The following is a 144,179-nucleotide window of genomic DNA, read 5'->3' as shown; positions in this document are numbered from 1 at the left end:
TTTTGTGTCCAGCAAACGAGAAGGATTAGTGTAGAGACTGGGGTAGTTACTAGTAATAAGTGTAGGTAAATATATTTAGCAATAAAACCCATTCTTGCTACAGAACACAAAATTATCTCAAAATAAAACTGAAATATTTGTGAAGAATTATAAAAATTGAGATAGAAGAAATCTGTTCAGTAGACTACATGCAATTTGATACCCAGATGTCAGCGTTCTGAAACCTTGTCCTCTGCATGTTTGTTGTGTTTTGTGTAGGATTTGGAAACAGAATCAAAAATAATTTAATAATGTTTTGAAGGCAGATCTTCATTATTATTTTTTACAATGATTAGCATAAACAGGTCTTATTACCTTCAAAGTCCTGTGAATTCTGCAATTCAGTGTACAGGTATGGCTATCTGTGAATCAGACTGGCATCATGCTAATTTGAAAGCAGAAAATCAAGTCTGAACAGAAATTTCTGTTGGTTCCCAATTTCTTTTGTATATGAGTCTCATTTTAATTGTTTTAGCCATTTATCCTATCATCAGTCCTCCCTGTGTTTTTCCAGGTGAGAATTGATAAGTTTTTTTTATCCTGAGAAGTTCAGTACTGTTAAACTCAACATTTTGTCTTACCTTGATTCCAAAGATGATGTTGTCTGTATATCATCAAGGGACTGTAAAACTGAACTGAAAAATGATTATCCAAGTAGGTGTAAATAAGTACTCTATTTTTATTTAGTCGGCCATTCCACAGAAATAGATACACATTTTTTATTTAGGTAAGAGATTATTAAACAGGGATATTATTTTTTAGTAGATTTTCTCTGTTTTATTGGTGGTGGATTATTTATTTTTTAATTTAAAAAATTCATTGAACTCATCTGCAAACTCTTGCAATAAAATTTTCAATTAAATAAAGATATTTTATATTGATTCATTTGCTTTAATTTCAAGAGTCATAGCCTCACTACCCTTTATTTCAAAGGGTATAGAAATTTTCTGATTTGAAATTAGCAGTGTAATTCTTTTCTGAGTTTTCTTCATGTGTTAAATTGTCTTTTCCCCAGTTCTCCAGCAGCGTCAGACAGCCAGACAGGATTGCTTCTGGTCAAGGAGCACAGTCCCTGTGCAATGGCAGGTAATACTTTCTCAACTACAACCTTTCCTTTATGCCTGGAATATCTCAGCTGAGAATTTCAGCTCAGGAGCAACAACCAGTACATGAGCTGAATGCTTAAGTGCATATGAGGAACAAAAAGGTAAGAGGGAAATGTTTATTCTAGTCTGGAAATCTTCTGTGTATGGATGTTCTATGTACCTTGCTACAGAAATTTTTTTTACCCCAGCCACCTTCATCCTGATCAAGTCAAACATATTAGTGCTGCAGGATTCTGTTGTCTGTCAGTGCTGCAACAGAATGGGGAAGAAAAGGAACAGATCCCTCCAGTTAATGAGCTATTGCTGGATAGCTGGCAGATACAGTAATTAGAATTTTCTCTTGTTCAACTATAAAATTTTGCTGTTTATTAAAGTTGTTTATCTAGTTACTGAATGTCTTTCTTTTTCTATCACTCTTTTTTATTTATTCAAACCCTCCCTCAAATTGCTTATTTTCTTCCCTGGTAAGTTCATGTTCCTTTATCTCTCTCCCTCTCTCTTTCATTGCAGGCATTTACTACGAGAATCTGATAGCATGAAATTGCTTAAGTTGTCATCTGAAGCATAAGTAAGATACATAGCATACACTTTCTGAGTTAAAAAATCCAGGTTTTGTTCCACTGGGATCCAGTACAGAATTCAGATTCAATCTACTAACTTACCATATGGATAAACCCTGCTTAAAAAGATGCCATCTGTCTAGCTGTATGCAGACGTGTATTTGTACTTACTATTTTAAGTTTTTTTCTCCCAGTTTTTAAAGTTGTTTCTGTTTCAGCATTTAACTAGTCACCTGATCAGTTATAGTAGGTTTTATGAATTATTCAGATACTGTGCATGTGTTTTGCCAACATCTCATGGCAGAAAGCCTTCCCAGAAGGCACTGCCAGCTACCAACCCTCCATCTCATAAAAACCCTCTGGTGGCCACAGTCCCAGGTCGCCCTCAGTGGCCTGTGGGGTGCACAGCCTCAGGACACCTTCAGGGGCTCCCCATCCTGTGCCCTTGGGGTATCACTAAGAGTTATGTACCCAGAGTCATGCACTCCTTGTTGGCACCCGTGTGTCTTGGACAGCAGGACTCCACGATACCAAGATAATGACACAAAAGAAGATTAGATTAACTGTACTGGTTAAGAATTCACATTATATGAACTAAAATAAATATTTTGTAGATAGACAGGAAAATTGACTCCTTCTATTACAGTTGCAATAATTTATTTGTTTTAAGAAATGTAATTTCTTCTACAAAACTTGTGATGGCGTTTGTTGTTGTTAAGCAGTAAAATACTTTAAATCACTGAAATGAATAAAGTGGCCCTGACTGATTCCCAGCTTAGAATCCAAGTTCAGAGATCTGAAGACACAAGGTGAAATTCTCAGCTTTGTGTTTTCCACTGGAAGAACTCCTGGGATCATTTATGGAGAAACTTCCAATGATTTCAAAAGGAATCAGTATTTTACCTGGTATTTTATTAAAAGTTCCAGACAAAATAATGGCCACTACTGTTTTAAAAGGATAATTTAACTTAGAATCATAGAATCACTGAAGTTGGGAAAGACTTCCAACATACTACTGTCCACCTACCTCCAATATTTCCCCACTAAACCGTGTCACTTAATAATACATCTAAATGTTACTTGAACACCTCCAGTGATAGTGACTCAACCACCTGCCTGGACATCGCATTCCAGCTCCTGGCCACCTTTCCAAAGAAGAATTTTTTCCTAATATGCAACCTGAACCTCACCTGAAGCAACATGGGGCTGTTCCCTCACCCCCTATCACTGGTTATGTGGGAGATGCTGCTGATCCCCACCTCACTAAGGTTTCCTTTCAGGTAGTTGTAGAGAGCAATCAAGTCTCGCCTGAGCCTCCTTTTCTGCAGACTAAGCAATCCCAGTTCCTTCAGCTACTCCCTATATGAATTGTGCTCCAAACCCCTCACGAGCATTATTGCCCTTCTGTGGACACATTCCAGGCACTCAATGTCTTTCCTGTAGTGAAGGGTCCAAACTTAGTTTCCACATGTTCACGACAGAATTTCAACTACATTGCAGGCAGAACAGGAGTCTTTAATATCTTTAGGACACATCTTTCACACTATTTCATGTTGTTATTTTTAGAGAAAAGACAATGAACTGGAATGTTTTTTTCTTGTTGACTACTGGAGGAGTCGGTGATAGAAATGATGACCATGGCAGAGATTTAAAGATAATTAAACAGTAAAGGAAAGCATTTTGTTTAATAGACACATCTCTCTGCCATCAGCAGAATGATGAATGAAAGGATATCTAGTGTAAATATCAAAAGCTAGGTCAGATGGACAGATAGTTACACAACAAAGACCTTCAGGAATGAACATATAGACTGATGAAGAACGGGAACTCACTCAAAAAATTTCAAACAGATTTTTTCAGTGAGAATGAAAACAAATATAGGACTGCAAGTGTACTCGTGTCCCAGTAAAAACACAGCACAACCTAAAAAATTGGAAATTATCTGAAAGCATCTACATTGTGCTGATTTTTAAGTCACTCAGTTCTGATTATGTTCGGATAATCCGGAGGACAGCAATGCTGTTGAAATGACAGTAGGTGAGTAACACGATATCAGCTCCTGCTCTGAGGTGAACATGGCTTTGCTGATGGAGTAACTGGGATCTTTAGGAACATCTGTGGAATGGAAACAAAATACTAATTGGAAAGTTTAAATGTCAAAATGCACTTCCTAGCAAAATATATAATGTTCTGACTGTCCTAAACCAGGTGAATTCATTAAGAGACCTATCAACACAAATATTACTAGAAAAAGAAAGCAAGTATATGTTCTCTATTTTCTATTTCAAGATTCTATGATTAGCCAGATTGTTAAAAAAAAAAAGCCAATACTGTTCGGATTTTTCAACCAGCAGTCTTCAATTTTAAAATAATATAAGGAATCAAACAAGTTCTTAAAACAGCTTTTGTCTGAAATTTAGTGGGATTTAAGAAAAAATGCAATTGCATAAATTGACTTTGTCTTACTCTCTTTGAACTACTGTGATGTGAAACCTTCCAGAAGCAGACAAATTCGAGATCAAACACTTTGGTGTTCGGTTGCTTTGAGAAACACCTCTCATCATTTTTACACAAAAAATTCCAAGAGAGCGCATTGATGCTAAGAAAAATCTTAAGGACAGTGTGACTAGTTCAGATGTGCAATATGACATCAAAATATTTCCACCAGATAAGAGTTGTGTTGTATTTCTGAGAGTAAAAGGTAACTAGACACTGACAAATGTTATGCACAGCTTCATAAATTAAAGCATGATAATTGTGCCTTGCTAGAATAATCATGATGATGAGTGGAATTAAGTGCATGATTAAGAATCAATTTTTTACACTAGGGAAGTCTCAGGTAGGCATTTTAGCTTCTGTCGTTTGGCAACTGCTCCTGAAATCTCTTTTTGGTGCAGAGAAACCAGCCTGTGCAGGATTCAGGCCACCACATGCCCTGTCACAGCTCAGCCTGGCCAAGTCCCCCACTGCTGTTGGAGACAGTGCTGCCAGATCCTAGAAGAGAACCTCATTTATCACTGAGAAGCCAGCCAGTGTTGCCAAGGTTAACATGAATTTGGAAATTCTGCCAAATGAATGCCAGATTTTGAAAGATGCCAAAGGCGTAATGGTGAGTGAAAGAACAGTGCTCTTAATAACAAGGACCTGTCCTTTTTAAACCAGAAGACATCTTTTGCAAAGGCAGCTGGAGGAAATTTGTGATTTGCTAAACAATGGAGATTTCTGAGCTCAGTGCAACACACAGGCTCGCTCCTTATTCTTTGCTCTCAGCAGGTCCATCTTGTTCAGTCCCATCAGCACAATGCTGTAATCTGCCCACATCTTTCTGAATTCTCACTTCAGGATCAAATCTTGCATTAGGGTTTACTGTGCAGGAATTTTGTACAGAACATTTGAGGCACAGTAGTCCTGTTTGTGCATCTTCACTGCCATGCAGCTATTCCATGCAGATTCTTGGCTCATGGGTATGCACCTAAGATACATCAGAGAAATGAACTCATTCTTAAAATATTATACAGTGTGAAATCTTGCAGCTTGCAAAAAGACAGCTCCCCAGACTGCTGGAAGCTCATAGGGAAAAGATTAATATATTTCAGTCTTAACCTCTGCTCCTGAATTCTCTGCTCTTTCAATATGCACCCACCTGTTGCCATGGTTTCTGATGCCAGTTGCATCTTTTGTCTCGTATTTGTCTTTTTCAGATATAGCCATTTTATGACAGGCTACTGGATCCTTGTTCTGGGTAGAGCTGCATGGTCCTGAGATCCTCTTGGACTCTTCCCCAGCCCATCTTGGCCAAATACATTTGGCCCTTAACAGCTTTCTGTGTGGAACTGTGGCTACATTTTTAGCAATTTTTTTTCAGTGGTAAAATGCGTGGCTGAAATGGTAAATTTCTCATCAGGAAGCTCTGTGAAATGTAAAATATATTGACTTGCCATCTTGTATGGAGGCACAATGCTATACTATTTTTTTGTCACACAACCCATGAAAAAAGCAGAAAGCAGAATGGTTTCTTTCTCCTTCTGAATTATTTCATCCTGTATCACTTACAGTGAGTCAAACCATCTTTTTTTTTTTTTTTTTGGCCTTAATTTTCTGCTTTAACTTCACAGAGCATTAGGTCAGATGAATATCAAGATTTATTGGCAGAAGGATCTCAGCCTATGAATTCTCACTGAAAAGACAATAAATCTTCCTGCTCACCAGATAGATCTCAGATTCCCTATGGTTACAGGCATACTGTATAAGCAAGGTTAAAAACTAGCTGACTCCTTATGTGGTTCTTTTTTTTTCTTTTCTTTTGGAAACTTCAACATAAATTAGAAATTGGATTAAAAGTCTCATAAAAGCATTATTCACTTGCTGAGAGTCTAGTCAAGATTTTCTATATTACATTAAGATATTATGAATTCAGGAATTAATGCTATGGGGATCTCACAGGGTAGAAACACAATGTCTTCAGGCAGTCTGCAGACAGATAGGACTGTTCTCGTATTTTAAAATATGTATAAAGAAAATATTAAAAATGAGCTATACAGTAGAAATATAAGTCTTGCAAAAATAAAAAAATAAATAAACTGCTGTAGATCCTGGTAAGGTATGTTTTCATAGCAGTTTCCTTTTCAGGACAAGGAAGCCTAACATCCATGCTGATTCAATTTCGTTCACAGCTTCAGGAATATTATAAATAATATAGGGGATGAAACTGTGACAAACAGACCAGAATTGTTAATAATGTGATAGGAGAGGAAAAGTAGTCAAAAAGCAAAGAGGAGTCAGAATTTGCTGTGCAGACTACATCTTATGAAGTTTCACTAAATGTAAAGAGGTTAATAAAACAAGAGTTTCACATAACTTTTAGTAATGTTAAGCAAGCACAAGAAGTTAATGAATTAAATATGCAATGGAAAACAATCTGAGAAGCTGGTTCAGGTAATGAACCAAGAGATAACAGAGATCTCATCTTCAAGGAAGTCTGATCTTACTTGTAGAGAAGGGACACATTTCTAAAAGGCAGAATGACAGTTGTATCTATCTGATGTGTTCACAGTCTAAAGAAAATTGACTCCATACGAGCACAGTGATCTGCTCTTCAGCTGAAATTATTCATTTACATGCAAAGATTGCAAAGTTCTAGGGTTGTGCCCACATCTTCCTCCGAATTCATCACTGGATCCACTGAGGAGAGCTATAGTCTTCTGAACAAATAAATGTGCAAATAAATAGGCTAAAGGAACGGGGAATCAAAGTGGAAAAATTGTCACACTATGTTCTTAATGCTTGTCAAAAACAGGCATTCTTTCAGGGCATGTTAACTTGTCTGGTGGAGTGGATATTTTTGATTGATAGAACTGAAATAAAAAAGGCTGAAGTGTTGTTGATACTTTTTGCAGTAAAACAGCTGTATTAAATTACATGTTTCCCACTTTTTGTCAACAAGTTGGCAGGGTGTATGCAATATGTCAGCTCTGCAATGACAGGCACCACTTAAAACAGCAGTTAGAAGCACTTAGCATGCATGATTGTTTTTGTGAATAGGTACCTCTAATGAGAGAAAATATAACCGGTCGTGTAGAGAATCAGCAGGTAATGTGTGTCAAAGTGGTGCTCCAGCCTTATAATATTCAATTTCTCCATCCAGATCCTAATTGGCAAGGAAGCATATTCACAGTCTGAGTCACGAACTCCTTCACTTCAAGTAACAGAAATCCCATTCCGGCAATGTTTCCAAGCAGACGCTCCATTCCCTGCCTCCTGTGTGGTTAATGATGGAAACAGCACACGCACCATATGCTTGCTGCGTCACTTCAGAGTAGCTCTGTTGGTCCCGTCCCAAAACAAGGAGGAAAAGTCAAAGAAGAAATGTGATAGAGCCACCAAAAAGATTGTTCACATTTGCAGACTTTGGTTTGATATACCTTTGAAGCAAGTTACTGAGATAGATCTCATGCAATTGTCTTGCATTTCCTCTGGATATGGACAACTTTGTTCACTTTACTCTATCCAAATGCCTGCAAAACTGACTAAATGCTCCCTGGAGCACCCAGTTACAACTACACTTCATCTGATGAAAATTTGCAATACCATTTGCAAGACTCCACATGATTCCACACAATGAATACATGCTTTCCTACAGTTGGCTAGCAGTGCATGGCTTCTGCAAGACATTGCTGTTTTAGAACCACATATCAGGGTTAATGCATAGCAGTAAGGCAGAGCAAGGGATTTTGCTCACCTCCAGTGAGAAAAGGATGAGGAAGTTCGCAAGCAACACAGCCCTATCCATATGGTGAATGCAGTTCTCATAGGAAGTAGAATAGGGGTAGATAAGTAGACAGCACGAAGGACAAGTGCTGCTTTTGCCATGTAACCATAGTGACAACAGAGAAGGTGACAGCTGTGACACAACCCAGAAGGTTACTGCATCTGTCTCCAAACAAAAAAACCTGTTCCATCATGAAAGGAAGGAGGAGACAGAGAACGGGTTGGCCTGAGATAATAGGTCTGCCAGTCAGAATATTTTAGTCAGATTTTTTTAGTCAGAATTTTTTCTTGCTTGAGTAGCATTCACACCCACAATGAAATGCTTTTGGTATGTGTCAGTATTGACAGCTTTTCATTTAGGAGGAAAATGCCATGATACAGAAAAGCCAACTTTAAACATTTTGGAAAAACAATATTGAAAAGGCGTTTTAGAGACAAAATTAATGTAATCATGCTTTCATGAAAAGGTGAAATTTGAAACGAAATATTTTGTTTCTTCAAACCAAAACCAAACAATCCAGATATGTCAATGCAGTTTTCAGAATTGTGGATGTTATTTTCTTACTACAGAGCAAATGAAACATTGAAAAGGAATAGAATTTTGAAGGGAAAATTCATTCCCAGTTCAATTACTCAGCTTACAAGTCCTGTGCAAATCTGACAGCCACTTAGCTTTGTGCATATATTAGCATGAGTCTGCACATATTCCACACATCTATCTGGAAATATTTTGGTATTGCTAATGCCATTTCACCTTCTGACCTTCTGAGAGACTATTTTGATCTTCCCTCCTGGGTCATATGGAATAGGCTCTCAAAGGAAAAGAAAGGACATTTTGAGTCATTATTTGAATCTTCTCATTAAGTACATGTTTTGTGCATTAGAACCCTTGTGTGGAATTTTGCTGTATTTTCCAAAGCAACTGTGCACATCCAGGGTCCTTAAACATTGGAGCTGTTGGAGCTGGCTGTGTTCAGCACAGGGCTGCCCCCACCTCATAGGGGAGCCCAGCAGCACCCAATGCCAAAGCCTTCACATTCTCCTGGTTGTCCAGTCTCCATGTTCTGTCAGGAGAGAACTTAGATTGAGAAATTTGGACATCTTAACATGGAAATTATCTCATTTCAGTTGAGGAATTATCTTGTTTTTAGCTGTCACAAGCTCAGACTGTAAATGGAAGGTAATGGTCTGGTCAGCTTTATAGTTGCTGAAGGGAAGTCACGCAACTTAAAGGAAATTCAACCTACCAACTTTAAATGCTTATCTTTAAATAATCTGCATCATTCTCCAGAGGTGAGAATCCTTTCTTTTGTCTATAGAGGAGATCCTGGTGACTGACGTGACTAAACATCTCTCTTTCAGACATCTCATCCTTAATAATCTTCAAGGCCACATGCTGAAATGAATGCACAGCTCTTTTTCTATATCAGTCTATGTAATTGTTCCTGAATGCTGATCTCTACAGAAGAGGCTGACAAGAAAGAAAGGGAGAAAAGCTTTTAATAGGAAAAAAAAGAAAAAGAAAATAAGAAAAGAAAAGCCAGCTGAACAGCCTGTAGTTTGCAGGCAGTAGGCTCGCAGCAAGCCAACCTGCCCTCCTGCAAGTCCCTGCCATACAGATGAGAGCAGCCACTCTTCTCCTTCAACACTGAGCTTTTCTGCTGAACACAAAACCTCAGACTGGATAACCTAAATAATTTACACATAGTAGTTCTGTAGCAGCTAAATGTAATCTGGCAGCCATAGACTTAGAAAAGCTATCATTCTCTTGCAGTCAGTTGCATGTTTGACAGATTCACAATCTGTAAATAAAATCACTGATGTGCATCAGTGATGAGCACCCAGAAGACCTTAGCAAAGGATGAACTATTAAAAAAGATACAAAATCTACCACTGAAGATATCTCCCCCATATACATATTTTACTGTCATATTTAATAACTTATCATTTTGACAACGGAGGGCATTATATACTCCAAAGCTTTCTTGTCAGTGAACATTAAGGCCCTCTGTTGCATTAGCCCAAATACCTGATGACACAGCTTTCACAGTTTCAGAGCAAAATGTTGAGCTGCCCCAATTTCAATTACAGCTGATACTGATAAATGGCAATGTACTTAGTTTCAAATACTTTATTCTTTCTGAACAGATAAATTCACAAAGTCTGTCATCCCAGTTGCTGCTCAGTTAATGTTCATTCTTTCCTGTATTTCAAGGCAAGTTTGCTTGAATCAGCTTTCAAGGTGTTTACTTAACCACATTTTGTCAAATTTAATATCTTAAGTTTCTGTTATTTACATCAGGTTTCATTTTATGTTTTGTAACTTCAGTCTCTCACAGTTTGTTGGAACTATAATTTAAACAACTAACATTCTAACCTGGCACAACCTGAGGCCATTCCCTCTTCTTTATCTGTTGCTAGTTTTGCAGGAGAAGAGGCCAACCCCCATTTTGCCACAACCTCCTTTCAGATAGTTGTAGAGAGCAAAAAGGACTCACAAATTAGCATTCCCTCACAGATTCCTGCTTTTGAAAAAATATACGAGCTCTAATGCTCTTAAAAATATCTTTTACTCAACAGCCAAAGAATGTATAATTTCTCAAAATCCTGCCTTATGTTCTTGTGTTTTTTGTTAGGTTTTTTTTTTTTTCAGATTACATAATAACATTCCCTGCAGAGATTGCCCAGGCTGTTTTTTGCATCATAGTGCTCCATCCTCACAGATGACTAGTAAGATGTACAAATCAAAGCTGGAAAACTAGTGACTGCTTTCCTTCTGTCTGATTCTGGATTTACAGGTGACTGACAGGATGGCACAAATAAAGGCTGAAAGCTTTGTGATTGCTTCCTTTTTTTTTTTTTTTCCTGCCCAATGGTGCTTCTTCTTGATTTATTCCATGGTTCCAATAAGACACACAATCTCTTTTCATTTCTTGTTACACAGCATTTCTGTAGGCTGATAAACAGCTGCCGAATATTTTCTATGCCAAAGAAGTGGTGGGGAGAGTGTAATTCTTACAGAATAAAGGAGACATTGTGTAAATAAAAGACTTTTAAAGCCTCCAGGCTACAAGGTGCTAACCAAATAAGACAGTATCGCCCACAGCCTCATGCGCTCTGTAAAAAAAAAAAACAGTTAAGTGTCAGTTTAGACGTGCATTTCAATTAGGGTCAATAGTTTCACAGTTTATGACTCATACAAAAGCATTTGTTTGGGGGTGAGGCAAGATACACGTGAATTTTGCTTCCAAGAGAGATGTGCTGGGAGGGAGTATTTTGCATGTGAGCCTGATGGTTGAAAAAAAGGAATTAGAAATTCTCTATGTTTGAAAAAGCACCTAGAAGCTGATTTTGTAGCTCTTCCAAAATACAAGTAGAATAAGCTGATACAAACTATAGCTCCACTTACCTGTTGAGACTTAGGATCCAGCATTTTTCCCTTGAAACTGTGACCTGTACAACTGTCATTTTGTGTTCTTTACTAAATTCTTCACGTTTCCTTTATTTTGCTCTCACTGAGTTGGACAAGGGGAAATGGCCACAAACTGAGACACAGGAAGGTCCACACAAATGTGCGTGGGAACTCCTTCCCAGTGCAGTGCCGGAGCAGTGGCACAGCTGCACAGAGAGGTGGTGGAGTCTCCTTCTCTGGAGACGTTCCAGACCCCCCTGGACGCCTACCTGTGCAACCTGGGCTAGGGAGCTGCTTTGGCAGGGGGTTGGACTCCGTGATCTCTGGAGGTCCCTTCCAACCCATACAATTCTGTGATTCTGTGAATGGTTACAGAACAAGAATATAGGGGTTCCCTGGTGTCCTCTAACCTCAGTCATTCAGAGGTTCTGTGAAAATGTAAGACAAAAAAATCCAAAACATTGGCTACTTCATTTTATAAAAGTTGTTTTCCATCCAGCACTGGTAACTACATCTTGAGTTTTACCCTCTGTACACAGTCTCTACAGCCCTTCAGCACAATGTATGTGTCTCTCTCTTCACTGAACATATCTTCTTTTGCAAAAATGAAACGCAACACTTAAATAACTCTTGAATTACAAGCAATTGACAGTCAAATAGCTTAATCTGAAACCCATTTCAATATATCACCATTCCATTTTTGCAAATTTTATAAATGTCTTTAACATTTTATTGGATTCAAAGACTGAAGAGCCCTCACATATACATGGAAGGACAGAGAGAGCTAAGAAATTGACCAGCTGAAAGAGTCATTTATTTTTGTGAGGGTTTGATTATGGAGCTGTGGTGAAATATAGAGAAGTGGGGCACCTGGTCACATTAGGGCAGCAGCTTTAGCATAGCAGTCAGAGCTGTGGTACTCTGGCTTTCCAGTGCTGCTGCCTCAGATCAAGATCTCAACGAGAAAAATAAATATATAAGCAAGTTTCCAGGCTGCTTGTACAAGCACAGGCACAGGCACAAAGAAAAATGAATTAAAAAAAAAACACCACAACACCTTTAAATTTGTTCTGAAGTTCACTACTCCTAGGAGTAGTAGTTATTCAGTTAGAAAATAAGCTGGAACCAAGCAGCTTCACTCTGCAGTTCTCCAGAACCATCACTAGTACAGACTTTTAAAGGAAGACCTTTATTTCCAGGAGAAGGAATGAGATTCACAATGTGCTGTATAGATTTGACTTGCAAATTCTCATTTTCTTTCTCATTTACATTGCTCATATCTGTTGGTGCCTTCATTCATTAAAATTCAATTATAGTTCTGTCCATCTTTAAGGAAAACTGGCACTACAAACTGGATTGAATTCACTTGGTGAAAACAGAAAAAAAGTCATAAATTCTTCATAACTGCATTCTTCCTACACTTATAATTCAATTATAACACTGCAAATAGTTATTGCACGAATCTGTTGAGTGTCGCTTTCTTTTCTTCTCTTTTTCATTCTTAATAAAGAACTTTCAATTTAAATGGAATCATGACCAGTTAGAAACATACACAAATCATAAATAAATTTTACTATCTCTTTCTTGGCTTTTCTGTTTTGGTTTGTAAACTGACATTAATAACTAGTTTCGAATAATTCAGCAATATTAGATTGACTCATTCATTTTCCACCAAGGAAGCATGAAACCTAAATATTTTTGTATCATTAACTTCATCTGGACATTGCATTTTATGTGTTGTATTTTATCTACTTAATACCACTAGAATTAACCAAGCAAAAATTTTTGGCCATAGGATTTTAATTAGCAATACCAATTCCTTCATATCAAAGGTTATTAAATTCATGGATTAATTCATTTTCTTTCAAAAGCTTGTTTAAGTGGTAAGTTCACGTAACATTTTAAATTGAAGCACTTTATTTCAGTTAGAATTAATTGCATTCTAGACAACATACCTAATACCACAGAAGGAAAAAGCTCCGATACAGTAATTAAACATAATTTCTTCATTAAATCAAAATTGTTCTATTCCATTCTCCATCAAAAGGAATGACTTTCCCTTTTAACTCCAGGCTGCTTTCATCTGGTGGAGTTAAAAAAAAAAAAAACAACAAGGGAAGTTCCTATCTTGCTAAGTTACTACCTGAAGCAATGCAATGCTCAGTGTGGTGTGCCTGTAAAGGGACAATGTGATTTTGTGCAAGATTCTCTTAGTGGGAAAGATATTTCCCACAATGTTCAAAATATCAAAAGGTACATACCGAATGTAATTCAATGATACAATTCTTTATTGCCACCGGCCAGCTTGTTGAACAGCAGAGCTGTTGATGTTCTGGTTGCATTACCTTTTGCCATAAGGAAGGTTTTATTTTTGGAAGCATTTATCCTCAGCATAGCTAGAACCTGACAGCACTAGTGGTTAAAGTATAACTTTCCACTGTTTAAAACTTCTGCTGTATCTGAATAGACACCATGGAACTTGGTAGGTGTTCTTCAGTTGTAAACTTCTGGCCAAAAGTGTCATGTAGACCTTTATGGAGATTCTCTAGCTGACAACATGGAAATTCTCCCACCACCAAACCAAACGTATGTTTGTGGGATGGCTGATTACAAATATAGCCCATTACATAGGCAGAGTATTCTTGTTTTTTATGGAAAAAAAAAACATAAATCAGATAAAGAAAAAAATCTTGAGTTTCCTGTTAATCCCGTGGGCCTACCTTCCTGCTCTGAGTATAGTTTAGGATGTTCCAAGGGTTTCTACAGAAAAGTTCATACTACAGACTAAGGACAAGATTCTGGTCAACACATAAAGATTTGGGGGCCTTACAGGGTTCAGGATTCAAAAGCTGCTGAAGAATGCAGGTACTCAAGGAGTAGAATGACATCTCAAGCCTGCTTGCTGCCTTCTCCTACCACATCTATTGTGCTGAATAATCAGCCAGTTCTGGGCTTGTGGACTATTTTTCTTCTGGTAAATTTAACCTTATTTACAGGTAGTAGGAATCAGTACCCTCTTGGAAGTAAGCCACCTGGCCCAAGTGGGATGCTTTAATAACAACCTATTCTAACTGTCTGATTAAGTGAATGAAGAAAAATCACTGCAGATTATCAGATTCTGTAGATTTGGGAGCAGAGATTAGCCACGGCATAAAATACAGTTACATATTTTCTTTAAAGATTCTGACACAGCTTTTGCCATTCTACTTGACATTAAAATCCTATCTTACTAAACTCTTCTATATAGGTCACATTTTAATTGCAGCAGCACATTTGATACCCATTAAGGAAGCTATATTATCGTTATGCCCTACTAGCCAAAGAGCGACATTAAATTCCACTGAACAATCAGTTCAGTATGGGAACAGGACACAATGACAAAACATCAAAGGTCTTATACAGCTCATGCAGACAGCAGTGTGGGCCTTACACAGCACAGCAGCAAATGATTTATTAGTTAATTTACAGAGATGTTTCATTTTCAGAAGAACGTCTTTGTTACCCTTCAGTTTCTCAAAATGATGTCCTGCACAGATTGAAAAGTCAGTCACTCTAGGATCAATGTTACTAATAATATGGTTTTATTGTTGATATTATATCAATAAAGGACTCCGCATACTTTCAGGTAATTTTGATTATCTTTTGTAAAGGAATAGAAATTTCATAAGACCTGACAGCTGCAAAAAGCAGTAAAATAAAAGAATGTTTTGATGCTATAAGTTGAATTTGAGAGCTCCCAAACCACCAGGAAAAAGGATGGTACTTAGTGATATTCAGGAGAAACTCACTGTGGAAAACATAGGCTTTTACATATCAGTATCAGATTTTAGTAGAAAGCCAATCTTTTCCTTACACTGTCTTGCTTTTCTGCCTGCACAGGCTTTGTTTCTCTTAATTATCTCAGCCTTTTTTTGATTTTATTTGTTTTGAAGGAATTGCCCTTTTATCTTCAAGACTGTTATCCTCCACATGTGCATCTGGGAAAATCCATCTACTTACATCAAAATCAATAGGAATTTTGCCATGCTTCCATGTCATTTCAAGCTTCTCTTTTTATTTATTCTGCATGTTTTGTCTTGCATTATTTTCTTTTCTCTCCCCTTGTCTCTTTTAATTTGTCATTAAGTCTTCCCAACAGCTTGTCATTGCTTAGCAAATGTTATGTTGTTGCACTTTATTTTTGACAGTACCACGTCTCTAGGTTTTATTTCTCTGTTGCAGTTGTAGATAATTGTGAATTCATAGGGAGAACTCTGTATAGTCCAGTTCCTGAGATGAAAGCAATACCTCCCTTGTACAGCCTGAGGTTCTCGTGTCAGAAAGAGACCAAAAACTATAGTGTTCTCAGGAGGAAAAAAAAGTGGGTGATCTGATTAAGTTGCTCATTCTTCAGCTATACTGATGTTCCTGGATCCAAAATAAGCATTTGCATTTAGAAGCCTACATTTAGAAACCAGAATCTATAGCCTCAAGCTCTACTTGAATTAAATAAGGGCTGCTCCTGCCATTTGTTTCCACACTGAAAAGTGTTTCAATCCTCAAAAAAAATGCAGGGAGAAGAACTAATCTGAGCCACTCTGCAGGGGTAGTTTGCAGTAAATTTCCATTCATTGGTTAATAGAAGTCCTGTCTTTCACTGGGGAATGCAAACTTCCAGCTTTTAATACAAATGAGCCAAGAGTGAATAGAAAAAGTAAAAAGTAAAAGTTTCTTAAGAGAAAATCATGATGTGAAGAGCTGAAAATATATGGACTAAAACTGAGAAATCCTTTCTAAGTGGGTGCCATTAGCTGAACTTAATTGCCTCATGTAACACCAGCCATCACGCTTGTGTTACATCATGCTTGTTGTTGGTTTTTAGCCACCATCAGGAAGGGCATTTTTGCTTATCGATTTTATTAAATGGATAAACTGTGCAGATGAACCCTTTACATTTTGTTTTATAACATTAATACTGGTATTGAAATAACTTCTACATTAGCCTACTGTATGCCTGAATACTGATAAACTTGGAGCACTGTAGGAATTTAAGATGTCTCTGAGTGAGAAAAAAAAAAATTTTGTTTTCAGTTTCACCAGCTCACGTGTCACTCAGGAAAAAAGTCAAACGTAAATACTTTGGGTTAGCCCTGCATATAAAAGCTGCATGCCCAGCATGTTACTGTCCACCCAGGATTTACCCTATCGAGGTGCCTTTGTACAATCTGATGACAAGCTTCTCTTATAAGGTGATGCTGCCAGCATGGAAGTCTTTTAAGTTGAAAAAAAGAGTCAAAAAGGAATTTGCATTTATGAGAAAGACACTTTGGTTACAAACACAGGAAAGACAGTAACTTAAATATCATGCGTAAATAATGAATATGTATGATGGAGTCAAAACTGTGTCACTGATGGCTTTTGGAGGTGGTTCTCTAGAGACTACTGCTGTGGTTGTTTGCCTGGTTTCTGACAGACAAAGCATATCAGAAAGCTTCTTCGCTGTTAGAAACTGTTTTGATGATCCCAGTGAAGATGACTAACTTGGAGGGCACTCTGGTTGGGCACTGCTTTCAGAAGAGAGAAAAAGGATGGAAGCTGAATCCCAAGCACTTTGAACAGCTACAGAGAGCAACACGAACTGCACAAATTACTTTTAGAGAGATTTAGTTAGAAATGTTCTTCCATGATGCCAGGACTATAGGTATCCTTGAAGAAGAAAGGTGAAATTTCAACAGAGCATTTTGGGATCGTCTGCAATATAAGAATGTGCAAATATCAGTTAATATTTGCAGATCACTCTGGATCTTAATAAAATTTAGAAAAAATACATATATCCTTGCTGAGATTTTTCTGAATGACACATGAAAGATGTGAAAAGATGTGTTTCAGGAATCCAAGCTTAAAATACCACCTTGTAAGGAAACACAGCTCAGTTCTCAATATAAAAACTCTGATGTCATCAGTTAACTACTTATTTGCCTGAACACACAGGTAAATATGCAGAGCTTTTCTCATCATTACAGTGCAATACCCATTTTTAATATCTTGGGTGTTTTCTGGTACCACCTGACATCCTGTGAGTAACTACAATCTCCATGTCACTTTCCAGATTTCCTAGTTGCTTGCTGCAAAGAAAACCTGGAAAATACTCAAGTGCTTAAATAGCAAGAAATGAACTAGATGAGGGAATTGAGTGTACCCTCAGTAAGTTTGCAGATGACACCAAGTTGGGAGGATGTGTCAAACTGCCTGAGGGTAGGGAGGCCCTTCAGAGGGATTTGGATAGGCTGAACAGCTGGGCTGAGCTCAATGGGATGAGGTTCAATAAGACCAAGTGCCGGGTCCTGCACTTTGGCCACAATAACCCCATGCAATGCTATAGGCTTGGGGCAGAATGGCTTGAAGAATGTAGAGAGGAAAAGGACCTGGGGGTGTTGGTTGATGCTCGGCTTAACATGAGCCGGCAGTGTGCCCAGGTGGCCAAGAAGGCCAACAGCATCCTGGCCTGTATTAGAAATAGTGTAGCCAGCAGGAGCAGGGAGGTGATCATCCCCCTGTACTCAGCTCTGGTACGGCCGCACCTCGAGTACTGTGTTCAGTTTTGGGCCCCTCACTACAAGAAGGACATTGAGGCCCTGGAGCGTGTTCAGAGAAGGGCAACAAAACTGTGGTGAGGGGCCTGGAGCACAAGTCTTATGAGGAGCGGCTGAGGGAGCTGGGATTGTTTAGTCTGGAGAAGAGGAGGCTCAGAGGAGACCTTATTGCACTCTACCACTTCCTGAAGGGGGGTTGTGGTGAGGAGGGGGTGGGCCTCTTCTCCCTGATAAATAACGACAGGACGAGAGGGAATGGCCACAAGTTGCGCCAGGGAAGGTTTAGATTAGATCTGAGGAAATTTTTTTTTACTGAAAGAGTGGTCAGGCACTGGAATGGCCTGCCTAGGGAGGTGGTTGAGGCACCATCCCTAGCGCTGTTCAAGAAGCGTTTAGATGAGGTGCTAAGGGATTTGATTTAGTAGTTGGGTAGGGATAGTGATAGGAGGATGATTGGACTAGATGATCTTGTAGGTCCTTTCCAACCTAATGAACCTATGAACCTATGAACTAGTAATTAATGCATTTGTTATTTAAGTAATCATTTGAAAGGTATTCCTAAGATTACCAGGATACTGGTGAATTGTTTCTGAAAATCTGATTGAGTTACATCTAGACTTAAACATACTTTTTCACATAAGAATAGACAGAGATGAATTATGACGTTATTGCTCCCCTATTTTATTCCAACAAGTCACGAGGCAATAAAAGAGATATATGACCACTACTTAGCAAAGTCAAACACCTCATAGCTTAGGCCACAATGTGAAGAAATTACTGACAAATGATCACATAGCCACAGACTGTGCTACTGCAATAAGCACTATCAGAGGAACAGGAACTAGCAGCTGCAAGTTGCAAGTGTCAGAAAGCACCTCTTCCTTTTGCTACACTGATGTGCTTGCAATCCCAAGGAGAAGTATTAAAGCATGCACAGAAATCAAAGCATGGTATCAGACTTTGCATGAGCTTTGTTTATTCCAGCACTGACCTGCTCATCATCAGCTGCTTAATGATATGGAAAACAATATTCAGAAGGTAGCTCAGGTCTAAGAATAATGCGATTAATCTGCTTCTCCAAAAAATGCAATTCCTGTTTAGCACCATCTATTGTATCATCATAAGTATGTGTCTGTAGATAAAACTGCATCTCTGAATGCTGTTAATAGAAGCCATGGAAATTTTAGCATCTGAATCCATGCTGAGCAGTTTCTCTGACCCCACCTACATTTCAGTGCTGGACAACAGTTCTGGTTCTGTTCCCACAAAGATATCTTTTTCTTATTTCTCCAAGCAATACCGACAGAATGATTTCGAAAAGTTTATTAGAAAGCATTTAATTCTTCCTTAGTGTTTAATGCTGTCATTTTCATATCGCTTGGTAAGGCTCATTTCCCACTGCATCAGGACAAAAAAAAAAAAAGTCTTCTTTAAGAAGTTCTCCTTAGGACTTGAAAATATGACACTGAAAAGCATAAGGAGCTCATAAATATAGATAGTTAGACATCCATGACAGGAACAAGCAACTGCATACAGCGTGGGAAACTCATTGCCAATATCTGCATGTCCTCAGTGTCACTGTCATAAGATTTCAGTGACAAATTCTGTTTTGCAGTATGAATGTAGGAAACTAATGAGGGTTGATAAGGTTGGACTCCTAACTGTCACTATCTGAAATCAGGTATCTGGTCTAACGTGGGCATCTTTGCTTTCTACATTCAATAAAACTACCTCTGAAAGCAAGTCATCCCATTCAGCTTAGGCCCTTTTTTTGGAAGTGGCATGAATTGCCCACAAGAAATTCCTCTTTCCACTGCCTCTAAGGAAATGGCTTAGACATTACATTTTCTTTCTCATTCTTCTAGTATTATTTAATTCATGAGGGTGGATTGGCTTATTTGTTTGTTTTCAAGTATGCAAGCTTGGTCACATTCTTTGCTTTACTTTCAGAGGCAGATAGATGGTCATTTTTATTTCAGAAACTTACAGTTAAATGTTGGTGGAATTGAATATAATGATGCCCTTTGAGAATGAGAAACACTTTCTCTAACAGAGAGCAATGAAATGTAACTTAAGTGACTGAAGAAAATATGGGGACTGAAAAATGACTGTAATTAGCTGAACTTCTTTGCTGCTTGAACACTAACATGTACTATTACTTTGATCTCACGTTAAGGCTAAATAAAACTCATTAGGGGAATGAGGAAACAGGTGAAAGGACTGCTAGACTGGAACAAGCAGCTTACTAGGGGAGTTAAAATGTAATGCAAAAAAAAAAAAAAATTGGGAAGTTCAAAATAGGAATTGCAAACTGTCTCATATTCCATCATAATGAACAGTTCTGTGAAGCTGTTGAGTTTCAAGAACCATAGCTCAGCCACCAGCAATCTCTCCAAGTCTGCCATAGGCTTAAAATCCAGCATCTCTTCTGCAGCTGCACGGGGAGATGTGCTCTATGTGGTGACCATAAGCTGCAAGGGGACAGCCTGCTCCCCCACGGCCACCTCCTAGGCTGCAGGTAGCTTCTGCTCCATGCCTGGCTCACCTTCTGCTCTTCGCCTGCACTGACTGTTGTGACCACAGATGCCATCTTTGAGGCCCTCTGCTACCAGTATCTTGCTCCATAAACCCAGTACATTAAGCTATTCTTACATGATAGAGAACTGACTCTGGAATCCAGAGACCTCTCCAAGGATTCTTGAATTCTTTAAAGTATGCTATTACTTTCATAAGGGAAAGTGCTGTCACCACTAATGGTCACCTGCTTATGTCTTCTAGCTTTCAAAGCACTGGTCAGATTAGAGGTGTGGTAAAATACAGCACCACATCACTTAAAACTTGACTGAAGAATACCAGAAGAAACATCTCATGTATAGAAAGAGCAGTTATTTATTGAAATTTCAAAGTCCAGTGCTTTACTGCTCTTTTAGTGCAACCTGACATTTACAAGCAGCCATTAATATCGTCATGGGAATCTCAAAGCTTGGTACAAGAGAACAAATTCTCCAATTAGTATTTCATTGGACAGCTACACTTGATGGAAGTCGGAGGTAGCAAAATGGCAACCTGAAATATTAATATGTCCATTATATCCACGGTTCATAAATAATGTAACAAAAATATTTATGACTCTTCATATAGCGTGCAACCCCTCCAGTAACAACCTTTATGATAGGTGTTTGGAAACCAATAGTTGCTGTCAGCTATAAAATATATTTTTTTTCAGTTTTTCGTAAGTTAAAAGTGACTCCTTTTATTAGTTTAGTTTTACCTTTTTTATTTGTTTGTTTGATGGTTATGATTCCATCTTGAAAGAAACAAACTCAGAAAAGCTCAGCTGATTTTTTTTCAACCAGATACCACAATTTTTCTTTTTAAACCTGCAGGCTTATTGTGCCTTGCCAATGAAATGATGTGTGATACCCATTCTTCATAACGTAAAATTTTAACACAGACTGTATATCATTACAGTCTCCCTTCTGCCTAATGACACCCAGATGAATGAGGACTCCCCATCTACACAGAAAAGACTGTTTTTTCCCGTGACTTCACTTCTTTAAGTGGTCCCAATAGTCTTGCTGTGAAATTAGAAACCATAGATCTACAAAGAAACTCAACTTATTCTGCTTGTAAAGAAGTCCAAATAACATTTACTTTATAGTTTCCTAAATCAAATGGACACAGAAGGTATGCCACTATCTCAGGCATCTCCATGTTCTCATCTGGAAGAGAAGCTCAGAACTTGTGGCACTGTTCTCACAAGGTGGTAACTATCTGTTCATATTTTTTTCATTTTTTAATTTTTAATTTACATTTTACTTGCTATGAACCAGTATTAGCCTCTGGTTTAGCTTTTGTTTTTTGGTTTGATTTGTTTATTTTTGTTTGTTTGTTTGTTTGTGTTCCTGAATTTTACATAGGAGTTTTCATCATGACAACTTAAATCAATTTAAAAAGGAGACCAGGATCAATATCTCTGTTTTAATAGATTTGGAAAATTAAGGCACAAGTTGACTAGGCCATATAACTGAGCAGCTCAAGGCTGACCCGGGTCACCTGAGCATTCAAGGTTTGATTAGACAAACCCAAGGAAAACAGAATTAGCAGTTTGCCTGACGTGCCTGTATCTGTCTATGCTCTGTTCACGTATCACTGCCATGCCCATTAAAAACAGTTAAAGTGGCACAGAGGACACCCAGGGCTGAGATAGTCATAACTTCCAGCTGAGGAAGCATCAGATTGATTAAAACTGCTGGCTCATATTCAAACACCATGTGCAATGCAGCTTTCTTCTGCCTTGTCTAACTCTCATTGTCCTGTTACTTTTACAGAGCCATGTACATGGAATTTACTTAATTTATTCTTCTGTGCTGCTAGTAACAATCAAAGTATTTCCATCATTTCATTTACTTTAGACTTGGGTGCCTTATTTTAAAAGAAGTTGCCAGTGCATTGCAGATACTGTATACAAAAGTTAATATGAATTGTTGCAAGCTATTAGAAGCTGAGCGGATAGCTGACTAGGATTTCACTTGTGAAGTCTGCATGCTTTCTTCTCAGGTAAGGGTTCTCTCTCATGGTGTCAGAGATTTGAGAAATCCCTCTGGATTTGACATGCAGCCTGTTATTCTTAAGCTCATAAATGTGTGTTCAGAAAGCTTCCACTACTTCATGCATTTTTTAAAACTTGTGTGGGTTGGGTTTCTGGGAACAATGTGACTTCTGTTAGAGGTCTTTAACCCCAGCATCAATAAATTTTCCTTGAAATCACCAGATAAACTGTTGTGATTTTTGGACTCACACCCAGCAGCATATATTTTATTCTTCCCCCAACCAGAGAGATTGGTAGATCTGTCTTTGTGGTAAGAGGTGGTAATCTGGAATCCAGCATCAGGTTGAGATTCCTGTGATATATACTGCCTGTGCCCTGTCATTGTTCATAATTATTGTTCAACACAATTTACAAGAGAAATGACAGTAATCTACATTTCCTTTAAATCTATTATCATTCTGCTATGACACTAAAACTCCGCTGCCCTCAAGAAATGTTTCAGTAGGAACCTCCATATATAATACATGTGTTCAATTTATTATTAAAGCACTTAAATCTGACTCACAAATTCAACAGAATGTCTGCATTTTTTCATACTCATTCTGTTCTGTGTCACCTCTTATAACATGTTCATTGCCATAGCTTCTGAGCAACAGACTCGTAGTGCATTAGGTGATGGACATAAAAATCAGCCACACACTGCTTTGCTTCTCAGCTTAGCCCCAGAGGTAGAAGTCTGGATGGTGTGGAAAATACAATTTTGCTAGGTTTTTATGTAGGTCTCTCCAAAAGTAATGTCTCCTATTTATTTCCATGGATACTAACACAGATATAAAGAGTAAAAACTATTTGATAGAGCAAATTCTCAGCTACAGAACATTATTTTTCAACATAGTCACCACCATTAATTGTGTAAGAGCCCGCTGTCACTGTCACCGCTGTTGACACGCACCACCCTCCCCTCACAGTGCTCACATCTACTGATTGGTCTCCAAAAACATTCTGCAAGTGTCAATGAACATTAACAGGTGATGTTTATTCTGCACAGAGGAATTCAGTTCCATGCCTTTGCTTCATACACACTCCCATGTCAGACACCATTCTGTCAGACTGCCCCTCTGCTGCCATCTGTCACGCAGCAACAAAATGTAACAGAATAGTGGTAGGAAGATTCATCCTCTACTGCCATATCAACATCCATCTCCATCATGGGCTGACATAATAACATAGGAGGCATTACTTTTGCAGCAGCCCTCATTTTTTTTTCTTTTTCTTTTTTTTATGTCTGATGCAATTTATTTAATATCTTCATATTTGTGCCAGTCAAAGTGATGGGTCTCATCATCAGAGGACATGATGGTCAGGTTAGTGATAGCCCTCAGCTCCTACACAATTAGATGGACAGTTCCCACTCAGCCATCAGGAAAGGCCCATGCCCAACCCTCACCTCTGTGACAAAGAGAGAGTGACAGTTGTCACTCAACCGTTGTCAGCTTTGACCTTGATCCCAGCATGTTAAGATACTTTGAAGAAATTTTGAGTCCATGTTCAAAATAAGGACTAAAGTCTAGCAATTAGCTACAACTCCTATGACCTAATCCCTTCTGCACACTGAGCCTTGGCGGTGGCTGCCTGTGCCTGTCTGCAGTGCCAGAATGAAAGGCCAGAGGGTCACCTGCACACTGTTCACACCTTGACTGAGGAACTAAGCCCTCTCACCAGGCACAACAGTTTCTAAAGCTTGCTGGGTCTCTTCCCAGCACCACTCGCTTGTCTCCTGTGGAGAGGAGTTTTAATAACTCTGTTACCCCCTGCTGGGAATAACAACTGTGCCACCAGGCATGCAGAGCCAGCAGGACCATTAAGCTCACATCCAAATGCTGATCAGTGTGATTTCATTAGGCCTGTTCAGGAAGCTTGAGGAAAGTGAAGGGAGAGTGAAAACAGAAGCAAATCAGATGCTATATACTGTCATTTTCCCTTGGAAGAATCTAAAGAGAAGATACATGGAAGCACAGGTTTTAAATGTGGTTGGCTCTCTCCAGGAGCAGAGAGTATTTTGCTATCAATGTAAATATTGCATTTCTGACTGTCATCTTGTTATCTAGCTCCTGGATGTTGTTCAAAAGGCACACCTCTGTATACTTCCTCTGGCAGTCATTGAAATACTAAAAATCCCACAGGTCAAGTTGTGCTGTGCTACAAAAGCATAAGCATGATGTGCTGTACACCAGCATGAAGGCTGTAAGTGCATTAAAGTGTCCCTTTGATGTTCTTTGAGAACGTGTATGGCAAGCTAGTAATGCAATGATACTAGAGAACAACTCCATAACCAGCGATGCCAAGCATGAAATTGCTTTACTTGAAAGGAACAATCCAGCCAAATTATCTTTCAAACCTCTGAGAAGACAAAAACAAACAAACAAACAACAAAAAAAAACCCTTTCATACACGTAGGCATACTAAAAGAATATGGCTCAGCCAAATAATCATCATTTTGTCATGTATAAAACTCACTTTGATAACACTCAGTGCATAGTGCAATATTAATGCACTTATAAGTACAGATGACCAGAACTGTACCTCATAATGACATCAGTTAGACATACTGCTTACTACAATGGATTGAGAAGGAATATTTTCAATAAAAGCTGGGAAAAAAAAAGTAATTTTTAAGAAGCTATATTCTATTAACAGAGTTTAATTCAGAAGGACTCCTTACAGCACAAAAGAAGTTTAGCAGCAGCTCTTAGCTGCTGTAAAAATGAGGTTTATGAAGAGAGAGGTGTATCAGTGACCATGGCAGAAATACTAAGAGCTTATGAGTTTTCCTTATGCCTGTCTGCAAGTTATATTCTCTCCATGCCTGCAAATCCCGTGCTAGACAGACAGCCATTCCCCAGCACAGGCCAATCTGCTGATCACTTCTTTTCTCCTAGTGGAATTTCTATGCGTGAAAGCCAGCTGTCACTCAGGTGTTCCTATTAAATTTGTAGTCCAGAATGGTCTGAGTGTTTTAAAAATTTAGCAGTGCTCCATTTGTGTGAAATAGCAGTATGATATTCTAAGAAATTATATTGTAGTTTATAAATATTTGATTAATGCGGTCGCTAAAATAACACCTTATCAGATCTTCTCTATGTTTTATCCACATAAAGAGTTGAAGAAAAAAAGTGTATGGCAGTTGCAAGGTTCCATTTTGGAAACCGTAATTTGGGTTTGAAGAAGCTCAGGGAAGGCTGAGATGACACGGGATCAAGGATGTGGTGACTCACTGCCAAGTACACAGAGACATCCTTATGATTTGATAGATGTACCCCCAACCCCAGTGCTGAACACATGAATGTATCACCCCAAATTGAGGAATGATTGAGACTGATGTCTCCTGGCTGCTGGTCCATCCAAGAGAGGAGAAGGCAGCCAGCATTCCAGGGCAGCTGTGTAGGCAGCTGTGAGAATTTACTGCTGGTGGTGGAACATCAGAGCCATTTGGGTTAGATACCACTGAGTAGTGTCTTGGAGGAGCTGAGTGTTGGACATGGGAAAAATCCCAGGTCTTTCTATGTCAGCTTTACTGATGTTGTCATGTAGAGTTATAAAGGTAAGAGATTTTGCAATGAAAAGCCTTCTTGGATGGAGCAGCATATATAATTACATTAATAAATAACCCAAAGATGTGCAGTCTCTAGAGCCATTAAACATTTAATGCTGCTATTTCCAGGTTAATTTATGCTAGGCATTTTTTTCCTGCTGATTATTAGTAAGCACAAGCTATAATTGTCCTTGGAAGAGAGATTCAGTGCGAAGCTGCCAGAATTTTCCTGACCTTGTAAAACATTTCCACTGGATATTTTTGAATGATCAGAAGGATCTGAGTCACCTGACTGAAAAAGTAGAAAAGGAAGTAATCATTACACAATATCACACAGCGATGAATTACAAAATCTTCATCTGTTCAAGAAGCAATATGCAGGCTAGATTTTGATCATTAGGGTGATTCACTAAAGCACTTGAAGATGTGTTCATTTAGAGTCAATGAGTCTTGCTTAAGTCCATGCCTTCAAGTGTACCTAAACCCTCTGATGGAAAGGGACCGTTTCTTAGAATGAAGATTTTATCCATTAGCCCTGACGTTCATCTGAGCGGTCTGCAGTCATGGCCAAGTGCTTTTGGCAGAAACAAGCTCTGTGTGAAGGGCTTACGCATTCAGCCTCAGAAACAGTTTGCCTCAAGTCAGAGTTCATAAAAAACTCATGGGGAAATTTTGGATAGAAGATGAAGCAGCCACTGGCAACTACCTTGGCTGTGAGCAGTGGATAAACACCGAGTCAGGAGTGCTGTGGACAAACAGAAAATTCTCAGTGAAATAATACAGAAGTTAAAATGTTTCTTAATGAGAAAAATGACTGGAAGCTAAGAAGTTCTGCATTTTTATGCAGCAGAAGGCAACAATAATAACTATGTGGCAAAGAAGAGAAAGTAAAGAGGCCATAAGGGCTATCACAGGTACTGGGATGTATTCAGTGCATTTTGGCTGTCCCCTGCCCAGGATAGTCACCTGAGACTGCCTGGGTTTAATAGATCTTGCAGATGCCATATTGATCCTTTAACACCGACATGTGCTTTGCAGCTGTACTCTAAGCTCTCTTCATGGAGAACTGGGCAATTTTCACTACACTCTAAGTAAAAATGGAGACCAGCATCACCCTGGGTCCTTATACAGATAATAATGGTCTCTGCTGACTATCAAGGTACTTCTGAGGAGATTAATATTACCAAGCAATGATAAAAGCATTGCATCTCCCTAAGGGCAGAACCCTAAGGAAGGACTGGAACAGGACTCTGTCTGCACTGTCTGATGACAACAGCGCCTGAGCTCAGATACAATGTGAGCTGGGGCTGTTTTAGTACAACTAAGGATGACAACTGGCAGGAGGCAATCAAAGTAATTAGCAACTGCATGAAATGCTACCCTGGGCATTTTCTCAGCCCGTTGTGTCAGTGAGAAGGAGAGTTCTCAGTAATTGACTTTTTTATTTTTCTAGAAAGAGGATGGTGCCTCATTGTTAAAAGCTTACAGAAAAAAAAATATATTTAAAGGCTACATGAAGGTTATTTAGGGTCTGAAAAATTTCAGTGGAAAACCAGAGACATTTTAGATTGACCTCAGATGAACTGTGGCATTATGGAAAGTCTGAAGGCTTGTCACATATGCCAAAATATGTAACAAGTCAAATGAAACAGCCCACTTTGGTGCCAAGGAAAAAAGAAAAACTTGCTGCCTGAAGCAAAGCAGGCATTAGTTTGTTTAACCTGATGACAAAAAATGTTTCTTGTTCAGATCTATTTTTAAAAACGAGCAGAATCTCCTTTCTAGATATGGATGTAATGTGTCAAGCATCTTACATGAGTCATTGCTTGTATTTTAATGCACTTATTTGAACCATTCTCACAAAAGTTTTTTGGTATTGCTTTAAAAAAGTACTTCTGTGTTTTAATCTTATTGGTACCTCAGTTCAATTTGGGTTAAATCAATTTGTGTGCAGACCAAATTAATTCAGTGCATTATTTCAATCATTATAATAAGAACAAGCAATTTTTAGGATAATGAACGTGTGCTGTGTTGGCTTTTGAAGAAGATGCCAAGTTGTGGACACACATAACTGTAGAAAAAATGAAGCTTTAATTGACACATAATAGTGGTTATAACAGAAATGCTGTTTCACTGAGAACCTGGTCCAGTAAGAGGAAATATACTCCACTAATGCAATTGTTACAGCATCAGAGATAGCTCTAGACAAGCTGAAACAAGGATCACTCACAGACCCTATGTACTCTACACTCACAATAACTGATACTAAAATCCACTTTCTCCTGTTAGATAACATCCCCAAATGTTATAAATATAAACATCTTGGAGCAAAAGAAAACTTACAAGTATAGGAAAATGAAAATTTGTACTAGAATGCATGCCTAAGATTTCATCCATAGATTTTAAATACGTTTATATGTAGGCATATAATTTTTCCCCCCAGATCCACTCCAGGAAATCATACTCTACTCAAAAGCAGTAATAAAAGCCAACCTTTCAAGCTGAATTTTTAGTCCTGAATTATGAGCTTGTTGCTTACGCCATTACTTTTTTCACTTTCAGAGCTGGACAGGTAATCTAGATTTCCTTTCACAGATATATTTCTTCAGCATTAATCTTTTCCAGGGAAGAGTGGGTTACTGCTAAACTTTGTGACTCAGCATGTTATTTCTCTATTGCATCTTTGCTGTTTCTTCCCCATTCTACACAACAACACATTTATAGTTCAAAGATGCCTGCTCTTGGCACTCTGCATTTTTACTGATGGCTTCTGATGTCTGAACATGATGATTCACTGATGGGTTTTTTCCTGCAACTCTATTTTTTTTTTAATTAATTTTCAGCTTCAGTCTTCCTCTGTAAGGAATAGCTATTTCCTTCATCATGCATTAGTGCTCTTCATGTCTTTGCAATGTGAAAATTTCAGCATGCCACTTTGGTTTGAAAATGGGGATGCAGCTGCCATTTTGATGCTCTTCTAAAGAAAAGAACAAAAATTGTGCTTGAGGCCAACCTGCAAGCTGGGATGGACTTTTAGTTGAGTTTACAGGAAAGGTCACATTTCGAAACTTACCTTGCTACTGGTGCATGAAATGTGGAAAGAAAATCAGAGACTGCATAAAGCATCAGCAGCATTCACAGCCCCTCACTCTGTTTCTCTCAAAGCCACTAATGCTTTTTTTCTGGTGGTCAAGGGGACTGCACTTGTATAAGATCTCCATGGTGAGAGATAGAGTGAAAAATGAGAACACATAAACTGAAGAAGGGCTGTTGTCCTTGCTCTTCCCCTCCGTAATTCTTAGGTGTCCCTCAGTTCAACTTTCCTCTGGCTGTGAGAATGGTGCCAACAATCTGGACTCTCTCACACTCACATTTAGAGGTAAAGGAGGGCAATAAACTATGGACTTCCAGTGTTAAAGGCAAGAACACTGTCCAGGTAGATGTTGATCTGATGTATGTTATTCTGGTTCCCAGTCTTTATACTTTGTGGGCCAGTAAAAGCTCTCTATGCTGATCACGTACCACTAGCTTTTCTTTTCATCACACTGTAAATGAATTTTTCATGTAGCCAATATGCGTGGGATAACATTTATAAAGTTCTGAGAACAAGATGCGCTGAGGTTTGGACAAGGTTGATAGGAAAAGCAAATCCTTCTCATACTTCTCAGTGGTAGAGAACAGCTTTATTTTTTTCCTCTTTCCTCCCAGAGTACCTGGGCAGGCTTGCTGACAATGTCCTGAATGCTGAGCAACCTCACCTGTGGCCGATGTGGGCTCTTGGTCATGCTATTGTGAACACTCCCCTGTGTTTCACCCCTGCTGTCTGTGTGCAGCAGGAAAACATTATGTGCTCTCACAGTGCTCATACTGCTTTCATCAGGAATTTCAAGTCCTCATTTTGAAATTGTGCTCCCGATCCTACATGGAAGGAAGAGATGTCTTCCCTGACAGAAGGTTGGCTGTGCTGTGAATAGAGGAACACATGAGACGTTCAGTATTTGTGTCAAGTAGGAGTGCTGGAATAGCGTTTAGCCTTATTACAGCTGTTTGAATATTAATAACTACAGGGCTGGGGGGGAGGGGTGTTTTTGTTTTGTTTTGTTTGTGAGAAAGCTGATGTGTGTCCCACACTTGTAGCAGAAGAGCTCATCTCTCTGCAGTGCTCACTGTGTGCTCAGGCTGTGCAGTCAGTATGACATCCAGGAGCATGACCACTCCACGTGGTTTAACCATGACTGCATCACAGGGCACTGAGCTGCCCCTCTCCAAGAGGACACGTCTCCCTGCTGATGAGTCAAAGCTACCACATCAGGAACAGCTTACTCAGAAGCCAAAGCAGATTCAGAACATGTTTAGCAATATTGATGAAAGCCAAACTTGATCTCGATGGAATGGGCTAGTAGATATGGCATCTGAAAATAACTCAGTTGAGATGGAAGTTTCATTAGGACTTCTATATGCAAAGCACAACTTTCCTACTTTCAGCTTGCCAATCTTAGGTTTTTAAAATAGTTCATAGTCTTATCAGTCTATAATGGCCTTTGCTGTTTGTTACACAAGGGCCAAAAGCAAAAAAATTGAGAACATTAATGCTGGACACTGCCCACACTGCACGGTTGCTGCCATAGCCTGTTCCACTATTGCTTGGTATTACATTACATTAATGTTTCTTTTAGTGCTACAGGAGAAAATTAGTGTTGTTGAAATCTATTTCTCAAGACAAAAAAATAAACTTACCATATTGTCAATTATCAATAGAAAGTAAATCTGAATTCTTATTATATGCAGACAGAAAAAGTAACTCAGTTTGATCAAGATGATAATAAAAGATAGAAATGATTATTGAAAAGGGTTGCTTTTGTTACTGTTGTAGTTTGATAGTTTATAAACAGGCAATAGGGGTCCTCTCAATAGAAGACTCAGGAGATGAAAATTGAGAAGATGAAAATTTTATGGGCATCCATTAAATTATGTGAGTTTTGCTTCCTTCAATTATTTTGGGGGGAATTTTTTACCAACATAACTCTGAGACAACCATTATACTAAATGGTGTTCAGAGCACTGCTTTGCAAGTAGAGCTTCTTTTTATCCTTGTTCCTTCTTCTCTGGGAAAAAAATAGATAGAAAAAGAAAAAATAAAGTGCTAGTTAGTTTGCTGTCAATTCAGGGGAGCACTTCCAAAGAAGGAATGATCACAGAACTACAGAATCACAGAACTGCAGGGGTTGGAAGGAACCTCTATAGATCATCGAGTCCAACCCCCTGCCAAAGCAGCTCCCCAGATCAGGTTGCACAGGGAGGTGTCCAGGTAGGTCTTGAATGATGTTGCCTGAAATAAAGCTGGTGACAGGTTGTGAAGTGCCTGAAGGCCAAGGGAATACCCTAGAGGTTTCCCACAGGAGGCTGTGGGGATACTGCAAACCCTTTTCCTTTTGGTCATGGCACAGTCTGATGTGGTGGAGCCAGCTACCAGGCAGGGCTGAAGTATCGCCATGTTGGTTGGATGGCTGTGTGTAGTGTGATGGAAAACCCTGGCACATCATTCCAGTCATGTTGCTCAAAAAAATGCAGTGCCTAGGTCTGAAACGTGCAGTTCATTTGCTCAACGCATTCACAATCACAAGCAGAACTTGAGTGTCTGAAATTCCTTTTCAGGGGTATCAAAGTATATTTGTGTCATATGCTGGAGCAGCGTGGCTGAGGAATTATCATTCTCCTGAGGTACCAGCCCTGCTGGAGTTCTTTGTGCTTCCCAAGTCACCTGTAACCAAATCACCACCAGCAGCCTTACAGCAATTGTGTGTGACATGCAGGCAGGAAGATGCTTCTTTCCAACTGCACTGCATCCTCTTCTGCCCCAGGCCAGTGCCAGGACAAAGGTACCATTTACCTGGGTTCTAGCATCCCCCTGCAGAGTGCATTACAAACAGCACACCTCTCAAGAGTTTAAGTCTAGTACCATTTGTTGTTTCGTTTGTTTACTTTTTCTTTTTTATTTTCTTCGTTTTTAAAGAAGGAAAGAGAAGCCTGGGCACTTGGCATTCAAGGGACAACAACATAACAATTTGAAGATCAAGGTTGGAATAAGGGCTCTGGCTGACACATCTGGAGCAGATCCACTCAATTTGCCATATCCAGAAGCATTTGCAATCTTAAACCCCACAGATTTCAGTGAATACTTGTGCCCCAAATGACAGACTGTCACGTTTATCCATTGGTCCCTACTGTTACTTTTTCTCTGGCTAATGAGCAGGGTAGCCTGGCACTTCTACCCACATGAGATAGTGTGGGACACTAGCAGGGCAGAAATCAGTTAGACTAGAGTGCTCACATTGGAAACTCTTTGCTGAGCCATGTTCTGCCTTCCCTGGGACTTCTGGAGCAGGAGAAATATGAAGTCAAACACTGGTAAGAGGGAGAGTTCCTGGAATCCTTCCTTGAATGTTTGATAGAAAGTACAGTGTTCCTCAAATCCATCACCTGAGATCCACAGAGTGAATGAAAGGACAGAATTTCCACCTTGTTTATTCTTAGACTGAATCCTTCATGAGGTTGAGGAGGCCAGCCATAGGTATGCTTTCCAACAGAAATTTGCTTTCATTGGAAGTCATGTAAAATTAACTTGGAAACACTGGTAGCCTTGTAATTCTGGTGAGGCTAAAGACCACATGCAGCTATGGAACTGTGAGCCAGTGCCTGCATTTCAATGTCAGCTGCTGTGCTTTTGATCCCTCCTTCAAAATGCCACAAGTTGGTCTTGAAAGAGAAAGTGGTGTTGCACAGAGGAAAAGAAGGATTATCCTATGTAGAAGTTAAATTGGATATTCAAGCCTGCCTGCCTGAATGAATGAATATCTACAGAAACAAACAAGCCCTGCTGTCACTTCAAACACAACCAAAAGCAGGTTCTGGGAGAGTGTGTACATTCTGTATTGAAAATGCATGATAATATTCATTTCTGTAGAGGCAGGGAGCCCACATCCAGCCCACAGAGCCAATTAATGAATCTTTCCTTATGCTTGACCACACTGTCTTGGGCTGCACATGGTACCATCCTTCATGGTGACATGAACTCCTTTCAATCTCCTAAAAAATATTCCATGCTGTCACCACTTAGAGCTGAGACTCCAGAGGAAAACTCCTGAAGAGAGATCTAGGGAAGAATCCAGCAGCAGTGGCTGCTTCTCAGACAGCACATACTGGTTGACTTGGTAAAACTTCTGTTAGAGGCTGCACAGATGCTGTTGTACTTACCATGTACACCGCCACCTGGTCCCAAAACAGGTGTCTGCAGATATGAGTTATCAACATCATTGCTGTTCTCCTAAATTCAAAACACAGCATCATAGCAGCGACTATGAAAAAAATTTATCCAGGTCCAAAAAGGGTGCTGGTTATGCAGATGTAACTCCAGAACTGCATGCTGAAGGTTGTCTGTGCTGTATAGTTTGCTTGGATGGGCTTTTTAGGGAGGAAGGGTTGTTAAATCCTGATGCTGGCTTTGAACCAGAATCTCATGGTGGCATCTCTCAGCTCTACATGCTGAAATCTTTATGGGGAGGCAGATGGATGCAGTCCTAGCCCCCTTCTTTTGCTTTGACATGGTAGCAGCAGCCCCACTGAGGCAAAGCCAGCCCCCAAAATCCCTAGAAGCTCTCTCAGGCTCAAAATCTTGGGGACAGCACATAACACAGGGGTGGGAAGCCTGTCCCAGGTGCCTAAGGATGCACAGGCAGAGGTCATGCCTCTTCCTGAACTTTGCTTAGCTCTTTCCAAAGGACACAGGCAGCACAGGAATGATTGGATTAAAATCTGACCATTTACTGCCTAAAGATGCAAATACACGTAAGTGAATCTGGCTACCCACTCACACGGGCAGTAGGAATCTATAATTAAGCTGTACTTGAAGGGTAGAGAGGACTATGAATAAAACTTATAGAGTGACTTTCATCTAAGACTAGCATATAAAAATGTTTCCCTAAGTAAATTCTTATAGTTACTCCTGGGAGATGTTTATTCCCTGACATTTATTTAGATGAGGCACTTATTTTCATTGTATTTATTTTCAGGTCTGAAGGAAATTCAGTATTACAGTAAAGCCTTAAACAAAGGCAGAAAGAATCATGTCAGTATTTGCCATTATTTTTGATAAATTATGATATATTCAGCACTCCAATCAGTCTGCTCAGTACTGTTATATTGATTGGCAAATCAATAGTCCAGTGAATATGTGGTTGGAAAATCTAATTTACAAATTTGGTTTCAAAGCAATCTTTTCCATCATTTTTTGTCATAGGCCTCCACAGTGTCCCTGGCACTGGCTGAATTCCAGTTGCAAATTGCTCCTCATTCACAGCCGGTGTTCTTTAAGATGACACTTCGTTGTTCCAAAATTTAATGTTCCCTACCGTGGTGGCCACAGAAAAGAAGCTGTAGAATGCTGCAAATTCATTCCAAGCTGGGTTGGATCCAACTGCTGGATGTAAGGGTGGCAACTCCAGCAAGTTTTAGTCATCTTTATGAGGAAACTCGATCCTATACTTCTCTATGCTTGTGGTTAGGATCCAAATTCATTTATCTTTTCCCCACTGAGCACTCCCAGCAGTTCTCATACACAGCACAGCTGCACTATAATGAGGAGGGAGGCAAAGGAGGCACCTGGATGAATCTTGAATACAGGATGGACTGAGCTGAAGCTAGGGAAGCTACAGAAAGTAAAGTAATGATACACTCAACATAAAAAACAGGCGGAATAATCTACATAGTAGGATTGGGAGAGTGGTGAAGGATAAAAAGCAAGTAACAAACCTGAACTCTGCTTAAAGCTTCTGCCACAGATAAATGATTTTCCAAAAAGTATTTCTGAAGTCCATCTGAAGCTCACATGTAGGCAGGTTCCAGTCAGGGATTTACTTCTTGCATCAAGAAAACAGAAGAAAGCCTGGCATTCAGAGGGGACATGTCAACATGATGCCTCCTGAACAGACTCTTAATGCACAAAGCCTTCCTCTTCTGAGAAGAGTAAGAAATAGGGGCTCCACCTAGGGCAAGTAAAAATTTTTATGAAGCAGCCTTGGTGTCTCATGGGTAAAACACAGAGAAGGGTTGGTGTTGGAGCAGCATGACAACACCTCTGCTATGACGGAAGCAGGTAGGAGGTGATGCCCCTCCTGCAGGATCTGGGGAATCTCATCCCTGTTTCACTGATAGAACTTAAAAGGTACTCACAAAATATGAAACAGAGGAAGCAAGGGCACTTTTTCAGAACTCAGAGAGAAGATTCCAAAAGAAATTCACTTAAACAAGTTTAACTCTCTCCCATCCTCTCCCTTCCAGAGCTAGGTCACCCACACAGCCACTTTATTTTGTATCCATGCATTAGGATTTTCTCCAGCAACAGTCATAAGTTAAGCCATAAAAATGCAAATGTGACAGCAAAGGTAACACTAGGCTCACAGCATCACCAGTGACCAATTCTGTAAAGAATTTAACATCAAAATACTTAAGAAACGGTTTTAGTCACATTCATCAAGGCGTTTTATAAGCAATTGATGCAAATATATGAGAGAACAATGTTATTTAGGAATGTCCTAATTTCTCAGATGCTCTTACATGAGTGAAAGCCTCCTTTGAGGCATTAAAAGATATTTAATTCAGGCACATTGAATGCAAAACTTTAATTGATGTGACTTCAATTCCCTTGATACTCTCATCTAGACAAATTCTGGGACTGCAATTCACCACATTGAGATTTGATGTCTTCCAGTTAATTGCCCAGCTTCAGCTACTAGAGTTACATCAGCCTGCTGGTCAGACAATGTGGGGTTCCACAGTGTGGGGCTCCATTTTAGGAGCTCTTTAATGTTTTCCTAAACCACTTGGATACAGGACTTGAAGGGTATACTACGTGAGTTTGTAGGAGTTTGCAGTTGACTTCCTGCTGTTCAGCAAGGCCTTGCAGGGAAATCTTGACACACTGGAGGTCTGGGCAATCACCAACCAAAAGAAATTTAACAGCAAATGTCAGATTCTGTACCTGAGACGCAGCCCTGCAGAGCCCTAGGGTGCCAACACTGCCAGCCAGGCAAGGGGAGGGGTTGTCCCATTTTGCTCTGCTCTGTATGGCCTCACCTTGAGCACTGAGTGGAGTCTGGGTGCTGCGGTATCAGAAGGACATGAAACTATTGGTGGGGGGCTATGGAGATGGTGAAGGGTCTGGAGAGCAAGATGTATGAAAAGCAGCTGAGGTCCCTGGGTGCGCTCAGCGCAGAGCAGAGGAGCTGAGGGGAGCCCTGATGGCGGCTGCAACTCTCCCAGGGAGCGGAGGGGCAGCGCTGAGCTCTGCTCTGTGTGACAGCGACAGGGCCCGAGGGAACGGCATGGGGCAGCTGGGGGTCAGGGACAGGGTCTGCACCACAGGGCAGTGGTCATGGCACCAAGGTGCTGGAGTTCAAGGTGCATTCAAACAACACTCTCAGACATAGGGTTTGATTTTGGCAGCCAGGAGTTGGACTGGATGATACTTATGGGTCCCTTATGACTTGGGATATTCTACAGTTCTATGATTCTACTTCCTACTTTTCTTTTTTATTATTATTTTTTTTTCTTTATTTTTGGTGTTGAGTGGAAGTCAGTAGTCACTCACAGGGATCAGTTCGTCCTCTCCTGAACCAGATACTTAATATGTGTGCAATATGAAGTAGGCACACACAAGACAGAGGTGCTGCTGCACACGGGTGAGCTGGGTGCAGAGGTGATAATCCCCATTTCCATTGCCCTGCACCATGACAAGGTTCAGACCTCTCAAATGCAGTGCAGAGCCCTGGGCACTGGGCTGAATCACTCTGCTGCAGCCACAGTAGGCAGTGGAGGATGGAGAAAGGGGAACAGGACACAGTTGAAAGCTGAGTCTGAATGTATTTATGGCTGCTGTACTCAATGCCGAAATTGTGACCACTGTAATAAATCACAGGCAATATTCATCATTATCACGTCAGATGAAATATGTTTCAACACTAAGATATAGATGATAAATGTTCTGAAAATATCCATGATATAGACAGATTGCTTACCAAAACCTAGTTTCTCTTGAAATGAGTTTTGCCACTCATTTCAGTGAGGCTGTTTCACTATGGGAACTTGCTCAAATACTGCCTTGTGCTGAGGAAATTCTTAATTGCAGATTAATTCATCATGTGTGTGATTAATTTCTTCTCTGAATTTAAGCTTGGTGTTGTTAGGCTCTGTACTGATAAAGCAGGCTTACCAAGGGTAAAGCTGAGGCTGTAAACAGCAGTAACTAAATACTGTTGCTGTGATTTCCAACTGAGACTGAGAAGTGGAGATTCCAGAACTGAAAAAGTTACAGCCAGTGATGAGATGCTGTGTATATTCATTTACGTGTAGATGCAGTTGGATGCAGCAGGTTCCACAAAAGATCAAGCAAACTGTGTCTGTCAGTGCCCCCTTTACCTTCTCCAATGCTGCATTTCAGAAGAAATCTGAATTTCATGCTGGCAAAATGTGAAAAACTACCTGCAAACAATGAGATAGTTCTAAGGCTTTCAGAACATCACACGCTGCACTGTGCCAACAATATTTATAATTGTGTAGCAAATATGATTTTCATAAACCCCTGTTTCTGAATTTAGTCACAAAGCAAGGAAATCCCTGTAAGAAACTGAAAATCCATTCTATATTTAGAATCATCCTAATAGGATAATGTGGCTATGGTTTATTATTCTTCCTATTGACGGAATTTTGCTTTGTTTCATTGCAAAGGCCAAGATTCCTAAATAAGTTTGATCTTGCTGCTTTTGCAACTAAGTAGTCTTAAGGTCAAGGGAAACAATTTGCACTTTCATTATTTTATGCAGGTCTAGTGCTGCTCTTCTTTGAAGAAAGGTTGCCTGCACTATTCTGCTAATCAAAGATGGATTACAACCATCTACTGCAGCCTCAGTATTTCCTAAACAATATCTCTCTTTTCATATTGCAATTCACATTTACAGTCCTATAGGGGTCACAGACATGTGGCAAGAACACATATCATAGAACAGTACTCTCTGTCTTGCCCTAGCAGCTTATCCCCAAATCCTGTTTGGGGAGAAAGCTGAGAGCTTCATATAATAGTACCATGCAGCAATCCTCAAAACAGGTGTGGAGGATAAAATGAACTCTTCCAAGTTTCAGGATAGTCTGGCTGTGGTCTTTGTTTTAAACTGATCTCTAGACTTCCACCTGCAGATAACAGAGATGTTAAAGAAGATACATTGCATTTCAGTTCCAAATTTGCAAAAAGTGCCCACCTCCTTTTCTTTCCCCCCAAATCTGGTAGAATACCGCCATCTGGGAATGTGAAGCTGTGAAAGCAGAAATCTGAAATCTGTCAGCTGTTCATCAACATGCTCATGAGAAAAAAATGCAAGATAGAGGTACCTTCTGGGGAGGAGGTGATGAGGCAGTGGGGAAAGCACACATTTGTTGCCAGCAGTTAATGAGAAGCCATAGGTAGATCATGGATTGAGGTGCTTCTGCACTGGAGTGCTTCACGTGGGAAGCTGGCATGCACACTGGTCCCAGGTAGCTAACGGGCATGAATTCCCTTCCCATGGAGCCACAATGTTCCATTCCTACATCTCTAGAGCCAGGAATTGGACATCTCCACAATTTCAGTGTGAAGGACATCCAGCAAGTTAAAAAGGAGATAAATGCTTGTACTGACACAGCGGTTAAGTCCCCAGCATGAGGACACATACACCAAGATCTCAATATTTGTTCACAAGCCATTTTTCTGCTGTAGTAATCACCTGTTTTAAAATAACTTGTCTATATATTAATTAAATAATATTACAAAGATGAAAATGTCTCATAAGAATATTAATATTTCTGATCATTTTAACTTGATAGAAACCTTTGCTTTTTCTAATTTCTTCTCACTCAGTTGGTATTCAAAGGCTCTATTACGGAATTGTTCAAGGCACCGCTTGTAATACAGCACATTAATGTACTCATTTTCTCTTTCTAGTAGCAGTTTTCCATTCCAATTTCCTTAATCTGACTTCTGCATGATTTATTCTGATGATAAAGTACCCTTCTCTTTCATATAGTTTAATTCATTCATGACTTTTTAATTTCGTATCTTCACATTAAATACGTGGGCAAGTTCCTCGTGTCAGTTCAGACCTCCTCAGGTTTTCAAGAACCAGTCTGAACAGAGGTTTCCTTACAACTCTTTCTCTGTTAGAAGTTTTAATTTAATCCAGACATTTTGTAAAGAAGATATTTAGGAATGAAAACTTTTTTTCACACAGGAAAAAGCTGCCAAAACACAGCAGGATATAATTGTAATTACCTGCAAGTTTCTTAGCAATTCCAGTGTCAGTACCCGTTTATATGACTTTTAATATAGCATCCCAAATTAAATGGGCCAGCAAAGTTTTCTCAATGCTGAATAGGACTGAATAACAGCAATAACCCCATTCAAGGTCCAAAGGGCTCATAATCTGCTCATCTCTGCAATATATCACAGATTCTGACCTGACCATCAATCCTGTTGTTACACTAGTTTATCTTTCAAAAAGATGGACATTTTTGACATTACAAGGTCACAACTTTAAAAGGCAAACAAACAATAGCCCTCAGTAAATTGCTTTAATGGATGCGTTGTTTCTAACTTTATTTCCAGTTTACATGTTGACTTCTAATCTTCAAGTCTTATTTATTTTCTAGTATTATTTATAAAAGGATTATATAACATTCAGACTCTTCACACCCATAAACTCCCACAGCCAACCCTCGGAGGTCAATGATCCATCAGGTACCTGATTTCACACAGTATCTTCCTGCTTGACCCTAGAGTCCTTCCTCCATGCGCAGGTCCTTGGGCACCTGTGTAGACCTGCCCTGCACAGGCATACCACACTGGTAGAGTGCACATCCCTCCACAAAAGATCATGGTACTGACCCACCTATTTTAAAGGGTGGCCGAGAGAAGAAATGGATGCAAATGTGCTGCCCATCCTTTACAAGGTATCTGAGATGGAAGTACTGCACTACCCTGAAGAGGGAAGTGAAGGTTCAAAGCCTTCCTCCGTCTGAACAAATTAAGACTGGCTGGTATATCACACATGGAAATGCCCTCTTCAGGCCCAGTGCCAGACGGAGACCAGAAGAGGGGTGGGTGGTCTTTGAGTGCTGGTCATTAAGCAAATTCTTCCTCTTAGAAAAGTCAGATTTGGGTTATAGTCCAAAGACACGTGAATTGTTAATGGACTCATCAGCCCTTTGTCATGCTCATCAGTTTTAAAAGAAAACATCTAAACATAGGCTTGTTGCTAAAAGGGAAGATAAATGGCTGCTATCAGAATATTTTGGACTCAAGGTGGCCTCTGTGTTGATAGAGGTCTATTCCTACTCCCCAGGGGCAGCAGATGTTAGACACCTTCTGGCCATTAGTGTTTTCTACTGTCTTGCTCAAAGCAATGTACAACCTGGTATGCATCTCATCTGAGGTTTCTCTCTGTAGCACTGAGAAGAGGCCATCACCTCTCTCTGGGTGCCTGGGGCAGACATCAAACCTGCTCGACTGGAGCTGGCTGTGAGTCTTGTCCTGGTTGACCACTGCACTTCTTCTTCATGTGGGTACTGCTTATAGAGCAGAGTAGCTAGACAACTTTTAAAATTTGGGCCAACTCAGCACTTGGAGCTTTGGTGGCATGTCACTACAACACATTTTGCAAAACTTGAACCATTTTTGAGCTTGCATTCTGGAATCTTCCTTACATTGTGACACCCCATCCAAAACACCAAAGTAACAGCCTCTCAGATCACGTGTGCAGGTGTACTAGCAAGTTCATCCATCTCTGATATTCTGCTTCTGTATTCGTGGACTACCCCAGATAATGCAATTGATTAGAAGCTTTAAGTAATCATTTATCAATTCTTTAGTTTCACTTCGCACCAGGATGCAATAAAACAGTTTTGAGATCAATTATACTGAGACCAATTACAACGTCCAAAGAAGGCACGGGGTCATTATCAGGAAGGAAGATTTTAAATTGGTTTAGAAGCCAGCTCATGCTAGTCTCTGAATTAGGCCTCATGTGCCCTAGGAAATTCTCTGAGAATTGGGATGGCCAGTGGCAGGCAAGGGACAGATACAGCTAAAGAAAGCGCATGAGCCACTTCAGATGATATGTTCCAAGTTCTTCCCCAGGTCTTTTGCCTTTTATTCTCCAATTCAGGTATTACATTGCCACTGGTTTCCACCAGGATTGTGCATGCACCTTGACATGTTCACAGAAGTTCCACAATACAGAGTTTCACAACTGGGACAGGTCCCTACAATTGGGACACCAGGGTGACAAAACAGATTTTGGAGAATTTCTCATTGAATAGGATGGAGAGAACATAATTACCACATCGTAGCACTACAAAGCCTCATAAACATAGAATAGACTAGATCCATTTTTCACAAAAATCACAGAAAGTAGCTGATCAAAGAATATCTCTTTTATGTAAAATATACATTTTTAAGATATAATATTAATACATCTTTTATATTTCTTGATGTTGGGTCTTAAACATTCTAAAGTTAAAAAAAAAAAAAGGAAAAAACCAAAATACTCTTGCTGCCAGAATTTTATTTCTCATAATACGTATAGTCTGAGGTAACAATGAAAGAAGACTGTGTGCTGTGAACAAAGTTGGTGATGTTCATCTGCAGTCACATTTCTCTTATTAAAGTGAAAAGTAAAGCTAGGATTTGGCATGTACACTAGAATTTATACAAATATAGCTTATGGCAAACTGAGAAAGCAAGAACTTATGCAAACTTACTCTGATCATACTTGTGACCTTTGCAAATAATACCACTGTTATGACAGAAGGCAAGACAGATGTAGTTTACATCACTATCATTATTAAGTGTGTGTCTTTGTATGATCCACAGCACAGTTTACTGCAGGAACCAGGAATAATACGCACAGGGGTGTGGGTCTTTGCATGGAGCCTTAGCAATGATGACTTTAATTCAGCTTTCCTTGATATAGATAAAAACTGATATTCCATGCACACACGTTTTATTTACAGCTGTTCATCAACAGTGACTAATCACCCCTTCCTCTGGCAGCAGTAATTATGAGCAGTCTTTAATCTTCTTTAACAAGCTCTACTTCCCATGTAAAGCCTCAGTGACCTCCTCAAGGCGTGAGCTGTTTATCAGGGCCCATTCAGCAGCAGCAGTCTCTTTCCAGTACAGTCCTTGGTATGGCTAAATTCCATTGTCCCTTTTTCAGCAGTCAAAAATCCATGATAAATTCTGTACAACACTGTAGTTAATATAACAGCAGCACCAAATATTATATTAATTCCTTTGCTAAAAGCTGTTTGCAATTATCCCTCTATTGACAATATTTTACCAAAACTAAATCAATGTACATCTCTAAATATCAGAAATGTATGCTCTGTTAAATATATTATTGTACAAGAATTTTGTCATGCAGGTCATGCTGTTGGGCTACGCTATATACAGAAGAACATGTTACATAGTTAACAATAATTTTTACTTCTTGTCCTAACAAAAAATAAAACATGACAGTCAGGGATTGTTCAACAATCTCAAGGATCTCTTAGGATTTGGGTTGTTACAGTCTTCCCTGTGTCATTCTAAAATTCTCTATTTTAGGGTAATTGTTCCTCATCAGCCCACAACATCAAATCTGCTATTGCATTTGTCCCATTGCATAAACACAGATTTATATTGAATGAAAAAGCCACTAGAGGAGATACAGTTTCAGAACTGTAAGGAATGCTGGTTGCTAGGAGGAGGACTGATGCAATAGGCAATTGGTCAGCATTGTAAGTTACTAAATCTCACTCTAAAAATCTTCAGAGTGCTCACTCTGAGTTATTTAGTCTATATAATATTAACTTGCACTTGAAAAATATATTTATGTATCTATACACATATGTATAGTCCATATGAAAAAAAAAAAAAGGAGAGAGAAAAGGAGAAAAAATGTCCTTAGTTAGCCTTAAAAGAAGGGGGCATTGTAAGAGTATCTCTGTGCTTTATGGAGACAGATGGAGAATACATTAGACAGGTTGCAAAACAGACAGACAAACAACACACAGGACAAAGCACCTCAAAAAAACATTGAAGAATTTTTCAAAGCGCATGAGCCAGAGGTATTAGTCTGGTCAAAAAAACCCACTTGAAATCTATTACTCTCTTACAGTAGTACAGAAAAAAAGCCCCCAGTAATCTTCTCGATTTTACTTGGTACTCAGTCTCTGAAAATGTAGAAGAACCCTGGAGTAGAGAAATGACTACAGTACCAAGCAGCACTTGCTAGCTTAACATTGCAAGTCTGGATGGCGTTTACCTTTCTTGCATGTTTTGTGCCTTCCCCAAGCCATTAAGAAAGAGATCTGGCTTCTGCTTGCGTGTAACCAGTAATGACAACCTCTTTGCAGTTATCTGTGTGCAAACAACCGGAGACATTCAGAACTCTGATACAGTAATCCAGTACCAAGTAAGTTAATCACAAAATAAAACAATTTATAAACAAGTAGATCATTAAAAACTAAAGGAAAGGGTTGAACAAAGAAAAACAATCCCACATGCAGACCAGTTTATCAGTGCTTTCATTTCAGCAGGATGTTACAATGTGAGAACACACATCCAGAGCCCTCTGTGGTCTCAGCGATCGGCAACACGGCTCGTCAGGTGATGGGGACAGGATGGTCCATGCAAATGAGCAGACCCAAGTCACATTGTGTGCAACCAAGACACAATTCCAGACATCTTCAGAATGGGTTAGAGTCACAAGAAATGGAGGTTCAATGGAGTGACGGATAATTAGTTGGAAGCACATTATTTTAAGTAAATCTCCCTGAAAAACTGCTTATTTATTGAATATACTGTCCAATGGCATCCACTAACTGCCCTTTTATTGCCACAGGAAAGTAGGACAATATAGTAGATCAAAGAGGGAGCGCTACCTTAGATAATCTTCAAAAGCCAAGATAAAGTTCTTCAGCTACCCAGGTGGCACTTCTATAACTACTGACAGTTATGACATGCAGGAGTTATACCGTATTTGAGGAACCTATGGTTTAAGCTACATTTATGTCCAATATTTGGTAAACAGTATTTGAATTAATATTATCTAGCCAGTTGATGCCATCTGGTTTACAAGATAGAAGGGATAGGAGATCGAGAACGCCTTAGAGGACAAGGTGAGCTGTAGGGTGATGTTACTGGAGACAGTCGCAGAGCATTGCCTGTCAAGCCAGCTATGTTGTTTAAGCTTCGAGATTTTTCGTAGCCTTGTATGAAAAAATGCACAGACATCAGTTGAATTCAGCCAAAAAAAAAGACAAAGACAAACAATACAATGTCACGTAATCCAAGGAGCTATCTGGGACTCAGGGAATTTGCCTGCAAAAGAACTCAATGCTTAGACACAGTACTGTCAAAAGATATTAATGAATAAAACAATTTATGAAATACTGCAGCTATTCTTTCCCAGGAAATTAAACACAGAACCACATCAGAGGTTTGGCCTGTTCTTCCACTCTGTGCCACTCTGTTGGATTCAGCAGGGCTGTGCAGAGTGCAAGATTAAGGGTGCCAACAGGGTTTTCGGGTGAACTATCTAAGCATAATCCCATTAAGGTAGACTGTAAGAGCTGTTAGAATGATATTACCTCTGTTATATTTTTCTTTAAATGATGAAATAATAAAAAAGAAAAAATGTTTGCAAGTAATTTCTGTGGAGTAGTGAATGATACTATGGAAAGAAGTTCCATCTGCATAAATGTTAAACTTAAACCTTCGTATCTAGTGTTAAATTACAATATGAGAGCAGAGTTTGACATATTTTCAAATGCTTCCTGATTGGACAATTTAAATCTCCAAATCTGTATTACTTCTCCAGCTGACTGAGATGAAATAAATTATACTAATCCACATAAGCAAGTAGTAAAGAATTAGTCATTAAATGAGGCAATCACATAATGCTTCACAATTTGGAGAGAACACTGCACTTGCAGACATTTCTGTTTACATCATGAGCTCCAGCTAATAACTTTTAGATGCATAATGATTGTTCCCCCCTTCTAGATGCTATGCTAGAAAAGGAGTGCTCTGCTTGCCTTGCCTCACAATCTTCACACTCAGGTATTTTCAACAGTGTCTGAATAATTCTACTTATGAAGGAAAGGATCAGCCCATTGGTCTAGAGAGAGATATCAGCACGGGGAATGAAATGAAGAGCAGGCTGGATGGAATGCTGCTCCTAAAAGGCACAGATACATGCTTCACTGCAAGCAGAAATTCACTGATTTCAGTTGGCACCACCTACCATTCTCAAAAATTATAATGCCATTTGCCATGTTAAGACGTTTAAGTAAATCGCCTGCTGTGAAATTATTGAGACTTTTTCCACAGAAAGCATACAGTGTCAGTGACAATATATTTATCTAAACATTACATGGCAGGTCAACAGACTGTTTTCTAATTGAAACAGTTACTGGCTCCAGATAACAGACCACAAGCAATTATGTTCTTCGGGAAAAAAAAAAATCACACTAAATTTAGGTTCTCCTCAGAACAAGATATTTTTTAGTGAAACACTGTAATTCTGTTTGTGTTTGTACAGGTCCTGAGCTACTGAGAGGTGAAAACGTATATAATCATAACAATTAACATATTCCTTACCTACTGAAAATTGCATACTGTAAATCTGTACTTAAAACACAATGCTTTAAAACACAACCTTCATGTCTGCTAAACCATTGTGCAGTGTTATCTCCAGATTGCAAGGGCAGGTTGAACTGTGATGCTTCACAGACTGCTGATACACTCCAAATCCATTATCCTGCTTCTGAGTTTCTGTCAGTATTTACCCATATTTGAGAGAATCGTGTTTGAAAGGGGAACAGAAGGAATGCACACTGCTTAGATATATGTTTAACCTCCTGTGTCAACTTAGTGCTTACAAAATAATCAAAAGAATTAGGCAGCTTTTTTAATACAGACACTAGAAAAACTTTTTATTACTTTTTTTTTTTATATAATATTATTCCTGCTACTTTTCTAATGATAAAAGCAAAGAACTGATAGAGGAAGATAGTAAAGATAACAAAGAAAACAAGGACTTCTAAAAAATGAAAACCAGAAATAGAATATGAATAGAGTCATAAACCAAAAATCAGTGATTTTCAGATAGTTCAGTGGGGTTTGGATCAGCTCTGATTCAGTATAATCTGAGAAATGGATATAAGGTGCCAATGCAGAAAAGCTCAGAACAAACGATCACTGAACAAAACTAAGAACCAATCAAGGAAGCAACCAAACACAAAGGATATATCTAAAGAAAGAAATGGAAAAAAAAATTAAATTAAATTAAAAAGTAGTAGACTTGATGTGTAAGTTAAATTCAAGAATTTAAAAATTCATGTATGCTACTTGAAAATATTTTCAGCTAGCTTCCTTACTCTGTACACAATAAATTTCTAAGCCAGTGGCTAAAACATTTCAACCTAGTTTAAGGTTATCATTAGAGTCAGTCAAAAACCACATTTCTCATTCAGAATAAGTGAGTTCTGAACTCAAGCCCTGTTTTTCCAGTGCAAACTATAAAATAATGACAATTCTCTTGAATCTAGATTTTGAAATGAAAATGTCCTTGCATTCCTCTAATAAAATATGTTGTTTTATTGTCATATGAATGTCATTACTAGTCAATTGGTAATTTCTCCCATTATTTTTGATCTGCTCTAATTAACAGTTACCACCAAGTGAACAACACTCAAATGTTTATTCTGCCATTTCTAAAAGAAGTCAAGAACCTCATCTTGCAATATGTCATGGCAGTCTGCATTATTCAGGTTCCTCTGACCTCCTCAAATGACTGGAGCCTTACTATTAAAGAAACTGTAAATAATTCCTAGTTGCCAAGTGACAACGCAAGACTTACACTCAGTAGACAAGAATCCTGAATTCACGTGCAAAAATAATGTTTGCAACCAAATCCCATTTAATCTAAACATTATTTACAGGAGTGTGTAAAATGTAGGTGCATAGAGATAACCATATTCTTTACAAACACCATACACATACATTTCTGGCTCACAAGATAAATCTGCTGAAATATTAAGAGCATTTGCAGATTAACCAAGAGAATTGCTTTATGGTCTAGGTCTGGCTAGCACAGCTACATTTGCTGCAGACAAAACAAAAACAAAAACAAATAAGCAAACAAAAAGGCCAACCTTCCCCCCCCCAAAAAAAAAAAAAAAACAGAAAAAGTGAAAACTGTTAAAACTACTACAGTTTAATGGAGTAAAAAATAAATAAAATGCAATTCTCTTCCAAGGAAAACCAAGACTACCACTAGCATTATTTACTTTGGGGTTATGCCCTGAGGTTAGCTTTCCAGCCACAGCCAACTTTGGCCTGATTGGGTGACCACATCATGGGTGATTCATAATGCCAAAAGGTTTTACAGCTGCACCAGGGAAACCCAAACCTGCGGAACAGGGAGCAATTAGGCTTGAAGAGAATGAACAACTTGTAAGACAGTAGCACCTTGCAAGATCAAGAACTGTTTATTGTAGTTGAATTCTGGCTGGGGGAGACAGTCACCATTTAGCATTAGGTAGCGTATTACAAAGAGGGGATGTGGCACTATAAATTCAAATTGTTCTTTGATATATATCTAAATAGCATCTTTAAATATAATATATTCAACTGTAATTTTTAATAAGCTATTAAGTGTGGATCAAAGTTACTAAATAATCAATTTGTCTTTTAGAGTGAAAAATGGTATCAAGTGATGCGTAGTGGAATGAGTAAAGTCTGAATTGCAGGCTTGTCCATAAAAAGTAACAGACAAATGAAGACAAGTGAAACAAAGGCCCAACACCAAGCACTTTTGTGAGGACTAAAGGAAATGAGTTTTTAAAAGAAAAGCAAGAAAAGAATGACTAGGAATAAAGAAAAATACATTGTGGTACAGTCTTTCCTCAAAGAGCATTGTGCACATCATTTTACTCTAAGTTTCCTTTTCACACGCACATTGCGGAGTGATCTTTATGATCTAATGAAAGAAGTCCATACCTTTCCTGATCCCTCCATCAGTAGCACACGTGTAATCCCCTGTTGTCAGTAGGAAACATGTTCCCCCTCTTCTGTTTTTGTCTCTGGTACTAGAGCGTCTGATGGGAGGGAGCCTTTCACCAGGTGAGAGTGGCTGCTCACTTCCTGCACTGTCTTCACCTGATAACACTGGTTAAAGCACCATGCCCATTTACAGACAAGAATGAATGAGGAAATGAGACATCACAAAGAGCTTATGTAGAACACCAGATGTTCCCATCACTCAAGAAGTAGATATAAGGTAAATCATTAAAAAACAACATTGCAGTTCATCAGTAATCAGTACAAAGTGGCAAAACGTGTATTTTGTTTATTCAAATTATCTTTTGACTTTTCTGTTTTTCTTTTAAGCCTCACATAAGCTTCCACTAGACTATGAAATAAGAAAGAAGCAAAACAAGGCCAGTTAGTTGCCTGTTAAAGACTCTAAATAGTAAGTTTCAGATATTTAAAAATGTAATTACTATTTTTAATATCCTTTCTATTAAATAAGAGGTTCTGCTAGTCATTTTTTGCTTAGAATATATTACTTAGCATTTAATTAAGATAAGCCCTCCCCCAGAAGGGTTTGATTATCAATATTTGACACTAAAGCCTGTTTCACTATGCACATTTAGTTTTCACTTCTGTACTTGCTATCACGTTTGCCCAGCTTGTCATTATAAGTACCCAACATTAAATGTTGTCTGTGTGGTTTGTTTTGTCAAACACTGAAACTCTTACCTCACCTGATTTGGGTCTCCAAAAGGACTATTTAAAAAAAAAAATCTACTGATTCAGATTCAGGCCACACTTTAAGAAATAAATCTCTGCTAGTACAGCACATAACAGGTAATGGCATGGTTTTGACTTCTGCTTTACCTTTGCATTTAAATCTGAGCATGTGCTTTTGTGAACTGGCTATATTCAGCCTAAAAGTTTTCACAAAATTCCAGATTACTATAATAGCATTTTCTACCGGAAATAAAGTCAGAAGATATAGTGTGAGTGCTGGCACTGCCAAAAAGTTAACATTTTAAAATTACTTCTTTTTGTGTATCTGTTTTCTGTCTAACTTCAAGGATTACACCACCTCATAAATAAAGCGGCAGATACAGAAAAGTGTCTCTTTGCTCTGATCACACTGAGCCTTCTCCATTTTGGAATACCTTTGGCAGGACCTGATGGCATGAAAAAGCTGTTACCGTTATTACTTGAAAGATGTCATCTGAAAGTGCAAATCAGTCAAAGCACTGTAAAACTAACTATATTCCACCCTCAGTGTGAGTCCTTTCAAAGGTTTCTGCCCTACTAAATATATTTTGGATGTTCAAAAAGCTGTGTTAACTTTGTGAACACTCACTCAGATACTGAAACCGATTTTCTTTGAAGATAAATGCTATTCAGTAACAAAGCAACAGAAACAAGAAAGATATTGTTCAGAAACTGATTTTCCAGGCTCTTCTTTAGAAAAAAATAAACTTCAGTTACTGAACGACACCACAGTTGTGTACTGTTTTGTTGGGTTTTTTTTCCTCATATTAGCAATTATCAGCTTTCCAACAGGTGCCCAATGACTGGCATGTAAGCTTTGTAATCAAACTGCATTTTGCTTAAGAAAGAATGCATTCAAGAAATGAACAAACAAAATAAATCCCTGCTACTAAAAATATTTCATCTATACTGAGAGAGAAAAATTCCTCTATAATTTGAAGAAATACGGAATGTGGGGCAGTGGCTCAGAGGAGCAAAAGCTATCACATACTTTCAAAGCAATTAGCACAAAGTATCCTCTGAAAAGTAAGGTAATAAAAATCCTGAAAACCAACACTAATAACATGGATGTTTTGAGGGGCTGCTATTTTCATTTTTCTTGAAAAACTGTACATCAGTTTTACTGTTATCATCCAATTATTAGTAAACATTGCACAATGTCTCCTCTAACACAGATGAAGGATTTTTATTTTTATTTTTTTTCTAGCCAGGGAAGCAGAATGCCAAATAGAAAGAAAACTAGAGAGAGAATTTCTCTTTATTTCCTTTGAGTGCTGGGCTTTTGATGTAAAGCACCTGCTCCTTTTAAATGACTGCTTCTTTGTAGGATCTTGCTTAACAGGCCACGATGTGGCACAGGCAAAGCAGACACAAGAGACAAACACTGAGGCAAAACACCATGGAGTCCAACAGAGTGGGACACGGTGGCTGCTCAAATAGTCACAGTCATGCAGAAAAAAAAAAAAAAAAAAAAAAAAAAAACAAGAAACATCCATATAACACAACAAACAACAGGCAAAAGAAAAGGTTGATATCATCAGCAGGAAAGCATTCTCAACAGAGCAAGCAAAACTGTATAGACCAGCTACATAGAGGTTTGAGAATGTCACTATAACTACTTTGTCCTCTATGAGACTGACACACGCAAACACTGGAGGGGAGAAGGGCGGGAGCTACGTCTTCTCCTGGCAGAAAGACTGGCTGCTTTCTGACCCCTACCAAACATACTGGTCTATAAAGCGTTCTCAGAGGACATGCATCTCCAGTGGGGTCCTACCTGATGATCTGTTGTGCTCCATCAACTGGTTGTCCTTGCCCAGGCAGATGTCCCCTTGTGTGCTATTGCAGGCCATGTTCAAGTCTGTCTTGCAGAAGGTGGGAGAGCTAGCTTGAGGAGCAGGAGGGATGTGCTTCTTCCTCTTCCTCGGCAGTTTCTGCTTTGCCATGGCCAGGGAGTAGTACATCCCAAAGTTGTTAACAATCACAGGCACAGGCATGGCTATGGTGAGCACCCCTGCTAACGCACACAGGGCTCCCACCAGCATACCTGACCAAGTCCGTGGATACATGTCCCCATACCCCAGGGTGGTCATGGTGACTACAGCCCACCAGAAACCAATAGGGATATTTTTGAACTGTGTGTGCTCGCTTGCTGATGGATCGTTGGGCTGAGCTCCCACACGCTCTGCGTAGTAGATCATGGTGGCAAATATCAAAACACCAAGTGCCAAGAATATTATCAGCAGCAAAAATTCATTGGTGCTGGCTCTAAGAGTGTGGCCCAACACCCTGAGACCCACAAAGTGCCGCGTGAGCTTGAAGATTCGCAGGATCCTCACAAACCTTACTACCCTGAGGAAACCAAGTACATCCTTAGCAGCTTTGGAGGAGAGCCCGCTCAGGCCCACTTCTAGGTAAAAGGGCAGGATGGCCACAAAGTCAATGATATTCAAGAGGTTTTTGATGAATTCAAGTTTGTTGGGGGAAAAAACAACACGCACTAGAAATTCAAATGTAAACCATACTACGCAGACTCCTTCCACATAGGTTAGGGCAGGATCTGTCTCAATTTCATACTGTGGTACAGTTTCTGTTCCATTGACAACCTGCTCAGTTTTATTTATAATAGTATTGAAAGCCTCATGCGTTTCCAAGCAAAAGGTTGTGATCGAAACTAGGATGAAGAATAAGGAGGCAAAGGCGATGAACTGAAAGAAAAAGAGGAAAAGGAGATATCAAAACCACACGGCTCTTCGCATTAATAATAATAATAAATCAGTGGTCATTATCAATTTGTACTGGTTCATGCACAAGTGATATACAACTTCAAACATACAAAACTTTGCATCCAGGACAGACGAGAGTGGCAGACAGCTCTCAAACACACTTTAGGAGTCTGGGAACAAGAAAAGTCTTTCTGATGGACACTGTAATAACATGGTGCAACTCTTCCAAAAAGAGGTAAAAAAAAATCTCAAATCCATGCTAAGTCATCTGAATTCTATCAAGGCCTCTTATCAACAACCCACATACATACCAGCTGCAGCAGTATTTAAGGCTGTTGAAGAAGGGAGGAAACCTGGGCTGACTCTACCAGTTTTGAGATTATGGTTCAGGAGCTCATATTTAGTCTGACAAACTCCTCAGAGCGTTCTAGGAAACACACACAGAAAGTAGGTTTCCTTTGGATCTCAGTGATTCACGACCACAGGTTATTCACAGAATTATAGATTCGTGGAATCACAGAATATCACGAGTTGGAAGGGACCCACAAGGATCACTGAGTCCAACTCCCAGCTCCACAAAGGACCACCCAAAATCTAAAGCTATGTTTGAGAGCACTGTCCAAATGTTTCCTGAACTCTGGGAGCTTGGGGCCAAGCCCACTGCCTTGGGTAGCCTGTTCCATGCCCACATCCTCTGGTGAAGACCATTTCCCCCAGCTGCCCCTCCCCTGACACAGCTCCATGCCATTCCCTCGTGCCCTGTGGCTGTCACAGAGAGCAGATCTCAGCACTGCCCCTCCGCTCCCTGTGAGAGCTGCAGGCACCATGAAGCCTCCCCTCAGCTCCTCTACTCCGGGCTGAACCAACCAAGGGACCTCAGCTGGTCCTCATATGTCTTGCCCTCCAGACCCTTCACTATCTTTATAACCCCCCCTTTGGACACTCTTAAGAATTTTATGTCCTTCTGATATTATGGACCACAAACTGCTTGAGATGAGGCCACACAGCTCAGAGCTGAGTAGAACAACCCCTTCCCTCGCCCAGCTGGCAGTGCTGAGCCTGGTGCACCCCAGGGTATGTTTAGCTCTACTGGCTGCAGAGTTCACTGCTGGATCATATTCAACTTGATATCAACCAGAACCTCCAGATCCCTTTCCACCAGGCCGCTCTCCAGTCTCTCATCCCCAAGTCTGTACTTAAATACAGAGCTGCCTCATCCCAATGGAACACTTATTAAATCTCATGAGGTTGACAACTACTGAGCCTTCTAATTTGATATCATTTCTGAAATCAAGTTTAGAAGAATACATATTTTATCCATTTTCAGGAATATACACAGCCATTTAATGGAAAACATCTGGTTATATTCAAGAATGTTCAAACAAAGTCTCAGAATTTGGCCGTAGACCTGATCATTACAGTTTATTGTACCTATGTAGGAAGTCTGAAAAATGCAAAATGCAAAATGCAATGTGTTATACGTCCTTCCAGCCCCCCTGCTGACAAATACTTATTATCTTGCTTCTCTGCAGGTGAAGGAAGAAGGAGGGAAGCCTATTAATTTATTTATGCTATTAAGACTAATAACCTAGTTAAGTACTTGGGGACCACCCAGCAGTAAAATAATACTTGTAATATAGACAAGCAAATAGATCAGAAGGGCCGGGTGATGCTTGTTTTGACACATTAGATTCTCATATGAAGATCTCCAGTGGCAGGCCTGAACTGGGTGTTGCCCCATTGCCTCAAAAGGCACTCAGCAGTATCTAATGACAGAATGCACAACCCTTTCAGACAGAAGGAGAGTCTCTCTCAAGGTCATGGTATTGCATTAAACGTGCTTGATCTACCTCTTGTTATCAAAACTGCAAATCTAGGATAAGTTGAACAAATAAAGAAATTCAGTTCTGGTAGTGGCACATACTCATAAAACACAGTTAAATAACATGGATCGTTAAAGACTTAAAAAATGTACTGCCAGTCTTCAACTCAATCATCACAGTCAAGTCATCCAGTCACTGAAGTAAATGGAACTTCCAGCACAGGATCTCACAGAAAAACAGCTGGAAGATGAGATAAACTTAGGTACACCCAGTAAAATGCACTGAATGAAAATGTGTTTCCAGGGCAGCTGTTCCTCTGCTACAAAGGCTATCTTCTTTTAAATGTCAGCACTTTACCACCATGTTAGTACTTCAAAAATAGGTGTGGTACTTGAATAGGCAGTGTTTTTAAATGCTTCTTCCTTGATTCACTATTTCTAACACATTGCCAAGGTGAGTGTTATTCTGAATTTTCCAATTAACATATTCTATATCCAATATTATTACCCTGGGGAAAAAAAAGAAACCTTACTGAAGTCCTGAATACTGTCAAAAGTGGTAAGGATCCAAGGAGACAGAATGATGCCTAAACAGGATTTTAAATATATCAAACCCTCTGAGCTTCTTTACAAATCTTGCATCCTGAAAGTGTACCATTGTGTGGTATCAGGAAAGCAACACAACAAAATGGTATGTTACTACACAATACAATTCGATCTCAAATCCTATTGGTAAAAAAAATATAGCAGAAACAGAACTGCAGCCACAAGCCAAATATGTCTCCATTCTTCCAGTTTAATCCAGGCTGCAATACTGTAGTAAAACTGATTTTGTGTACTTCAGGTATCCATCACTGGATGTAATATTAGCCCTCAGATTTACCAGTGTGCACTAATGAAATTCCTTCAGATTGGTGTAATATTGAATGACTCCATTTTCCTAACACAGAATGTTAGTTAGACAACAAAATGTTGTCTCTACAACTGGTAGATCGAACTGCTTTGATTCTAAGAAACAAGTTTAAGTTTGCAGGCTAGGCCCACTAAACGCAGAGTGACAAGATAGATGTATTCAAAACTCACATACTTAATGCATCTATAACAGAAATTTGCAGCTTGGTTATGACTTGCCTTCCTCAATCAATGAAACAAAGTTATTACATCAAGCCCCTCAATTATAAACACTCTAAATCTGCTCTCTCTCAAAAACGACTGACTCAGGGACTGAAACGAACACTTATCATCCGGTCTGATCTTCTAGGCACAAGCTAGGCAAGCAGTTTTATACTATCTGGCCAATTTTTACCAAGCAGGCTTTTCTGCTTGAACTACAGAATTTATACACATTCACAGCTACTTTCTTCCTCACCTTATACTAGGGCACAAAAAACCAAGCACACACACCAACACACACCCACACACACAAATAGTTTCTGTAAAACAGCTAGAGTCAGCAAATAGAACTAGATTTATATAGCCTAAATGAATTAATCTCAGCAGATCTTTGCAAGGCCTCTCCATAATACGGACAGAAAATTTATCAGACTCAAAGCCAGTGGTGGGTTAAGAATGACCCTTGGGATTCTACTTCAGCATTCTCCAGCATCTTTCTACACAGCAGCAGGATACAAAGCAAACAAATGGGTGGAATTTGAGCATCACTGAAGTTATGTCAGTGCTGTAGTTTGCAACTTGAGTGGGGAGTTTTAATTGATGAAATACTGGGCAACCTCTTTCAGCAGCAGCGCTTTGGTGGCAGCTATGAATGTTTGTTTTTTTTTGTCTGGAATGAACAGAAAATTACATTCAGTCTAGATAAATTCAAATTTACCAAGAATTCAGTCATAATAGGGATTAAATGTGCATTCAGCAAGACACTGAATATAGAAGCAGGTAAATAATTGACATCTATCTTGAGGGTGTATTTCAGAAAAAGACTCCTTCCTAGAAAATGCCAAACAACAAGGGATTAACTACAGGTAGAACTGCCTGACAAGCTATTCGTTACTGCTTTGCACAACACTGACATGTTGAAAGGCTACAGTACACTTCACAAAGCAGCTAGGAATTTTTAACTGTAAAACTATATTCAATAATGCTCTCTTAGCCCTGAAGAAAGAAGACTTTGAATCATTTCCAAAATCAGTTGAATAATCCATTCTCTTATCCTGGAGGAAATAGTAAGTTATTGTGAAGAAAGGCAAGAAAACACTAGTTCACATGTTAATGTAAGATTTTTTATAATCCCACAATTTCAATTCATAACAATGTAAATAAGATGTATACATCTGGCCATGCAAATAAAAGCATATACTCCTCATTTTGAGCAAATACTGCAAACTGCTTGGACATTTTAGACAGATCTTGCAGAGCACCCAGCACAATGAAAGCCCATTCCCAAGATGTTTTTACACCATTATTGCAATAGTCAGAGGGTTCAGAGAAAATGAAATGGTGTCTAATGTGAGAAGGAAAAATTTCTCACTGAAAGAAGAAACCTCTGATACTTACTTTAATAAAGATATTTTTAATATAGTATGAAATAACACTAAGCAATATGTTGAAAAGAGTGCCATGGCTTTTACAAACAGTTGTAATGATTGATGCAATGTATATTTTCTAATTTAAGTGTTCAATAACAACTTTTTAAGGTTTGGTTAGTTTGAGATGCATTCCAGGATTGGAAAAGCTTGTCCTTGACACACTTGACTACAGAAAAAGAAAACTATTGAATATTTAATAAGCCCTTGGAAATACAACATTTACTATTCTCTAGTGCAGGTAGGGAACTGCCTTAAAAATAAAAAGTTGCATTAAACATCTTCATATAAATGTATTATAAAATTTGATACCTGCATGTTGCTAAAATTTAAAATAATAATAGTTATTATTATTATTAATAGTAAGAAGAACAAGTCCTTATCACAGTTAAACTAAAAATACAACCATAGGCAGATAGGCAAGGACAAGAGTTTGCATTTTATTTCTTGAAGAAATCAGTTTTGAATAGCCACCCTCTATTGGAATCAAAATCATGCTTTCTCTACAAAAGATAAAGAGTTCAGTGAACAAATCTTAACTTTTTCTGAACATAAAAAGCGTGGGGAATTTTCCACACAGAGTACTTCCCTTTCCTATCAGCAGGTTAATGCTAAACAAAACCCTGAAAGCAGAACAACTTTTCTGATGGGTAACAAAATAGCTAAAAGAAAAGCAAGTTTTTTTTCCTAAAATCATACTCATTTTGAAAAAATAATAATAATAAAATCCATTCTTGGGTGATGCAATCATTATTTCCAGTTATGTCAACTGATTAAGGCTCTACATCTTATATTTCAGAAAATAATAGAGATTATTTGAAAAAAATAGTTCATTAGGTTTATTTCTCCTTCTGATCCTCAAACCACAAAAGTAATCCATACATTAAATGCATCCAATTTCACTATCTGCAACAATTTAGTCACATATATTAACTACAAAACTGTATTTTAAAATTTTTCTTAGTGAGTGTTTTTAAGACTAATTGACTAGTGCTATATCTTGATTAAAAATAACCCTAGAATAAGGCAGTTATAAGTAGCTATATGAAAATTTATCATTTATCATTCCCATGATAAAAACTTATTATCTGGTATTTTCTTTTTTTTTTCTTTCTCTCAAAAGTCCGAGAGATAAAAGAATTGTTCCTGTACATTTTCCATATACTCTAAACATAACATTCTCCATCATCCTTTCATTTTTCCACGAACTCAAATCTTTAGTTCCTTTCTGAATCCTTCTAGTGCTATAGGAGTGGGTCCCAGTCAAACAGAGAAGAAATTAAATGTCACAAATACCAATCAGTCACAACTAACGTGTAGCACTGACTTTTTAATATAGTGTTATATAAGTTTAGTCACATAAAATCAGCCTTAAAAAAAAAAAAGAAAATTCCAGTAAATTTGGGTAATTTGGATGTTCAAGGAAACTATGACTCAGATGTGGATATTATACAAGCAGAAAAAGAAACTGTATTCATAAGGTACATTATATGCTTCACTCCAATGAGCAGTAATTAAGATTGGAATGAAATCACAGTATTAGATATAACTTCCCGCTTTAAAGAGAGCTGTCTCTAGATTTAGATTGGACAGATTGTTCTCATTTCTGTTCTTAACACAATTGATTTTTTTTCCTCTGTTTAAATTCGTCTGGGCCTCAGGAGACTGCTAAAATCATAATATGATTTCAGAATGAGCTCTCGTGATGACCTTACCTCGTTGAATGGTGCAATGTTCTGTGGAGCAAAATTTAAATACTGAGACTCAGTCTACACAAACCCCATCACAGATAGAGGCTATTCCAATACCTAAGCAAAGAGATTGTCACTGTCTTCATAACTTTGTTCCTCAATGATGCTATTTCTCTGTAGTTACAAGATCCCCTTGGAAAATTACTATTCCACTCAAAAATAATAATAATAAAAAGGATAAGTCAAAAATACTTTTACGTTGTGCTGCATTTTCAGTGCGTTACATCTGGATCTACTGAGTAAGAAACCAAATAGCTACTACCAAGTAGCTACTTACCAAGCTTCTGGCATTTAAAATATAAACTCAAGGCAAATAAACTACTATTTTTCATTCTCACTTATAAATCATAATCTCTCATATTAGCACTCTAAAAAGATTAAAGAATGTATACAGACAAAGCATTTTAAATAAATCTTCAGGGGAAAAACAAAAACTTGATGCACGAAGCATTAGGTACTGAGAGAAGGATAATTTAATGCCTGTAAAAATCTGCAACTCACCCTGTTTGGGGCAATAGGGTACAATATCAGCATTAAAAATGTTTTCATATATAAGCATAAAGATTTAACAGCCCAGACCTCCCTGGGAAACTTCTCATTGAGAATAATTTCTCAATCAACATTACACTATGTTCTTGCCAACATTTTAGTTTTCATTCTGTGAACACCATCTCCTGCTTTCAAATCCCTAATGCACTCCTTCCTCATTTGTACTCTCTCCTGCAAACACTATTTGGCATTCAATTTAACAGTTAACATTCTGCTGCTACAACTCTACACAGAGTCATATTTCAATGAAAAATTCTATATATCAATGCACTTGTATTGTTATACTGTCTAAGAACAGCCTATAATGTAGACATTAATATGCTCTGAGTAGATTTATAGTATGGGAGTACTTACAGTTTAGGCTGGTTACCATCTGTATGTAGTAGTGGGAACACAAACATGCTCTTGCTAGCTTGTTCTTTCCCATTTACTGAAATCTTACAAAGCAGCTGTCTTTCACTACCAGCTGGAGCACAAATAAAAAGGTTATGAATGCCTCTCTTCCTATTCAGAAATCCAGTTCCACAATTAAGTCTCTCTCAGCTGTCAGGTAAATCAGCAGTTTGACACTACAGATACATATCTGACTCAATGAATCTTAAACACATCTACATTTTAAAGCAGACCGTAAAGAAAACCAGAGTCACAAATAATGCTGCATTTTAATTGCATTAAGTGACATGTGTCTTCTGAAGAATTCAAAACTGATTTACAGACTTCCCCTGATATGCATGCACCACTTGGCACAGAACGCCTCTGCTGAGCAACCAGAGAGAAGACATGACAACACGTTTCAGTGATGGGGCCACATAGTGTGTGGTGGGAGTTCCTGGGACAGGGCTGCCCAGGTTATTTGTTTGCACTACAGACCTAGTCAGCTTAAGTTCCAGAGAATCGCCAGTTTACTAAATGACCAGAGCAGTTTCACATTAGGCAAACCAAAGATTATCTGATTTTGTTGTTCCATTGAACTGCTAAGTCAAACATTTCACACTGACATACAGTTTACATCCCACCAGCTGTTTTTTGCTCCAAGAGCCAGCAGAACTCATCAAAAAGCAATTATGCTGCCTCCAGAAACTTCCCTCACTCATCCACCTGAATTTATCAAGCTTGTTTTACTTACTGTTTTTATGAGCTGTGACTATCCCAGCAAAATCCTAGATCATACAGCTATCCGTGCTTACTTCTTTATCTAGACTTTGCACTTATATTTTAGGAATCATTTTTAAAAAAGGAACCAGCAAGGCTCACTTGGACCTTGCTTTATTGAAAATGACTGTGGTTACATGAACTGATAAGCCACTCATTCATTAAACATTACTATACATCTGTGCACTAAAGAACTATTTCCAGCAGCTGTAAAAAAACAATGGATGACATTCCAAGAGTTAAGGCAAAAGTGAGAAAACTAATTCTCAATCCAAATTCTGGGTGTAGTATCAAACTATCAAACTTTCTTCTTACTAAGAAAGAATCTTCCACAAGGAAGCTAAAATTCACTGAGGGGATGAAGAAGGCAGATTATGAAGGACCCATTTCAGCTGATTCCAGATTTACTTGCAGAGTTAAATGACCATCACTGCATGCTTGGTTACCCTGCCCCAGACTACCCACTGTCTGCACCATCAGAGTAGAAAACTAGAAAAAACCTTCAGTGTTGTACTACTTATTATTATTAACAGACACTCACATCCATGCAGATAAATGGAGAAAAGAAAGAAATTCTTAAGAAAAATTGTGAAAATTCTATTATACTGGAGGTTTCCTGGTATATAAATCTCATATCCATTAAAATTACAGAAACATTTTGAGCACTACCATCTCTTTTTCTCATTTAACCACTCAGGCTTACTTACATTTATTTTTTCTCTGACCCAAGATAACTCCGATAGTCTAATTTAAAATTACACTCAAGCAAATTTAGAAAACTTTAAGGTTTTAAGGCTTGATATCAATTAAGATTTTTAAGAGAAACTAACTTAGCCTTCACCACAGAAGCCATATAACCATTCAAACATTTTGACAACCCCAGTCCAATTGAAACATAGTGGAATTATTTAAAAATTTTCCAGGCCTGCGTCTTTCCTGTACGACACAGTAAAACTTACATTTCAAGCACTGGGATAGAAATTACCATTTTATTTTTTTTTTAATTAATGGGAAGGAACCATTGCCAAGATGTTCAACAGCGTAGACAAAGCCTTCAAGGTCTCATCAGACTTGAGGCTCTTCCTTACTCTATTAAGCAGCATTGGTATAACTCTTCATACTGTCACCAAAGAAAATGAAATAGTTGATAATAACTGGTATACTTGTTGGCAGTTAGAAGACAATTAAAGACTGAATGGATATGGAAGTTAAAATCTATCCAAAGACGAGTTTAGAAACAGAAAACTGAGATTCTGAAGAGTCCCACGTCAAAACATCAAGGGACTAAACAGTCTTCTAAAGCAGATTAATGCTATCTATATTTAATTAAATGCATACAGAAAGGTTTCATTTAAAGAACATTATGAAAATTGCAAAGTCAAGCACTTGAAAGTAAGAAAATGTCAAAAGCAAGGCTGGCCAAGCAACCTTCACTCTCCTCCCCTGGGTGCTTGGGTTTGGATACCATTCTTATTTAATGATTACAAATAAATTATGCAAAAGCATAAGCATGTTGAATAGGCGATATAGACTGGCATAGCCTAAGTCTTAATTGTTTGGTGTAGCAGTCTTAATGATGAGCTTCCAGAATAGTAGATTTTGTGGTATAACCTTAGTTTGATAAAAGTAATCAGTGAGCTCAAAAACTTCCACTTACAGTCTTTTAGGGAAACTGTCACCATTGCAATTCAGTAGACAAAATCATTCTGCCATTTGCACTAGCAGGGCAGCCAACAACAGGAGTAGTTTGAACTGAGCCGTTGACTCATGGTAGAACACTCTATGCCAATACTCAGAAATCTCAAGTTCCCTCTTTCTAATATGAAAAGACTCTAGGAAGCACAGATGGTTTCCTTGCTGCTTTTTTTTCCCTCCATATTTGTCTATGCCTTGTTCCTTCTTCTGCCTTCTTCACTTCTTGTCTCGGGTTTACTGTTGGATCCCAGACTTTTTTCCTCTCTTCTTCTGGGCAATGCATACTTACCTTTTTTGTGTGTCCATTTCCCATTTTCCAGATTCCCAGCTCCTATTTCTTTCCAGACACAGCCCTCATTCAAGAGCTGATGCCTCCCATCTTCCTGGGTCTTCCTCCAGCCACAGTCCTTACTTCACTTGCTGCCCCGGTTCCTTGACCAAGGTTGGTTGGTTGTGGCAGTGTACTCTCCCTGTGCTGGTTTTATGACTTTTCTATTTTAACCTGCAAGGTGCCTGCAAACTCATCTGCTGTATAACTGGTTTAATGGAAGATACCATTTCTTCCTGAGAACTTGGCCTCACTGTGAGTCTGATGGAGCTTCCTCCTCAACCTCAGCTAGATACCAGGAAAGTGAAAGGAAGCACAGGAGAAATGCTGATCTAATTAAACAGATCTGGCATCAAATAAAGTTATAACAGTTCTTCAGAGGATGATTTATGCCTTTCTATAGTCAAGTCACTGGATAGTCTATAAAATGCAAACAGTATCTGCAAACAGTAACCTTTTCCTCGGCAAGATGAGGCAGTGCCCTTGGAATTCCTCTTCAATCTCATAAAAACTTCATTCAAGGTTTTAAAAAAAAATCTTTGAGATGCCTAAATTAATGAATTGTGCATCCTAACACTAGCATAGTAAAACAAGCGATGCACTCAGAGAACAGTTTGAGGACAGAAGGGTGTTTTTATGATGGGGGGAAGGGCAAGGCTGTGAAAGCTCCTGTGCATGATATATGTGAATATGTTCCAGGCTCACAACACAATCCCATAGACCCAAGCTAAATTTAGTGACAGTGAATTATTCATTGCAACAGTAGTCAGCCTGGCTTATGCAGACTCTCAGGAACTCAGCCCATCATCCCAGATCATAGTAGTTCATATATACGTACTATTTTTTCAGATTTAATTTCTGTCTCTCTTATCCAAAAAAAGAAATTGTATTGGTCAACAAGCCAGCCAGAATCTTGTAAAGAGTTACATATTTTTAAAACAGATAGTTTAAAAACATATGTAGTTTACTTGCAGTTTTCAATCCGTAAAATTCCATTTACCTCTACTTCCAAGGATGCAGATGTGATTCAACTGAAATGAGAAAAGGAACAAGAAAAGCCTCCAGTATGACAGTTATCAGGACATTCAGACAACTGTGATGTTCTAAGTCCTATTCAAAGCAGACACTTGAACTGAGATGAACAACAGTTCAAGTTCCTCTCTCGTCCCTGGGAAAAGTATGCTTAAGTGAATGAAAAGGATTACACAAGTCTATGAGAGGGGTTTTATCACTCTGAGACTGTGATAATGGAATATAAGACTGAATGACCAAGAGGCTCCTCCAGCCTTCTGTCCACATGAATATTTCTAAATCCAATTTACACATTTATTTAATACACAGATTATGTCCTAAGCCATTGCCCTTGCAAGCGTTAGCACTGAAGCCGTATACAGCACCATTTCAAATGAATTCCCGTTACTAAAACACATCTGCATTACCAACTTTATTTAGCTTAAACATTGGTCCTTTCCAACCTTATGAACTTATGAACTTATGAACTTATGAACTTATTATCTTAGAGCTTTGTCACCAGTTTGCCCTAGAGACTGACTCTAATCCTTATACTCAGGGCTGGACTAATTAATGCAATGACAAATACCCCTGATGTTGTGCTCAGGCAATCATCCTACTGAAGATTTCTTTATCCAAGTGCTCGTTAGTGATGAGAGGGAACTGCTAGGAGCAGAGGGGACTGTACACATCTTGCCCCATGACCTCAGGGGAACCAAGAAATGAATTCCTGTGTACATCAATCCAGTACAGCACATATTTCTTCAGAACCAGAAGGCTTCCCAAACTGCTGAAAGGCAATGACTGTTTCTACTTTGCACAATGACCCCAGCTCCTTAAAATGTGTAACAGTTATTCAGAAAAATACATATCTTTACCCTTCTTGTGTAGTTCTAAACCCCACTTATTTATTTCCTTTACTTACATTAATAGCTTACTTATGGAAAAGCTTATAGTTCATACCTGTGCCTTTAAAATATTCCTCATTGCAACAAATGGCATTTTTTGTAGCCTGTAATGTAAGCTCTGCACTGAGGGAGCAAAATTCTCCAGAGAGAATTTCTGTTTCGAAGACAAGAGCCAGACAGTCACTCAGTGAACCAACTCCTTGATGAGTCTTGGAGTCTTGCTGATGATGATACACAGGATGAGCTCTCTGGCAGAGCAAAGTGCCATCACAGCCACTCGTAAGCAGGCCATGCTCATTAGGGACTGGATGCAAATGCAGTCTGCAAAAGGAGTGACATGCAACACTGCTCAGAGGCACGCTCTGCAGTGTGAGGTCTACATGGGACATTTACTGCTGGCACATTCATTTCAAGACTAGTTACAGCTGTCTGTATGTTCTTAAATAAGGAGCAGGTTACTTGTACATGGATTTACAAGTGTTGTCACTGCTGAAATATGTATGTGACACCAGCAGAGGCTGGTCACTGGTGGTGGTTATGGAGGAGCAAACTACGCTTTGGGGAATGCTGTGCTTTTGTTTAAGACTTGACAGTTCTGATTTGAAGGGCAATAAATTCTCTTTATTTACATATCACTGGCGGCCCTGTAACATCTTGACAAAACGATGCATGCCATGAAAAACAATTTTACTTAACAGCATACAAGCAGAGAAGTCTAGAAGTAGGATCAACCTTTGTTTCTTCAGCTCTTTCTCGTCACTTCACCTATTCACTCTTTTAGCATCCAACAGTTCGAGATGCAGAAAAGGAAGGTAAACCATCTCATCGCAAATTTTTCAGATGGTTTGCTTCTTCAGGATTTGAATGAGAGCCTATTTCCCTGGTGTCTAATGAAAATGGCCCTGGTGACTCTTCAGAAAATTGAAAACAAAAGCAAAACATTAGCAGGATGCTAGTGGAAACTGCAGAGACACATTAAGAGACTGTATGTGACAGCCCTGGAAGACTGGGATAAAACAGAAGCTAACTTAAATGCACTAAAAAGTACTTTCTTTCGGGAATAAACGACTGTTCTTTTCTTTATTGAAGTCTATATCACAAACGTTGTGCCAGCCACCCTCAGCATACGAACAGCTCAAAAAATGTAACTCCTGAACAGGATTTACTATGTATACTTTGTTTACCATATGTATTATATTAATAATGCATGTCATGTGATATTCAGTATTGCATTTCCATGTTCAAATGCAGGCTGATTATAATCCATTCTGTTTGACCTCCAGATCTGTTACAGGCATTTTTGCTGCATGTCTTAGTACAGTTATGACTTTGGTAACCAGGGAGTGACTGGTGACAGAGATGTGCTGCAGCACTTGCAGAAGGAGCCAGTTGGGAACAGCAGCACATTCACTCAACAAGTGAAAGAATCTTGCCACAGAGGGGATTTTCAGCTTTGCAGAAAATTGTGATGGTCTTATTTCACAGCAGGAATAGCGACTAGTGACTGCAAATCCATTCTCCCTATTCTCCAGAGGAAAACAATGAAAAGAGACATTACTTGCTAAATTGAAACTGATAATAAAGAAACCCATCTGTTCTGAACATTTTTTATAAACCCTGTTCAAATCCCTTAGAATGGTCTGTGACACCAACTGGACTGTGTGGGCTGGGATTTTGTGTCCCAGGTGCCACCAGTACCAGTTCCATCTCACCACAGCAAGGGCAGGCAGCTCCCAGGCACACGGCTGCTCCAGCTGCCTCAGTGCCATAAAAACATGATTTCTAGCTTTGTCACATACAAGAGAGATTAAAATAATTGAAGTTTTGATAGAAGTAACCTGTCTCCCACATCTCTCAGACAGATTGTCTGGACCCTAAACCTTTAAGTCCTCCCATTAATCCGTCATATATATACAGTGAAAAAATTCCATACAGAGAATGACATCCAGTCATAAAGTAGAATATTTGGGCTCTATTTTGCTTTGGTTTATTTTCTGTAGGTCCAAATATGCTTGCTGGCATCTGTTTCATTTGTGAGAAGTCGAACCCTGGATGCCAGAGCTTGCAGCAGTACCCATAAGCTGTAACCAGTAACAGAGGTCAGCAGCTCCTATATATGGACACTTCATGAAAGCATCTGGAAAGACTGCCCAGTGAGTGGCATACAGAATCTTTTCTTTCATCATCAAATTCCTCTGTGGAGACAAAGCTCCTACCTCAGGCTACATGTCACATGTTCTCCAAACCTGCACACTTGCATACAAATAACACATTTCTAGCAATGCTTGTCTTTTACACTGAATGCAGCTGTTGATTTATCACCTTTTTTTATCAAGATAGTCTTCATACACAAATGTGACACTTCTGCTTTTTAAAGTGCTCATACTGCAGCAGTGGATCATCCAAGCATTCTGTCAAGCTTCTTCATCCCAATGACTTCAATAAATTTTTTGGTGGGAGGACATAGAGAGGTGCTATACAACCTCTGGAAATGTTCCAGTTTGAAAAATTGTAATGTCTGGTCAACTCTCTTAGTCTTAACACATCACTTGCATGCTGCTACTTTGATTTCTAAAATAATGAGATCCAAGGTAAGAAAAGCTCAAGTTATTCACAGAAAAATTGCTCACAAAAATTCCATTAGGAATTACGGTTTATCCAGGTTAGAAATTAATTCCTGTTCTCTCCTTCCTCCCTACACAATAATAGTCAGTAGCTAAGGTTGGGATACTCAGGTGGAGTTGATGCCCCAAACTACAGCCTTTCCTTGCCTTCTAAGGACCACGAAGAATTACAGCAAACTTCAGAACCCTAACGTTTCATGAAATGAAATTCTTGTTTTGCTTTCATACCTAATATGGAATTCTATCACAGTTCTGAGTGTGAAAGATCTTCCAGCTGCAACACCCCAAACACACTCTGCCTCTTGCTTTTTCTTTCCATCTCTTTTTCTGCATCAAACATCATCTGAATTAACAGACAGGCAGACAATTCATCAGCCTTTTCAAGCTCTACTGGGAAACACACATGAAAGAAAAGTATTAAACCCATCCAAAACCACACACAAAATATAATGGCATGCAATTAATTAACCTGTCAAGAGAGAAGCAGACATTATTGTTCTGATGAGCTTTTTAGATTGTGGGTTGCTTCCTCTTGCCAGGTGCAGCTGCAGCGATAGCGGGGGGGAAGCTTACAAAAACATTATGCTGCCAACCCAGAACAAAACCTGGCCCTCAGACAGACGAGCTGGCCGTGCACTCACAACAGCTTCTCCCCAGAAGAAGTCAGACATGGGATGAGACAAAGCAAAGATTTATTTCCATTTTGTACAGTTGGCACCAATACTATCAGAAAAGAAAAAAAAAAGTAACATGAGTGGCTGGAGCTCAACCAGAGTCACATATATGGAGCTTTAAGGGTTCAGTCCTGGGAAATCATGAGCCCCTCCTGCAATGAAAGCTGAGGACGCTCCATGCAGCAGGATGTGAGCACAACATAGGAACATCCTGATGAGGGCTGTTAGCCCAGGCTCCCTGATGGAAACATAGAGATGTCGGAATCTGACAAAACTCTTCAGCTTTACAGAAAATAAAAATGGTGGAAATCTCAGTTTGTACACACTGTATCATCTGACTCTCTTGAGACTTCATCTCAGTTTATCTATAGGACTTACAGTAAGTGCTTTCAGAGTCCACGTTTTGCTGTCATAGCTTTCTGGAATTATTTTCCACTCTGTTCATGCTTCATCTACAGTTCCTTTGAAGATATAATGTGTTAGTGCCATTCTAATAATTAACCACTCTGCCAGCTACAGCTACATTTTCCTGACCTAGTCTCTAAAAATTACCGAGGATCAGAAAATTCTCCATGTTGTGTGGGGTTAAATCAGTGCGAAGACTGAGGGCTTGTTGAACAGCTGCCATTATATAAGTATCCTTACCCTGGGGCCTTTCTTGTTCATAAGTTCATGGTAGGTTATTCATAAGGTAAATGAGTAGAAAATAGATAATCCTCTAGGGTACAGATAAATGCAGTACCAGGATGGAAGGTTCTCCAAAATAAACAATATTTTATTTATGCGCTATTATTTTTTTTAGATTTCAAATACAAAAGTTCACCTGAATCTCAACAAGCATCCTAGACTACAGATACACATTGTAATTTGGGAATACAGTCTAAGATCTAGTTTCTGAATATATGGTCAGCAAGAAGTTAATTATTGCTTCTCCTAAACCCTACTTCTATCCTGTGGCTTTTGGAAATACTTCTGTAAAAAAGTGGGTTATGTATATTCCCAGTTGAAGCATCTGTCAGGTCAGATGAGTTGGAGTTTTGCTCACTGGGTACAGGCCAATGTTTAAAAAATAAAAAAAGTTTTGTTCCCCATGTTGCTTGTAAGGATTTAATTAACCATTATGACTATTAGCAAGTTATCAACTGATATAATGCTTTAGATAGGAAGTGATGAGCAACATTTTTCATCTTCTGTTTCAAGGATTCATATTCATTATCAGTTTGTTTCATGTATATAAAAAGTTATGCTGGATATGAGCAGACAAAAATCACAAAGGACTGTTATTAGATCTTTTTACCTAGTGATGGCTAATGATCCACATACTCTGATGTCAAAAATGAGTATAATAATGAATAAAAACAGTCTGGGAAGGTTTGTATACATTTGTTGATAGACCTGTGCCCACCCCAGACAGACAGATTACTGTTACATTACAATATTACTCATTGTCGCAAATCCATGACTGCATCAGATTACCAAAACAGCAAATTGAAAAGTCACTACCTGTACTACACGAGCTAAAGTGTTTCCCATATATTTGTATTCTGAAATTCCGCATGATTGTGATGCCCACATTGCAAGAGGCTGAGAGGAAAGGCCTTGACTGGTTTAGCACATGAGGTTCTTGTGCTTCCCAAGGAAAGATCATAGGATAGGTAAAACTTCCCCTACAAAAGCAAAACAAGCCAAAAATTATGTGAAATTGGAGCCTGGTATTCAAAGTGTTTTGGATGGTTTTTTTTGGATGCAGAAACAGTAATGAATGACATCGATTCATGCAAGATATGTTCATATAAAATTCACATGTATAAGTGAATACACACAGAGATCAAAAGCAGCCCAGCTAAATTTTCGGGCCCATGAATGATAACAGAAAGCATAAGGCAAGCAACGTTCTAGAGAAAAGGGAGAACATAAATCCCTTGAATTTGTGTTTAGTGAACATACTAGAGAGGCAGCAGGATATTGGGTTGGACATCTTTTCCTGACTTCGTGCTAATCTAGACTGACTGCAATGCTAGCTGGTAACAATGTCAATCTTCAAAAAATGTAAGCTGATTCTGGCTTGAACTCCTTCAGTGCCTGATCGTCACCATACAGGACCTGATGATGAATGCAGCCATGCTGGTTTTATGACAGAATAGCTTAGTACGGTTCTGTGGAATTTCATGCTGCTATAACTATGACCAGAAATAAACCCAATGTCAAAGAATAGGGAAAATGGGAGAGTAAGCCAAAAAAAGTAAACTAAACAACGCCTGGCAATATCAGATCATCAAAGACAGTGACTGTGCAATTCTCCTGAAGTCATCATGATGACACAGAGGTTTCAATAGGGCAGCATTTAAGTTTCTTGCTGACTCAAGAATAAGCACATTGATTTTGGTAATGTGATGCTGACTCTCTGCTCCCCGTGTGTGTGTAAGCTCACTCAATGTGCATAGACTTCTGCTGTACTGCTCTAGAGCTAGTAGGTGTAGTAAATTTATCAAGAAACAATAAAACAGTGAAATACATTGTTAAATGGTCCAAGATTTGGTACATGACAGGAACTTTAATATCTTTCTCTTATTTGAAGTAAATCTGGATAAGCTCATGTGATTTAGAAGTGCACAATAAAGTATTCAGTGCAGGCTTGTAAGATATGCAAACTTGCAGTGAGATGTTGGCCTTGTACCATCTATTAAAATCTCTTATGGGCTTACCTCAGAAGTAAGCTTGAACTGAAGATTAAAACAGTGAGAACATAAGAGAAGATGCTCATCTCTACATTTGACCATGAACCTACAAGCAATACAGAAGTGCTGATTAAACTAAGTCCGGATGGTATAAACATACATGAAGTGATTTGGTCAAATGAGCCAAATTGAAAATATTCAATTGTCACTGCTAACTAGGCACAGGTAGACAGCTTCGGGTAATGGAGAACGTCACTAAAGGCCACCAAAATAAAACCTTCCATTCCTCCACGCGTCAGTTCTCAAACACAAACTCACCATTTTTAGGATTATCAGCCAAAATGATTTACAGAAAACAGTAAGCAGGTGCTGCTATTTCCAAACTAGTCTCATAAAGGGACTCCTAAGTTCTAAGAATAGTACTAATTATTATGCCAAATAATTAGCTGAGTAAAAGCAAAAAAAGTAAACATGGCCTTATTCAACCTCTTGGTACTATTCTTATCTGAGCTGCAATTCACATTGATGAAATGCCAGCAGAAATTCTTTTAATTAATGGCATTCATTTGATCAGATGCTTTGTTTTGGTCTTCAGCTTTAAACCTCAGGCTAGACTTGAGAGCTGCTTATCCATTGTGTGCTAAGGAACTCACTGAGCAGACAGGAGGAATTTGCTGGTTAGAAAGGAGGGAGAGGAAGGCTCACATACAAGAGCAGTCCACCATTTAATGGTGCAGCTCAGGTATTACGGTGTTACAAGCAGATGATGAGCTCCAGCCCTCGAGTCAAACCGAGCTCTCAGCTCAACTGATCTTCAGTTAGAAAGTTATTTATGGTTTTTATCACGGAAGGAGAATCCTGATTCCTCAAGTAGGTAGCCTGGCTGGGGAAGTAGGGGTATGGGCAGAATTTTGCTTTGATCATCAGTACCAATTAAACAGAATAGCCACCAGTCACTTGTGTCACAGACAAAAATAAGTTTTCCATAAATCTCTGCCACCTCTCACAGAATGACCAGGAGGTCTCAGCCCACTGACCATATATACATTTCTGTTCAGAGGCTTGTTTCATTTCACATGTCCTCAGGTGATGAATCAATACTGAAAATTTGAGTGTCAGTATCCTACCACAGTTAGTATAGCTTTCCATTAAAATAACTGGAAAACTGACAGGGCAACAGTTTTATGAATTGTTCTTGTACTCTCAGCAACAAAGGATGGAAAGAAAGAGCAACGGGTTAGCAGATAGGAACTCTCTCTGATATACATAGCTGAAAACATGCCCTTGATACTTGCTTCTCTGCAACCTTCACAGCATGCTAGTTTTAAGAATACATCTGAAGTGAGACATATTTTCACTAGCAAAAACAAAATAATACATCATCTCATCTTTAACCTGAGCATGCCATAATCAGTTAATTTGTTTTCTTTCCAAATGAAAGGGTAAACAAACATGACATAAATAATTAATCTGCAGTGTTTCCCTCTTGCCAGTATTTGGTTGGTTTCTCTTAGCAACAACAGCCATACCATTTTAAACAGCAGGCCACTTGCATTACAGCAAGCCTGGAGTAATTCCACTGAACATAACAGTACTACATCTGTCCCTCATCCTAGCTGTTTGCCTGGTGCCAGCTGGAAAGGATTGCTGATGGTGGTTCTGTGAGCCAAAGGCCGATAAATAATCCTTGTCAAAGCCCCACCCACCTCCTCCAGCACATCTAAGTTGGATGCTTCTCCTACAGGGATGCAGAAACAAGTGGCATTAAACACACAGATAGCTTCGTGCTTTCCAGACAGCACAGAGAGCACAAATAGCTCTACACAGAGAAGAGAAACCAGAGGGAGCAGAAACTCAGGCTGGTTCAGCAATTTCAGAAGTTTGTCCAGATTCAAAGTGATGTATCAAGCAGCACCCAATATAACACCATCAAACCGAGCTGGAATAAATCACGATCCAATAGACCACGCTGCATTCATCCTTCTGGCAATTAGTCACACAAAGTCCCTGATTTAATTTAGCAGACGATCATTCTGTTTATCTGAGAAACAATTTTCTTCACAATGACCATCTTCTTAATCTCCAGTCGGCCTTGGTGAAATTCCCAATTAAAGATTCTCTCATCTCATCATGTTTATATACCACTCTTAGCGTAACAGCACATAAGTCAGGATGCCAGCAGTGACTACAAGGTTTTACGCTCTGTTCTAGGTAGCTGTTATTTTCTCAAACTGCCTGTAAATTTCACAGGCAACTAATAATGCAGCTAAATGTGAGGAAAATTACAACAGACTGAACAATAATAGCTTTTTATTACAATTTATGTTGCTGGTGTCTAGAATCCTGGAAATATTACTGATCAAATCACTATTATTGCAAATAATTGCACATAACAGTGAATTATTTCACTGTTATGTTCAATTATAGTCGAAATATTCGACTGCGAAAGAAACTACATAATTCAGCAGGAACATTCGAAAAAGAAGATCAACCAAGATACACGCATTTTGAATTTAATAATCAGACACTGTTAGCACAGGTAGGAAATATCCCAAGTTAGATTTCACCACAGTTGCTAGCCTCTTGAAAGAATCTGAAATATGATTTTAAAAATCCCTGTAACCAATGGACTACATGTGTCAACCTGCCTTGAAAGATTAAGTTAATTATGTTGAAAGAGAGAAGCAGGGATGGTAGGATCCGTAGGATTTAAAACTCTTTGATGTAGGTTTCTTAAGTGCTGAGATAGGGCAGTTGAAACCACATAAAACACCATGAAAATGCGCTTTTTAATGTAAATGTCATGCACACATTTTCCTTGAATGGAAAATGTTATTAGAATCTTTGACCAGACTGGAAGTTATCTCAAAGAGGTCTTACTAAAGGATGTTTTCTAACATCCTGTAATTTCCTGTTATTGTAGGACTAATAAATCCCATCAAAGTTAGTGGGAAATAGGTGTGCATTGAAAATCACTTGCTCTCATTTCTGTGAACTGACACCTATGTGTTTTCTATTTCTCTTTATGTAATAAACAAAACCTTTCAAGTATTCACAGATTCACAAGGCCAGATCCAAAGGTCCTAGACAACGTATGTGACAACATCTTTTAGCAGAGAGGGTTGGGACTCAGTGAACTCTTGAGGTCTCTTCCAACCCCTGCAATTCTGTGAAAACACCAAAACTGCCTCCTTTATATGTCATCAGTGATAAGGTGCCTCAAATTAACAGATGACTCCTTGTTGCTTCCTTATAATTTTCTGAGCATTGTGAGATCTGTATATCCTTACCCACAGCATCCCCAATTAGGGAATTTCACCAGATAACAAGGGCTCCATTAAGCCGACCAAGGCTCCAGATAATAGATGTTCTCTCACATTTACAGCATGTTCTCACCAAATTCCTACCATCTACTCTCTTTTACAGTCAATGGAGAGAGTCAGGTGAATTTAAAGTACAACTCATCTGAACCATGAAGAGATCTCCTGCAGAACTGAACGAAGGACATGAAAGTGTCCTTTTGCCTCCGTGGACCATGAAAGAAGTCCATTGTGACTGAACAACCATGTAAAATCATAGAATCACTAAGGCTGGAGTCCAGAAATAGAGCAGATGACTCCCATCTATCTAATGCACTCAGGATGCTAACACTGTGGAACAACTTACAGAAACTTCCTACACAGAGAGTAGATTCCTTGAGACGAGATTGATAATGACAGTCTAACTAGATCTGCTCAGCTTCAGTTACACTAACTTTGAGAAGAAGGAAAAGAGAGGTACGGATATAAAATTCATATAATGTGAGGAACATCTGATATGTTTAATTTGAGATTTTACATTGCAGAAAAAATTCAAAATTATTGAATGCTTATGGAATTCTGAAATTTCATTCAAAAATATCAAACTGAGGTGACTGTTTTTTCCTGATGCATTTTATTATGAATAAACAGCACTGAATTCTTTATGCCCTATTAAATTCTTGAATGCTCTTTGATTTTTTTCACTTTCAAATCAAAATGTTTGTTTAAGACCCCGAAGCACAACAGAATATTTCCTGCTCGCTGAATCAGAGGCCATTTGTAACTGTAAAATTGTGTCAAAAGAAAGACTTCTGCTAAGTGGGGCAATAAGGGGAACTGTAACAGAAGGCCAGGTTTTAAAAGAAGTTTTTCAAATGTATTGTTAAAGCCAGATCAGAATAAATTTTTATCAAAAGAATAACATTGCAATTTTATTGGGTCACGAAACAAATGTGCTTTCTTAATTTGACCTTCAGAAACATTCTATTTGGTTGAATGACTGGCCATTTACTTCTAAAACGCAGATATACAGCCCGGAGTCAAAAAAGAATCAGCAAAGGAATACAGAAAATCTACAAATGAACTTCTATGTAAGTGACAAAGTACTGTTAATAAACAAAGCCTCTTACTTTAAATGCAAATTAATAAATATTTTTCTCTAAAGAAAGTGCACACAGAAAAGTTTGAGAGAAAAATATTTTTCCCTTTTTTTCATTTGAATACTGCTTCAGCCCTTTGGACAAGTGGTATTTCCTTTGACACTGGCACATTTTTCTGTAAAGGAAGCAGATCTGGTTTTATTTGCCACTGCTCAAGCTAGATAGACATTATGACTCAGAGAACTTGAGTTTTGAGGGTCTTCCCATAGATTATCAACAAAACTGGTTTTAAAAATTAAGAAACTGGGGCTTAATGCAGTCAAATGGGATTAGTTAAAAGAGGTCAGCGTAATGCTTTGCTCCATTCCTATGTTGCAGCTCCACGCTTAGATGTAGTACCCTCTCTAGTCGTTTGTGTCATTTGTCTGAAGAACATCACTAATACTACTACTGATACTGCCATCACATTTTCTGGTTTACCCCAAATCAGTTTAATCTTGCTACTTCCCACTTTAGCTGACTACTTGTGCTGCCAGTAAAGTCTAATCTTCCTGTGTGTTCCCAGATAAAACACCACTGAATTCAAAGATAAGGAGTTACAGTCCTGGCAATTTGTTTATGTAGGAGAAAGAAAAAATAAAAAGGAAAAAAATTATCTCCTTTTCAGAATGTTTCTTCATTTTTCTCCATCATACTAATGCTTTGTAAATATACAGTGCTACATAACTGCTATTGCAATTACTGTATCTAACACAAGGTAATCAGTCTTTTATAGAAATATTCATTTAGGAAAAGAACTAAATCCCGATACTCTAGTCAAATAGCATAAACTAAGGAGCGGATTTATGGCCACTAACTGTAGGCATTATGTGAAATGCTGTCCATATGGAGTAAAAAATTTATTTTTCAAATGGCTGACCTATAGTTTTGCTGGTATCTACCTTTATTTATACTTCACAGTTTGCATCATATGAAGGAATATTTGGACTTCTGTGTGGCACATGCACCTCTGGACTCTCTATTCTTAGTTCTGTTTGCTTGTTTGTTTTCTGGAATAAATGAAAGAAAAGAATAAAAGTTTAAAAGAAGTCAACATGGCATTCCAAATACCTCTTAATTATTCAAGGCTAAGAAATTATTAGTAATTAAGAATCAACATAATACTATTTAAATAATAAAATGCATGGAGAAATCATGTATTTTTCTGCCAGTCTTCAAAGATATTACACAATTATCTTCTCTAAGATTCAAATTAACGCTTCATACAATTAACATTATTAGGTATACCTCATGAAAGATAATATTACATCCTCATTCTACACATGCAAAGACTGTATCTTCCCATGGACAATGCAAGACAAAGCAAAACATAGCACAATAAATGCTGCTTTCACTGAAGGAGGAAAATTCAGTACCTGATGTATTCCATTAACTATTGTAAAAAGTCACATCACACCATAGTAGAAATCACTTTGATTTCTCATTTAGTTCAGCTGGAAAGCCTCACAAGAGAAAACAATGCCTTACTTACAGACCACCACCTCAGGAGTTCTTAGAACTCCTGAAGTATTTAGTTGCTTTATTTTCCTTGTCCTTCATCCTTGAGCTTCATGTAATAAGATAGAAAAACAACCTGAGTCTTAACAGGCAGGTTCACATGTGAGTTAAACTGCGATGACATTCATTTCTTGCTTTTCACATCACAAATGAGGATTACTTCTCTACATCTTAAATAGTGTTAAGTCGTACTTAAAAATACCTGAAAAATCATGCAGAAAATAACAGCTAGAATGCTGCTGCTCGGGATTTTTTTCTTTTGAACACAAAAGTGCTTGCTGTAGTGACCTAGAAGGGACTTCACTTTTGAAGCTGATTTTTGCAGTAGTGCAACATTGCTTATTTTGATATTAAACCTGCTTTGAAAAGATCTTACATTCAGTGGTACTAATTTTCATTTTACCCATGAGGTAATATTCTCATACTCACATCACAATTCTGTGATTTTTCTCTTTCAAGGGAAACTTTTCCTCCCTTGCTTCTGTTGTTTCCACCTGCTTACAAATCTGTAACAGTAATCAACAGAGAGTAGAAACTGCCTTCCTACCTGCAGAACAGAAAATATGCAAAACATGTTCTTGCCCTTTGAGATGCTACAGGCCAAGAAGGCTTTCTGGTCGTGCTCAATGAGCTAAGAAAATCAAACACATTCAGCAATAAAAACTTCCACGAAGAGCTATTGCATTCGCAACACCCCTTATTATTGTACTCTCATCTTTCTCAGGGTTTGTGGGGTTGAAGTTGGCATTTTTGACTTGCCATTGAAACGAGAAGTGAGACAATGGAAAGGAGACTCCATTAAGCGTCTTGCACGTAATGCTAAAAGAGCATTTCCCCTCCCTGCCGCCTTGTTTCACCTGGCACCACTCAGTAAAAGGCCAAAGAGTCTCTGTACTTCACTGTTCAAAGCTAAGATGATGATCAAGAGAAATCCCTAGATGAACTTTCTCAGCAATCTGTGAGGCAGAGAGCAAATTCATCTGTTGTGAGAGCAGTTATTTCTCCCCAACTTCAGATATCTTGTTCTTAATATATAGAAGAAAGAAGGAAAAAGTAACTTCCCCTGGCATTCAGCAAATGTCTGCTTTTTATACAGTCCTCCCCAGAACTACATTCTCCTGGCAGATCTTCTCAACAAAGCAATAATGGTTAGTGGGTGGTAGGGCTGCAAAGGCCAGAGAAGCCAGGAACAAGATAAAACTCAGCAAAGGGAGCACTGTCAGGGAGGAGCAGGGTCTGAATGACATCATAAGCCATTCAGGAGAGAACCTTACACTGAAAGAGCAAGTGGTGTGCCGTCTGGAGGCATGGGCAGTGAAAAGCATGTCCCATGGAGTTAGTATACGGAGTGTGGGGCACACTTCAGCCTGTGCAATGCCTGCATGAATACCCAATAACATGCAACCATAGCCATGAAAGTACACTACTACAGGTGAATAAACCTTCAACAGGAAGAAAAGCTTCACAGGCACAAAACAGGCATGGTATTGTGAAACCAACTATAACTCCTTGCATATAGGACCAAGCAGGTAGGGAGGTCTCCATTCTTGAAGAAGAAACTGCAGTAAGGAGTTGAAACTGCAGCATTCAGATGGAGAATGTAAATGAAAGAAAAACTATAATGAACAGCAAAGACATCCTGCTGATTTCTGGTACTGGTGCTTTGTTTTTGAATATCTGAAATTTTTAATATCCATTTTATCTTCTAGATGGAACGGGTGAAAAACATACAGTCACAAGGATGGTTATGACCAAGTGCATTCCCATTTGGTGTTTCACATTTGCAGAAAGCTTTTCCGTCAGTGCTGTTTGTTCAAATGCACAAACACATCATTTGAGGTAAATCCCTTTGAGCTGATCACTGCCAGAGATGCCCACGAGTAGATTACCAGACCCATCTTTTAAGAGGAGACAGGGAAACATTTCTGCCATTGATTTGAAGGTTACGTATAAGATATCCCTTAGAGAGAGCTTCAAATGACAACAGATGGTGTTTACATGATTTCAATCCTACTTGACTCTTTTATGGATATTTCATGTATCTATTGCTCCATTTGCCATATAAACAAAGAATAAAGGAAGCAGTTTAGACATTCATTTTTATCATGCATTTTCTGTTTGGTGTTGAAAAGGTTGCTTTTCATAATGTAATACTCTGAATGACTCATTGTGAAATTCATGAAATATAAAATAATGAAATTTAAAAACTATGAAGCAAAGAGTAACACCAAACATATTTCTGCAACATTTCTTTAGAGCACATGCTTGGAGCTAAAATAAATAAAAGCATTTTTCTGTTTAGAAGACTTTGGTAGTATTTAAAGTTCTTCTAAAAAATGTGAATGCATTGCTTGTTACTACACTGGTAGACACAAAACCAGAAGGGTTAAAATGAGAACACAGCATATCACTGTGACCATTTCAAAGTTATGTCTCTGGTATGTCTCTGTTCTTTTCTCATGTCCTCTCTGCAGAAAATTCTGTAACATGTATTTGAAGTGACAGGACACATGTACCAAATAATTTCAAATTACTGTATGTATACAGGCCTACGTATACATGCAGAGTTCACACTTCCAAAAAATCTTTGTTACATAGGCTCCAATATAATAGTGTTTGAAACTCTAGAACATCATCCCTTCCTACAAGAAACAATTTTCTCTGTTTCTCCTGTATTAGGACTGATACGATGTTTGAAAGAAGAGAAAGCAAAGCAAAGCAGAAGGAATGCTGCTAACTGACTCAAAGTTCCTGAAGAACACTGAGTAGAGCAGACCTGTAATTTCACCCACTGGGGAGATCCCACACAGCCTCTGCAACATACAGAGTCAAAAGCAGCTTTCCTTCCTAGCAACTGTTGTCAAAATATGTCAAAGGAGTCTGATAATTCATTATGAGGAATAAAAGAGATATGAAACAGCAGCTTCCTTCAGCTCCCTCTGACAGCCTTGGAAGGGCTGAATCCAAGGGCTCTCTGCTGTGCTTCCAGCCAGGAAGGGCACATTCACAATCCCCTAACCTTGGAGAACAGCTCAAAGCCACAGTTTATTTTTAAACGTTTTAATAATAGAAGGCTGAAATAACCTTCTGAGGTTTGCGTGGGATGGATCCAGCATGCACATCTGACAGCCTGAGCATTCACACTGTCTGTACAGCTCAAATACCAGTCAGAGAGGCTTTGAAGGGAGCGTGACTGAAGTCTGACACCAAGCTCTGGATGTAATATGGAGGCAACTTGGTTTCCAGAAAATACATGACCCTACATATCCTGTGAGCATAGGAAGGCTTTTTTAAAAAAACATACACCTTTTTTATATCTGCAGAGAAGGGCACTTCATAGAAGCATCTCAGAGCTCCTCTAAAAACATTGCTCTACAGAGCCACTCCACACCTCCTAATTCCAGCTCCCTTCCATGTAATGTAGTGAGCACTGTCCAGGAATCATACTTTCTCTCTACTTACAGTATAAGGTTCCTCAGGAAACTGTCCTCTGAATCTAGCTGTGGTTTCACGGGAAGCACCACCACTCTGATTTCAATTTTTCCCAGTTTGCATACTTTTTATGCCATCCATTTCCAAATCCAATTCACTGCACAGCTGCACAAAGCTTTGTGGTGAAACAGCAAAGGGAGTATGGAGTAGCAGGAGGGGATACTACTCTGTGGTGACACAGTAGGAATACCACAGGCTCATACTGTCCACACTATGTTGTTTTTGTTGTACAGAATCCTGGCTTCAGAAAGATACGGAAACACCTGAATTTGGGTCACGAAATCTTCTGTCTTCTCTCAACCCACACCTTAGTGTTGAGGAATGGAAAATAACACAGCAAGCCTAATGGCTAAAAGGAACTTCTACGTAAGGAACCTTCTCCATACAATCCCCATGACTTTCTATATCCAGTAAAGAGCAAAATACTAGCAGTCATATTTCAGTGCTATTTACTGTAATAATCAATCTGCCACAGAATGATTAGTATTTCTCGTGTAAAAAACTAAGTATGTTACTCTTCCTATGCTGGTAGGGATGGTAAACACTGTACTTGCCCCTCCAACAAACAGCCAATGAGAAACAGTAATTGTCAAAAGTAATATGAGAGAGGAGGTTATATGAACAAGCAAACGTAACGAGACTCTTCCTCCCTCCAGGACAAACCAAATGTGATTGTGATCAGGAGTCACAGAGGTCTTAGTCTTGATTTAATACAGCAAAAGCATAATCATCTTGTCAGGCTCTGGGCAGGAGAGATGGAAGGGACAGAAAGTCACAATGAAATTGCTTTGAAAGCCACAGAGGTCTAGAAACGGTAATTTTCAAAAGACAATTATCCTTCCCACTGCTTCATACAAGATATCTTTCTTCAGGTCTAGATATATGGAGATAATGAACACTTAAACAGCTGCATTGAGTTTCAGTGCTCGCTGCCAATACTCAACACGTTCAAATTGGAGTCTTTCAAATTGGAAAGCTAAAGGTACATCTTGTTCACTTCACACCTCCTCAAGCATCTATGGTATCAATCACTGCTGTCCATTAGCTGGACAGAGGAAAAGACTGTATTCTTCCTTGCTGATCGAATTCAGCAAGCCCTTAATTAGCATCAAAACAACTCTTCATTGATAAAGAGCAAATATTTAAACACAGGAACAATCCAGCTCAAGCAGCTTATTCCAGCAATGAAAAGTGACAGCATATGCACACATATAATCACATGGGAAATAATAATAGTACATCCCAGTGCACTGCATAGCATGAGAAAGCCAACTGCCCAAGGGATATGTCAAGAATGATTTATTTGTATACAGTGCTCTCCTTCCATGTGTCACTGCCTGATTTCTTCAATGGAATCACCAAAACCTTGGTGGAAAAAAAAACATCTATACCTTCTTTCACTCTCCTTATGTCATTTGAAAATAAATGAAGTAGTCCTTTTGAAAGAAATATTGAATATTTTCCTCCAGAATACTGGAGGAACCTCATTAAAAATACTTTCCTTCTTAAACACACATAAGCAGATAAAATGTTAAGACTTTACTGAAAATATAAGCAATTTGATTTCAAAGCAATAAAGCTAATTCAAAAACTGATTGATATCTTTCCTTGGTGCTTTCTGTAGGTGTTTTCTTACTTCCGTCTTAATAGTATTGAAATTTTGCTTGTGATATTTTTGCTTTTGTATATCTAAGAGATTACTTCAAACTAGTCAGATGTATCAGTAATGTATCCATCAATCTAAATAAACTGCTTTCCTCTTCTCCTTACAAGTCTGTACTCTTCTTACTTATCTTCTTTCATCTCCCCACTTCCCAAATCCACCAGTACAACCTCCCAGGAAAGTTTATAAGAATCAGTATATACTTGATAAGGAACTGAAAAGCAGACAAAATAAACGACTAGTGGTATCACCTAGATTCCACTGCAAGGATTGCTTGTGAAAGAGCTTGTGGCTATACATCATCTCTATCTGCAGTATGAGTTTTATCCAGTGTGCAGGAGAAAGCTGGGTATGAACCAACACTGAGTCATCCAGTAGTTGACAGGTGAATGGATTTTCTGTTCTCAAATCCTAATTAGTATTAACACTTCAGAATTCATCCAAAGGCAAAGGCAGTGCTCTTGGAAAGGGATTTAACTGTACCCATTACTGCTGGACTTCAGCAGGTAATCCACCTTCATTTTCATGTGTTTTACATGACACCAAAGCCCCAAGCAATGCCATCTTCACAGGATCTCAGGGGTTGGACGGGGCCTCAAGAGATCATCGAGTCCAAGCCCCTGCAAAAGCAGGTACCCTACAATAGGTTGCACAGGTAGATGTCCAGATAGGTGTGGAATATCTCTATAGAAGGAGACTTCAGAACCTCTCTGGGCAGCCTGCTCCAGTGCTCCATCATCCTCACTGTAACGAATTTCTTCTGCATATTTATATGGAACTTCCTATGTTCAAGTTTTAGGCCATTATTCCTTATCCTATTGCTATGCACTACCAAGAAGAGCCTGGCCTCATCCATTTGCCTCCCATTTCCCTTTAGATATTTAAAAACATTTATCAGATCTCCTGATGGTGCTTCTCACGATACTTCTGGACTTAACAGAAATTTCAAAAACATCTTAGCAGATCTGTGAGCTACAACTATGGCCTAGCAAGCTCCTGGAAAAATTAACATAAACATTATGAAGCAAGACTACCTATCAAAACACTGAATGGCGTAGATGATAAATGTATTAACCATCTTCGTTTTCACTGTTCTTACTACTGTCAAGGGAAATGAAATAATAACAGATTCATAAGATGATATGCTACTGACCACATTTGACCTAATCATTATTCTAGGTGACTAGAAATGTTTTTTTATACCTGATAACCACACAGCATTTTTAAACAGGATGCATTTGGAATTCCTATTGATGACCTGCCCACATTGTGCCAGATACATTAGTAAACTGTTGCTTTTGTTTGCTTGACAGCATCAAAAGTTGCCATAAAAGGAGACCCTGGTCAATGGATGACAGCAAACCTGGCAAAAGAAGCTGCATGTATTAAGCCTGTTTCTGAATCACAGGGAAGCAGCAGTATTGCTCTTTACGAAGTGAGATAGATAGACACACAAGAAGCTGCAGTCCATGTGCCACACAGTGAGTGCTGAAGGTACATGCCAGAGCATACAGCAAAACATGGTCAGGTGTGAGCTAGAAAAAATCCTGACTCCCAGCACAAAATTTAAAGGTTTGTACAGCTAAGGAGGAGGGAAAAAACAAAGGCAGAAAAAAAACAAACCACCAAAAAGAGGAAGACATTGCCACAGCACTGTTCAGAGAAGGACTGCAGAGACAGAGCTCTTCGGATGCAATAAGTAGAGGTGGGAATTTCTTCATAAGCACCCACATCCAAAGAACTTCTAACATCACTTTAGCAGTATTTTTGACACAGTATGATTAAGTAGTGACATATTTCAGCAGTAACAATTACTGCCACTCTCCTTGCTAACCTGCAGAAAAGAAACCAAAGACATAAACATTCAGTCAGGTTTACTGATGAGCTAAAGTTATGCAAGGTAAAGGACTTCGCATCTAACACATTTTCAGTTTGCTTACAAAAAAAAGTCACTGCATTCACTTATCATCAGCCAATTTGCACAAAGGAGAACAAAAACATAAACAATCATCAGGGGTTTTTATATTTTCAAAACGCTGTGACCACAAGTCTCTCTTGCAAGTTTCATAACCTGAGTTATTTTCCACCCATATTAGATAACTGAAGCAGGGATGATTATGCATTATACAAATTGCATTAGGCAAACCTCTAGAACAAACGATATGTTCCGAGCTAATGCCTTTTAATCACAGACCTGCATCAGCAACTAGAAAAGTCACCCTGCTGATGGAAATGGGGTACGTGTCAGGAGGCTTGGTTCCCAAATGTCACCTTGCCTCTTAGATTGCAGAAGCTGAGGGTGGGCAAACCTTCCCTGAGCCCAAGTTCCATATAAATGGGCTACTTGCTGATGTCAGCAACAATTCATTTCTGCAAGGCTCCTGATGCTCTGCAGCCTCACAGCAATTGGTCTGGAGTTGGTTTTGCCTCCCCTTCTTATAACCCCAAATAACCTGAAACTTTCCTGAAAGTCTGAAAAGAAATGTGAACAGCTGTCAAACATGCCTATATCACAGAGATTAGAGCACAGGCTAGAGCTATAAATGTGCCACAGTCAGGATGTAATCAAGAACAGGTTTGCTTTATTCATTACAGAAACATCACCTCACTGTGCAACTGTGAGTCTATGTTGTAGAAAGAAGTAGCTTCTGCAGCATTAGTTAATGCTTGATAAGTCATTTTCCCCTCTTCTTCAGCACTTTTTAAGAAGCCTGGGAGACATCTGTTCATTTTGTTAGTTGACTGCTGCTAAGCAGACAATAAGAGCTTGTAAATACTTATAAATACTGTTCTTGCCAATTCCTTTAAAAACAGTTATGAATTGCCATCAACTAAATATGAAAAACTTCAGAACCAACCATTCAACCATCTAAAGATCAAGTTCCTTCTCTACCAGGATTCATTCAAATACAAAGACATGTAAAGCTAGACTGTGACCCAAATGTCTTCTAGGCTTTAATTCATTTTGTGTTACCTTCAGTTTTGCTTTTATTTTTTTATTTTATTATTATTTTATTTTACTCTTTTATTATTTGCGTTTTACTTTTTATTACTTTCTTTAGGTCCTTGCACCTAAAACAGCTTTTTATGTCTCTGAGAAATATGAAGTATTTCATATATGGAAGAAAAAAAAGCATATACAATAGTGATGCATTCATAAATGAGCCAATTTATGAATGTCACAGTTCTACAGTCCCTTCTATTACACGGAAAAACGCACATTAACATTGCAAGTTAATGAACCACATGCTGAAATAAAAAAGAAAAAAAAGTCTCATTTTTCAAAAGCACTGATAACATTTGTCAGATTCAGAAGCAAAGCGAGCCCTAAATAAATAATTTAAGGCACTTCCCTAACATATGAAATTAAAATATTCCTATCTTCTACTATTAATTCAATTGTGATACCAGAACCTTCAATTGCAATTAGAGCAGAATTTCCTAAACACTGAAGTGACAATTCCCTTCCCCAGAGAAACAACATCTGAATTTATGCAATCAGTAACAGCTAAACTGCTTCAGAATTTTTCAGGAAGAATATAAATATCTATTTGATAAAAGCACAAATGAAATTTCTAAGATTATTGAAAATACAAACAGATTACTTCATTATAAAATATAGCACGGTGCATAGCTATTATTTCTACTTATATCGATTTGGATATCCAATGTGCTTTAATTAACTGCAGTTTTGATGGACCATGATCTTCAGGGACTGTAGAGTCATTTCACATTACAGCTGTTAATCTGTTAAACCCTGCAGCTGTATGCTTAAAAGGTACATAGTAATTATAACTCACGCAGAATGGATGTAGATTGCACAGATTATGTGAAATTAAAGCAGTTATCTGGTAGTTCACTCTTTCTCTAAAATAGATATACATGGATATTTGCTTTTGTCCCAGCTGCATAAAGTCAAAGCAAGACTTTGCAGAGGGCTCTAGCACAGCAGTTCAGCAATAGGACCTCAAGTTCTACAGAGAAAAAAAAAAAAAAGGAAAAGTGGGAAGTTTTGATGGAGACATCCTCTTCTGTGAATGAAAGGTAAATAAAGACACGCAAGAAGAACTAGACATGAAAGAATAAACCAAAGTGACCCCAGTGTAAAAACTTACAGACAAATTCACACCCACAGAAATGCTGGAGAGAGCAAAGCACAATCTAGGTTCTGGGTGGCTTGACTTTATCAGCTGCAGAGGCTGTTCTCCACTTCCTCAAAGGAAAATCCAATGCAAATAGCCATAACCATCAGTCACTGTGGCTGCTAGAAGTAACTGAGGATTATACAGATGAAGATGAAAACAAAAACATTACTATTTCCTTTCATTTTCTAGTAGATGGACCCTCTGAGGCTCTCTGCATTCCATACAGGATCTGATAATCATGAGGAAGGTAATTCCACAAGTCTACTGTGACCAAGCAATAAGAGCATGAGCTATTTTGCTTTTTAATTCATCCTTGGGACTACTTAGCCATGAAACCTGCGTGACAGACATTTGGGATATCGATGTTAACATCAGCATCCTAACTTTTATGGACTGCGTTGCTGCTATGTTACTTTGTTCCATCAAGTGAATTTTCTTCAAGTTCTCACTTATCACAGGGCCCACATCACAAAGTTCAGTGCTGACCCTGAACTTCTCCAAAGCCCAGGAGTTAACCAACTTCTGTCTAGACATTCCTCTGCTCCATGTAACATAAAGAAAAGAAAAAAAAAGAAAGTGAAGAAAAAGAAGAGAAAGAAAAGGAGGAGAGGAGAAGAGAGAAGAGGGGAGGAGAGGGGAGGAGGGAGAGGAGAGGAGAGGGGAGGGGAAAGAAGGGAAAGGGAAAGGGAAAGGGAAAGGGAAAGGGAAAGGGAAAGGGAAAGGGAAAGGGAAAGGGAAAGGGAAAGGGAAAGGGAAAGGGAAAGGGAAAGGGAAAGGGAAAGGGAAAGGGAAAGGGAAAGGGAAAGGGAAAGGGAAAGGGAAAGGGAAAGGGAAAGGGAAAGGGAAAGGGAAAGGGAAAGGGAAAGGGAAAGGGAAAGGGAAAGGGAAAGGGAAAGAAAAGAAAAGAAAAGAAAAGAAAAGAAAAGAAAAGAAAAGAAAAGAAAAGAAAAGAAAAGAAAAGAAAAGAAAAGAAAAGAAAAGAAAAGAAAAGAAAAGAAAAGAAAAGAAAAGAAAAGAAAAGAAAAGAAAAGAAAAGAAAAGAAAAGAAAAGAAAAGAAAAGAAAAGAAAAGAAAAGAAAAGAAAAGAAAAGAAAAGAAAAGAAAAGAAAAGAAAAGAAAAGAAATTTCAATAAAACAGTGGTATCAAGAATTACTTTACTGTAAATTCTTAGTTCATTTAACGTGACCAATGCAGACAGGAGTACTTGGAGACACTGTGCATTTAGTTTCAGAGTGAAAAACTCAAAATCAAGAGGTAAGCATGGTACAGTTTCCACATTCATTTATTCTTCAATCTAAAAATATGTGACATATGACCATTTATTCTTTTCTCGTGCCATACCAAGGAGAGGAATCACAGAATTGTAGAGATTGGAAGGAACCTATAGAAATCATGGAGTCCAACCCCCTGCCAAAGCAGCTCCCTAGCCCAGGTTGCACAGGTAGGCGTCCAGGCGGGTCTGGAACGTCTCCAGAGAAGGAGACTCCACCACCTCTCTGGGCACTCAAAGACCCAGTTAGCTTATTGCTGAATAAGTGCACTGTATGGCAGCTTCAAAATAAATAGAAAATACTTGTTGTTAGCACACGGAAGTGCTCAAAGCCCTCTCTTTTTCCTTAGAGTATGTTCTAGCCTGGGGCATGGAGAGGTACTTTCTTGCTAATTCCTGCAGGATTCTGTCTAAAGGGTGGAAAAAATCTCACTAAACTCAACCAAGATTTCTTAGATCCTGTCCTTTTTCTATGTGATTTCTCTCCCCAGCCAGGGAATAGCTTGATCTGTTGAAACATGATGTGAATATTCTAACCAAGAATATCAACACAACCTCAGCAGACAAATGCATGAGCTGTGACTCAAACTGTTGTTCAAGTATTTTCCCAAATTGACCGCATATGTTTATTCCATCAACTCCTACATATTTTTTTTCAAGCTGACTGGTACTTGATTTTGTATTAGTGCTCCACTCTGAAATTTTCCAAATTTTGTCTGCTTTATAAAAGGTCTGAGACTGAATGAGTCTGCAGAGAGAATGGCACACAATAAATTCTCAGTGAGACAATCCCTAGAAATATATCTCCAACTTCAAAGTGTTTTCATAGGGAAAAAAATAGCTTAATTGTAATTTATAAAGCCTGCATTCACATGTTTTTAACACATCCACTCATTTCAGTGGCAATGTTTAGATACCAAAATGCAGTGGATCTGTGTCCTGAATCATATACATTCTGTAGGATTGTCTCAGGGTGACCTAACACTCAGAATAGCAGAAAGAAACATTAAACCAGTTATTCACGTGCAACATTTGCAGTTCAATAACATAAAATCTACAGACAACAGTGAAAGTCACAGCTTCCGTGTGTAGCCCATGCCTGAGCCTTGGAGCAGAATTCCTGTTAAAGTAGCACCACATTGCCAGTCCTTGTTTTCTTACGAGGAAGATTTTTTAGCTAGCAGAGATCCCCGGTCATCATGTGTTTTTGCTTTAAGCTCAGATTTTCACAGGCAACATCTCACTTTGAGTCTAACTTTAGCCAAGGGTTACCTTCCTTGTGTTCTAGTCAATCTTAGGTTTTCAACCATGAGGGCTGCAGGCAGCATCTCTCCTCCAGCACTCATTGTCCTTATCAACTGTAGACAATTAACATTTGCTTAAGGGACTTCAAGAAAGCACTGGGTCGTTCCCCTTCCTGGCAGACTGCAGTTCAACTAAATATCAGCACTAAGAAAAGTTTCATAAAAGTGAATCCTATTTAAAGGATTAATAATAGAAGAAAAAAAAATAGTCCAATTTGTTTGATAACCTTAAAGGTGCAATAAAGAAAAATTCTCCATGTGATTACAAGGAGATATCTGCATATCAAAGCTGTGGTTGAAGTTGGACCTGGGAGTTTTTCTGAGCTCATGAGTTCAGAAATTTCTACTGACTTGCCTTGACACAGCTGTGGTCAAGATCCACGCACTCAATAGTTTCCTCTCTTCCCTGCACCAGAAGTTTTCCCCAGAAAGGAAACCCAGACACAGAAAGCTGGGAGTCCTGGGAGGAACTGGCAGATCCCAGATCTCTGCAGGCAGAAATTGTTCAGCCTCAACAAAGCCTGAGGCACCCATCCAGCTCTCCAGAAAGAATGATTTAAATATTGCCCGCAGCTGAAATCATCACACTCCCAAGCATGACAAACCTCTTTTACCTCTGGAACAGGTAACTTCAGCTCCTCCACATTCCTTGGGTTCACCTCAGTGCCACCAAATACCTTCATTCAAATACCTAGTTTGGAACAAAACTTTCTCAATATTTTGCATAGGCAATGGAAAAGGGGAGGCACCACCCTGGCCTGCCTGCGGTCTAAATACCCCCCAGAAGCCTGTGATTAAATAAAGGGTGGCACTTTTTAAGAAGATTGATCATCTTCCCCGATGGAATTCTGAATTTCTCTAGAGATGCATACAAAAATGCAGCTTCAGGCAACTACCTATGATTTCACAAATATTCAGTGAATTTTCAGTGCTTTTTCATAGTAGAAGGTGCATGTGGTTTTTCAAATCTTCCTGTCTGGAGTATCTTCTTACAGTTCTATGCAGGACAACACACAATCAATGCAGTTTCATTCTTAAAAGACAGGACTTCTACAAAGCATTTCAACTTTCAAGTTCTTCCCAGTAAGTCACTGCTGTCAAAAGATCATTGTAAGAAATCATATATTCCTAGCTAATAGAAACTGTCCCAGTCACTTAAAGACTTTTATGTGCAAATAATACTTGTGTTTCTTTCAATAACTGTTGCTTTTCAAGTTCATTTTGAAAAGCCAACGTGAAGTCTGTTTGTTTTTATTCTGCTTCAAATTAAATACCCATGATTTTCAAGTCAGTGCTAAACAAGACAGGAACAATTTTAACACTAGGGTTTATCCAATTAGAATTACTGAAGTATAATTTTTAAGACACTTCCTCCTTTTGTACAGTTAGCTTTCAAGTTGTAAGTAAAAGAAGAAAGTAAAACATCTAACCCAGTTAGCTTCACAGAACTGTGACAAATGAACACAATTCTAAGTGCTCAAGGAACAGAGACGATGAAATGCCTCTGTTATTTTTTTTTAATTGTCATTTATTAAGGCAGAGAGCTACACAAACCATCATGTTTATGACTTACACTGTGAATCTGTATTTGATTGCATATTAGTTTCAGCTAGCGATTTAGCTCTGATAAGACAGGGGTCTTCCATCTATTAAACAATTCCTCTATCTGGCCAATATACCAAAACACATTTTGCAGTTAGAACATGAAAACTACATGAATCAACAAAAGAAGAATGTAAGATGTTAATAAAATATGTGGCTAGGAAAAAATACACTTGATCATTTTTCCTTTAAAAGCTGACAATTCTGACAACACAGTAAACCAAATGTGTAGGAATGTGTTGCAAAAGATTGATATCACTGCCTCGAAATCTTAGATATGGCATTCAAAACCACATCTTCTAATCTAAAAAAAAAAAAAAAAGATTGGTGCAGTCCATTATCACCACTGTACTGGCTGGACCAATTCACTGTACAGATTCATTCCACGTCCCTCACCATCTATAGAATAGGCTCATATAACCTAAGGCTCATTCAAAGCTAGTGCGAGGGATGGAAGAGACTTCAATTTTCATACAAAGGCAGATTATCAAAAGGTGTCACCACTTATACAGGTTACTGCCTCTTCCTGAAATCAACACCTGGATTTTTCATTCAGAAGGCCTCCATTTTCAAATGATTTCTTGTTTATTTTATTTTCTACCTTGCAATCAAGTGCTTGAGATGCTTGCAGACATGAAAAGAAATATTAAAAGGTTTTTCTTCTGGATCCTGAATTACTTTCTCCTTTCACCTGGTTTACCTACTTCCTTCTTTACACCTGCTATGATAAACCATATGTTAAGGATAACATTTTCAAATATACAGTATTTGCCTAATACAATAAAACTTAATTATTTATTTAGAAGAAATTTAACTCTAGCATTTTCAGTATTTTTCCTAGATGAATAGATCTGGTTTCAATTTTTCTCCTCTATTTGTTCCCCGTGAGGTTAGTCATGGCAAATATGGTATCTTCTCACTCGCTGATTTTCCACATCATCACCAGGAAAATATACAGAGCGTTTCATTTTCTTTTCACTAAGGCAATAAATCCTTAGAGACACTTTAACAAGTAATATGCATCTCATTAATTTACTATTCACTTCTTTCAGCTGTCTGTTTCATTTGCACAGACTGGTTCGTTAGTATTTCACCACGGGACAATAAATGTTCTAATTCAGAATAAATCAAAAACAATGGTATGCTCAGTCTTAATGGGAGGAACATTTTAAAACATGAAGCTGTTTGACCATAGATTACCGACTTGAAGATAGTTCTCTTAAAGAACATTTTCTTTCCACTTCACATGATGTGAAATTAAAAGTAATTCAAATTTCAAAGCCAAACACTTCGTTTCAACTACCTCAACCAAAGTGTCTCCAAAGAATTTCCATTCTCTGCTCCTCCCGATGACAGGACCTCTGGGGAACTCTAACAGCAATTCCAAAATCCAATAGCCACAATGGCCATAAAGGGACAGACAAACATCCATAAAAACACTGTGCAAGGTAGTTGAATTCGGGAGTTTTCCATTAAACTTTTTGAGTTCATGTAATCAGGATTTTGCTTCAGCAGAAATGCTATGATCATTTACTTCCCTTGGATAAAGTCTGAGTATTCTTCTGCTGCACATTCCTAATAGAAATTCAAAAGTATCTTAGAGTTGGAATAAACTAAATAAACACCATCAAATTGGTCTTTCTTGTGCACCACGAAAATGTGTACTCCTTCCATAATTTTCTGTAAGTTACTACTCTGATACACACGTAATTCAGTAATGTGCTTTATGCTCTACATAAAAATCAACCAGCACGGTAATCAATTTGATTTAAATAAGCTAAATTTCATACTGAAATATGTTGCAGCTATCCCCCTCAAACACATCCACAGGACTCCAGATACTCTGCAGCCTTGCATTCACTCAGCCTCTACATACACCTTTACTATGCCATTTTAGAGACAAAGAAACAAAGACATGTAAAAAGATTAAACAGTCTGGTTTCCTAAAGCTTCTGCAAGCACCAGAAATATAGACCATGCGTGACTCTGTATTTCTTTGCTGTAATTATGAGTCATTCTCTTTATCCTCTACAATTCTTCTACATAAAAATAATCATTTTCAGAATGTCCTGCCTTATCTCTCCTTCCCTGTTAACATTCCAGTTCGCCACTATCTTTAGAATGCCTCTGTCTTGGGAGGCAGGAAGGAAAAAAAGAAAACCTATGCTATTAAAGAAATTTAGCCTGAAAGTGCAGTAGTCTCACCTAAACATGGCAATTCAGCAATAAAGGCATTGGAAGCAAACTGGCTCAGTATGCATCGGAAAAAGAGCAGTTCATGAACATAAATTTAAGGATTTTAGTATAGCTTCTACTCACAGATTTGACATTGCTGCATGTCTTTACTGTCTGGTTAGTCAGTGATAGCTAATGCCGGGGCTGTTAGCAGTACATGTCGAATCTATGAAATTGTACCTGTTGCTTATGCCTAAAAAGTACAAAGACACTATTGATTTACTTACACTATTTCATCCTATCATAAAAATATTCTGCATTAAAGTGCTTTTGTTTTTGTTTACCATTTTTTGTCAGTCATGTTACAAAAAGTACTCTGCAACATATGTATAAGATCAGACACAAAAAGCATCTGTTTGCAGCCATTAAATCAAAGCTGACTGACTCTACATGGACAAAGGCGGCGTAGCTTCTGTAGCCCGCTTTTTGAGGTCACATTTAATAAGTTAAAATTTTATTTTGTCAGAGAAAAGAGATGTTCAGTCTTCAAATCTTATTTAATAATAAGAGCTTAACAACTTATTTCATAATATTTCAAAATAATTTAATTGCAGCCTTGTTAGAGACTAACATGCACAAGGTAAAGTGTATGCTATGAGCCATTGCAAAAACAGCTGCTTTTACCCCGTGCATCCCCAGCCTCTGAACCCTAAGAATAATCTGATATTCATGAACTGAGACCTATAACAGCCTTGATTATGATACTGTTATCCCATCTTCAATTCTTCTAGAAGGGTTTGAATCCGTGTACCTGCACTGCACCACAGTCATTTGGTTGGACTGGAGCTCCGTGACCCATGGAGCTGAGATTCCATACCCACAGCATAGCCCTGTATCTGTAAATAAACACCTTTTTCTATAGGGAAATAAAATATTTTTAATAGATTATATTTAAATATTGGTAGTCAGGGTACTGTTCATGTCTGATTTTTCTTTCAACCAAAGCAGCATGTACAAATGTTACCCACAGAACTTAACACCAGTAAGTTATGTATCATACAGGCATTTGAGAACACAGGCTTGCTTTGATAGGAGAGATCTTTCATAGATAGCCATGGTAAAACAAGAGATGGGTTGTGAAGGCAAGGAAGCAGCAATAGCATTTCTTTTTAGCTGAAAAGCTCAATACCAATAAACATTATTTAAGAAATTCATTCATGCTTACATCATTAAATTTCGTCACTGCTAGAAGAAAACACTGAAGAAATGAAACCGATGGAATAATTATACACAATATAATCCACAAACAGAAGTGGGGAGGTGAAGCTGTGCGCTCTGCTTGAACCTTTCAATTTCCCATCTTTCTTCTGCACTCATACACAGCAGCAAGCCTGAACATCCCTCTGGGCTTTGCACATCCCTTTGAAGCACTACAGACCTTTCTGCACAGTGCTATGAATAGTTATCTTAGCATATCTCCAACACAGAGAATAAAAAAAAAGCTACCTACTGCTACACACAGGTTTTGTTAGAACAACTTGTTGAGCTCCAATGAATTCATCATACAGATGCTTCAACAGATCAAGATAATGCTAAGAGTTCACCCTTTCTCTAATTGGAGTCATAATAATAATTAATACCAAGAGCTGGCATCAAATGTCCCTTCCAACACAGCAGTCAGCCTGTGGAGGTTCTCCTTGGACAGTATCCGTGACAGCAATTCTTGCAAGAGGAGTGTAAAGCTGGAGCAGGTTTGTTAGGTAAGTGTTCCTCCATAGTTATTATCTTTAATTGTACATATAGTATTTTGAAGTCATTGTTTTGCCATCTTTTATGCTGCTGTCAACAAAAATACATTTATAAAGTTCACTGCTAGAAAAACAATTATTTCCCTATTTTACCTATAGTACTTGCCATACATAGCAAAAAATTTCAGTGAAGAGCTTACAATTAGACTCTGTATGGATGCTGAAGGCAGGGCAGAAAGTCACCCTTCTTCTCACCTTGAACGGATATGAGTTCAACATGCGTGGCTTCTATCAAAGGTTTTCAAACTTAACATGAATTACCATTTAGCTGCTCACGTAGCACTCACGAGCTTCTTTGAAGAGTCTGTCATAGCACCAGTTATGTGCTTTTCACAGGTGAGAAGCCTGACCCTATACCAACAAAGGACACTGAAAATAGTATTTGCTATTTTTCCTATCTAAAAATAATCATCTGTTACTGACCATCACAAAATTCATGCTTCTTAAACAGACATCAAAACAACCACTAGTATATATTTTTATGTGTACATGTGAGATATATTTCAGACATGAAAGTTGCTTTTCATTTAAGCATAAAGATTTTAAAAATACAGTTCCTCTCTGCTAGGGAAAAGGATATGAACATTGAACTTTCCCTTCTGTGCTCTGTAAAGTAGTTCTATTCTACTATGCAGTTAACTTTGCAAGAATAAAAGCAGCTGAAAAAAGGGATTTGTAATGAAAAACAACAGGCGATATAATTGCAAGTCACAACCACACATTTCTTTGATTCTCACTGCGTTCAGAAAAACTGAACTGATTCTGTCTTCAGAAAAACGATTGCTTTTGCTGATAAATGAAAGAAAGCATAAAAAAGACTGCAATGAGAAAATCTGAACCACTTCTGATCAGAAAAAGGGGAAGAGTATAGAATGTGTATGGGTGACTCTTCAAACCTTCGTTGTATGTTACATATTTTTTTCAGGCTGGAAAACATACAATGCTATTTCTAAAATAGGGGTGCAAAAGCACAGATATGTAATTTGCTTAACTGGAACTGACTTGCAAATGACAGAAAGATGACAGCAACTCTTCACGTATTCCCATACTGGCAAAATCACTAAAAATGCCTGATCCCATGACATTTCCAGCCCAAAAGCGTCTATGATGGCTGAGCTAGGGAAAGGAGAGAAAGTAAGCTCTTATGTATTTCTATATACACGTTTATAGACATACAGATGTGATTGATATATAAAAATATGAGCATATATGTGCATATGCACATACATATATATACATATAATACAAAGTTACAGGTTAAATTTACAATATATTCCAAAATCTGGAAAGCCTCCAGATAGCAGTCATAGGTGCAATGCAAGAACTAAGAACATCATCAGTTCTACTGGTATTTTTGTTTGTTTCCTTGCTTTCTATTTCTATTCTAGCAAAAAAAAAAAAAATCTTAATTATAGAATAATAGAATCCCTCAGGTTGGAAAACACCTTAAAGATCAAGTCCAACCACAACCTAACCATACTACCCTAACAACCCTCTGCTAAATCATGTCCCTGAGCACCACATCCAAACGGATTTTAAACACATCCAGGGATGGTGACTCAACGACCTCCCTGGGGAGCCTATTCCAGTGCTTAACAACCCTTTCAGTAAAGAAGTGTTTCCTGATATCCAACCTAAACTTACCCTGGTGTGACTTAAGGCCATTTCCCTTTACTCTGTCACCAGTGAGAAGAGAATCATTACAGAACATCATATTAATGTTAAAAACCAAACTCCAGTCTTTTGAATTTAGAGGAAAAGAATTCCCTTGTGCAGGAACATCCAGCAGAATAGTACATGTGCAGTGTACGAACAACAGAAGTTTAAAGCTGGTTTCCAAGTTCTTTTGTGTAAAAGTTCAGAGCTGTCTGAATATAGGAAGCAGAAATAGTTCCATTTCTCTCTCAGAATTAAGTACAGATTGTCTCCACAACTGCCAATTAAATAAAATATGATACATTATCACAATATTATTTTCAATATGCTATGAACAGCTGAAGAGGAGGGATTTGAATAAAATGTCTGTTTCAGCATTAATCACAGAGTCATTTCCTCAAAGCTGTAATAACGTACATTTTTGCAAAGCAGTTTTCCTTTTTTCCCCTTGCTTATTTTATCTCAGCAGCAAGTGCAAGATTAAACAGTTCTTAAAACTGAACCAAAAGTGACACATTACAGAAAGATTTAACAAATCTTATGAATCAGTTCACAGGTGAAAATTAAGAGGGAAAGGAATAAATACAGAACACCAAAAAGCATCACAAAAGAAGCTGCTCTGCTGTGAGTGTGGTAAAAAAAAAAAAAAAAGCCACTCTTCCACTCTTGCTCTATTAAATGCTGGAAAAATACTTGAAATATTTATTTCTATCTATGAACGTGAAAAAATCACTTAGAGTGAAGGTACCTGTATATTTGGCACACAAGTACATCTAACTACATGAGCACATTCACAAATTGTTCACACATCCATTTCAGCTGTTCCTTCCACATTTTTTTCCTAAATCCTTTGAAAACAGCAAGTGAAAAAGGCACTGAATGGGCTAGAAATTTTCTGGATACTTTACGGATCCTATACAAACTGAATCACCATGCTCCTAATTTGGCTGAAGGTTTTCCATGATAGTACCAGAGTGCCAGGCAGGAAGAAGCCACATGGAGCTGTTTATCTGTCGTGTTGCTGGGTTTTTTTCTTTTCTCCTGACAAGAAAAATATGTCCATTGAAACAGAATGAATCAGCAAAGACAATACGGAGCATGAGCCTGAGTGTGAACTTAAGCCCCAAGGTCCCACAACAGAGACTGCAAAGTGCAGGCATTACAGTGTGGGCACAGTATCAACAAAGCTCTTTAATGAGGCACCGTGCCCAAGCGATGTTGTAAGACCAGTGTCAGTCAGCACCAAGGCTACCTGTGCTTTTGTCTGTTGTTGCCTGAGGCTGATTTCCTGAGTTTTGAAAGGAGTATAAGAGGTTAGCAGAAACCACTGTGAGAACACACAGGTGCCCTCCAGCCTTCTACCTTCATGCAAAGGCAAAGGATGGAATAAGCAGGTCAGTGAGGTAGTTATGAAGAAACCAAAGAAAGGTTTGGCAGCAAAATGTAATTATACAGTGGTAAGGCTTCATATCTCTTTGTTAGCAGAATCATAGAGCCTTAGAATTGGAAGGGGCCTCTGAAGGCCATCTGGACCAACTTCCCTGCAATGAACAGGAACACCACAGCTTGATCAGGCTGCACAGGGCTTTATCCAGCCTCATCTTGGAAGTGTCCAGGGACGGGGCGTCACCCACATCGTTAAGCAGCCTGTCCCAGTGCCTCACCACCCTCACCGTAGAAGATTTTTTCCTTATACCTAACCTAGATTTATTCTCTTTGAGCTTGCTTTACATAGTAGGGAGAAGGACAAACAGTTCACATAAACTCCTGTTCACTAAAGTTTGCAGGTGTGGAACACAGAATCTGACCACAGAAAACAAATTGGAACTGCTATGTGTTAACACTGGAAATGACCTGACCATGGGCACCATAAGGAAAAATGCACTCAGTTCCACTCCAGAGGGTCAACTCTACATTCGTATCCTATTTCCAAAGTCTCTGAAGCAAAATCTGTAGTCTCAGATAACTAAGACCAATGGGAAACTACAATAAAAAAAACAGCGTTCATTCTGGTGAATTGAGTATTTGATGAAGTAAAGCTAAAAACACATTAAAAATTAAGATTATTGTTTCCTGAATATTTGGGATATCTGCCCACAAACTGTTCATTCAGAGGCTTTTCTACAGCTTTGTAAAATTGCATACAGTCAAATTTTCTAAAGTATGGTCTGGCACTGTAGCTAATAAACATCACAAAACCAGATGAAATCTCTTACTGGCTAATTTATTTCTCCAGGGGAAAAACTGCACTCGACAAATATTTTTACATGGATGGTTATTTTCTTTTTATATTTAAGCTTTGACTAAACACACTAATTACACTTTGAATGGCCTGTGATAAGAACAGGCTGTGTCACACTGGGTTGCTGTCACCGTGGAGAAGCAAAACTCCACGTACACATGGTCTGGTTCCTAACTGCTTCCTGCCCTGGCCAAGCAGCATGACACAGCCCTGCTTAGTATTGCCTTCATTTAGAAATAAATATATACAAATGATGTGTATATATATATATATGTACATAATCTCTCTCAGAGTCACATAAATGCTCTCATCTCTTGAGATTAAAAACAAGATTTTCAAGGTTTTTGCTTAGGGTCTTTTTTACATCAGTAGAATCAGTCTCATTGAGCATTAAGGCAATATAATGCCTGTGAACAACAAAAAAAAAACTTTTCTGTTGCAGGAGCTGTCTCAGTTGGAGTAGACCCTACGATATGATCGTACACTGGCCAATGTGGAACATTACTCTGCTGGGCTAAAACTAGTCCCATCCTTTCACTAACACAAAAACATGGAGATAAACTTGTAAAAGAAGCACCTGGGCAGCAAAGAGGTTGCAGGGCAAATTGTAGCTGACAAGGTTTTTTTTTTTAATATTAAACTTCTTTTATTAAATTTCTCAACCATCATCTCCTAGTGGATGCTTTTCCAAACTATGCTATATTGTGAAGCTAAAAACTGTTTTATTCTCTTGTATCAGATAAATAATTATTCTTTCCTTCTTATTCTACCCATGGCAGACTTTTGTAACTTCTTTCCAAGCCTGTGAGTTGCAGATTTTTAGATGTTTTCTTAGGAAGGCAATTGCTAGGTAGCCTGACTTTTCTCCCAGGCATAACACTGCAGATCACAGCACACAAAATATAAAAGCTACCCTAAGCCAGTGGCAATATTCACAACTATTTCCACCACTAGCTTAGTTTTGTGCTGCTGAATACTGATTTAGGAGCATAGCTGCCAGAAAGCAGGTCTGCAACTCACCCAGCCAATGCACAGTGACTAGGCCAAAGTCAGCCTTGGTAACAATGCAGCAGGAGGGCACTGGGCCCATGGCCCATTCCTTCTCCAGCCCTGTTCTTGCAGCTTGACCCAGCAGCCTATGCCCAGTAGAGCCCCTGCTTCTCACTGGGACATGCCCACCTCTGGCAGACATTAAATGGTTTGCATATTATGACAAATGTGAGGGAGCAGCTGTCAGCAGCACCTGTTGCGGATGCATTGTGCAGTACTGGCAGACAGACACACCTCTGGTGAAGGGGAAAAAGTGTCTCCAAACCACAGAAATCAACACCCAAGATCATTCTCTCTGTCATAAAAAAATAGTGTGATGATGCAGTAATCACACAAAGTACAGATGGGAAGAGATATCTGTGACTATTTGGAAGCTCCTGGAGCATCTCAGCATACTTGTCCTCTCTTTACCAGTCCCACAGGAAGAAAAAAAAAAAAAAAAAAGGTGTAAGCATCTTCATTTCAAAGCAAAGCTTTTCATCTTAGCTCTAAAATACCTCCTAAAGCATTGTGGAAGACCAAAATGACAAACAGATAAATAATGATTCCTTGCATCTAGCATCTTTTGGTCATCATAACCTCAATCTCCATGACAACCCACAGGTGATTTTAAAAAGATCATTGATGTCTGCAGTAAAGAGCAATCTGTTTTTGCCCTGAACAGAGGAGGAAACTGTTTGTCATTCACATCTCCATTTAATAGAAATGTTTCTGCACTGGTTAAAGCTGTGCAATCCCATTCAGGTCAGCGCATTGGCACCAAGGTATGTTAAACTCATCTTTTTAGTTTTTTACTACGTCAACAAAAAGAGGATCTATGCAATTAATTAACCACTAGCCATTAATTTTCTAACGGGTAGAAATCCCATTTAGTTTTAGAATTATAGAATCATTAAGGTTGGAAAAGAGCTGTAAGATCATCTAGTTCAACCGTCCACCTACCACCAATACTGCCCACTAAACTATGTCCCTAAGTACTACATCTGTCCTTCCTTTAAATACCATTAGGGATGTTGACTCCACTACTTCCCTAGGCAACTTCTTTCAATGCCTAACCACTCTTTCTGAGAAGAAATTGTTCCTAGTATCTCAACCTGAACCTCCCCAGGTGCAAATTGAGGCCATTCTCTCTTGTCCTATCACTGTTACCTGGGAGAAAAAGCTGACCCTCACCTTGCCACAACCTTATTTCAGGCAGTTGTAGAGAGCAATAAGGTTTCTCCAGTAAGAGTTCCCTCAGCCATTCCTCATAAGACCGGTGTTCCAGATCCTACACAGCCCACCAAACCAACTTGTCTGGATCCCTGTGAAGGGCCTTCCTTCCCTCAGGCAGAACATTTCCCCCCAAATTGGCGACATCTGCGAACTTACTGAGGGTGCAACTCAATGCCCTTGTCCAGGTCATCAATAAAGATATCGAACAGGGCAGGCTCCAGTACCTACCCCTGGGGAACACCACTCATGTCTGGTCGCCAGCAGGATTTAACTCCATTCACCACCACTCTCTGAGCCTGGTCCTCCAGCCAGTTCTTTACCCAGCAAACAGTGTACCTGTCCAAGCCACGGGCTGCCAGCTTCTGCAGGAGAATACAGTGGGAGACATTGTCAAAGGCTTTGCTGAAGTCTAGGTAGACTGTGTCAGGAGCTTTTCCCTCATCCACCATGCAGGTCACTAGTTCATAGAAAAAGGATGGTCAAGTAGTACGTGCCTTTCATGAACCCCTGCTGGCTGGGCCTGATCCCTCAGTTCTCCCACACATGCCATGTGATCATGCCCAAGATGATCTGTTAGATAGTGGTTCCTTTTAATGTCAGCTACATAGCCTTACAAGAAAACTCTAAGTAACATATTTTTCCCACCGTTATTATTTCCTACACTATTTTCCTACATTACTGGACACTTTGTAATATAGATTATTGTGCTTTTGGGCTAATATTATGAAACTACATTGCTGCTATGTCTTTGAAAAGCAAAATAGGAAGAAGTTGTTTCAACAAACTTTATCCAGCTATAAAATAAAGAAGCAATCCATCTCCTGTCTTTGAATAATGTGAATAAAGTTGGATGAATACCTGTCATCTGCTGCTGCTTGTATTTTCCAGTTCATTCCCTTTAAATCAACAAAAGAAAGTCAATGGAGCTTTATTCTCTGTCCCTCAGAACATAAAAAATGGAATTTCAACCTTCATTGCGAGCCAAATTGGTTTCTAATGAAATTCAATCTGTAAAATTGAAAATGGTGCCAATGTACATATTTCACATGCTCCCCTCATTTTCAGACTTCAGCACTCATTAGTATGCAATATGAAAATCTTTACTTTCTAATTATCCTTATATTTCCCAAGAAATAGTTGCTTCTGTTATCAAGTTCCATAAAAAATGCATTCTTTCAGCTCAAAAAAAAAAAAAAAAAAAAAAGAAAATTTGACCTAAATTTATAGTCTTTCTCCTTTTTGTTCAAATATTGATTTCAATCCAGATTTTCCAGCTGAAAATCACAATGGAGCACAGGTGTACTTGAATGCAGTCAGTGAATTGAAGCAATTGGAGTCCTTCTATACAGCCACACTGCATAGTACTCAGGCCACCCACATAGCTATTAGCTTACTTACCCATTAAAAAGCAGAAACTTAATAAACTTTAATTTTGCATAATTCATAAACAAACAATTTCCATCTGTTTTACCTTCAGAGTCAGCGTTGATTAGGGGCCATGAATGCATGGAACGAGTGAATGCTCAGTGCTACTATGCTGGTATAAATATATGCTGAGAAAAGAGCCTAAAGGCTTCAAAGACTTGCAATACTTTAAAGATTACATGCAAAAAGAAAGGTGATCAGAACTTGAATGTATTCAATACTGAATGATTCAGTATATTCCAGTACCCCATTTAATTCTCACATTTATCCGTCCACCCTGTCAAGAAAAGTGTACACGAAACAAAGTGAGTGGAAATAGGAATATATAGTATTTTCACTTCTTCTAAGTTTTATCTTCCTTTTTTACTGATAGATCTGCCAAGCAAAAGTCTCTTCCATGAAGTGAAGCAAACCTAGACCTATTATACAGTCTTCTCTTCAGACCACTCGGACTGGAAGAAGGTTCTGTGCTTATCCTGCTCCTCTTGAGTTTCAACAACACTTTATCCTTACATGAGGCAGTTTTAAAACCTTTTCTTTTCTCCTCCAAGTGCTATATATGGAGACATACAGGTTTCATTAAACAATTCACAGAGTATCTTCATTTTTTTTCCAAATATACTATAAATAGTACTTCAAATGCTTGGTTTCAAGAGGAGCTATGGATACTGTACGTGTCTTAAATGTATTTTGGCTTATCCCTTCTCCTGATTTACAGGGTAGACACACTTAGAATACTATTGTGTATTTTAGAATTTTACAAAACAAAACATATGCTGCTGGCAAATATTCCGCTGCTGTAAATTGTTTCCTTTCTGTGCATTTCTAGCTCCATTCCACCAGCCATGAGCTGCTCAGGTACTCTTGGCTGTCCTATTCTCTGCTTCAAGGGACAATTTTGGAAGTTGATTACTAGTTAGTGATATTTCCATTTTTTTAAAAAAGGCAGTAATTCAGCCGTTGGCCCTTCTACAGAAGATCTCCTGACCACCTCTGAACTACAGCTGCAGAATGATTGCCTAGTTTTGCATCTGTAATAAATAAATGTTGGCAGCTGCTGAAGGCTCTCCTGTCTGCTGCCTCCAACTACAATACATGCAGATCACTCCTTTAATTCTGTTCTAGACATGTGATACAGCATCTAAGGAATTCTTACTTGCATGTTCAGTTAACTCTCCTGACATCTTCCCACAGGAAAGAGAACTTTGTGATTAACATATAAAAATGATAGTGAGATGTAAGCTAAGCGGGTTTATAATAGGAAGGAAAGAAAAAATCCTCTATGAAAGAAAAAGAGGACCAAGAAGACCAAGGGCAGAGGGCAAACAAAACTCTCAAGAGTCCTTGAAAAAAAAAAAAAAAAGAAAAAAAGCTATAAAACATTTTTTTTAATTGCATTAGAATAACTTGAACAGATGCCTGTCAACAAGGAGTAAAAGAAATTCCTGTGTGGTGAAAAATAATTGCCTAGACAAAAATGATCATGTGTTCCCCATTACATATCTGTAGCCTTGAAGGAAAACCTGTATTGTCAGCACATCTCACCAACCTAAGGCTTGCCTCCTCCAGATCAAAACTATGATCTATCACAACAGCTCCCTCTGCACCACAGGTAGGAAGAACCCTTTCCTTTGTTTTGCTTAGGTGATCTGTACAATTAATTTAAATTCACAGTAACTGTCTTCAAAGTCTACTGACTCTTGTTTTTCCTGTTTCTCATCTGAACAAGGGCTTACATAGCTAAAGCTTTGTTTATTTCTTCTATCTATATCTTTCAATCCATGGGAAGTTGTTATTTCTACCTGTAGGCTGTATTTCCCTTCCTCCTTTAACTACAACATCCTACAGCGAGGATGAACATCTCAAAAAGAATGGCCAACAGCCACAACCATTTGCCAACATTCTATATTTGTGCTTCTGTCCTCAATTTAGGACATTACAGTTCACAGAAGCAAAAAGGGCCCGAACTGTATCTTGCTTCTGACATTCAGAATCACCACTTCAGAATTCCCATTTTTGGACTTTTTTTTCCTCCCCTTCATAATCTGCCCCAAGACTAAAGACACCCTCACAATCTGCTGCTTAGCCCAGCTCTTCACTAGGGCTACTTCCAGCCGCTGAGGTCTGCTCTCAGCTGCAATGAGGAATGCTAAGTCAGTGGGAAGTAACCTCAGGTTTGTGGGAGACAAAAGGCTGATTTATCCACATGAAAACAAATCCCCAAAAAGGAATAAACAAAATAAAAAATGCAAGTCTGGCATGTTTGCTACATGGTTACTTTTCATCTCAAGGAATAAAATATTCATGAACTTCCCAACACTAGCTGCCTACCGCTCAGGAGAAACTGTTAAATATGTAGTAGGATGATATGCTGTGTGAGCTTTATACATTTAGACATTCAATTTTTTATATGATGCTTTTAGGTTTTTCGTGTATTTCACAGTTTTATGCACCAAAATTCCTTGCCAGTGCCTCTCACAAAAGGCATTATATCACATGGAAAACAGGCAAAGAAGACTGGAGAATTTTCTCTTTTCAGCCAGGAACACTGCTATAAAGGAAGAATTTATGTCAGACAGAAGGGCAAAATGCAACTAAAGAAAGCACTGCTTTTAAAAAGAATAAATATTTTAAAGGAAAAAAAAATAAGAAATCTTGGCTGAGTTTAGAAACCCTTTATACTGCAAAAATTATCTTCCTCTTATCTCTGATGAGCATTTCAGTTGTATAAGCAACACAGGAGAAAAGTAATTCTCACTTTACCATCTGTACCTACCTATATATAAAAGCCCACGGTGCCTATTTTTAATAAACTGCTGATCGTAGCACTGTCCACATCCACCTCTGACACATCTCATCCTCAAGACCCCCTCCAAAGACTTTCACATCTGCAGTCAGCATGAATCCAGGTCAGGTCACAGCGCGCTTCCTCCTCAGCCCTGGAGCTATGCGATGCTGCTTCCCATACTTCAACAACTTCAAAGATGCCCATTTCCAGCAGCCTTGTAGGTAGAAATTAGACAGTACGCTATATGATTAGATAATACTCCAAACAGCTAGATAATATTCCAAGCAAAAAAAGAAGCTTTATTTCTCAGGCCACACCAATGCTCCATTCAGAATATTCTGAAGTAGCTTTTAATGATTAACACTCCACAGCTCAGAGATAATTGATAATGCCATTCAGGTAAAAAATTCCTTCACTGATGTGCACAAAAGAGCAATCATTAGTCAGTGCTTCCTAACAGCTGCAGGCTATGCAGTGACAACAGCAGTCCCAAATTCCTTATTAAACAGAGAAATCTGTTAATATGTTTGAACAAAAGATCTTCTGAGTGAGAAGGTGAAATATTCGCACGCTATCCTGGCACAAAGTAAATTTGCAAATGTTTAAAAAGAACTGAACATCGAATCAGTTTAGTTTATAGAGATTTGCCTTTCATGATTCTTCTACCTCAGTACTAAAAAATATTTTTAGAGGGATAAATTTCATCACTGACTGGAACACATCCAATGAAACTGCTGCCAAGCAGATGCCTGTTGCTTTTCTGTTTTGTAAATGCTTTGTCTTTTAAAATAATTACTGCCTGATGAATATGATGCAATAAAATGGTAACACTACAAGAGGAAAAACAGAAATTTTTCACCCTGATTAAAAAAATAAAAAATACATCTTGTGTCATATCTGTAATTATTTCCTACATGAGAAAGTTGGGCTTTTTGTTCTTGTTCTGAAAAAAAAAAAAGATATTTTCATTTTCTCTTCAGCATTTTTCAAACTCATATAACAAATATTCAAAATTTTTCAAAATCATATAACAATATTCTATACTACAGACTGCCAGAGAGACCTGGCAGCAGCCCTGAGCATGTAAGCATGACAAACCAAAGAGGGACTGATGACACCTGGGTACTGCTTATAGCATCAGCAGATGCTAGCAGTGTCTTCTATATGCATACTTGAAGCCACTCGTGTAAGCTACAAACCAAAATGAAAATTTCTAAGACAGGATACACAGTGGAAGGTCAGGAATCATCTCAGTAAGCAAACACTAGAAGATCTGAGGGCTGGGATTAATATAAATATGGTACAAATGGACACTGTCAGCACCAGTTACATCTTGGGGATATCAAGCAGCAATGTGGACACCCAAGGACTCATACTAGTTGTCAGTTTCTAACAGCCTTGTCACTCAGTTCCATCCATAAACTTAGCAAGCTCTGCATTAAAGGAGTTTTACATCTCTATTATTAGACAACATGAGTTTTCCTAGTTCCAGGAGAGCCTAACCATTCTACACCACTGTCTGATTTGCTATTAGAGCCCTGAATTGCATAAAAAACACTGAAGTGCATAAAAACGTTGGTCAAATGGAAGAAGACTGAGGCACATTTTTCCCTTGAACCTACTCTCTCCGAGCATCACTCTCTGAAGCACCTGTCCCTATTGCTGTCCTCTTCATGGAAGATCTCCGACTGGTACCAGGTGCACAGATGTTCAAGAAGTGCCTGTGTTTGTTTACATTTCTTTGTAAAGAGAAGATTTTCATTCTCCCTGCATACACATACCCACATGCACATACAGTCCTGATCAGCCCCTGTGGAGTGTATCTTGAATCCTCAGGGCACTATTCAATTTCTTTCTGGTACTTCTGCCCTTAGGAGCCTTTTCCTTTATTCTGATGTACTGACAGAGAAGCATAATCAAATGGCAGGCACATTTTCAGGCTTAGCAATCAGGTAGTGCTCCATGATGTCTAATCACATATTCAGTGGCTGCTGAAGAGAGGGGATTTTTACTTCCCAAAAGATCTGTAATTATCCTCCACAGGCAAGATCTGCAGATTTTTTGCAGGCCAGCAACTGCAGAAGTGAATTTCTCGTTGCTTTAATTCTCAGTCAGTCTGACTGTATGTGTTCTCCTCAAGTAGTAATCATCTCAAGGCACGTATGTCTCATTAAGGTAGCAAAAAACTATTTGTCCAAAGCCTGATGCCCCTAAACAAACCTGAAGGCCTGAAATGAGTAAAACAAGGTACTGAAAACTGCGTTTCCTTCTTTCTCTTTATGAAATACACAAGCCAAAAATTCTACTTATATAAAAAATTGAGGATAATTATTTCCAGTTATAATTCTATTATTATGTATCTTTATAAATATTATATTTATATACATAATACTAAACGGCTAGAGATGAGCCATTTCATGAATAAATACCCTTCTTTTAACAGAGAACATGAATTGGGCAAATGGACAAACCTTATATTTAAATGTCTTAATGACAGAGCTGTTTATTTTCCAAAGTTTTTTTGGATTCAAGTTTGACATTTTGTAAGGATGAAACTAAGGCTGTTGCTCTTAACCTTAGCATCCAGAGGAGAAAAACCCTCCTAGCAACCTTTTATCCTTCCTGCATAAAGCAGAGACAATGCAGGAAGGCTGAAGCAGGGCGACACGGCAGCCCATGGGAAGCACACGGGTTTGCTACCAGAGCCAAAGGCAATTTCCCTCACTCTCAAGAGCTTTCCACTAAAACGAATTAATTAAAATCAAATCTTGTTGCTAACACACCTTGTCTATCATGGCTCAGAGCAGAAAAAATTTAGCGTGTTAAATTCTGAAAAACATGGCTTAAAACAGACGTGCTCACACGTCTTAAACTGAGGTCACAAATTGTATTTTGATGTTTAAATAGCATGCTCTCAAGCACCACTTCAGTAGTTTAGGAACAATTTTCAAGAGTGGTAACTATGCGTTAATACCGCCATATGCAGAAAGGGAGAAATGTTTCCACACTGAAGGAAACAGACACAACTCTCAGTAATCCAAGCTGGGTTTCTATTGCCAGTGCACAGTCCTTAGTTCAAGGAAATATACTGAAATGTTTGCTGCTGCAAAACGAGAGATTTCACGTGTATTTCCCAGAGTATGCAATTACAAACCCAGCAAGGCTGCACAAGTTTTAGCTGAGAAAAACTATCTCGCCCTTTGGCATGGCAAGCTAGGCTAATATTAATAGGATTCCTTCTCATGTTGTCAAGCAGACATCTGGATGTTTTCTGTGCTGTATTTCTACCTTTCTGAAAAGATACCCACTCTCCCAAACAAAAGCTATCCTGCTTACTTAAAACCAGCTGCTTGTACTGTAAAATTTAAACTTACAGTAGATTCATGTGAATGAGTGCAGTCATTTCGATCCTCCATTACAAAGGAGTCATTCTGCACTACCAATTTTTCTGCCGACAAAAGTGACACTGTAGAAGTACGTAGTATTAAAAATTAGTATATGTTCCATTCACTGAGCTAAAGATTAATTCTAATAGCTGAAGAGAATCTGTGTCATAAGAACTTTGTTTTCTCAGAAACAAAACAAAAAAAAAAAAACGTTTAAGCGGATTTACTCTTCTTCCAGTAAAATTAAAGCTTCTTCTTTTAATCAAATTTACTTTAAATACCAAAACCAGATCAAAATGCAACAGTAATAACTGGTATAAAACGGAATACTACAAATATTGTTTTTTCATGTGGTCTTAGAAGAATCTAGAAGATTTGTGTGTTAATGCTTTGAGGCTCTCCATGCACACCGTTTGGCGCAGGTACATGGTGATTAGAGCGTAAGCCTAACCTTGCTCAGCTCTGAAGATAAAAGATCTCTTCCCAAAGAAGGCTGAGCAAGACCCTTCTCAGATGACCTCAGAGATATGGCAGCTCACTGTGTGGATGGCCATGCCCTGTCACACGCTGCCCTGAGAGGCTGAGACCCCTCCACCCTCAGATATATTCCACCCCCTGAGCACTCTGCTCTGAGCTGGGTGTTGGGCTGGACAGTTTCCAGGAGCCCCTTCCTAACTCTGACATTCTCTGAATCTGCCAGGACTTTCTGGGAGCACAGATGATCTTATATAACACATGATTCCATATACGTGTCATCAGAACTTGTTTCAGCTGAAATAACAAAGTGAACAAGCCTTATAGTTTGAGTCTGACTTGGAAGTACCTTCATGTTTTCACCCGGGCCAGGATTCTAAATAGGATTGTGTTAAGGGAAATGAAACACAGCTTCAGTTTCTACCCAAAAGTCAGGAGAAAAAGTTCATAAACAGTATGGCAAAAGAGGTATCATCAAATTATACAAGAAACTATCAAGCTAAGAAGAGTAAGCATGAAATCAATATCCTAGTCATGTCTGGGAAATACTTCCTTTAGCTGTGACAATGACATTAAGCAATAAGTTGATAGTAAATCTGGAATTGTTCACAGGCCTCAAAACAAGATTACCTTTTGGCTCTCATCCCATATTAATTTCCAAAGCTTTGCAGATATGACCATCAGTACTTCATGCCAAACTCTCAAGCAATTGCCTCTTATGCAACTTATTTTGGTATGATATAAAATAAAAACATTGTTTTCTCTCACAGAACTAAGATTTTCTCCCAAGGCCATTTTCAACTGAATACCTAAAGGAACCAAACTTTTCAGTGGAGTTTCTGATCTGACAGCTAAAAACTGTGAATACTTATAAAAAGCTAGACCTCGGATGTTTCATATAAAAAATGGAGGCTCTTTTTCTTACTTAATGAAAGGATAGCAATATCAAAGGAAAAAAATCCTGAAATAAACAAAGAAACATCCGCAGTAGTTTTCAAGTGCATTAAAGAAAAAAAATTGAGCTCCTACCATGGTATAAACCAAGGCTGCTCCACTGAACTACACCAGTATGGCTTACACACAGTTTACAAGACGGGTGAAACATCTGACTATTGACATCTGTCAGCCAGGATTTGCAAAGCAGTTTTAAGGTGTTAGGCACTGAAATACTGATACGCGATGCCATTTGGCACATAGCTCTTCTCCTCTGAAAATAGGAGCTGTGAGCCATGGAGAATTTCAGCAATGAGGACCCGAAGTATCACTTAGTTGTTCTTCTTGAATAAAGGAATTCTCACTTGATACCAATTTTATTCATTGCTTGTAGGATAAAGACAATCAGTGGTACTTATTAACTCCAAAGCTGTGATGCAGTCAGATGCATAATTTCACTCCTCAGTTGTTCTCCACAAACATTTTAGTGTTAAAGAAACCAGAGTTCTCCTCAGTATATACTTCTGATCCAGAGCAAAAATAATGCAAGTAGCACAGTTCAGAAAGTAATGCTGCATTCAGAACATAAGAAAATTAAACATGCAAATCAAAGTGACTGTTCCTGCAAATTCACTGGGGATGTTATCCCCTTTAGCATGCTTCAGAACCCTGAGACTATAAAATGCTCCTCCAGAGGGATCAAACCTCTCACGTTTACCTCAACAGGATGCATTTAGTACCACTGTGGCTGGATCTAAACTCTCTGATGTCAGCAAATTGAAACAACAGGCCTGAAGACAGTGATTAAAATTCCAAGCTATGGTTTCTCCTACTCTCTTATGGATTCCAATACTCTCATAGGCTTCAACATCCCAGATGCCCTTACTTTGCCTGATGAAGATCTGCAGTATCCCATCTGACCAGCGACACATTAAAGAATCACAGTTTTGATGTTCAGTTTGATGTTCCCTCTGAGGGACTTGAAACGTCCACAAGGAGGGAAGGATCGTCCATACCGATCAAATACATTGTCTCACAACAACTTACCTTTCTTCTTTCTTTCTTTTCCAGTGGCATTTCACCTGCTATGTAAAATAAATAAATAAATTGGAAAACCCTAAATGCCTGCTCTGTTATAGCAGAAGTCTAATTAGACCTAAAACTAAATTGAAAGTGTCAGCAATATCTTCTCTGAAGTGCATTTAGGTATACTCCATTTAATAATAACATGACATGAACTAAGTAATGAAATTATTACCACAGGAGTGAAAATTGTTTCAAAAGAAAGTCTATTATTCATACTGAATACCACATGTTTAAATGACTGGCATTGTATGAATAATTATAGTAGTTATCACTCTCCGTTGAATAGCAAATATATTCAGATTACAAGCTCTATTATATTGTAGCAAAAAAGAAAAAAAACCAACAGATTTAACAAAAGTTACTGCCTAGCTGGGGTAGTCATTTGCCAAATTCTACTCCCATTATTAGCAGACCATTTGTTTTGAAGTTGTTGAAAATCTGGGTAAGAAAACTGTTATTGGTAGACACATTTTATTGATAGTAAGCCAAATAGATAAGCGCACAGTGAGATTTAAAAATATATATTTTTGAATATATTTTGGTTTTCTTCCTCTTTACTATCTTTCTCAATAATGATAGTAAAATAAGAAAAATGAGAAGTTTCTTCTAGTTCTCATTGTTGTATGACATGCAAATTTTGTATGTAAGAGAGATGGACATAAAATTGCGTCTTAAAGCTCTGTTTTCTGTCACAGATAAGCCAGAGGCATCTTTACCTTTGCAGGGTTCTTCAAAGGACCATTTCACATGAAGATCCTCCTGGTTTCCCTGGGATTGTTCCCCTTTGCCTCTTAGAGTGCTTGGCATTTTTTAAATAGTTGTAATGCACAGTCAAAAGAATGGCCTTGACTATATGTTGCAATTACAGAGGAAGCAAAACACCATCCCTGCTGCAGAAAGTTTATCATCTAGAAACTATTAGTTGTACCAATCACAGTTATTTATCGATGCAAGATCAGATGCTTCCAAAAAGAGATCCAGTTCATCACAACAGAAATGCTGTGATCCAAAGTTGTCTATCGGTTCTAGCAAACCATTTCACAACCACTTGTTTCTCCTGGGAGGGATTGAAGAGACAGCAGAGATGCTTCACACACACGCATTTTCTCATTACTTTTCATGCCTCTTTCCTCACCACCTTTCACAGTCAGAACAGTTATATAGCACAACCATGAGGTTGCCCTACAAAGCCCTTCCCAGTGTATGTTCTGGAAAGCTGGTTTCAAAGCAGTCAGCCCCTGTCCAATGCAAGCAGTGATCAAGCTCTGGACTGAGCTGACAACTCAGAACATCTAGTCGTGGAGTTACTAGGGTGCGTCTGGGGTTTCCAGGCAGGGGGTCCTCTCTTTTTTTGATTCAATCAGTTGCTGCTTCAATCACTCAAATAATTTTTTTAAACTCAAATATTCAAGATAGTGTTTCCATTAGTTCAGCGTTTCTTTCTCCCTTCAGCAACATTGCTCTGAAAGGAAATTATTCTCTCATGTTTTGAGTGCCAGAAAGCCACTGCTGCATCTCTCAGCTGCAAAGCCTCCAGCAGCATCAGGAACCCAGCACTCCTGGTAAAACATCTGCTGGAGACAGTTAACCTTGACAGTCCTGCAAGCAGAAATATTAATAACAAAATCAGCCTGCGCTGTGGGCATGTGTCTGCCAGCATTCCTGTCTAAAGGGCCTTCACCTCAGACTCTTTCCATCTTCATTACAACATCAAACAGCTTGCTGAACCGAGTTAACTCATATTTCAATTTGTGCAGTGGTGGTTGGGAAACAGCACTGAGCACTGTGCTTACACAGTCTGTAAAATATTTTCTGTTAACGCCAGAACACCGTTTTAAGACAATTAAGGATTGATTGGTGGGTATTCCTTCGCACAACATATTCTTTCTGTCATAATTACACAAGTGTCATACAGCTGCAAGGCACTCACACAGTAGTGGTAACATTCCTCAAGCAAATGGAGCCAGCAAGTTTTACCAATCATTCTTACTCCCAGAAAAATGTTATATATATATATATATTTTTTCTTTATCCTGCAACTAGAAATCAGTGGCTAACCTTGGAAAGAAGTTTTGTTCAAAATTTCTGACTAGTTTCTAACTTCTTTAATTTTGGTGAGCATTCACCATTTAACAGACACAGCATTTCTCCTGCTTTGAGTCTCCAAGGCCACGTAAGTCTTAAAAACAGGAGTGGGACTCGCTAGGTTCAACTGAACTAGGTCAACACTGGGTGCTGTGCCAAAAGGTTTTATATTACATGCAGAGGGAGAGCTTGTAGGATGCAGTGCCCAGCTCTCCCACACACTGGAAACACACAGTCCCCCACCATATGGTAGGTCTACCATATCCTATACAAGAAGAGAAATATTCCTCAAGACCACAAGGTGACATCACACCAGGCAGGTGGGATTCAACAGAGGGGTCTAACTCTACTGTCACTAGACACTTGGTGACAAGCTAAAGTGCTTGTACAACAGCTCAGCATCACCTGGACAACATTTGCATACCTGCCTTACTGGCAGTTTTGAGTAGGCACTCTAACTGAGCAAAGCAACCGATTTTCCTTGAAGAGTTTTTTTTTAAGAGTTTTTGTTTTTCATTTTTTCCAATGGCACATCTAAGTATGCTGTTTTTTTCTTCCTCTAAGAGCAATGTCTCCTCCTGACCGACGTGCAGTCAGACTGCTGCTGTTATGGAGAAGTTAACCATTGTGATTTCTTACACAGAAACTTCAACTATTCTTTTCCACCTCTTTTGTTTGTTTTAATAGCATGTAAAATCCACCTAAATTGATAATATTTATAATGCATCTACAAAAAAAATTCCATTCCATTTCTGCTGATAATTGGGCCATCTCTGTTACAATTCACTTCTTAAGTATGCAGAACAAAGCCCATCTCAGTAAGTTATGCACATTAATAACAGCCTATCAGCCATGCCGCCTCCTTATGAATCAATTAAGCCTAATGCCCAAACTTTAAAACGAGCAGAAGAGACATATTTCTGCCTAATGAACTTTGTTAAAAAGCCAATAAATGTTCGTGAAGACTTACTATCTCTACTTACACAGGCTTGTACTGAAAGATATTCAAATTTACATATCAAATCTCATCTACTACATGTTTTTTTCAAATTTATCTATTCTCGAGCCTGAGATTTAATTCACTCATGAAGAGCGCCAAGCCTTTTTTTTAATTATTTTTTATTTTTTAACTTCTTTCATGCCTCTGAGTTCTGCTGGGGCTCCATTTGCCCTCTCACAAGGCACTTATTTCCCCAGAATGAGTGAATATTCACCAGAAAACTACTGTCAGAGTACACAAGGCCTTGACAACCAGGCACACAGTTCAGACTCGAGCAGTAAGCTTCGCTTTGGGTGTCTGATGTCCACATGCATTGCCACTATTTGACATTTAGTACTCTATCCAGCAGCAGAACTAATAGAGTACTAAATTTAGAGTTCTAGGTACTAAATACTCCTATTTCTGTCTATCACAAGCAGCCTTACATGCCTAGCCACTTGAGCAATGGAAACAATGAACTTCTCAGTTTAGAGAACGCAGTGAAATACTAAAAGTTATGATGGATGAGTCCATTGTATAAGTTTTTCAGTTTTTGTAGGGAAAAAATATTTTTTGCTAAAAATTAAAATATTTATATCTATTTTACCATTCTTCCTAACTTACAATTAGATTTCTACTGAAAACACTGTTTTAAAATTAAAAGCCGAAAAAAGTATTCCAGAATTCTGTTGTCTCTTCCCAGTACCTCTTTTTTTTTTTCCATACATACACCATTAAAAAAGAAATCCTTTACTGATCAAATTTTAATTTTTGCTCAGAAGTAGCAACTGCTGAGTATTTCCACTACTTGCCATAAATCTGAATGCACTTCTCTGTATGAAACACACTAGTGGAAAAAATATACAGCTCTGATTCAGAAAAGTTTGTGAGCATATTCAGTAGGCACTTACTTATCTGCATAAGCACAAACATGAAAAGGACAAACATCAAAGGCACACCAAAACTGGAAGATACTGTTAAATGAATAAAAACATATCAAAGATAAAATCTAGTCGAATTCAAGGTTTTGGAGTGTATTCCAGAAAACATTTTATTATTATTATTTTCAAGTTTTTCTAAACCTATTTTCAGATCCTGTTTTAAGGAAAAAAACCTGCTAACCATTTCCCATAAGAAAAAGATAGATCCCTTAATAATAATGAAGTATTTCTGGCACAGGCACATACTATAAATTTTTGCTGCATTTCTTTAGATACATGACTGGACTATCACTAAGTTGTTCCTAAACTAAATAAAATATACATAGAGCATACGTTCCAAGTCCTCACTCTGCTGTTGTTGGAGTTATCCTATCTATCACCTGAACTGCACCCATCCCATTATTAATACACAACAATTGCAGAATGAAGTCAAAACACTGTCAGTCCATAATGCCTTACTGCACAATTCCTTTCACTCTCAACAATTCCGTCCCAGGGCACTCGATCTGTTATTTGATGCTTTCAGGAGCTACACACAACAACAATACAGAGTAAGAAAGTAATAATGTCCACAAAAAAAAAAAATCTGGAGTGCAGCAACCTTAACTTATAATCTGAGACCACTCTCTTGTTCTACGAGTGTACAATCAATCACAGTCTATGGGTAAATACACATTTCTAAAATTCATGTGACTATAAATACACCACTTCCTAAAAATTAACAATTTCTATTGATTTCAAAAAATTATAAAGTAAACTGCTATTAAGAAGAGAATATAAAATAAGCAAGAATGGAATAAAGTGTGGATGATCTCATTCAAGGCTCTCGCTCAAGGCAATACAATGCAATATGCCCTATAACCATCCACCAGCTACCTTCATTTCTGACAACCTTTCTATGAAGTGATTCCCAGCAGCCGCATACTGCATGGCTGGGTTGGATTCCCACTCTCAAGACCTGTTGCCTTGAAATTTAAAGCAAGTTGCTTTCATGTTTATGACATTTGCAGTGACATTTAGTCAAATGATCAATCTCCCTCTCATGCACTACAAGACAGTTTCTTCTGAAATGGGTGAAGCCATTCATTTCAGTCAAGCAAATGGAGTCAGCTTCCAGGTGCGAACAAAATCTACTTGGAAAAATAAAATAGAAGTGGTAAGGCACCCTTCAGAACAGAACATTATTTATGGCAAGATTAAGAGGGAATTTGTGGTGCCTGACAAAGTCTGTATTTGTTCTCTAGCCTCTTCCCTAGCACTGAACTCAACACAGCAGAAAATTCTCCATTCATACAAGTGCATTTGTCACTCATCCTAAATCAAAATTCAGCCTAGGTGGATACAAATCCCATTGATGCTCACAGCAATGTTGAGAGGGTAGTTCAGCATGCAGTGATGAAACCAAGAAGGTCATTACATCGTCACTACATTACCTTTTATCTAACTTCTGAATCTCTTTCTCTAAAACACACAGGACAAAAAGACATCCTTCTCAACATTTAAAGGTAGAAGAATTCAATCCCAGTAGTTTCTACTACTATCAAAAATTAAAATAGCAAAAGTAGAATTGCAATTACTAAATTTGCACAGCTTCTTAATATAAATCACAGAATCACTCAGGTTGGAAAAGACATCAAAGACCATCAAGTCCAACCACAACCAAACCACACTACCCTAACTCCCCACTGCTAAATCATGTCCCTGAGCACCATATCCAAACAGATTTTAAACACATTCAGGGATGGTGACTCAACCACCACCTCCCTGGGAAGCATATTCCAGTGCTTAACAACCCCCCTTCTGTAAAGGTTTCCTGATATCCAAACTAAACCTCCTCTGGCACAACCTGAGGCCAATTCCCCTCATCCTGTCACCTGTCACCAGTGAGAAGAGACCAACCACATTCTCACAGCAATCACCTTTCAGGTATTTGAAGAGAGCAATAGGGTCTCCCATCAGCCTCCTCTTCTCCATACTAAACAGCCCCAGTTCCCTCAGTCACTCCTCAAAGGGCATATTCTCCAGGCCACCAACCAACCTACACAGAGCTATCACAGTGCTGCACAGGCAAGTAGTGCTTTCCATTTGAACAGCACTGAGCAGGTGCCTGCTTACTGCAGCCCAATGTGAGGCTTCCTGCTGAAGCGTTTGTTTTACCTCCTTTGTGAGCAGAGACTATTTGCATACGTTTTAAAATAAAACCATGCCTGGGTTGTGGCTGGCCTCCATTTTGATTGACTGTTGTTTTCTGTTGAAAAACAGCTTCTGAAGTCGATCTCTGAAGCATCTCTTATGTTACCCTGACAAGAAACACCAGGAAAAGAAACAAGGCTGCATGTGCATGGACCTCCACAGCTTCATCCAGGCAGCTCTCTGCTTCTTCTCCTTGCCTCACGCTGCAGAGAACAAACAGAGCTCACCCTTTTGCCCTCCTGCATGTGACCCCTCCACAAAAACACAAGGCCACTGTTCAGCAAGGATTTCTGAGTTTAGAATTCAAGATGTATGAGGAGCAGCCTAGGTCCCTGGGTATGTCCAGCCCAGAGCAGAGGGGCTGAGCGGAGGCCTCATGGCGGCTGCAGCTCTCACAGGGAGAGGAGGGACAACTCTGAGCTCCGCTCTCTGTGACAGCCACAGACCGATCACAGACCAGCCACATGCCAACCCTGCTGCGCAGTGCAGTCAGCTGCTCCCTTGCTTGGCAGGGCAGAATTTGGGGTGGGGAGAACAGAAATCACAAATGTAGAAATAACAGCTTTAGAGGTCTATCCTGGCATGTCTGAAGAAGCTACAGCCCATCCAAAGAGCATGCAAGAGTTCTGCTGTGCACCTGGGGGACGTGGCAAAGAGGGAACGCAGCTCATAGGTAAAGAATGAAAAACACAACCACTTGGTGGCTATGTGATGTCATAAATTATAATAATGTACGCTAGCAGCTGTCACATTTCTCCCCCATTAACGCTAGTAAAACAGATTAGAATGAAATTGAGATGATTTTACTGATTTCCTAAAAATAAACATAAATGTGTACGCATTCAAGCTCTCTAAAAGTACACTTACAGATGAGATAAACTGAACTGCAAATTGCATTGGGAACCTCTCTCTGTTCCTTTAGCAGCCAGGGAAGCCTAGAGCTGATATCAGAACTCCAACTGCACAATTCAAAATGTGTGCAAGTTCTGTGCTTACACAGAATTTAGAGCTGAAAGAGACTGAGACAAAGAGCAGGAACAATGAAGTACTAAAGAAGTGCAGGCAGTGAGTGGCTCCAAAGCAAGCCTTTGAGTACTCGAGTCACTTCAATTTGATTTTATTCAAATACTTCCAATTTCTAGAGAAATACCACCTACTGAAAGCAACTTCAGATATATCAAGCATTCAGGTGCAAAACAGATAGCTCTAGGTGTAAAAAAGAGATTTCCGAGATCTAAACATCCAAATACTACAAGTAGTCTACACAGAAATTACACCAACTTGGTTACACTGCTTTGGAAATTGACTTATTTGCATTGGAGCAACCCTCTAATATATTCTATAAAGTGTGGGAAAATTGGTTTGGAAACCAAACTAAGCTAAATGAGTACATGACACACTGTTAACCTGACTGAACCACAGTCGTACAAGCCTGCTATACTAACTGAGGTAAATCAGCTCTAGCAAACAATTTAGTAACATCAGTGTCAATTCTGTATTTAATGCACAAAGACAATGATTTGCTCTTTTTCTGACTTTTCTGTCCTATTTTTCAGTAGTACAACTTATGTGGAATCAAGGGGATTCCAATGAAATGAAGTGAGCAAAAATGCCAGTGTTGGTCATACACAGCAGAATTTCATTGATAACACTCAAAAGGGCATTTATGCTATCTGAATATATACATCTATCTTGCCTATTTCTAATCATTCAGGCCTGTATCTCTAACTACACAGAAGACAAAGAACTTAAGACTCCTACCAATTTTAGGTGTTCAGAATTGCACCCAACTGCAGCATTACGTACCACAACACATGGGAACTTTTTAAGCAAGCACTGCATAGAGGATTCTGTAATTGAAATAAAATGGATCAGTGTATAGACTTTTTCTTAAAAGTAGAGGCAGCCCTTCCTGCTGTTTTTATTTTCCAAGCGTAGCTGTATTTGAAAATGGAGAATTGTTTTTTATATTTAATAGCACAGTTCTAAATCTATAGGGATTTATTTATTTTACATTACCTGCTAGCTTGGGGGAAAAAAAAAAAAAAGAATAATGTCAAATTTTGTTTGCAGAATCAGGTATCTAGGGCCACAAGATATACCACTAGCTCTACAAATAAAAAGACCTTCACTTATGGAATAGAGTCTTGTAGATGAATCAGAATCAATGGGAGAGTTAAATTTAGTAAGTCCTCCAGTAGTAACAGAAATGAATAGAGGGGAAAGAAAAAAAACAATAACAAAAATAAGGAAAACATAAATTAGGAAAAAAAATAAAGGAAATAGACAAAAGAAAAATAATTTGTTCCCAACATTAACAAATTTATGAAATAATGATGATGTAACATATATACAGTTGAATAAAAGGAGGTGAAGATCTAATGCAGAACTGTAACTGTCTCAGAGTATGGCATATTTAGGAAGGGTTACCCTTCCCATACAATTATCAGTAAGGCTTTCCAAGCAAATCTTTGATGGAAGGTGTCACAAAATCATCATTCACAGATACTGATTTTCATATGTTGGGTGGCTCTGTTTCTTCCTATTTGTTCCAAAGTATTTCCAATTTTCATTAAATGGTCTTATTGCAGTCATAGACAAAGCAGTTTTTCAGTACTGTCTGACACTTTAATTTACATCATCTATAATTCATGAAAAGAGACGCTGCAAATCTTCAGGCTTCATTTTCAACTTTTACTGCTCTTCCCTTCCTTTTCCAAGCCTTCATCTTAATTGAATGGGTACAGAGTAAGTCTCCCAGACCCAGTAATGAAAATGTATCTTATAGATCAAACAACACAGCATTTTATGTTGTTGCAAGTCATTCAATCTTCTGCTCATTGTTGTATCTCTTTCCTAATATCAAACTAACATTAGCTAATGGCATTAACAGTGTTACCTTTGAAGACAGAAAACTTATGACAGTCAAGGACAATTATGCCACTTTTTACAGTATTAACAAATAGCAGAAAAAGTGCATGGTGAAACTCCCCTTGAAAATAAGACTCCTACTACCAAGAAAAGGATTTCCAGTTCTACATCACATACATACATAACTTGTTTAACTGGTATCAGATACAGAAAGACATATTACATCAGCGAGGAAGCAAATCACCCATTCTTCACTGAAATGAGCATAAATACAAATAATAAGAATAATAAAACTCACAAAAAAAGAAAATTGTTTTTCCATAATATAAATATAACATGAAAAAAATAAAATCTGAAAGAACAGGACTCTATTGCAGAACCTCCAAAAAGCTTTTAAGGCACTAAAAGTCCAGAATTTGTACTAGCTCAAGCTCAAACTTCAGGAGACATCACATTTCTGTATTTCAGACAAAGTCCGAGATAAAATGTTGCTTTCTTCATTCTACAGAAAAAAAAGTAACAAAACAAGCAAGCCAAAAAGAAGAAATTATTTGCTAAAAAATTTATTCTAGACTTTATCTTTGGCCAACAAAAAGCATGAGACAAGATCAAGGGGGAGTAAGGGCTTCGGAAACAATGTTTATTAAGCTTCTAATTCATTCCTGATCTTCCTTATTAAAAGAGAAGGGATTCCTGTGCTTAAAAATGCAGAAAGGAATTTATATCCTTTTTTAAAAGTTCTGCCCCATCATTTATGTTTGTCTTCACCTCTTCTCTGCAGAGCACATAGTTAGCCATTCTTGGCAGTGTATTTGGGGATTTTCTCCCAAAAGAATAAAATCCACTGCTAGCTCATAGCACTTAAATGCAGTGTTTTCAGAAGAGTCCTCCGCGATGATCTACAGGACACACATCCTTCCTAGTGTTCAAGAGCTTCAGAAATGCTCTTTGTTTAAAGAATTAGAAGAATCAACTGGTATTTGAGATTCTCCAAAACCTTGCTAGTACTTTTTTCTTACTGCTGCAGGACCAGTGTTCAACAGCCAAAAAAAGGTTTTGAGATGGTGAAAAAGTCCTGATTTGAATAAGTCAGTTCATAATGTTATGAAATACTCTGTCTTAGGATAATTTCATTCAAGGTTATTTTATTTCTAGCCTATTCATTTCTATGAAAGAAAAAAAATCTTTACATTACTTACTGAATTTCAGATATTAAAAATTTATCTTTTTCACTTCTTCTGTTTCTTTAGCATGACCTATTTTTCACTTTCCTATGAACTGGAAAAATATAGCACTCCGCTTTCTTGAAAAATCACTATGTTGCCATGCCCACAACATTAGTAAATAAATATATCTTTACCAACTCAAAGATGAAGCACTTTGTCTAATGCACTTGCATTTTAATGCACCTATTTTCAAGTATTTAATATCTCCTATCTAAAAAGCTACAAATACTACAGAATAAGCACCAGTTTTTATACAGAGTGTGTACATAAGTAGTGTCAAGAGCAAATCCGCATACAGGACCACATTCCAAAGCTTACCAATGTACAATGCATTTTTGCCATTCAGATAAAGCCTCAGAGAGATTTATGATAAACTGAAAAAATTAAAATATTTCTTTCAGAAGTTCAAGAGACAAACGTATAATTACACCTAAGATGACTGCACAGCTCTATACAAATGGGCACTGAGGCTTCTCCCTGGCAGTCTTCTTTCCCTTCCTCCCTACCAACACTTAATTTTAATCAGCTAAAGAATTCCCAAGAACTGTGATAAATGCAAATATTTTCACCCTACAAAACTGTTAACGTGTATTTTTCCTTCCCTAGGCAGCAGAATAAAACAAATGTGGAAGCAACTATAACCAACACAACCTATATTTCAAGGCAACACTAATCTGTAGTTTTCTAAGTCTAGATGATTTTGTGGTCTTAAAAAATAAAATAAAAAATCCCCCCACTTTATCAGGTCTTTTTTTATTCCTCTCATACGTCCTTTTTAATCAACTGACATCCCGAATGTATCATTCTTCCTCAGAAGCTCCTGATTAGATGTTTTCTTTATGGTTCTGTCTTCTCAAAGATTTAAGGTAATTTTTTTCAGATTGGTTTCCTACTTATAGGTATTTATAGGAGCACTCAAACCCTCTAGCATACTTATCAATTTGACAGTGCATAGTTGCTGCAGGATTCCTTGCACGTTCTAGGAAATCCTTTCCTGATTCAGAGATTGCGAGGCTAATAAGAAAAGTCCAGAGTCATTCTTTAAAACACAAAGATCTGAAAATGGAAAAAACACTGAAAGGAACTCCAATCTCTATTTTAAAACATTAACAAAACAAAATGTATTTAGCTGGATAGCCCTTGAAAGTATTTTATAATATTAGGAGGCTGTCACTGTTTCATTCTGTGATATTTATATTACACACAGCAAGGGAGTATCTTTTCAACCTCTAGTGCCAAATTTAGCTCATTAGCATGGCTACCAGCTCATGGCCTTCTTAGGGCCAAACTAGCAATCCATGCCAACTATTAGACATTACCACTAGGAATACACACTTTTTTTTTTTTAAGCTAAACTCCCATAATGGAAGATTAGCTTTTTATTTTATTTATTTATTTATTTTTCTTAAAGTTACACAGTGAATGTGAAACAAGATCAGTGGTATACTCCTGTTGCACCCTGCCACATTCAGAACCTTGCACAAAATCACCTTTGTATACACACAAAGGAGAAAGCGTAAGTGGCAGACTTTTACAGCTATAACTCCATGTATTTTCTATTGCTAATTACAGTTTATTGCTTAGAAGTGTACGTTCAATTCTGCATAAAAACTTGGATATTGTTTCAATATCAATTACTATTCTGCATGAAGAACCATGCTGAAATCCAGCCCTACTTTATGTGGCTATTATCAGCACTCAGAGGAGAATGTTTCAAACTTCAAAAGTCTCAGAAGAAATTCCAAAAACAAACAAAAAAAAATGTAGCTCTTTCCTGTCAGGATTACAGGCAGCAATCATTTCAGATGGAAAAAGAAAGCAAGCTCATTCATTTATCCTGCAGTTAATTGAATGAAGAAATTGCTTGCCATTGCACCGTCAGAGCAGACCTAACACTTGTCAGCTGCCATGTTCTGGGCTGAGTTCAGCCAACAATGTCATGTGTTCCAAACACATCCTCAAACCTTGGCCAAATAGAGTTAGAAGTCATTTCCAGCACAGAAGCATAGCAGCCAAATTATTAACAAATTTCCTGTCACAATTCAGAATGGCTTCCAAGACATGTATAAGTAACGTAAATGTCTTTGCTGAGGTGGGAAAAAAATATCAAACCCACAATACTGCCCTTCACAACTCTTCCAGCAATTCTTGTGGCAACTTGCTTGCTGCCTTTGGCTTACACTACTTAGAAAACAATTGATTTATCAAGTTAGAAGAAACTTGGGAAGCTAATGAAGAGGCCTTTAAACTAAAGCTGCTTGGGGAAGGGAACCTCAGGCTATCCAGTTCCTACTGCTTTGATGCCACCAATAGAAGCCTAGAGAAGGATCACAGGTCAGGGGTAGAACATCCAAAGGAGCATGAAGGAATTCCAGCCACTCCAGACAGTGAGGCAGCTTCATCAGGGGCCCAGATTAAATGCTGCTGTGCACATGCATGTAGCATGGGTAATAAACAAGAGGAGTTAAAGACAAGTGTGCCTGCAGGGATATGATATTATTGGGATCACAGAGATGTGATAGGATGGCTCCACAATTTCTGACTCCTATGGAGTATTGCAATGGGGATGTAGGCTTTTTAGGAAGCATAGACAGAGGACATGAGGAGGGGGCATCACTCAGCATGTCGGTGATCAGCTGGAGTGCTTCAGTTAAAAATGGCCAGGGACATCCACAAGAAAAGCTTCAGTAGGCACACCTGTGATAAAAGGCAGAACCAGAAAATGTGGGCTCTCACCAGAAGAAAACAGGAGACCTGTTTACTTGGGATGTGGAGAAGGCGGAGGTACTCCACATTTTTGTCACAGTCGTCACCAGCAAGTCCTCTAGTCACACTGCCCAAGTCACAGAAGGCAAAACTGCAACTGAGAGCATGAAGAACTCCCACTGCAGGACAAGATTAGGTTTGAGACCATTTAAGGAACCTGAAGAAAAACAACATGAAATCAATGAAAATATTGAACAGCTTTTCTAGTATACTGCAGATCGAACTGGTAGCAGAGTCAACTGTATAGATTGGCCAGTATTTCTCATTTTGACTCTCCACTCTGATGCACCTGAATTTAACTGCACAGGCTTTGAAAACATTCCACAAGTGGTGAGAAGAATGAAAACTGCATTGTTTTCAGGTGTACTAAATTCTGGATATCTACTTCAGTAACAGGAAGTTTCAGAGGGAAAAACTGTCAACTTGCCTAACAGAGCCAACCCCCACCTTAATTTGATCCACTTGCTGTCATACACTACAAAGCAACCTTCAAAAACATGACTGAAAAGTTTTTTCCCCATGCAGATCCTGCCTCAGTCAGCTCACAAAATGAACAGTGCTTACTTAATTCAAAGTTTCCTTTTTTCCAAATTGTCCAGGTGTGGGATATACACCTTATGTGAATACGCTCTTCCAGCTGTTCTGTAAACAAAATTATCCATATATTTAAGGGATTTCCTCTCATACTCATTATGAATATATCCAAATGACACAATCCCAGTTTATTTCCTAACAGATCCATGCTATAAAGTGAATGAGACAAAGATATCAAAAAAGCAAAATGAGATCATGAGATGGTTGGCACAGAAAATTACCCTCAATCTTCTTTGAGAAGTACCGAAGCTCTCCTCTTCACTGCATTTGACAGACACCAACTGAAACACTATGCCCCTTTTATAATTGTCCTATTTTAACACTGCTTAAAAAAAATATGTTATTTTGTGATCTTTTAAGGTAACAGAACAATTATACCTTCCCAATTGGCAGACAGGGTGTACCACAGAAGCAGACCACTGGAGATGTTTCATCCTTGTAGAGACATAAACTGGATCTCCAGAATTCACTGCTAGCACATTAGTCCCCAAGCCTTTGTCAAACTCCATCTCCCTCTGAACTGACCAAATGAGTTTCTGGTAACGCAATCCCTACAATGACTTTCTGCATCTTCCACACAAACCTTAGCTCCAAATTTCTGTGCTTCTCTTTATGCAGCATTCACGTTCTGCCTCATAAGAAACAGAGATGTGAACTGGATTTGAACTGAACCTCTCTCCCTTCTACAAAACATAACTAAATGTATAATTTACTTTAAAAACCATAGTAAATGAATAATAAAACAGGCTAAATTACTTAAAATGAAAAATCATAATATGTGTTTATCACCATCATCTGAAGAAAACAAATGTCAAATCTGAGGTTTTCTTAATATTTCCCTCTTATCTATAGCTGTAGAAAGGAAAGCTAATCCCTGAAAGACATGATTTTCTTAAATGTCTCAAGAAATACAGAATATACATAATTTAACATATATACATGTGTATACATATAATATATACATATTATACATATGGTATAAAAATGTTCTAGTGCAGAACTATATAAGTTACTAGAAGAACTGGACCTTTTTATCGGTTTTTGAGCCATTCTGCCTAACTCCATAAATTCTCTTAAACATTGAAGGATATATGAAACAAATCTGCGGGAAGAACTGTCTTATTTAAATTTGGTAGATGCTTTCCATAAATATGGACACCACAAAAAATTGGTTTGCTTTGGAATAATTTTTTTAATGACATCATACATGTCATAACGCAGAAGTGACTGTATGAAATACTTAAACCATTTCCATCTTGATTTATTATTTATTGAACAAAAAAATGGAGCTCTCAAGTGCAGAGGTATTTCTCTGCATCAGTGAAACCCACTCCTGGTTAGAAGAGTATCTCCTTGTTCTTCTCCTTTTCTTGAGCTCCGCAGTGGAGCTGCACTACCTGATGGTGCAACAAATGGAAATGCAAGGGCTTTCTTGTCTTCTGTTATCAGGACTTCTAAGGTAAAATCAAATTTACCTTTTAAAAATTAAAAAACTTACCTGTCTTACATCTAAGAACTCCGCAGCAGCAGGTCATTTATAATGGAGTTGCACTAAAGGACAGCAGTCTTGAAAAACTTTTACTGTAGCTGAGAGTTACCTCACCAGCTCAGGCATACTTTCAAACAAACCAAGACTTACTTAGTTTCAGAGCTCACAGAACTGCTTCAAAAGTTTCTCCTGTTCTTTAGTAAGAAACAAATTATCAGCAAAGGAGCAGTAGTTCTATCTAACATAATCAGAATATAATTAACAAAATACTATTTCAGTATAGAAATATATATGTAAATCCACTAAGATAAGTCTATGATACTTTAATAAAGCAAGATATTCAGACCGTCCCGCAAAACTCTACTTGAACTAACAGAATCTGTATTAAACAGGTAAAAGAATTAAGTCACAGGATTCAGGATGCAGCCTTCTTCATTAAGATCTTTAAGGATAAATAGATGGAAAAGAAAAAAAAATGACAAATAAATAAAAGGATAGAAGAAAGAAGAATCTTCTCGTCTACCATAATTACTGGTTAGGAATACTCCTATGCACATTTAAAAATGTGTGTGCATGTAATATTGACTATATAATATTATAGTGTGCAAGTTCCTGGACCTGAGCTGGGGTAAACCTAAGCCCAAATACAGGCTGGGCCCCGAGGACAATGACTGGTAGTTTTGGTTGATGAAAAATTCAACTTGAGTCAGCACTGTGCACTTGCATCCCAGAAGGCCAGTTGCATCAAAACAGGGGTGGCCAGCAGGGTGAGGGAAGCAACTGTCCCGTTCTGCTCTGTTCTCGTAAGGCCACACCTACAGTACTGTGTCCACTTCTGGGGACCCCAACAAAGAAAGGATGCGGAGCTGCTGAAGCAGGTCCAGAGGAGGACATGAGTATGATCAGAGTGCTGGAGCACCTTTCCTTTGAAGAGCTTCTGAGGGAATTGTGACTGCTAAACAAGGAGCAGAGAAGGCTCCAGAGATACCTCATTGCAGCCTTCCAGTACCCAAAGGGAGCCTAAAGGAAAGGTAGGGAGGGACTTTTTCATAGAGAGCATAGTCATAGGACAAGTGGCAATGGTTTTAAACTAAGTGAGGGTGGGTTTAGACTAGATAGCAGGAAGAAAAATTCTTCACTTCAGGGCTGGTGAGACGCTGGAACAGGTTGCCCAGGAAAGCTGTAGGTACCCCATCCCTGGAGGTGTTTAAGGCCAGGTTGGATGGGGCCCTGAGGAACCTGATCTAGTGGGTGGCAACTGCCTACAGCAGGGGAGCTGGGACTAGACAGTCTTTAAGGTCCCTTCCAACCCAAACCATTCTGTGATTCTTTGATTCTACAATTTGCAGTCATATTCATAGAGAGAGATATATACAGGTAGATAAATATATGGATAAAAACACCTGAAATCTGAAAGCATGAGGACCACAAACGTTCTCCCCCGTGTCAGATTCACACTTCACACCTTCTTGCAAGGTACACTGCTGTCACACTGACATGGTACTTGTCTGAGAAGTAGAATTTCAATGAAAAATTTATAGCACAGGTTTTTATAACATACAGCATTTTCCTTTAGCCCCCACTGTTGCCACGACCTTCCCACAATATCACAGGGCTCTGGGCGAAAGGATTTTGCTCACATTAAGATTACAAACCATGACAATTACCTCATTATTTGTTTACTGGCAAAGCTTTTTAAAAACAAAATAAGATTTGTCCATGTTTGTGGATTTTATAGGAGATACACATCTCCTATCTGTGTCTTCAAGGATTACACAAAGAATAGCAGCAAAAGGTGGGAGTTAAATGGTTTTCTTCACTGTTTTAGAAAGTTAGCTATTGATATTTTTTCACTAAAGCAGACCTTCTTTCAAAGATCACCTTCATTTCATGAATCTGTCAGAACTCCAGTGCAAGATAGGTTCCTCTAATCAAATATAAACCCAATATGAACTAAATCTGCACTTCTCTAAAGACTAATGGACGTGTTTCTACTAGTGAATTCTTTAAACTGTTGAGAAGACAAAATCACTGAAATGAAAGGCCAACAAAATTTCAGTAAGTGATGCGTGCCACCAATATTTCAAAGAAAAGCTGCCAGCATAAACATTATCAAAGGCAGCAGTGAAAGTAGAGAGGCATGTATAACTAACTATCTTGGTACTTCAAGTTGAATGGTTAATTTTATTACAAATGCATCAGAAAAGTCCTTGTTTGGAAAGTACTGGAATAGCGAATTACTGGCTCATTGGCAGAGCAAGGCTTTGGCAGGGATGAAGAAAGAGGACGTGGATAACTAAGAACCAGCTCCGAGAGCCTTCAAAGACATCTTGGGGAGACACCTGTACCTCTCTCAGAAGCTGGATTAAGGTGGAAACCTGCATCGTTACTACGCTTGCTGCAATAGCAATAGCCGGTTCCAAAACTGAATAAACCTTGTCATTAAAGCAGTAATTCTGAAAGCTCCCTTTGCACTTTAAGGAAGAGGCAACTGCAATGAAAAGCATCAATCTGGTAGATATGCCTGGAGTTAAAAGACAACTGACAGCTTCCATCCTTAACTTAATGAAAATCATTCATTAGAGAAATAGACATGATGAAAAATAGTCTCCTTTAGTTTTAAGATCTAACAGACTATATCGTGAAAAACTAAAATAATGAAATTACACTGCTTTTTTCAATCTGTAAGGATGCATTTTCCACCAAGATGTAATTTCTCCTTCATATCAAATATTCTCTACTTTTTAAATTCCCCAGTTCGTTCGCCCTGCAACGGAGGCATCAATTTAAAGCACACAATGACTAACCAAGGAGACCCTGTAGCTGCAATGCATCAAACCAATTTTGTTGACCATTCATGGGTCACTGAAACATCAGCTTCATCTGCCTTTTTTGGCAACAAATGACAAACATTACCATTTACTTCTCCAACCTTACAGGTACAATATCACATAGGTGAGCAAGAAAATAACTCCAGCCAGCTGTCAGAAGTTTCAACCTAGTCTAGAATAACATCAGTGATGATAGTTACTGGCCAAGGGATGGAGGTATCCAATGTTTTTAAATAAATTTGTTTAACATCAATTATTATTGAGCAGGTAATTACTTATATAGCAAAGCTGATGTCCAGTACTTGGGCTGAAATGCAATCCTGCTTGAATTCTACCCAAAGAATAGCCTCAGATGCCATTTACTGCATACATTTTATTTAAACTATGAAAATATGAAACTCAGAAATATTAGTAGTAAAAGGACTTCATTTTCTACTGTAAGAGAAGTTTGAAATATGGGAAGTAACCCTCTACAGCAGTCTAAACTCAGCTCTTATTCCAACAAAACATTTCAACACAAGCTTAAGCATACAAGAAATCAAATAAGCACCTAATTTCTTTAAGTCATTTCCCAGACCAGTGTCAGATGTTCAAGATGAAATCCAGATGCGCTTGAAGATCAATTATGTCCTTTCCATTCAAATGGAAAAAGCGAAGGCAAATACTAGACCTAGAATTTAAAGCTAAAAAGAAATGAGGATCTTCTCCAAACCATAACTGGATTGAATTTAGAATATTGCAAAGTTCTGGTCAGAAAAAAAAAAGTGCAGAATATTTGGGATGATATTAAACATTAACTAAAACAAACTAACATTTTCTACCTCTTAACCATCGTAATCCTGTACAAAATAAAATAATTCTGAAACCAATTATTATGAGTTATTATGATTCATACAAGCATAGGATTACTAGGTGCCAGTGAACAATATAAAACAGATTGCTCACTTGAAAATCACCACAAATTTGTGAACCCCTGTTCACCAACAAGGACTGACAAGGATGTCTCCCATGGTATTGCCTAAAAAAAATCTGAAATTTTATAGCCATGTGTTTGCATACTTTAAAACATCCTTTTATATTATGCAACAGGATTTTTTTACCACTACTTTTAAGTATATACCTGTGGTTGCACAGGCTGTTAAATATCAATATACTTGATTACCCTTTATCTCACAGTAGATAGCATATAAAAGTCTTTTGTGAACATTTATGTACTGAGAAATTAAGCAAGCCAACCAAAATACAAATGGTGACACTACTCTTGCCTCTATTTAAGAGCACCATCAACAGAAGGATGCCAGTTGTGACTGCTGACCACTCCAACCCTGCACTGAGATGGGGACCAGTGGTGTCCCCCAAGCAAAATTATCAGGATTGCAGCTCACAGTCCTTATTTTTGCAACCACACGTATGCAGTATTTCACAGCACCATTCCGCAGCCCTCTGTGTCATCATACTGAACTTTGTGTTCTCCAAAATGATTCACTGAAAGAGAATTTTCTCAGCCATTAAAACTACCACTCAGTGTGTGATTTCTGCTGCTCTAAATTGCCCTAGTATTACAGTAGACTTCTGCTTTTACCAAACAAAGCATTCTAGTGTGGCTGTAGTCATTCCTAAAGAATTCTTTCTCTTAGGATAAGGATTAAACATTTAAGAAGAAGACTACTGCTATGCAGCTGGTACTCAACCCATTATCAAAACCAGAAACAAGTTCCAAGAGATGCTCTGCCTTGTTTGGAGAGTAGGTACACTAAAAAATACAGGTTCATATGCTGCATGCTAATGACAATGTAAGAAACTACACTTATCACAGAAATAAATTATACTGCATTTCATATCCAGCACATATTAGTGACTCAGGATAACAGACTGCTCTCCTCTATTTACAACATTTTTTCTTGGAGCACGTCAAAGACCTGATACCCAGGATTCACTTAGTAATACTAAGGATCTACAAAAGGCTGTCTGTAATAAGAAAAGACTGAGTTATTACACCCCTGCAATAATTAACCTACTAGTATAAAGATCAAAAACACAGCAGCATCTCAAAATTCTCAGACAACTTAAAAGCAGGGGGAAAAAATACAGTTATAATACGTAATTGGATAATTTGGTTTTTAAGTTTCATGTCACCACTTCAGTCAAAAAAATCTGTAAAACAAATCACAAGAAATTGTATGATTAGATGGCATTCTATTTTTAACACTACTGATTAACAGATGGGAGGTTTTCCTTCAAAAATGCTTTAGTCATTATAAAGTACTAACAATGATGTTAATTAAACACATTTGTAGGACTAAAAAGAATGAGAAATCTTTTTTTTTTTCCCCTCTACAGCTATATCTAGGTGTTTTTTCACAAGCTTACCACTCAGTTACAGCAGTATGTACATCTCTATGTCGTGATAGGGCAATGAATGTACCAAACCAGCACTCCAACTCACAGCCTCTTTTATCACGTTGAATGCTAAGCTTGTATCAGTATGTCTGTACACATTTCTGCAGTTGCATACTGAGTTCACCAGTTCAAACTGGTTTTGATGCAAGAAATATCCTCTTGCTTCAGCCCTCGCACCAGGAGTAGTGCACTTGGGAAGAAACAGTAGAGAGAAAATCGTATTGCCATAGAAATATCCTTTGTAGAATCATAAGCAACAGCTTGACATCCCGTATTTTATCCTCTCTGTATTTTTACTGGCCTACCTACTTTACTCGTGGTAAAAAGTACACTGCAGAAACCCCCACAAGCTCCTACGTGGGATCAGTAAGCTTATGTAAGCCATGCTGCCAGCTGTAAGGTCTGAAGAAGACTTCAGGAATGAGAATGAAAAGGAAACATCCCATCAGGTGCCAAACACAGAGGGCACAAACCCTTTCTCTCCTGTTCTGGCTGAAGGAAACACACTTCTCCAGGATGAGCCAAGTTTGCAGTATAGGAAGATCAGCAGCCTCTGCAAAAATGAACAGCACCAAAGCAGCTCTTCCTCCAGAGGTTGTATGAAATGTTTAGTAGATGTACAGAGATGCCTCGGCTGTGCTCTGATACTGCTACCCTGGTTGAAAGGCAACCTCATGAGGAGAGAACAGACACCTTCTAGCAATGACTGCTGAGGAAGAAAAGGCCAAGTAAGATTAATTTTCTACACAAAACCCCTTTAAAAATCGTAATGTTCTGATAACGAGGGACACTAAGCAAGGATTTGGCATTAGTCTGAGTTTGGATTTTTTTCATTACGATTCAACACGAGTTCAAAAAACCAAGTAAAAATGCCATCTTCTTCAGAACGTAGTGGTACCAGACACCTTATGAATAAGAAGATACCACTATTCTTAATTCCCTTCCTGCTTACCCTGATGGCATCACTCGATGGCACAGTAATGTGACACCTGACCAAACAGAAGCACTGAAACCTACGCAGTATTCCCCAGAGCTGCTCCTCCACCACCACATGAATGGGTTATGAATGGGTTTGAAGATGCGTTCTAATCCCAACGTAAATCATTTCAGCACTTCGCTGCTGTAAACAAAACGTGACAAAGAGCAGCAGGGCATCGTGTCTGAACTGAACAGAGGAACGGGATGCTGTCTGCCAGATTTCTCAGCCAAGAATAATTCTCAGTACTGTTATTATCTTGGGCTGTGTGTGGTAAGCTAATTTCCATTTCCAGTTATACCAAAGGAAATTCAGAGCAAGTCCATTAATCGAATTATTTTAAAGTCAGAGGATGAATCTGGCTATGTGCATGGGTGCATACATACCAGCATCCATTCCTGAGATGCTCAGGCAGATCAGCTCTGTGGCATTCATGTCAGAGCCATGACAGAATGCTTTTCTGAGATTAATAAGTGACAGAGAGAAGGCTGTTTTCAATGAAAAAAGGAAGCCAAGAGCTGGCTTGTTTCCATGGAAACAGTAGCAGCAGCAGGCAGAACAGCTGTAGAGAAAAAGGCAGAAGTTAGGGAGGCAGAAATCTTCCTGATTTTACCTCACTGCTATGTCAGTGCCACCAGATATCATCTAAATTTAACACAGATCAAAGTGGCTTGCATTGAGCGGGTAACTTATTAAGCAACTATTTGCAATTAAGACTCTTAACAGCCAGCATTCCAGAAATGAATGAATAAAAATTACTTATAATATGATTTAGTCAGCCCGTGCACCCACGAAGTCACGGCATCTGTGAATACCCAAAGCAGTGATGTGTCACGGTGTTTATCCCAGGCACAAGGTGCTGATGCTTTAAGAGCAGCCAGCGTAAGGGAACAGACTCTTTTCCCCACTTAAATTCTGTAAATTCTGAGTAATTCAATTCAATTCAAAGAGTAAATTCTGCACTTTCATTAGTAAGATTCCTTGCTAAAGGACTTAATTTAGTAGTTGGGTAGAGATAGTGATAGGAGGATGGTTGGACTAGATGATCTTATAGGTCCTTTCCAACCTTATGAACTTATGAACTTATGAAGATGGCAAGAGGAAAGCCCACTCTTTCAGTTCCTATGTAATCTTTACTATTTTCTTTGTACATTCCTATAACCACTTTCAGATAGAAGAAAAATCTTTGAAACTCAAGAATTTCTAAGACTTGCACTTAGAAATTAAATGCCTGTTCTGTTTTTAATAAAGCAAATAAGGCCAGCACTTCACTATTAACACTCTGAGCTGGCCATATCCTCCTCGCTTCATTCATGGTGTGTCTGTCAGACTATCCCAGCAGTGCTGCTTCCACTAAAAGTAAAAGCCATCTGCATCCTGAGCAGCCCACACGAGCCACCCTGGTACCCAGCAAGGTCCACAAGCCACCAAAGAAAGATACAACTTCACTAAGAACGCTGTCCTGTATGATCTCTGGGGCTCTGCGCCTTGAGTGTGCCCATAAACTCAGTTCTCTCCCCTGCTCACCTCCCTCATTTCACCAACCCTTCCCACAGCCGACCTCTCCAAGCACTGGAGGCCAGCATAAGTGTCACTGCAGGCAGCCTCCAGCAGCAGCACCGCAGGTACAGCCACACACAAGAGTTTCTCTTCTCCAGCAGCATACAGCCTGGCAACCCCATCCCATTCCTGCTCTGTGCATGGACAGACAGGCTGCTCAGAGAGACAGACAGACAGACAGCCACGAGCACTGCAAGTCGCCGGGCAGCTTTTGGGTTCCTGAGCTAAGAATACAATCCTTAACAACGATCAATGAGAAATGTTAATTATTTCTTTAAACAGCGCCATATTTCAACTATTATTCAAAAATAAAAGGCCTTAAAAGCTTAATTAATTTGAAATATGGTATCTGAGACTAGCCCTGACATTGCAGGTCCCGCCGGGCATCTGCAGACACTCTGTCAAACTCAGTGCTAATTGTGCCTCTCACACTTTCTTACCAACTATTTCAACATCTCTCTTCACATTACTAAAGCATACCGAGCCCCTTGTACTCATGAGCCAGGGGCCATCAGAGGAGTCCAAAATACCCCACTGTTGTTAACCAGCCACACTCACAGCACACACAGTGCAATAAGAACTGGGTACAGATCTGCACTGCAAAAGAGGATTTAACCCTGTGGGACCTCTCCATCCACACAGCAGAGCTCCAACAGAGAGCAGAAAAACCCCAAACAGTGAAATGAAAACAAGCGATATTCAGGTGTAACTCCTGAATCTGAGATACAAAGGAGAGTGTAGCAGGTTTCAAAGCAACTGTCTGCACACGGATTACATTGTATATTTACAAACAGCACGGCTAGTAGATGGCACTATCAAAGCGCGTATATTAGAGTGGATTTCTTTAAGCCCCTATTGCAGTACACCTTCTCGTCAACAGATGAGTTCCACTGTTTATATAACATCACTGGATGGTCTTGCTAGAATAATCTGTGTGTGCACTATCCCCCAATAGGTTACCATGGCAACTTATATTTGAATTTCTATAAATTTCTATTTTTAGAGATCACAGTTTAGGATAAAGAAAACATCAGAAATATTAAGTACCATGCCATTAATAATAAATATCCAGTCCTTCTCAGCATCACGTTCCTCTGAACAGACACTGCGGAAGTTCAATCAGGCAGCGCTGCCACGGAGCACGATTACCACCGTTCTTAAGAAAGTTTTCCACTTTCACCACCATCCCAGCAGCACATGAGTCAGGAGCTCACCCTACAAGGCACAACTGATGCTCACAGAGCTTTTCTTGCACTCAGCAAGGATCTCACCCAAATATTTTTAGAGTTAGTCATCATTTCGGCTGACACAAAACAATGTCATCTTTGCCATAATACTCAGAAAACTAAGTGTCTAACTCAGGTGTGGGGAAATACCAAACCTCAATAGCACCTCAGCTCCCAGCTGGGTGTAGCACCACCCAAGCTGCCGCACTTTGGGGTGTGGGTGCAGGCATATGCTGGCACCTGAGGCACAGAGGTGACCCATGCTTCCAAGTTGCCAGCAGCAATCCGAGCAGCCTGAACAGAACCAGAACTCAGAGCTGCAGCTCTGGCACTGTCTCACTCTGGCCGCTTGTGGCTGAAATCAGAATATAATACTTCAAGCCACCTTCTAACTTTAAAAAGGTAAATAGGTTCTCTCACGATCGCTGCCAGTGTACCACAAAGTTCAGTGGAAGGCTCTATGCTGCTGTCAGCAGCTTGTCCAGCAGCAGTAGGACCGCCACACTGCTGTGAGGCCAGGTACCAACACCTGAACTCTGCTGAATTTGGGTGGCCAAGGTGCAAGCTGAATGCATGTCCTTAATGAGCAACAATAAAAACACTACTAATGCATATTCAGAATGCAGCCTGCTCTAGAGACACTTGGGCACCAGCTGGAGCTCTGCACCCCCTGACACCCCACTCTCCATTGAGCTGTGGTGATCCCAGTGGCACTGTGAGGGACAGTATCAATTGCTGCTGTAGGACAAGGTCTGCATTCTGCACAGGGATGCCCAGTGAAAGCACTGCTAAATGCTTCCTGCTGCTTTAAATCCAAGCCCATTCCAACCACGAGCTCTTTCTCACGTGCTGCGGTTAGGACTCGCTGCTGGGAGCTGTTCCCACAGCTGAGTTCAAGGCACTGCTGCGTACTTCTCCTGAAGGTGTTACAACCGTTTGCTTGTTCCATGGATTAGAAAAGCAAAACTCATCACCACCAACAGCAGCAACTACACGTCAGGGCTGAAACTCACACCATGCTCCAGCACAGAAGAAAAGGCCAAAATCTAAAACCCCATCTGATGAGAACTCACTAAAGACCTGTGTTCCCTCACAGCCCTCAGCTGCAGAGGGCAGGTGGGTGCCCTATAACCGGGTCCTGCTGCCAGCAGAGCCCCACTAGAAGGGCCGTGGACACTCATCACCTCACACAACCCAACACCTCCCTGAAAGCCATAGGGCACAGTGCACCTACAGCCCTGCAGGCCCCCAGAATGCACACTAACTACGGAGCCCAACGGCACACAGCGTGGTCCTCCAGACATCAGCACCCCCACGTCCCAACCAAGCCCAGGATGGTGGGCCGGCTCCTGGAGGCACAGCTCCCACTCCTCACCCCAGTGGGGCTGGTGGTGGGCGCTTACCCTGGCGGCCCGCGAGGAGTAGGGGTCCTCGAAGAGCGCCCAGACGCGGGGCTGCAGCCGCCTCCAGCGCCCACCCTTGCCCTCAGCGGTGGCCGCCACGTCCTCGATGCCCAGCCGCTTGGCCGTCATGTCGTCGTCGTCGCCGTCGGGGGGGGGCTCTCCAGTCAGCAGGTCGGGCGCCTCGAAGATGTCGAGCGCTTCCTCGGCGTCGCGGTGCTGCCGGTAGGTCATCCAGCAGCAGGGCTCCACGTCGGTCTCGTCGATGCCCCAGAAGGCCAGCTCCTCCTCGAAGAGCGGCCCGCACACGTCGGCGGGGCAGTGCAGCTTGCCGGTGCGGTAGTAGTTGAGCACATAAGCGAAGACCCCCGGGTGGCGGTCGAAGAAGAACTCGCTGGCCCCGCCGCCGCCCCGAGGGCTGCAGCCGCTGCCGGGTTCGGGGCAGCCGCCCGCCGGCGGGGCCGCGTTGGGAGGCGGCGGCGGCGGCGGCGGGGGCTCCTCGGCTCCCGGGGACTCGCCCTGCGATTCGGCGGCGAGCAGCGCCAGGCGGGTGCCCGGCAGGGTCTTCAGGGTGCTGCGGTAGGTCTCGTGCCGCGTCCCCCCCACGTTGAGGATCACCCTCTCGTTGTCCTCGAGCTTCCCCATCGCTCCGGGTGGGACATGACTGGGGCGGCGCGGGGCGGAGGAGCGCGACGAGCTTCTGCCTTCAGCGCGGACAGAGAGAAGGAATGAAGGAGAAGCCCCCCCGGCATCCCCGCGCCATTCCCCGCCTATCCCGGCCGCCTCCGTCCCACCCCGTTTCCCGGCGCGATGTCCCCGCGCCCGGCTCTGCCTCCCGCCGCCCCCATCGGCTCCGCTCCTCCTCGAGCCGATGGCACAGAGCGCGGGCAGCCGGCACCTACAGCCGAAGCACAACAAAGAGGGGTGGGAGAGCCGCGTCTCTTCCTCCCACCTCTAATCCCGGGAGGGAGACGGCCGCGAGCGAGGGGACGGCACGGAGCAGCCCCGGGGCTGGGCTCGCTGCCTCTCGCACGGCGGGGAGAGCCGGGGAAGGGTCGCTCCCGGCCCCCACCCCTCGGTACCTGGAGCGGCCCGGCGGCGGCTCCTCGTCTCGGGCGCCGGCGGCTGGGCGAGAGCTACTTGTTGTATTGCTCCGCGTTCAGGTGGCCGCTCCCCCTCTCCCCGTGCTCAACTCCGGCGGGCGGAGAGGCGGCTCCGGCCGCCCGCGTGGGAGCCCCGCGGCCATCGCGCACCGCGGGCGGACACCTGAAGCCGAACCGTTCCGGCACCGAACACGGGGAGCCCGGAGCCGAGCGAGAACCGAGAGCACCGGACGGGGCCGAAGCTCCGCCCGCGGCGGGGGCAGCACCGCCCCCCGCTGCCCTCCGGCCCCACCGCTGTAGCCGAGGTGTGCGGGCGGCTGCGGGGGTACGGCTCGTCCTCCGTGTGTGGGGAGAGGGGACAGAGTGAAGGCGAGAGCTCCCGTATCGTATAGGGGAGCGCGTCGGACCCTGCCTCCAAGGCGGCTGAATGGTTTTCTACGGCTGTTTTGCTCCCTTCTGCTCTCCGCTCAAGTTAGTCAAAGGGAAAGAGGCTTTCAGCCCCGGAAAAAAGACAGGCAAAGCGAGAAGCGATTCCTCGTAATGCTTCCTCAGGGAAAAAAGTTCATCCTCCACACCCAGGGCACATGGCTCGAAGCGGGGTAACAAACGGTGTCTGAAGCGTCCCCCTCCATGTCAGGGCTTGTGGCTGGACGCCGCCGCTCCGGGAGGGCAGAGCTCTGCTGGCAGCGCTGCTCAGAGGACGCCGTGCTTCGGCCAGATTGCTCTAACCCAGATCTGTGTGTGTGTGTGGCATCCATGATGTAAATACGGGCCCCCAGAGCTGCAGCAACTTTGGGAAACGAGTTTCAAAAGCATGTTGCAGATGGACATTTTGAAGTTCCTAAAATAAATAAATAAGCTGGACTATTTCCTGCCGAGGCAGATGAAGTCAGTCAGTGAAACCTCCTGGGAGCAGAAATTAATATGCAAGTGCAGAGTTGGAAATCCAGTAGGAGGCACTCGCCCATCCTAAACCAGAGCAGCACTGCTCCTGCAATGCCTGCTTCTCTTTGCAGAGGGGATTTATGAGAAAAGGGGACATGGGAGAGGGCAAAGCCAAATGAATATTCATTGTCTTCCCTCTGACCTAGGAAAGGTTTCTGGAGGAATGCAACACATTGGAGCTCTGCAGCATTCATCCCTTATGGAAAGCCATAGGGTGGCAGCAGCCGCCAGAGCACCAGCCAGGCTGTATAATGCAAGCTCTGGGAAGGCCCCTGGGCTGCCAGTGCTGCCCAAAGCCCATGTCCGTGTCGGGGTACAGCACGAGGACTCCTCCACAAGGACCAGCCACCACTACAGGGACTAACAGGGATGGTGTCTCATGAGCAGGATTTTACTGTCGTACCCCGTAACGCAGATGCCATGAGAAAGGCCTGTGTTATGAGACATCCTGAAGACTGATTGTGTTTCTTTTTTTTACTGTGTGGGGAAGAATAAGAGACAAGCATATTTTTTCTAAGTGGTAAGACAAGAATGGTCTCTTCTCTAGGGAAACATTCTGTCAGTCAAGTCAAAGTGTCCGTATCCTACAATGTCTGTTTCTAAATATAATGCTATTAATTTCTCTGCCTCATTCTTCCCTGTGTTTCCAGCATGTGGCACATTTCTCAATGAAGGATGAAGTTATGTCAGACATTGTATTCTCAGAGCCAGTGTTTTATTAAGTGGCATCACAGAACACACAGACAATATTCATTGTGGGTGGGAGAAATAACAGTTAGGAATTAATTTTTCCCCCCACAGGACACGGAATTTTGGTACTACCACTTCCAGCAGAAGTGGAAACAAGTCAGATGTATGTAAGAATTGATTTCAGGATTTACCACGCAACATGTCTGCAAACAAACAAAACAGAAGAAACCTATTCACAAACTGTCAAACATTTGCACGTAAAAGTTTAGTGGGAACATTTCTGTAGCTCAGGACTGTGAACTTTCCTTGAAGAACTGAGTGACACCGAGCAGTTCCCTGCTGGGTAGGAGGGTTTCCGTGGGACTGCTTTAACTGAGAAAGCAGTGACATCAGATGCTATTAGAAACACAAGCCAAAACGAGCATTTTAGCTACTAGAAGTGATCATTCTTCTTGCAAGCTTAGAACTGCAGTGCAAAGTCATGGAATGAGCAGCTGTCGAAATGGAATAAATGGGAGAAAGGACAAGGCAGAAAAGCAGATCTGAAGGAGAAAGGCACACGCTGCATCCCCCCACTTTAGGAGCTCAATTGACTAGAGGGGGTTAACCCACCCAGCTGCCTTCTGGGGCAAAACACAAGGCAGAAGCCACTGAGTTTCTCTGGCTTATTCATATTTTCATATTTTTTCATATGATATTGTAATTGGGTAACGAAGAAACCAATTTTATAATTGAGAATTACAATGAAGATAGTGCAACACAGCCAAAATATGATCAATTTATATCAGTTTAGTTGATGATTAAATAAACAAAGTAATTATTTTAAATATTTGCCATCATTAGGGTTTTATTAAGGCTCTACTTGTTTCTTTTGCTTATTTTTCCCTCCTCCCTATTACTTATAATCAGTCCCACTGTTGACATGCAGTAATTCATTCCAGAACTTGCACAATGTGACAGCCACATTATACTGAAGTACACTGGTGATAAATCAGAATCGCTGTTCGGAAATTGGGGACAAAAAAAAAGAAGTATTGGATTAAGTGAATGTCTGTAAAATACAACTGTTAGAAGCCACGGGATAATTAAACTGCGCAAGGCTAGAAGCAGAGCCAGCAGGAAGATCTCATCATTTTTCATTTCTAGAGTACAACTGCATTTTTGCATTTCTACTGCATTGACTAAATGTGGTTTGATCAATACCACACAATTGGTGAAAATAGGTCTTCCCGTAGAAAAATGATCAAAAAACCTAAGATCAGATGAGATGTACAAAATATGAAAGCATTCATGTTCTCCAATAGTCCCACAGGAGCAGGCAGAGGTCCCCTGTAGGAGCCAGTTCATGCACACAGGTGTGCTCCACTCATCTCACAGCATCCCAGATCTTCAGCTCTCTGTGCCTTTCTAGGGAATTGGGTGTCACTCACTGGAAAGCAAAAATCTGGAAAAGTTCCTTTTGCATTATGTTTATTAATGAAAGAAAAAGTAGCAGACTGAAGTCTGGGGTCTATTGAGAAGCCGCACCTCGAGTACTGTGTTCAGTTTTGGGCCCCTCACTGCAAGAAATACATTGAGGCCCTGGAGCGTGTTCAGAGAAGGGCAACAAAACTGGAGAGGGGCCTGGAGCACAAGTCTTATGAGGAGCGGCTGAGGGAGCTGGGATTGTTTAGTCTGGAGAAGAGGAGGCTCAGAGGAGACCTTATTGCACTCTACCACTTCCTGAAGGGAGATTGTGATGAGGAGGGGTTTGACCTCTTCTCCCAGGCAACAACAGGACCTGAGGAAATGGCCATAAGTTGTACCAGAGTAGGTTTAGATTGGACATAAGGAAAAACTTTTTCTCTCAGGGAGTGGTCAGGCACTGGGATGGCCTGCCTAGGGAGGTGGTGGCGTCACCATCCCTGGCAGTGTTCAAGAGGTGCGTGGATGAGGAGCTACTAGATATGGTTTAGTAGTTTGTGGTAGCAATGGTAATGGGTGGCTAGTTGGACTGGATGATCTTGTATGTCCATTCCAACCTTGTGATTCTATGATTCAGTAAGGCACAGCACACGTTGGTAGCACAGATGAACACTAATTGCATTGACGGGTTAGTAATGCACAGCACAAGTAGGGTGGGGAGTGAGTGGTAAAGTCCATCACTTTGCATATGTTAAAATAGGCTTTTGATTTCTCTTTCCAAAAGAGAGATGTTGGGAAGCAACATGCCCACTGAGCTGGGACTGGAACATTCTACCTTGTGCAGCTCCAGATCTCTGTCACACCCAGCTCCCACTGCAATGCACACTCCACTTACCATCAGCCAACAGCTAGTCCATGTTTTGAAAATAACAGAACCACTTACTAAAGTAATTTAGGAGCAGTTTTATGTTTCATTTAATGGTAATTTTAAGGGATCTTCTCCTGAAATCAATTCAAATCTGATATAGAACCAGCACAAGATGGAGATTTATCTGAGGAAATCAAGAAACTCTCCTTCATATGACATCAGAATGGAAACACACAAGAGGACTGCAACCATTTTTTGACAGCTCCAGTATTGCTCCACCCAGTTTTTTTGTTCCATCATAGCTCAACTATCACCTACCAACCTACCTCATCTATCATTTTCCTCCCTTCTGTGACTAACCAACTCCATTAATTTCATTGATGTTTAATAGAAAACTACACCTTATCTACGCCAGCAAGGTGAGGGATCTGCTTTCACAAGTTATCTTCTCAGGACTGATGATCTTTGAGGCATCCCTGGAGAGGCAGCCATTTCATTGATCACTGATTTTTTAATAATGGTTCATTCTCTACTATTGATCCAAGGAATAACAGTTACGTTTTGCCATGGTTTTGTTCTTGCATCATGAGCAGTTACAGTTTACCCATCAGAAGAAAATCCCTGGAGTGCAAGAGGCAGAAGTCTCACACAGAGTCTCATTGACTGAGGCAGACAGATTTTAAATCTGATGCCTTAGCTATGCAGGAAGCAGAGGCTTCTTCAGCATCTGCAGTCTCACACAGCAGATCCAGTCTCATTGTATGCAAGCTTGATTAATTTTGACTGCCTCCATTCAGTTGCAGTCAAGTTTTTCTCTCCAATTTTTTTTTTTCTTACCACTCTGCAGACAAGATTGCCCAAATCTGGACTGAGCTGTCTACTGCCATGGAAACAGAACAGTATTCTCAAGAGATAAACACTGCATCTCCTCTGCTAGCGCTTCAGCCTTGCTCGCAAAAGTTAGAGGTGCTGGCACAGGTTTTGCTTTGCAGCCTGTAAATTTGGCTGTTACTTTGCCCAGAAGGGGAGAGCCAGAGAGGGAATCCCACATCCACCACTGGTCACACCATCAGCAGCACATCCTCCTCAGAGGCAAGGAGCCAGCAGGCCTAAGGAGCCACACGCAAGGTTGTGCTCAAGCAGAGAAGTCTTGGCAGAAGCAGCCTCACTAGCTGTTAGCAGCCTGTCCCAGTATAAGGAAAATCAAAGGAAGTTGTGAAGCTTCAAGTTTTCCTGAGTCTCTGTGTACCTTTGAATAAATCACCTTGAGTGCAGAGCAAACCAGTCACACTGACACTTATACTTAGCTGCCAAAGAAGGTGGCATGTCCACGCTGATCTTGCAAGCATCACGAATTCTAAAGATTCTCTCTCTGAGAGTTGCTTAAACAACAAAAAACATCCTGTTTTGAAACCCTGCCTGCTTAGGTTACTCCCGCCTAGAGTTCCTGTTCATCTATGCAGAGATTTACTCTGACTTTTAAATTAGCTTTTCTTTCTACAAATTATCATCATTGATATTTTTTAAGCAAGAGACAGGCTGAGACGCCTGTGCTTACGTTACATTGCAGCTGCTCACAGCGTTAACATAATATTCCCTTCTCCTACCCCCCTCTCTCCTTTTCCAGCACAGATGGCACACATTCTGAGGCAAGGACTGCATCCTGAGGGAATTATTTGCACAGTGTCCTAGCTCAGCTGTAGCTCCAGGCTTTAAAGCTGGAAAACACACTAATGAAATAGTGACTGGCCTGCGGCACAGCGCAGAAAATTTCCTCTTCATCTGAAGAATTATGGTAGAAGCCGTAAAGCAGAGAGGTGCCCAAGAGCAGAGCTGCCAACACGAGTGTACCTTTAAGCCACCATGCTCCAGAAAGGGCCACTCTAGTTTTAAATGCAGCAGAATCACAATTAAGGCTCTTTTACAGTCTTTAATAACTCACTGAGTTCAGCATTTAACATTCATTTGGAGGTTCTTTGGGTCAGCTCCCATCCTACAACCACCCAGCCCCTTCTTTGTGTGAATGTGGTCATGAATGCAGGCGGACAAGACCAACGGTCCATGGGCTCTCCTCTGGGATGAGCATCACTGCACCCCGTTTTGTCACAAACACGTTCAGCTTCACAGAACAGAAATGGCATAGTGCACTTCCAAGAGCACATAAGCATGTCACCACCTCGTATAAAAATACAAATTTGTATTAATTTGCATTTGGACTACTCTTCACTGCCATATCAGGCACTTCCAAAGTGCTGGTTTCAAAAAAATACATTAAAAAGAGTAAAGCTGTAGCACCTGTTTGAACTCTGTTAGGTTTTACTTTGGTCTTGAAATGCTGAAAAGAAAGGAGAACTCAAGAACATCTACTGCATGAAAATAAGTGCAATCCTCACAGATGATGCTTAATGACTAACATCTGCAAGGCAAATACTACTGTCAGAGGAAGTGACTTCAGGGGAGTAATTTTATCAGCATGAGTACAGGATCTAATTCATGCCAAGACAAATCACAGGATCTCAGGATTAGTCATCAGAGTCATTAAACGTGCACTTACTCAACACAGGTTGTAAGAAAAGGGAGTAGTGCTTAAGATAGATCACTGAAGCTGCTATTGTAGTTTCCACTTATCTTAACCTGCAGAATCCTATAATGGCCTGGGGTTTCCCCACATGAAGTGTAAAGAAAGGTAAAGCAGGCTTCCCCCACAGCATTCTTCTACCCCGAGTGAGTTTTATAATGGCCTTGGCCAAACCTCAAAATAAAAACAAACGCAGAATTACCAATAGCCCCAGAAACAGGGTTGATTAAAAAAATAATAATAATACAGACACCAGAAGTACCCTTGACACTGAGAGGTATCCTTGTAACAGGGACCATGGGAACCTGAATTAATCAGTTCCCAATGAGTTTAGCTCCCAACTTCCAACAAGACAAACCCTTGCTGCCTTCCTACTGTTTCATCTCCCCTACTGCCCCTAAAAATGCTACCATTTGATGCCTTCTGCTTTTCTTTTTCTGTTTGAAAGACAGTGCCTCTGTGTTGGCCCATGAAATCAGAGGCAGATGTTGGTGGAACAGCAGTAGAGGTTGAACCTCCCCAACAATATCCCATTACACTTTTTTGCTGTGTGAGAGATGGCAGCAGAAGGGCAATCTGGCAGAATGGTGTCTGACATGAAAGTGCATATGAACCAAGAGTGTGTCTCTTAATTCCTCCATGCAGAAAAAAAAATGCACCTATTGACATTCATTGATGTTTTCTGAGTGTTGATGGAAACCAACCAGTGGCTGTGAGCACTGTGAGGCAGTGCGTGGTATGTCTCCATAGTGGTGACAGTCACCTCCAGTGGTGCAGATGCTTATGAGCATGGCATGCAGGCTCTTGTTCATTGCTAGTGAAAACACACAGCTAATGGCATTGAAAAATAGTGTTTTGTAGCTGAGGATTTGCTCTATCACATAGTGTGCTCTTTGTAACTGTTGTAGTCTTCCAGGAAATAAATAGGAACCATTACAGTTGAGAAACATGTGCGTATGTGCATATATATAAAACTCCTGTAGAAAAAAAATAGTGTCATTGTGTCTGGAAGGAAATACCAGGTTCCTCTGTCATCACTGGTGATACCTCAGGATTATAAATCAGACTCTGTCTGACTCAAAGGCTTCCTAAAGGCAAGAAGGTTAACAACATGAAAGTCCAGTACAGAATTGGCTACGAAGAATTTAGACTACGAAGGAAAGATACACTATTAGATGCTACTTATGCAGGAAAAAAAATATGCTATTTTGTACCATCTGGACCTTAAGAATAAGTTCATAAGTTCATAAGGTTGGAAAGGACCTATAAGATCATCTAGTCCAACCATCCTCCTATCACTATCTCTACCCAACTACTAAATTAAATCCTTTAGCACCTCATCTAAACGCTTCTTGAACAGCGCTAGGGATGGTGCCTCAGGAGTTGCAGCATCACTTCATTGATTTCCACAGACTACCATCTCCAGCACTGCCAAATGCTTGTTTCCATTACAGAAAATAAAAAGAATCAGACGTCACAGACCTTGGTTTGAATGTAGCTTCCTTCTGGATTTGCTAGTAACTGTAAGCACAGTGAGCCAGATTTGAATAGAAGCCCATGTAAATTCTTTGCCACCTTCTTAATTTGACAGAACAAATAACAACAGGCAGATGGAAAATGACTTTTTAAAAAGGAACTTTTGTGAACTCCATTAAAAACTCACCAAAGATGTCATAGTTGATGTTTAAAGACAGCCACTGTGATGTGTAACTGACCTTGAAGTTAATAGAAATGATATACCTGGCAGGTTTTTCAGAATTGCCAAAGTCCATACTTGTCTTTTTCAGACAATTTTTGACCTTTATAGTTTATTGTAGATTAGACCTGTTGTAGATTAACAGAACCTGTCTTCAGAAGAAGAAAGCGCATTACTACTGAAGTTATAGAAATATCATTTGTGTATA

General features: G+C 39.4%; 1 protein-coding gene across 4 annotated transcripts; it reads right to left on the bottom strand.

The window, feature by feature from the left end:
• Positions 1–41,304: 41,304 nt before the first annotated feature.
• On the bottom strand, positions 41,305–135,384 carry KCNC2 (potassium voltage-gated channel subfamily C member 2). Of its 4 annotated transcripts, XM_065743269.1 has the most exons (5): positions 134,691–135,384; positions 50,799–51,729; positions 48,230–48,397; positions 43,488–43,582; positions 42,349–42,431 (listed from the first exon to the last, which is right to left on the bottom strand). In XM_065743269.1, exons 1-4 carry the CDS (start codon positions 135,330–135,332, stop codon positions 43,521–43,523), a joined length of 1,803 nt encoding a protein of 600 aa, XP_065599341.1. In that variant the 5' UTR covers positions 135,333–135,384; the 3' UTR covers positions 42,349–42,431; positions 43,488–43,520. The 4 variants fall into 4 exon arrangements, with proteins under 4 accessions (XP_065599340.1, XP_065599342.1, XP_065599341.1 ...); XM_065743268.1 differs by lacking the exon at positions 43,488–43,582 and having other exon boundaries at positions 41,305–42,431; XM_065743271.1 differs by lacking the exons at positions 42,349–42,431; positions 43,488–43,582 and adding an exon at positions 44,154–44,433.
• Between the last annotated feature and the right edge of the window lie 8,795 nt (positions 135,385–144,179).

The sequence above is a fragment of the Cyrtonyx montezumae genome, unplaced genomic scaffold (genome assembly GCF_038088225.1).
Source record: "Cyrtonyx montezumae isolate F1298 unplaced genomic scaffold, pur_monq_1.0 scaffold_3, whole genome shotgun sequence".
Lineage (NCBI taxonomy): Eukaryota > Metazoa > Chordata > Aves > Galliformes > Odontophoridae > Cyrtonyx > Cyrtonyx montezumae.
Note: the sequence above shows the minus strand (reverse complement) of the source record. Positions and strands in the feature narration are given on the sequence as shown.

Excerpts from the sequence above, each read along its gene's own strand:
- KCNC2 (XM_065743271.1), bottom strand. The coding sequence starts at position 135,332 with ATGGGGAAGCTCGAGGACAACGAGAGGGTGATCCTCAACGTGGGGGGG. Across the intron at positions 51,730-134,690 it reads ACTCCTCGCGGGCCGCCAGG|TTCATCGCCTTTGCCTCCTT; the intron begins GTAAGCGCCCAC and ends TTTTTCTTTCAG. Across the intron at positions 44,434-48,229 it reads TGATGGAGGGATCAGGAAAG|GCTACGAAAAATCTCGAAGC; the intron begins GTATGGACTTCT and ends TTTTCATACAAG.